Source organism: Schistocerca cancellata, chromosome 6 (assembly GCF_023864275.1).
Source record: "Schistocerca cancellata isolate TAMUIC-IGC-003103 chromosome 6, iqSchCanc2.1, whole genome shotgun sequence".
Classification (NCBI taxonomy): domain Eukaryota; kingdom Metazoa; phylum Arthropoda; class Insecta; order Orthoptera; family Acrididae; genus Schistocerca; species Schistocerca cancellata.
The window spans coordinates 436,973,952-437,118,130 of NC_064631.1; the positions used below are offsets into that span (position 1 = coordinate 436,973,952).

General features: G+C 41.8%; 1 non-coding gene across 1 annotated transcript; it reads left to right on the forward strand.

Moving 5' to 3' along the window:
• The first annotated feature begins 39,310 nt into the window (after positions 1 to 39,310).
• On the forward strand, positions 39,311 to 39,385 carry Trnai-uau (transfer RNA isoleucine (anticodon UAU)). Its single transcript has one exon. It is a non-coding gene; the product is annotated as a tRNA-Ile (tRNA).
• The last annotated feature ends 104,794 nt before the right edge of the window (positions 39,386 to 144,179 follow it).

Here is a 144,179-nt window from a genome sequence, read left to right on the forward strand (position 1 = left end):
CGCTGCAAAAGGAGGTTTTTCGGGCTTTTGACAGGTGGTGTCGTTAATGTGACAGAGCGGCGTACCTTGCAGAGATCCAAATGAAGGCAAGTTTTCTCCCCAGCCAGTGAACTACGGATAAATATAGGCTTTTAGCAGAAGTTAATGATATTTACTCATCTTTGTTTCGAATTATTTTTTGATTAATCAGAACTAGTAACTCCAGTCGCATTCCTGATTCTTTAAAGAATCGAATTCCCATGTATAAAACAGCTTCAAAAAAATTGGTTCAAATGGCACTGAGCACTATGGGACTTAACATCTGAGGTCATCGGTCCCCTAGAACTTAGAACTACTTATACCTAACTAACCTAAGGACATCACACACATCCATGCCCGAGGCAGGATTCGAACCTGCGACCGTAGCGGTCGCGCGGGTCCAGACTGAAGCGCCTAGAACCGCTCGGTCACACCGGCCGGCTAAAACAGCTTCAAATGTCTGATTACTTTACCAGTTGGTTAATGGGTTAAATATTCGGCGTTAAGCATGTAACAACGTAATAGCTGGAGATGCAAAACCCTAATTTTTCACTTATCTCCGGGTTAATGAGGCCATATCACATTTCCTAAACTATGTCTCGTATAATGATACAATTCTGCAAGTACGTTCTGTCCTATATGTGGACACTGTCTACAAAATGTGTCGCACGTACTGCTGGTAGTACAGAAGTAATAACTTAAAACATTATGCCCAATGCCGAAATTTTACTACGTGAACAGCGAAAGCGTAGTAAGCGATAGAAACTTCCCTTTCATTATTTTGCTTGGCAATCTAGTTGCCGCGATGATAGCGCGTGCTCACAGTGTTGTAAACAGACTATAAGTGTGTTCATGGGGCGATTCCTTCATGGGTAAGCTATCACCGTTACAGTTAGATTTCCGGTTTTGCGATGCTTCTGGCTTCGTTGCTTGATATTTTTATCTAAAATTTCAGCTGTTTCTTCATTCTTATTTTCCAAGATGCTACTCCAGGCGGGTGTAAAATGAATGTGCGCAACGGAGAATAATAAACGCTAAAATGAAGATTTGGCCCTGTCTGACTACCCCCTGAAGCAGATCTTAGGATCTCTTAATTCTATAAATTACAATCTAAACATAAATGAATGATGAAGGCAACTAATCCTACTGAATGATAAACGTTGTTCCTGCTTATATATTTATAGTAGATTTAAAAAATCCTTTATATTACAAAGTTTACATTTCCTAAGTAAAATTACTAATCGATTGCCCAACTCTACCCCTTATTATGACTGCGCGCTCTAATATCAATAACGCGAAAAGACTGACATCATCTACGTACCAAACACTAGAAGAAACTACTTTCAAAGATGATCTACGGTGGTGTGAACCTCAGTGGAAATAAACTAACGTGATCACAGCTGTTTAGCTTTTATAGCCCTAATAAGCCGAAGCAATTTGCGATATCACCGTATGTACTGCGTCCAGTGCGTCGAAGTGATGATTCTCGTACTCGTCTGCGACGATGGAAGATCTCCAGCGACAAATAAACTCTTTCAAACGCTAGGACGGCAGAAGGCTGTCCTCTGACTAATAGTATATTAGACAGTATTATAGTATATTTCTCCTCTCTGTGTTCTACAGACGAGAAACGCGAAGTCCCAGCCACAAGTATGACCTTCAGATAACGTCTCAACGTAAGTATAGGCAGAGGAAGTGCTCTCAATTACTGAACGCTGCGTACTCAACGACGACTTCCAACCCGGAGATGAAGTCCAGAATTGTATAGTTTTGCAACAGCATAGTGTCTAACTGTTCTAACTATAAATTCTTCGGAGAGCAAAGACAGCAAGTCCATCCATACCAACAAAAGGTGATATCGAGCGACCGTCACACATGGGAGCTCACAACAGACCTCGTCTCTCCACCGCTGGCCTCCAGGCAAGGCTCGGCTCCCCACCCTCGTAATTCCAAAAACGAATCATATTACCGAAACCACGGAGTATTCTCCCTCTCTACAGATTCTTCCGAACGCCGACCAACCATATTTTAGTCTTTTGTCGTCCAGCGTGGAAATTTTGCGAGGAAAAACCTATACTCGTACAATGGTACGCTTCTGAGTAAAAATCCTTGGAAATAACCCAGCCTGCGTGGTTTCCGAGGTGCTGCTCCTTCGTTCCTCTCACCTGCGTCCAAGATTTGCAGAGTTCGGAAGTACCCAATTACCCTTCCGGCCCTACTACAATAGCGGCCGGCCGTTCCTATTGTGGTCCAGAGCTCTGGTGCCACGACGTCCGTCCAGATACTTCCTGTGTTTTAACAGGATCAACACCTGTGCCGGCATTCCACCCAGAGCTTGAGTTCTGCCTGCCGTTTCATCTCCACCGGCGTTCCAACCTCTACTAGTATAGGCTATCATTCGTTACGCCGTTTTTATAATAAAGACACTCCGTCACCTTTCATGCAATAAGCGTTAACAGTGATTTACAAGACGTACGTGACAATGTCAGTTTCTTATATATATTCATATATACGACGTACAACCTACCACATGATACCTAATTGTGTTTGTAGATCACGACAAAGTAAGTGGATGGGTGCTTGTAAGGTGCGAAATAATAGCCACCTAACAATTTGTGCCCATTCATTTTACAAAGGTGTATTAGCCCAGCCAGTATATGGGTGTATTTTGCTCTCTGAATATGCCTATTTGCCTAAGTTAGGTACCCCTTGCAAGCTTTAGCAGCTTTCCTTTTCCTACTGTCATTACCTATTTTCGTGTTGCTTCTAGATGATTTATTGAAGTGTTGGCAGTGGCTGTCTGCCTGTTACCTGTCAGTTTCTTCGGACTCTTAATCACGTTTGAAGCCTCGGTTGCGAGTAGGAAGAATTTTATCGGTGATGTAATGAAGCATTTGCAGCGGCTGTCTGGCTGTTACCTTCCAGTTCCATGAGACTCTTAATTACATTCAACGCGTCGGTTACGACTGACAAGAATTTTTATCGGTAAGCTCAGTTATTGTGCAATATTCTATGAACTGAAATTTATACCCGTCACCTCCCCCTCAAACACAAATGTGGCCCTGTGTTCCGTACTCTAATCAGCGTACATCTTCCTCTTGTTATTTTCAATTTATTTATTTATCATTATCTTTAATAGCAGTTTACACTTATACCAATTTTATTTTATCCAGATTGTCTGATGATGCTTAGAACGGGCGAAACGCGTCAGTAGCCAACATATGGAAAATCATGATACCAGAAGTTCTAGGGGACTGATGACCTCAGATGTTAAGTCCCATAGTGCTCAGAGCCATCATGATACCAGAAAGACAAAGCAGTTGGCAACACTGGCAGTTTAAATCCTCTACACCAAACTTATTCATAAACAGAAATTAAGATACTATTATCTTGTATTATTACTCTGTTGCGGTTGAGGCATGGAGTGCCAACTGCCAATTATATGTTAATTATGTGCCTCTTTGCAGTTAAGAAGAGTTAAGAAATAGTACTGGTTTAGTGTTTTATAATTTATTTGCACTCTTGAACTGAAACTGTCAAATCATGTAACTTTTTTGTATGCAGAAGTGCAAAGTCCTATATATAGCCAACAAAGGGAAGAAGCCTTCGCCTATTGGAAGCGCCACATGTCAGTGATACCACACAAAACCCTCAGCTGGCCCTACATGATCAGTTACATCTGACTACATCTCCGCTCTTAAGCTAAACAAAACAGCCAACAACAAACAAGCTGTTCTCAACTCCAGTGATACAGGGTAATACAATGGTTCAAATGGCTCTGAGCACTATGGGACTGAACTTCTGAGGTCATCAGTCCCCTAGAACTTAGAACTACTTAAACCTAACTAACCTAAGGACATCAGACACACCCATGCCCGAGGCAGGATTCGAACCTGCGACCGTAGCGGTCGACCGGTTCCAGACTGTAGCGCCTAGAACCGCTCGGCCATCCCGGCCGTTGGGGTAATACACTCAGGTGACAAAAGTCGTGGAATAGCAATGTGCACATATACATATGGCGGTAGTATCGCATACACAAGGTATAGAAGAGCAGTTCATTGGCGGAGCTGTCGTTTTTACTCAGGTGACTCGCGTGAAAGGGCTTCCAACGTGATTATGGCCGCACGAGGGGAATTAAAAGACTTTGAAGGCGGAGTAGTAGGAGAAGCCAGACGCATGGTACACTCCATTCCACCTCCAGCGCCTTCCCTGGGCTCGAACCATATCGGTTGGACCGTAGGCGATGGAAAAACTGTGGCCTTGTTAGATGAGCTCCAAGTTCAGTTACTAAGAGCTGATGGCAGGTTTCGAGTGTGGCGCAGATCCCACGAGGCCATGGAGCCAAGTTGTCAACAAGGCACAGTGCAAGCTGGTGGTGGCTCCATCATGGTGTGGGCTGTGGGTTCTTTGGTTCAAACTGAATGGATCATTGACTGCAAATGGCTATGTTCGGCTACTTAGAGACCATTTGCAACCATTCGTGGACTTAACATTCCCAAAAAATGATGGAATTTTTATGGATGACAATGCGCCTAGTCGCTGGGCCACAATTGTTCGCGATTGATTTGAAGAACATTCTGGACAATCCGTGGGAATGATACAGCCATCCACCGAACGTTTATGGGACATAATGGAGACGTCACTTCATGCACGAACTCCTGCACCGGCAACACTTCCACGGTTATGGACGGCTATAGAGTGAGCATGGCTCAACATTTCTGAAGGACATCCAACGACTTGTTGAGTCCATTGTGTGTCGAGTTGCTGCACTGCGCCGGGCAAAACGAGGTCGGACACGATATTTGGAGGTATCCCGTGACTTTTGTTACCTCAGTGTACATCGAACACGGTGCCAGTCTTTTGTATCCCGCCTGGGAGGCGGCGCGTGGGTAGGAACAGGTAAAAGTTAATACAAGTCGGTACTGCAAGAACGTGGTTTACTGGTGCAAAAACAAGGTGACAAACGATTACATAACTTTGTACGTAGGTGCGATGCTCAAGCGAAGTGTCTTGACTGACTGCACCTGATGAAAAAAAGGCTGAAGCAGTCGCGGAACTCGTAGATCTCGACAGCACCGGCTAGAGCGCGCTGTCGTCTGTGTCTCTCGTAGTGCCAACTTGAGAAACTCTTCCGTGGCATCGTTGTCATCGATACCACACAATCTATTTGGAGAAATATGTTCGATGGGCATTGTCGACAGTGTTTTTCAAGTTGCATGCAAGTGAGTTTTGAAATCGATTCAAAGTAGGAGCTGAATGTCGAGTATGTAAGCTTGCCATGATTGGAGGTAGAGAGGACTATTATGTTGAATACTGTGATTCTCAGAAGTGGGATAAATTTTAACAGAAAGTAAGATACAGAAGTACGACAAAAAGAAACAAGAGCTTAATTTCATTCATCGTGATGGATTTTTTTAAACCTGCAGCTGATAATAATAAAAAAACTGCACAAGTTACAGTTTTTTCATGCATAGCACCATGCATTTCGAGAATTTATTCTCATCATCATGTTCAAATATTACATATGTATTTTAAGCGATGTTTGCGTGAGTGTTGTTTTGCCTCTCTTGCCATACAGTCACCTTTTTGTGGTTTTACTGCAGTTGGAAAATCGGACAAAATTAATCTTGTGTTTCTTTTACGTGCTAATGCTGGAAAATAGTATTTTTGTCTGTCTAGTTACAAGTACTGTGTCTTCTTTACCACACACACACACACACACACACACACACACATACACACACACACACACACACACACACACACACACACACACACACACACAAACCATCACTCATACTGTTTGTTTATGTGAAATGAAAATAACGTAGAAAGGAAGATATTATGACAGTGTGGCTTCCTAAAGAGTTGGATAATTTTTCGTGAACTGCGCTATTTACATCAAATAGTCACTTACAATTTCTATCTTAACATATTCTCCCTAATGGTGCACGTTGTTAACAACAATAGCGAATTTAGGATCAACTCAGAAATTTGTGGCGTGTCGCATGTCACTGTCTATTTAACCGTCTCCAGAGATTCCTTTCAAGTCGCTTGTCGCGCTCGTGCAGCGAGAGGGCGAACGGATCGGGTCATGTGATGGAAGCGAGTGCCAACGCGACCGAGCTAGGGACAGGTATGAATGACGGTTGCTCATTCAGTGGTTTTAACAGACGATTATGTATTGAATTCTTGTGATTGAATCTGTGCTTCACTTGTGTGCATCAATATTTTACTTTGTTGTTGCCTTATGTGAATGGATTGTCATACAGATTGCCCACAATTAAAGTCCACTTTCAAAACGCTTTATAAAGAGAACCATACGTAAGAATGAAGTCAAAGTTGAACAACATATCATTGACAAAGGGGGAAACGTCATGGAAAAAAATTAACGAAAATTTTACCAATAAGTTACCTTCCTAACGTAAATGGGGTCCAAATGATAGATGAGTCGCGGTGATAGGGCTATGGTTTGAGTTGAACATTACACCATTTGTGCCGTTCAATGTGCATGACTGTACAAGTTCGGTACTCAACAGTTGTGGCACCATTAGGTAGGTAAGCCTATCAACCAAGGTAGGGTCGTACCACATCGAGTGTGAAAAATGGGTTTTTGCAAGTCTGGAGGCCAAAAACTGCATAAATAGCAAAATGTCATAGGTTTTTAATTTTCCTGGATGAACAAACCGTATAAAAAAACAAAATTACACTGGGTTCTAATTGTTGTAAGACTGGCGCAATTCATGTTCAGTTTGCTGTCCACCTTTTCTGACATATTTTGAAATCTAGAAACATGTTCCACAACAGATCGTAGTGTCTCGGTGGTTACGTTCAGAATGCCTTGCCCAGTGCGTCCCTTCAGTTCTGCTACGTTCGTAATTGGAGCATTGCTTTCAGATAACCTCACAGCCAAAAGTCGCGCGGATTAAGGTCAGGTGATCTCGACGGCAAGGCTTGTAGGGAAATGAGGCTGATAATTCGAGCATTTACGGAATGCTTCTGCAGCAGCCGCTTCACTAGCTGTGCAATGTGCGGAAGAGCGCCATCCTACTTAAAAATTACCCTACCAACACATTCACGCAGTCGAAAGGTTGGAATGGCCTTGGTGCGCAGAAGACTCTCATAGCGTTTACCAGTGACGATGCAGGTAACAGGACCCGAGGACTCACGTCCTCGAAAAAATACGGCCCTACGATAAACGATGTCATCAACCCGCAACACACAGTCACCTTCGCAGAATAAAGTGGTACCGACTGTTGTGTTGGCGGATTTTCTGTTGCCCAATTTTGCAGTTCAAGTTGCTGACATGTCCTTGGAGGTGGAAATGGGTTACGTCTGTCCATAGGATGTTCCACGGCCATTCATTGTAAACTTCCATGAGAGTAAGAAATTCCAGAGTGAACGTTTCTCCTGCTGGCAGGTCCACTGGAAGGAACTCCTGAACATGGATGATTTTGTATGGATAGTAACGCACGATGTTTCGTAGGATTTTATGCATCATACTAGCGGGGATGTCCAACGCTCCGGAAATTCCCCGTGCATTGCTTGTTCACACTTCACCGTACGGCCCCTTCTGCAATTCTGTGGCCACGTGTTCGGCAGACGTCGAGTCATCTGCCTGCCTCCCTCTGTCACAGTGCACTTCAGAAGACCCTGGCTTTTCGGATTTTGCGATGATGTTCTCCGCAGCCTTAGCAGACATCGAAACAATTCTTTTTCTTTTTTCATACCCTTGAGTGTCCGAAACTTCTACAGGGCTGCTGAAGCACAGTCACCGTTCTTGTAAAAAAGCTTCACCAACAGCGTGCTATCGCTTAATCGAGACAATCATGTTGGCCGTCTCGGACGCGAACTGAGAAAAAGCTGTGCGCAGTGTGTTTCTTTCTTTCTTTTTTGCATGACGTTACTTCCTACGGCAGTAATATGCTACTCAAATTTGGAATCGTTCTGAGCAGTTTTGAAACTGGAATTTGGATAATGAACATCCTGTGCGTCTAATGAATCATCTTATATACAGGGTGGTCCGTTGATCGTGACCGGTCCAAATATATCTCAAAATAAGCGTCAAACGAAAAAACTACAAAGAACGAAACTTGTCTAGCATGAAGGGGGAAACCAGATGGCGCTATGGTTGGCCCGCTAGATGGCGCTGCCATAGGTCAAACAGATATCAACTGCGTTTTTTTTTTTTTCAATAGGAATCCCCATTTTTTACTACATATTCCTGTAGTACGTAAAGAAATATGAATGTTTCAGTGGGACAACTTTTTTCGCTTTGTGATAGATGGTGCTGTAATAGTCACAAACGTATAAGTACGTGGTATCACGTAACATTCCGCCAGTGCGGACGGTATTTGCTTCGTGATACATTACCCGTGTTAAAATGGTCCGTTTACCAATTGCGGAAAAGGTCGATATCCTGTTGATGTACGGCTCTTGTGATCAAAATGCCCAACGGGCGTGTGCTATGTATGTTGCTCGGTATCCTGGACGACATCATCCAAGTGTCCGCACCATTCGCCGGATAGTTACGTTATTTAAGGAAACAGGAAGTGTTCAGCCACATGTGAAACGTCAACCAAGACCTTCAATAAATGATGATGCTCAAGTAGATGTTTTAGCTGCTGTCGCGGCTAATCCGCATATCAGTAGCAGAAAATTGCACGAGAATCGGGAATCTGAAAAACGTCGGTGTTGAGAATGCTACATCAACATCGATTGCACCCGTACCATATTTCTATGCACCAGGAGTCGCATGGCGACGACTTTGACGTCGTGTACAGTTCTGCCATTGGGCACTAGAGAAAATACGGGACGATGACAGATTTTTTGCACGCGTTCTATTTAGCGACGAAGCGTCATTCACCGACAGCGGTAACTGAAACCGGCATAATATGCACTATTGGGCAACATGGCAATCTAAATGGTGCAATGTAGGCTGATTTCCTACATAGTGTTCTACCGATGTTACTACAAGATGTTTCACTCCATACAAATACTTTCAGAAACGACTTCCTGACACTTGAATCTATAGTCGATGTTAACAAATTTCTCTTCTTCAGAAACGCTTTCCTTGCCATTGCCAGTCTACATTTTATATCCTCTCTACTTCGACCATCATCAGTTATTTTGCTCCCCAAATAGCAAAACTCCTTTACTACTTTAAGTGTCTCATTTCCTAATCTAATTCCCTCAGCATCACCCGACTTAATTTGACCACATTCCATTATCCTCGTTTTGCTTTTGTTGATGTTCATCTTATATCCTCCTTTCAAGACACTGTCCATTCCGTTCAACTGCTCTTCCAAGTCCTTTGCTGTCTCTGACAGAATTACAATGTCATCTGCGAACCTCAAAGTTTTCATTTCTTCTCCATGGATTTTAATACCTACTCCGAATTTTTCTTTTGTTTCCTTTACTGCTTGCTCAATATACATATTGAATAACATCGGGGACAGGCTACAACCCTGTCTCACTCCCTTCCCAACTGCTGCTTCCCTTTCATGCCCCTCGACTCTTATAACTGCCATCTGCTTTCTGTACAAATTGTAAATAGCCTTACGCTCCCTGTATTTTACCCCTGCCACCTTCAGAATTTGAAAGAGAGTTTTCCAGTCAACATTGTCAAAAGCTTTCTCTAAGTCTACAAATGCTAGAAACGTGGGTTTGCCTTCCCATAATCTATTTTCTAAGATAAGTCGTAGGGTCAGTATTGCCTCACGTGTTCCAACATTTCTACGGAATCCAAACTGATCTTCCCCGAGGTCGGCTTCTACCAGTTTTTCCATTCGTCTGTAAAGAATTCGCGTTAGTATTTTGCAGCTGTGACTTATTAAACTGATAGTTCGGTAATTTTCACATCTGTCAACACCTGCTTTCTTTGGGATTGGAATTATTATATTCTTCTTGAAGTCTGAGGTATTTCACCTGTCTCATACATATTGCTCACCAGATGATAGAGTTTTGTCAGGACTGGCCCTCCCAAGGCTGTCAGTACTTCCAATGGAATGTTGTCTACTCCCGGGGCCTTGTTTCGACTCAGGTCTTTCAGTGCTCTGTCAAACTCTTCACGCAGTATCGTATCTCCCATTTATCTTCATCTACATCCTCTTCCATTTCCATAATACTGTCCTCAAGTACATCGCCCTTGTATAGACCCTCTATATACTCCTTCCACCTTTCTGCTTTCCCTTCTTTGCTTAGAACTGGGTTTCCATCTGAGCTCTTGATATTCATACAAGGGGCTCTCTTTTCTCCAAATGTCTCTTTAATTTTCCTGTAGGCAGTATCTATCTTACCCCTAGTGAGATAAGCCTCTACATTCTTACATTTGTCCTCTAGCCATCCCTGCTTAGCCATTTTGCACTTCCTGTCGATCTCATTTTTGAGACGTTTGTATTCCTTTTTGCCTGCTTCATTTACTGCGTTTTTATATTTTCTCTTTTCATCAATTAAATTCAATATTTCTTCTGTTACCCAAGGATTTCTACTAGCCCTCGTCTTTTTACCTACTAGATCCTCTGCTGCATTCACTACTTCATCTCTCAAAGCTACCCATTCTTCTTCTACTGTATTACTTTCCCCCATTCCTGTCAATTGTTCCCTTATGCTCTCCCTGAAACTCTGTACAACCTCTGGTTTAGTCAGTTTATCCAGGTCCCATCTTAAATTCCCACCTTTTTGCAGTTTCTTCAGTTTTAATCTACAGTTCATAACCAATAGATTGTGGTCAGAGTCCAGTTATCTGTATTTATTTTATTCTTGGTTTTATCTTCCAAACGACTCTTCCCAAATATTCTGTATTATCTTTAATACTAGTTGGCATATTCAAATTACAACTCGTTTTATTTGACCGCATGGTCTTGGTCTTCATATACTGATAGATGACTAAAGATTGTGTCACCGGTGTAATGGAGATTTTCGTTATAGAAAATCTAACCTGTGTGTATGATATTAGCGACATCTTGCGATATTCATCATTTAATACATTTTAATAATATTTTGTCATATAATGGCCACTATATTAAAGGCATGAATATGGTATATTTCTTCAAAGTTTTTCCCACGTAATCATATCTTCTTCACGACATCACTTTATTCACAGCTCAGCCCACAGAGGGTGTCTTAAGGCATCTACCACCCTACTTCATGGCACCCTACTATTTCGCATGTTTGTTCACAGCTTCTGATACATAACAAGTTAAGTATATTTTTATGAATTGGTTGTAAATTTAGCAACAAATATTTGTTTTGTAATACAACGCATCTTTGATTAGTACCACACAGTACTGTAAGCCCAGAGTGGGCATGTCAAGTCCCTTACGGCACAGTTTTACGTTATTTTAATTCACAGTACATTCCCTTACTTTTAAATAGTTTTAAGTATCTTCTCATACTTTAAATCTATTACGATATGGATTTTTGTGAATGGATTTTATTCCATAAATCTTAATATTAAATACGTCATGCATTTGTCATACACTGATTTCTATAGAGAACGCTGCATGCCCTTTTGTCTTTACTCATATGTAAGATTTCTGTTTGATTTCCATGAATTTGTAAATCCTAGACACACACTTCCGTAAGATACAACTGTCAGTTACGGTTTTATAGTAAAAAATTGTTTTAGAAAAATTGAAATAATAACTTTTTCATCTATACTCTGACAGAGGGCGCCACAAGCCCTCGACGATGTATTTTCATGCCACTTGCGATGATGTCAGCCACATGCAGACCCGTCTCATTTATTAGACACTTTGAGACCTATGTCACCTGTTGCCAAGTCATATGTTATTGCTATATACTTACGTATGGATTCCTGCACCTGTGGTATTTGATATATTTTTGATTCCACCTGTCTTTGTACTTTTTAGCTCCGATGATCACTGCGTAATAGTCGAAATCTAGATCTGCTCCAACAAACGACGGATTTTGCGTCGGATTACTGTCCTTTTTTCAATATTCAGATATAATATGTCCTGCGACATGGAAATTATTAGTCCTAGAGAAAAAACGAATAGGACATTTTTTGTAAGAAGACATCGTCTGTTTGCAGTACACGAAAATTTGTGCCAGACCGGGACTCTAACCCAGATCTCCCATTTATCGCGAGCAGTGGTTTTAACCACTTTTTTTTTTGTTCTTTTTCAACATCAGTTTATGTGTGACATATATGGTAATAGACGTAAATTGCGCTCAGTACAAAGCAATAACGGATCACGTCCCTCTTCGTGGGCGCGTTCCTAGCCGCTCCCATTTGTGCTTCGTGTTGGAGCCGGGAACGTCTTCGCATGTGATGCTGTATCCTCTCCACTGTTCTGGTCCTTTCTTGTTCAGGATCATCGCAAGTAGTAATTACATTCTCCTACCAATACATTCCAACTGGGTGGGTGATCAAGCAAGGCGCTGCCTAAAAGATTTTCGTAATATGTTCGATATCTCAGGTTTTGCTTAATTAATGCGTGACGTTCTTTTAGTAAGGCCCAAAAATCTATCACATTCTTACAGCCCTCTCGCAAAAGGTCAAATGCAGACAGACCCGGGATCAAATTCACTGTGTTGAACTCCAGTCGGGGAAGGTATATCATATCAGTGAGAAGTAGAATCAGTGGTTCAATTGCTTGTGGTACCACCCAGAGAAACAGGGCGATCATTTTTTGGACCAAACACCATACTGCCGCCGAAGGGCCGCATGTCAGGGGATGTTCATCTCTGTCTATAACATTGCACTGTGGGTTCAGTGGCGTCATGTAAATTGTATGTAACCTTGAACGTGACACATATTTCCCATTTACAACCTGATACCACAGTGGAACGCTTCTCCTTATCAAGGTGTACTTAGTGCATCGTACGCCATACCGCTGACCATGTCGCTGTTGGTTGCCGTCTCTCTACGGCATTACTCGGCCGTCTTCGAGTCAATATACGATATATATGACATGCCGTTACCATTATGATAGTCGGCAGTTCCGCATGTACATAACTGTGTTCTACAAAACAGATTCGTCTGTGGGCAACCGACAGTGCGATGTGAGTCACTGTCACGGGCGCCGGACGAGACGATAATGCACAGTCCATCTATCAAGTGACCAGTCAGATTTCTCTGGTGTCGGGTCCACATCTTGATCACTGCCTGTTCGCGAACGTGGTCTAGCCCAAGGCCTCACGCATAGTAGGGAGGATGAGAGTTTCATATTCGACTTTAAGAAGCAGTCCTGTGGTCACAAAATATCCTAATGCCTCCTGCAATCAGCGTGCTAACACCACCGGCGTTGAAAGGATGAGAAGATGCGAGAGGTTAGATAAGTCTTAGCAAAGGTGATCTCTTGGTTCATGATAGTGCCCTTAACCTGTGACTTCGAACACTCATACGAATCGTTCGCAGAAGACGTCGTCTTTAGCTGGGTGCCGCAGTGCGTCGAACGATGGTAATGAAGATAATTCCCAAGCACTTCATCTTGTTTATTATCTTTAGTGGTGCTACATTCCCGGTTGGGGGCCCTCTCCCAATGTCCATCGCCCCCAATTTTGCCACGTTCATGCGACTACTCCTAGCCATATCACACAAATTAATCCAATGCAAAGTCACTCTAGCCTCGCCGATCGACCATGCCAAAAACATCTGCGTATGTTCTGCATATAAACTTGTGGTGCCTTACCATCATTCTCTGGAGTCGGTTCCGGAGCATGCAGAGCAGCAACTCGAGAGCAAAGGCATAAAATATCGTCGACGGCGGGCACCCTTGTCTAGCCGATCGCGCACGAGATGGCGATGGGCCTCACCATGCATTCGTTGGTGACCACTTTAGAGGAGGCTCCGTCATCATGACGCTTACAAAACTCTGTGCAAACTTCATGCACGTCATCATTTCCACGAGGCAGGCGTGGCTCTCTCTCTCTGTCAAAGGCGCGATCAAAATCTATCGATACCAGTACAGGAGACGAAATTCTGTTACCAGTGCAATCACATCGCGGTAGTAACTGAGTGCCGTTTGTGTATTGCTATCCCCTCCTAGCTGGGTTTGGTCGAGTGATATCACTTGGCGGAGTGAAACGTGCTACAAGTATCCTGGTGTGGATATTTTAGTCGTAGTTCACCAAAGAAGACGAAATAAATACTCCTAAATTCGAATCAAGAACAGCTAACGTGAGTAGGGTAAAAGTAGATGTGCTCGGAAACAAAAGCAAGTCTTCCGGTCCTGACTGTATACAGTTCGGTTCATTTCAGAGTATGCTTATATAATAGCTCCGTACTTAACAATCATATACAGCCGTTCGCTCGACGAAAGATCCGTACCCAAAGACTGGAAAGTTGCACAGGTCATACCAGTATTCAAGAAAGGTAGTAGGAGTAATCCACTAAATTACAGGTCCATATCATTAATGTCGATATGCAGCAGGATTGTGGAACATATATTGTGTTCGAACATTATGAAGTACCTCGAAAAAATCGGTCTGTTGTCACACAGTCAACACGGATTTAGAAAACATCGTTCTTGTGAAACACCACTAGCTCTTTACTCATACGAAATGTTGAATGCTTTTGACATGGTATTTCAAACTGATTCCGTATTTCTAGATTTCCCGAAGGCTTTTGACATTGTACCACACAAGCGGCTTGTAGTGAAATTGCGTAGTTATGGAATATCGTCTCAGTTATGTGACTGGATTTGCGATTTCCTGTCAGAGAGGTCACGGTTTTAACAGAAAGTCATCAAATAAAACAAAAGTGATTTCTGGCGTTCCCCAAGGTAGTGATACAGGCCCTTTGCTGTTCCTCATTTATATAAACGATGTAGGAGACAATCTGAGCAACCTTCTTAGATTGTTTGCGGATGACGCTGTCGTTTACCGACTAGTAAAGTCACCAGAAGATCAAAACGAATTGCAAAACGATTTAGAAAAGATATCTGTTTGGTGGGAAAATTGGCAACTCACCGTGAATAACGAAAAGTGTGAGGTCATCGACACGAGAGCTAAAAGGAACTCGTTAAACTTCAGTTAGACGATAAATCAGTCTAATCTAAAAGCCGTAAATTCAACTAAATACCTAGGTATCACAATTACGATCAACTTAAATTGGAAAGAACACACAGAAAATGTTGTGGGGAAGGCTAACCAAAGAATGCATTTTATTGGCAGGACGCTTAGAAAATGTAACAGATCTACTAAAGAGACTGCCTACTCTGCTCTTGTTCGCCCTCTTTTAGAATACTGCTGCACGGTGTGGGATCCTTACCAGATAGGATTGATGGAGTACATCGAGGAAGTTCAATGAAGGGCAGGACGTTTTGTATTATCGCAAAACAGGGGAGACAGTGTCACTGAAATGATATAGGATTTGGGGTGGACATCATTAAAACAAAAGCGGTTTTCATTGCGGCGGAATCTTCTCACTTATTTTCAGTCACCACCTTTCTACTCTCCCTACGCGGGGAGGAACAATCACCACAATAAAATAAGGGAAATCAGAGCTCGCACGGAAAGATATAGGTGTTCCTTTCTTCCGCGCGCTGTACGAGATTGGAATAGAGAATTATTGTGAAGGTGGGCCGATGAACCGTCTGCCAGGCACTTAAACGTGATTCAGAGTATCCATGTAGATGTAGATGAAGAAAGGTCAGTGGCGGTAGGCCTGTATTCCTGTGGCGCCAGATGGCTTGTGGATGATTATTCTTTCCACAAAGGCGGATAGGTGTGGCACATTCGTGGACATCAATTCGCGGTACATGGCAGTGCATTGCGAAAACATGAGATCTTTAAATATCCGATAAAACTCTTACGGAAACCCACTTGACCCCGGCCAGTTGTTCGAAACTTCCTTACCGAGTGCTTCCATTACGTAGTCCTGCGTGACTCCCACATTAACACTCGCTGGGGCGTCGCATCTAGGAATGCGAATAGCGTCCATGGGACATAATGGAAGGCTACCTCGTCGTGTTCCACTTTGTCATAAGGGTGACTGTATTGTACCTCAAAGCCCTTGGCAATTTGTTTTTGCGATGTTAAACGGCGACCATCCGGCAGTACGACCGTATTAAGGCACTACAGCTATTTTGTTTTCCTCTGATAACGTGGTATATCGATGGCGATTCTCCACGGACTCGCTGAAAGGCCCGTTCTCCAGATGGTGTCGCATTACGGGAATTATTTGCGCCTGCGTTCGTTTTATGGTAGCACTCCGATCTTTTGAAGGTGCTTGTATAGGAAGTTCGGTCAGCATTGTGAAATAAAATTCCGTCGGGTGGCGCCTCCATGTCGTCTTTCCCCTCCGTATGCAATCAAGAGTCGACACAATGCAGGCTTAACGCATTCGAGCCGCCATCATAGCGTCCGACGGATGTGTCGATAACGATCGGTGCTCCTAGCACTATGAGTACCATTCCTCTCGCAGAGGGCAGATACACCACATCCTCGGCTACTATGCCTTCGCATAGAAGTATCGCAGTTCTGCCACCGCCAGCTATAGTGGATGTGGATGGATCTTATCCATAGAGATCGGGAAAGCTCTCGACACATATTTACTGCAGAAGGACGATGTCGACATCTGACGCACGCAACATGTCCTGTAGTAACTGCAACATGACCGGCGTTATAGCTGCATTAATGTTAATAGAGGCTGTTCGATATGCCTGCCACAGCTCATCAGTGCGTAAAGTGCACAAGCACGCTTACGTTGTGTGCTGTTGCCCAGCGACCTGGTGTCTGCTCGACAGTCTGCATCTTCTGCACGCCTAACCTCTGCGGTTGCGTCGTCGATCTGTGGATCAGCATCACATTCGTCAACGCAGTTCCCTTTCTGAAGGCCCATCTCTCGGCGTATTTCTCCCGCCGGACAGATCGACTGCTGTGAAATTAGAATTATATATTAATACCTTCAGCTGCTGACGGGCGTTGATATACAGGGTGAGTCACCTAACGTTACCGCTGGATATATTTCGTAAACCACATCAAATACTGACGAACCGATTCCGCAGACCGAACGTGAGGAGAGGGGCTAGTGTAATTGTTTAATACAAACCATACAAAAATGCACGGAAGTATGTTTTTAACACAAACCTACGTTTTTTTAAATGGAGCCACGTTAGTTTTGTTAGCACATCTGAACATATAAACAAATACGTAATCAGTGCCGTTTGTTACATTGAAAAATGTTAATTACATCCGGAGATATTGTAACCTATAGTTGACGCTTGAGTACCAATCCTCCGCTGTTCGATCGTGTGTATCGGAGAGCACTGCAACATACATCGCGTTTCTACAGAATTATCTGCCAACGTTGCTCGAAAATGTCCCACTGGATACGCGCCGACGTATGTGGTATCAGCATGATGGTGCACCTGCACATTCCGCAATTAACACTAGGCTGACCCTTGACAGGATGTTCGACGGGCGTTTCATAGGACGTGGAGGACGCATAAATTGGCCAGCCCGTTCTCCTGATCTTACACCTCTGGGCTTCTTTCAGTGGGGTACGTTAAAGGAGAATGTGTACCGTGATGTGCCTACAACCCTAGAGGATATGAAACAACGTATTGTGGTAGCCTGCGGCGACATTACACCAGATGTACTGCGGCGTGTACGACATTCATTACGCCAGAGATTGCAATTGTGTGCAGCAAATGATGGCCACCACATTGAACATCTATTCGCCTGACATGTCGGGACACACTCTATTCCACTCCGTAATTGAAAACGGAAACCACGTGTGTACGTGTACCTCACCCCTCATGGTAATGTACATGTGCGTCAGTGAAAAAGACCAATAAAAAGGTGTTAGCATGTGGACGTAATGTGCTGTTCCAGTCTCTTCTGTACCTAAGGTTCATCACCGTTCCCTTTGGATCCCTACGTAATTCTGTGCTCTCCGATACACACGATCGAACAGTGGAGGAGTGGTACTCAAGCGTCAACTTTAGGTTACAATATCTCCGGATGTAATTAACATTTTACAATGCAACAAACGGCACTGATTACGTATTTGTTTATATGTTCAGATGTGCTAACAAAAATTACGGGGTTCCATTTAAAAAAACGTAGGTTTGTGTTAAAAACATACTTCCGTGCATTTTTGTATGGTTTGTATTAAACAATTACACTAGCCCCTCTCCTCACGTTCGGTCTGCGGAATCGGTTCGTCAGTATTTGATGTGGTTTACGAAATATATCCAGCGGTAACGTTAGGTGACTCACCCTGTATATCAACGGGGACATGTGAAAATGTGTGCCCCGACCGGGACTCGAACCCGTGATCTCCTGCTTACATGGCAGACGCTCTATCCATGTGAGTCACCGAGGGAACAGAGGACAGTGCGACTGCAGGGACTATCTCGCGCACGCCTCCCGCGAGACCCACATTCTCACCTTACATGTCCACACACTACATTCGTAGTATCCCACCCCAACACACTCATTACTCGTGGAAGACATTCTTACCAATTCCCGTAAGAGTTCGGGTAATATGTGTGCATCCGCACAGAAGAGGAAGTATGTAAAAAATGGTTCAAATGGCTCTGAGCACTATGCGACTTAACTTCTGAGGTCATCAGTCGCCTAGAACTTAGAACTAATTAAACCTAACTCATCTAAGGACATCATACACATCCATGCCCGAGGCAGGATTCGAACCTGCGACCGTAGCGGTCGCTCGGCTCCAGACTGTAGTGCCTAGAACCGCACGGCCACACCGGCTGGCAGGAAGTATGTAGTTCTGGCAATACTGGCCATGACTTTCCTCTTCTGTGCGCTTGCAAACATATTCCCCGAACTCTTACGGGACTTGGTAAGAATGTCTTCCACGAGTTTGAGTGTGTTGGGTAGGGACACTACGAATGTAGTGTGTGGACACCAGTGGTGTCTGTTCTTTCGGACATGTCCGAAAGAACAGACACCATATTCATATAAGTATATAGATTGACTGCTAGTCAGACACACGCACGGTGTATGTCGTATCAGTGAGCTTGCTGTCTGTGTGTAGAATAGGGAAGGCGGGCGATCTATCCGAGTTTTTCCAAGGGCTGATTGTGATGGCCCGGAGGTTCGGCACGAGGATTTCGGAAACTGCACAACTTGTCCAATGTTCAAGGAGTGCTGTGGTGAGTGTCTTCAACACGTGACGAAGCCAAGGTGAAACCACGTCCAGACATTGAGGGGTTTGGTGGCCGCCTCTCATTACAGACGTCCGATGTCATAGGCTGGGCAGGCTGGTAAAACAGGACAGGCTGGTAAAACAGGACAGGCGCCGAACTGTGGCGGAACTAACATTATACTTCAATGCTGAGCAGGCTACAAGTGTGTCTGAACACACAGTGTACCAAACACTCCTGACGATGGGCCTCTACAGCCGACGACTCATGCACGTGCCATTGTTAACACCACGACATCGGCAAATGGGCACGTGACCATCAGCACTGAACGTTGGCGCAGTGGCAGAGCGTCGCATGGTCTGATGAATCCCGATACCTTCTTCGTCATGCCAATGGGAGGGGGCGCATCCTTCGTCTTCAGGGAGAACAGCTCCTTGACACCTGTACTACAGGACAGAGATAAACTGTCAGCGGCCCCATTATGCTGCGGGGAACGTTCAAGTGGGCTTCTATGGGTCAAGCGCGGCTCGTGCAAGGCACCACTGTGGCCAAGGAGTGTCGTACACTGGTTGCAGACCCAGTACATCGCTTCATAACGATCATTCTTCCTGACAGCAGTATCATTTTTCAACGAGCTAATGCACCATGTCACAAGGCCAAGAGTGTGACTGAGTCGTTCGAGGAACACAGTGGCGAGTTCCAATTGATATGCTGGATCCCCAACTCGCCAGATCTGAACTCGATCTGGGATGTGACTGGACGTGGCGTCAGAGCCCATCGCCCGTCCCCACGGAATTCTTGGAAATTAGGTGAGGTGTGTGCAGATGTGGTACCATCTCCCTCCAGCGACCCACTAAGGCCTCATTGCTTCCATGCCACGATGCGTTACCGCTGTTACCCGTGCCAATGACGGGCATAGCGGCTGCTAGGCAGGTGGTCGTAATGTTCAGGCCTAAGATTGTATTGCGAAGATTCAGACACTGTATAAACAAAGGCAGTGTAATCATCAATGGTATAGTTTAATTTAGTACTAAGAAAAATTTTCACTAGAAACCGTAGATTTTGAATTATCCAAGAAAAACGTGAAAAAGTAAATTTTAAACCCCCCCCTACCCGACCATTGTTCACTCGCCATAGGTCAGGGTTTTTCATATGTTGCCCATGGCACTCCCTACTACCATTGTGTAAAAATTTGCGAGTACGAAAGTATTTCCCCCAGTCGGTCTTGTTTGGTCTTTGTTGGATTGGGCTAATATCAAATGTCCATAAAGAAACTCAGCCGAATAAGCTCATTCATAATAATGACGTCTCTGTATTTTTGTAATTAATTAGGCTCCACACAACAGTATCAAAGCGAACACTTTCTTACTTTAAATGTTTGTGGTGCTCTCTAGGTAGCCTGCACATAAATTGGCCCTGGCAGGAGGCAGATTCCTTCAAAACTTTTGCATATTATGGTGACCCACCTTACACATTTGTCCTGCGTGATACTAAAGATAGGATGTTCATCATGCTGCTGATTACAAGTCGACTCCATGCGATTTTACTTGTGACTCTCTTAGGCAGTTATAATTAGGAGATGCTTACAGAAATAAAATCGTGTTCTCTTGACTGTGACTTACTTATTTCCGTGTTGTTATGCTGTGGCGACCTTTTCGTTTTCATAATCTCTGCTGATGTGCTTGTAACATATGCAGAGTGTTGAGTAACTGGACACAGACGTGAAACTGTGGGTTGGTAACACCTGTGCTTGGGCATTAAAACACAGATCTCGGTCTATGGATTCCGAAGGTGGCGGATTTCCACTCGCAATAGCACAGCTCAGTCACGGCATTACACCCCAGTAATGCGGCCTGCACCATATCCCACTCATACGAGGCTTCATTAGCCAAATTTGCCATACCCCGCATTATATTCCTTCGTGGCATTGATTCTTCCATGTATCGGTAATTTTCTTTTTGTGCTTTTATACGTTGTGTGTCCTTGTTTTCTTCGGACTGTGGCTATGAAAAATGAGAATCACGGATTATGTTCACGAAATTACTGTATTTATTCAAAATAGTCCCCCCTTGAATCAATACACAGTTGAAATCATTGAAACTTTCGCTGTAGTCCATTTTTGTACTTGAATTTAGTACTTCAGTACAGTTTACTTGGATATCCTTAACTGTGTCGTAATGGTGACCTTTTATTGTCAGTGTCATTTTAGGGAACAACCAGATTTTGCCTAGGGTCCAGGCCTGTGAAAACAGCGGCTGATCCAGGACTGTGATCCGTTTGCTGGCCAAAAACTCGCGCAAGGTGTTCGCTCTGTGGCTGGGGCATTGTCTTGGAGGAGCGACCAGGAACCTGCCTCTCGGTATTCGGCACAAATTTGTTGTATTCTCGCCCTCAAACGATGGAGGACTAAAAAAAACGTGATGTTGCCTCGCTGCTCCTCCGCAATTTTCCGAGGAATGTCAGACGCGTAGCGTTACATTCGCGGCCAAGACGCCTGCTGCAGCGATGCAAGCGCTTTGGCCCTCTATATAGCCGTTGAAACTTGGAGGATCGTAATGCCGCAACTCACCAGGAGACAGCATTGTACGAGGTGTGTTTTTTAAGTACGTACCGTTTTGAAATTAAAAAAAGACGTGTTAAGATATCTCAATATTTTTACATGAAAGCCTGTACCTTAATCTACTTTTATACGTAATTTCCGTCAATATTAAGGCACTTGTCATAACTTTGTACCAGTTTTTGACTACCCTCCTCATAGAAGTCTGCCGCCTGACTTGTTAACCACTGCATCACCACTATTTTGACTTCGTCATCGTCTTGAAGACGCTGGGCGCCCAGGTGTTTCTTCAAGTGCAGAAACAGATGGTAGGCACTGGGCGCAAGATCGGGGCTGTACGGGGGATGATCTAGAGTTTCCCATCGAAAAGTTGTAACGATAATCTTTGGTCTGATTCGCCACATGCGGACGAGCATTGTCTTGCAGCAAAACGATGCCCTTGCTCAAATTCCATGGACTGTTGCTTTGATTCTGGTGTGACGTATGCCACCCATGTTTTATTGCCCGTAACAATTTAGCTTAAGAAATCATCACCGTCGGTTTGGTTCCGCTCAAGGAAAGTCAATGCACTGTCTAAACGCTTGGTTTTGTGCTCATCCGTCAACATTTTCGAAACCCAACGTGCGCACAATTTTCGGTAATTCAAGTGCTCGGTCACAGTGCCATACAAAACACTACGACAAACATTAGGAAAGTCATCCCGCAAGGAGGAAATCGTAAAGCGTCTGTTTTCTCTCACCTTATTGTCCACTTCCTGCACCAAACTTTCATTAACGACCGAAGGACGCCCACTCCGTTGTTGCTCATGCACATTTGTGCGGCCATCTTTAAATGCTCTCACCAACTTTCTTAATATTGCATCACTCATAATGTTTTCTCCGTAAACTGCACATATCTCACGATGAATATCGATCGCTTTTAGGCCTTTAGCACTAAGAAATCTTATAACTGCCCGTAATTCACAGTCGACGGGGACTCACGATTATCGGAGGCATCTTAAACACTCAGTACACAACGTAAACAAGAAGAATCTGACTGTAATGGCTTCAGTGCGTACATTAAGGTATAGGTTTTTATGTAAAAATAAAATTATTGAGATATCTTAGCACGTCTTTTTTTAATTTCAAAATGGTACTTGCTTAAAAAACACGCCTCGTAGAATGGAATTTCACAATCAGTCATAACTGAATTGGGACACAGTGATAAGTAAGATACTTTTCTTGCGATAATGTCCAGGAACTACACTACCGGCCATTAAAACTGCTACACCACAAAGATGACGTGCTACAGACGTGAAATTTAACCGACAGGAAGAACATGCTGTGATATGCAAATTATTAGCTTTTCAGAGCATTCACACAAGGTTGGCGCCGGTGGCGACACCTACAACGTGCTGACCTGAGGAAAGTTTCCAACCGATTTCTCACACAAACAGCAGTTGACCGGCGTTACCTGGTCAAACGTTGTTGTGATGCCTCGTGTAAGGAGGAGAAATGCGTACCATCACGTTTCCGACTTTGATAAAGGTCGGACTGTAGCTATCGCGGTTGCGGTTTATCATACCGCGACATTGCTGCTCGCGTTGGTCGAGATCCAATGACTGTTAGCACAATATGGAATCGGTGGGTTCAGGAGAGTAATACGGAATGCAGTGCCGGATCCCAACGGCCTCGTATCACTAGCAGTCGAGATGACAGGCATCTTATCCGCATCGCTGTAACGGATCGTGCAGCCACGTCTCGATCCATGAGTCAATAGATGGGGACGTTTGCAAGATAACAACCATCTGTACGAACAGTTCGACGACGTTTGCAGCAGCATGGACTATCAGCTCGGAGACCATGGCTGCGGTTACCCTTGACGCTGCATTAGACAGGAGCACCTGCGATGGTGTACTCAACGGCGAATCTGGGTGCACGAATGGCAAAACGTCATTTTTTCGGATGAATCCAGGTTCTGTTTACAGCATCATGATGGTCGCATCCGTGTTTGGCGACATCGCGGTGAACGCACATTCGAAGCGTGTATTCGTCATCGCCATACTGGCGTATCACCTGGCGTGATGGTATGGGGTGCAATTGGTTACACGTCTCGGTCACCTCTTGTTCGCATTGACGGCACTTTGAACAATAGACGATACATTTCAGATGTGTTACGACCCGTGGCTCTACCCTTCATTCGATCCCTGCGAAACCCTACATTTCAGCAGGATAATGCACGACCACATGTTGCATGTCTTGTACGGGCCTTTCTGGATACAGAAAATGTTCGACTGCTGCCCTGGCCAGCACATTCTCCAAATCTCTCACCAATTGAAAACGTCTGGTCAATGGTGGCCGAGCAACAGGCTCGTCACAATACGCCAGTGACTACTCTTAAAGAACTGTGGTATCGTGTTGAAGGTGCATGGGCAGCTGTACCTGTACGCGCCATCCAAGCTCTGTTTGACTCAATGCCCAGGCGCATCAAGGCCGTTATTACGGCCAGAGGTGGTTGTTCTGGGTACTGATTTCTCAGGATGTATGCACCCAAATTGCGTGAAAATGTACTCACATGTCAGTTCTAGTATAATATATTTGTCCAACGAATACCCGTTTATCATCTGAATTTCTTCATGGTGTAGCAATTTTAATGGCCAGAGTGTACTTTTCTTGCGTTAGTGTCCAGGAACTAAGTATCGATACTTTTCATTCGATGCCGTTGCCGTAGGTATGAGGACTTGTCGAACACTCACGTGCAGTAAAGCGGTGCACAGTAGCGGTGAAAGATCGATATCAAATGTGCGATGGGCGCAATGCGCCAGATTGTTATTACGAGTTGCTCGGCCGAGCACGGAGGAAGCAATCGCGCGCCGCTCCGAGTGGCAAACAAGGGCCGTATCGGTGGCGACGGCGGCGGCGGCGGCGGCGGCGGCGGCCGGTGGCGCGTGACGTGAGGCGGCGGCTGTCGCTCAGCGGAGCGCCGGAGCGCGGCCGAGGGGTCGGCCCGCCAAATTAAAACGGCGGGGGCTGGCGGCGCACAATGCGCCCAGCGCCGCGGAAGGCATTGTCGCCGGCGCAGGAACGCAAACACGCCGGCTGACAGCGCCGCGCGGCAATCGGGGTCGCGCGCCGACTAATGAGAACGCGCTCCGCTCATTGTGGCACCACCAGTTGCCCTCCGACGTCGCGGGTCCGCTCCCTACGGGGGCGTCACACACTGCCTGGCCCGAGACGACCAGCCGGCGCCCGCGCCTACCACCACCCGACCACAAGCTACACTGGTCGGCCATGTCTACATCGCCGGCCGGAGTGGCCGAGCGGTTCTAGGCGCTACAGTCTGGAACCGCACGACCGCTACGGTCGCAGGTTCGAATCCTGCCTCGGGCACGGATGTGTGTGACGTCCTTAGGTTAGTTATGTTTAAGTAGTTCTAAGTTCTAGGGGACTGATGACCACAGCAGGTAAGTCCCATAGTGCTCAGAGCCATTTGAACCATTTTTGTCTACATCAAGTATCGTTCAACTAAGGTCAACTGTTATCTCGCCCAGTGTGACACCACAGCACGCGTCCCAGATACGCGTTGTAAGACCTTTTGCTGTTCATACACTTATCTGATCGAAAGAATCCGGACGGATATTACACTGCAGGGTCAAAGAAACTGGTACACCTGCCTAATTTCGTGTAGGGACCCGCGAGCACGCAGAAGTGCCTCGACCGGACGTGGCAGAGACTCCACTAACGTCTGAAGGGTCCTGACACCTTGAATCCTACAGGGCTGTCCACAAACCCGTAAGAGTACGAGGGGGGGGGGGGGGGGGGGAGGTCTCTTCTGACCAGCACGTTGCAAGGCATTCCAGATATACTCAATAATGAAACTTCCTGGCAGATTAAAGCCGGACCGAGACTCCAACTCGGAACCTTTACCTTTCGCTGGCAAGTGCTCTACCATCTGAGCTACCCAAGCACGACGAAGGTAGGAGACGAGATACTGGCAGAAGTAAAGCTGTGAGGACGGAGCGTGAGTCGTGCCTGGGTAGCTCAAATGACAGAGCACTTGCCCGTGAAAGGCAAAGGTCCCGAGTTCGAGTCTCTGTCCGGCACACAGTTTTAATCTGCCAGGAAGTTTCATATCAGTGCACACTCCGCTGCAGAGTCCAAATCTTATTCTGGATACTCAATAATGTTCATTTCTGGGAAGTTTGGTGGCCAGCGGAAATGATTAATCTCAGAAGAGTGCTCCTGGAGCCACTCTGTAGCAATTGTGGACGTGTGGGGTGTCGCATTGTCCTACTGGAATTGGCCAAGTCCGTCGGAATACACAATGGACATGAATGGATGCTGGTCATCACAAAGGATGGTTACGTACGTGTCACCTGTCAGAGTCGTATCTAGCGTATCACAGATCCCATATCACTTCAACTGAACACGCCCCACACCATTACAGAGCCTCCACCAGCTTGAACACTCCCCTGCTGACATGCAGGGTCCATGGATTCGGGTTGTTGTCTCCATACCCGTACACGCCCATCCGCTCGATACAATTTGAAACGAGACTTGTCCGACCAGGCAACATGTTTCCAGTCGTCAATAGTCCAATATTGGTGTTTAAAAATGAAAAGTGGTGTGGCAAGGGCCTCGCGGCGGGTAGACCTGATCGACTCGTGCAAGTCTTTTGAGGTGACGCCACTTCAGTGACTTGCGCGTCTATGAGGAAGTATCATGATGAAGACGACACAAACACCCAATCCCTGAGCGGAGAAAATCTTCAACCCAGATGGAAATTGTACCCAGGCCCCCCAGCATGAAAGCTGGTGCGGTGTCCACTAAGCTACGGTGGCGGACGTAATGTCGGTGTTGACGGGCCCAGGCGAGGCGTAAAGCTTTGTGTCGTTCAGTCATCAAGGGTATACGAGTGGGCTTTCGGCTCCGAAAGCCCATATCGATAATGTTTCGTTGAATGGTTCGCACGCTGACACTTGTTGATGAGCCAGCATTGGAATCTGCAGAAATTTGCGGAAAGGTTGCACCTCTGTCACGCTGAACGATTCTCTTCAGTCGTCGCTGGTCCCGTTTTTGCATGACCTTTTTCCGGTCGCAGCGATGTCGGAGATTTCATGTTTTACTGGATTCCTGCTATTCATGGTACACTCGTGAAATGGTCGTACGGGAAAATCCCCACTTCATCGCTGCTGCGCCAGACACTTGTGTTGCATACGCGTTACCGACCGTAGTTCCGTCTTCTGCCCGTTTTCATACCTCTGTATTTGAATACACGTGCCTATACCAGTTTCTTTGGCTCCTCAGTGTAGAAGACATTCACGGGATGTGTCCACCCGTCGACTTCATGACGCCTTGAATTCTGCTGCGGATACTTTCAATGTGGTGTCTCGATGTTTATCAAGGAATGGCAGCCTGTACTTCCTCAAGATCCGAAACCAAAGAAGATAGTGGTGTTGGATGCTGTGGTCTGAAGCGACGTCGATATTCTATCTCATCCTAAACATCTTCCATTGGGTCGGGGCCACGGGCAGGCCAGTCAGTTTCAGTAATCTTTGCATATTATCGTTTTTTCAAGCGCAATAAGAAGACCATACCCTAACCATTGAAACACCCCTGTACCGTAACACCACTTCACCCATACTTCACTATCGGCAGTATACATTACAGCAGGTAATGTTCTCCAGGAATTTGCCAAACCCAAACCCTTCCACCGGGTTGGAACAGGCTATAGCATGATTCAGCACTCCAAAAAGCCTCGTTTCCTGTCATCCACCATACAGTGGCTTCGCTTTTTACACCATCTCAACTGTAGTTTAGCATTATTGACTACATAAATGAGAGTCTTATGAGAAGCTGCTTGACCATTATATTCCAACACACACATGTTGTGCTATTTCGTCTGCTGGTGGTACTGTGCAAGTCACGAGTGATTCCTTCCGCTGATTTCATGCCATATTTTACAACCACCCTCAACAATTCTCGACGGTCCTGCTGGTCTCGCTTTAGCTGTGGTTGTTCCTCCACGTTTCCACTTCACAATCACATCCACATAACACGGAAGAGACATGAAAAATCACTTTTGCACTTACACTGTTCTCCGTATTAATCATAAGATTGTCGGCAGCTTTATACACTGTCAGGCGCAAACGCCTTCTCCTCCTATGATAACGGGGCGTGCTCTCTGTGTGTCCAATGCTGTTGCATGTGCGGCTGCATTCCGACTGACGGCGTTTAGACAAACATTACTTATTTAGCACCTTCTTATCAAACCCCAACTTCATGCCCAGCCGGTCTTGCGCAACCGGAAATGAATTTTTCTCCGTCAGCGGCCTAAGTAATACTAAAGGCCGCGGACGCCGGCGTCCAAGGCAGTAACTAAGTCCCACTCAAGCTCACACTGAGAAACCATGTGGACACAGAGAACCCCAGAGAGCCGGTTGGTTTGGCCGAGCGGTTCTAGGCGCTTCAGTCCGGAACCGCGCGACCGCTACGGTCGCAGGTTCGAATCCTGCCTCGGGCATGGATGTGTGTGATGTCTTTAGGTTAGTTAGGTTTAAGTAGTTCTAAGTTCTAGGGGACTGATGACCTCAGATGTTAAGTCCCATAGTGCTCATAGCCATTTAAACCATTTTAAGAACCCCAGAGATGTGTGGCCGTGTGTGAGACTCGCACACATTCGAAGTCACAGAACTGTCCTGAATGACCTATTCAGCTGTCACTGCTTGTCTAACGACAACGCAATTTCCCCCGCCTCCATTTACACTGGCGGGTGCTCCTCTCCTGACATCTATTCGTCAATTGCACATTACTCAAGAGTGAACAGATACTTTCGATTAAATAATGTAGAGGAAGGCGGGGCAAGACGAGGAGGTGGGGTAAGACGGGGAAGTTCTACAAGCTACAGTTAGAATATTGCCATCTGTGGATAGCTACGTCAACATCATCAGTACAAAGGTCCCAGTGTGTTGACATTGCTGAACCTTAGTTTCGCGGCGGTTTCTGTGAGCTTTTCAAGGTACGTACAACTGTTATACTGATTTGCAATGTTTTACTCCTTTCGAGGTCCTAAAACATGTGTTTCGTGAACATTTGTCCAGACTGTATATATAGCACTGAATAGTACGTCTTATTAACAGTAAACTGCTGTGTCAGTAGTCAATGTTCACCACATAGTGTTCATGTAGGCTTAACATAACCTGACAGAATGGTAGGGGGCAAGACGGGGTGGGGCAAGATGGGGAGCTTCCCCGTCTTGCCCATACTATTTGTCCAACCATTACGTTCTTATCGTCTCATGTGTTTACCTCGCTGCGGGTTTTGAATACGTACATTATACGTTCAATACAATTGTAAATAAAATGGTATTCGTTATTCCAACACTTTCCTAATTAATTACAAAGTATACCATAGGCTATATGGTGAATAAAAATACACAAAACGTGCAAAGTCAGTATTCTTGCCATGCTTTAACGACTGAGTATTGGAAATATGGTATTTACCGTATAATATAGATTACCAGGAACGATATTACTCAATAGTACGTTCCACGTGTTTTATTTCAGATGGTTCGCAAGTATCGGCGACAAACGTCTAGGCAAGATTGGTTACTGGAGTCAATGGAAGGCGCTGTAAATGCTGTTATGGTAGGTCATATGAGTTCTTTCAGGGCTGCTCGACAGTTCAACGTGTCACAGGAATATGTGTTTCAGCGTCGGGGTGACCACGACACTTGTGCAGGGACAGAAAGTGATGATGACGAGGCTGTCCACACTTGTGTACTATGTGGAAGTAAGAGGCCTAAATAAAACGTAATACCTGATTCTACAATTCGCAGAACCAGGTTTCGAAACATTATCGTCACATGATTTCGTTATTTCAGTCCTTATTTAAGCTTTAGAGATGAATTCATGCTAGTTCTCCATCTTACCCCGCATATGGGGCAAGATGGGGAATTGGTAGTTTGTTTCAAATCGATATATTTCTAACTAAATGTAACAAATTTGCAGGTTTCTTTGCATGCTATTGTAATTCAATGGTTAAATAAACAAATGATAATCAAACCTACTTGAATTTGTTTGTTTTTGTTCCTTTTGTAAGGGGTTAAAGTTAGCTTCCCCATCTTGCCCCGCCTTCCCCTACACCAGAGCAACTGGTCGTCCATAACACTATGGCCTTGGAGCAAGATGATATGGAGGATAGTACCATCTCAGCAACTGCACCAGCTTCACTATGCAGCCAAACAACGTGAAAGCAAGGTGCTATTTATATCTGCCCATGTGTCCTCGAAGTCTTTCGCGACGGCTTACATGAATAAAACGTCCTCAGTTTTCAAGCCGCGTCAATTCGAATAAAATCTTCGAGCTTTCGATGACCATCGTCGTCAGGAGTTCGCGGCTACGGTTTCTCGCTTATATAGGCATGATGACATCATCAGTAGCCAATCAGATAGACCCAATGTGGCGCGCCCGCGTAAGTCGCCCCGGGCAGCTATCGGAGCTGTTGCCCGTGGCAGCACCGGTGACGCCAGGTGGCGCCAGGGGCAGGCGTCACGTTTGAAACTGCCGCTACCGCTTCGCGCATCTGTCTTTGTTTTCTTTCGATGTCCAACGCCCGTCCCCATGCCCTGCTGGGTGTGTACCCCTGGTCTCTGTTGGAACCGTTGTTGTTTAAAAGAATCTCGACCACTTCCTGTATAACGGAGTCCCAATATGTAGATGCGTGGGCCAACACTTTTGTATATTCGAACTGTATTTTATGTCCGTTTTCTAGGCAATGCTCCGCTATGGCCGACTTTTCAAGCTCCCTTTGTTTTATATGGCGCTTGTGTTCAGTACAGCTCTCCGCAACCGTGAGAATTGTTTGTCCGATATATGTGCTGCCACATTCACGGGGTACACAATATATGCCGGGCACTCGAAGAGCAATATCGTCTTTAACAGGGCGCAACATATCTCGTATCTTGGGGGCGGACCGGAGCACTGGTCTTAGCCCATGTTTCTGCAGCAGACGTCCTAACTTACTGCTAGTTGCTCCACGGTATGGCAGGAATGCAGTCCGTTTGGCCTCTTCTACTGATTCACCAGGTGTCTTTCGTCGGCGGCCCTTGAAAGCGTTTTGCGATGTCTCTTTTGCTGTATCCATTTTCCCCAAAAACATGTTTTAAGTTCTGCAATTCAGACTGTAGGTGGTCGTTGTCAGAGATAATATTGGCTCTATGAACCAACGTCTTCAGGACCGCTTTCTTGCGTACAGGGTGGCGGAAACTATTGGCGTTCAAGTACCGATCAGTGCGTGGAGGTTTCCGGTACACTGAATGACCAAGCTTATATCTGGCCATCCAGCCATCATTATGTTCGAGCCAGCGCCTGTAGCTAGCCAGCCGACAAGCTGCTGATCCTTCCAGCGTCCACAGGACAGCCAATGTTCAGCGTCAGTCTACTACTCGTATGCCGATGAATAGAGTTTGGGGCCGCCCATGCCACCATCCCACAGGGCTGCAGACCAATACTGCAGCTGATGCCTTCAAGTGCCAACCCAGCTGTGCGGGCTATGAGCACAGGCTACGACGCTGCACCAGGCTGTGTCAGCTATGCCAAGCCAACATATTGCCGCTCAGACTACACGCGGTCGCGTGACCCCGCTTCGCGTTGTAAGTAGGCTATTTAGGTTTTTATGTTGGTAACGCCACGTAGCGCTCTGTATGAAAATCACTGACTGTGCTGTGCGCAGTCTGTGGCTGGGCCGGCCGGTGTGGCCGTGCGGTTAAAGGCGCTTCAGCCTGGAACCGCGTGACCGCTACGGTCGCAGGTTCGAATCCTGCCTCGGGCATGGATGTGTGTGATGTCCTTAGGTTAGTTAGGTTTAATTAGTTCTAAGTTCTAGGCGACTGATGACCTCAGAAGTTAAGTCACGTAGTGCTCAGAGCCATTTGAACCATTTTTTTTCTGTGGCTGGTTGGACTCATTGTTGGAATATTCGCTTGTGTAGTGTTGGGCAGTTGGATGTGAACAGCGCGTATCGTTGTGCAGTTGGAGATGAGCCCCCAGCAGTGGTGAATGTGGAGAGAGATGCCTGAGTTTTGATCGGACGATCTGGACGTGTGTCCGTCATAAAAAGGAAATTTGTTTAATTGCATGTCACAAAATTATATATATAATGACTTTCGAACGCTATTAAGGTAAATACATTGTTTGTTCTCCATCAAAATCTTTCATTTGCTAACTATGCCTATCAGTAGTTAGTGCCTACAGTAGTTAGAATCTTTTATTTAGCTGGCAGTATTGGCGCTCGCTGTATTGCAGTAGTTCGAGTAACGAAGATTTTTGTGAGGTAAGTGATTCATGAAAGGTATAGGTTATTGTTACTCAGGGCCATTCTTTTCTATGCACTATTGAAAGTCAGATTGCGTTGTGCAAAAAAAAAAGAAAAAAATATTCTGTGTCAGTTTAGTGATGATTAGAATAAGTAAAAAGATAACTGTTTGTGTACGTTGAGTTTTGTTCAGCTGTTTGTAAATCAAATGACGTACAAGTTTATCAGCACACTCCTTTATAAAGTTTTCTAAGGTGACGTTTCATAGCGCAAACTGAAGTTCGACACTTGACTGCACGTGCGATGGAAGCGTACACTTTCTTTAGCAGTAAGTTTGGGTTCAAATGGCTCTGAGCGCTATGGGACTTAACTTCTGAGGTCATCAGTCCCCTAGAACTCAGAACTACTTAAACCTAACTAACCTAAGGACATCAGACACATCCATGCCCGAGGCAGGATTCGAACCTGCGACAGCAGCGGTCGTGCGGTTCAAGACTGTAGCGTCTAGAACCGCTCGGCCATCCCGGCCGTCAATAAATTTGGGAATATGATATTGTATTTATAGTACTCATCAGCCGTTGAATGTCTTGCCGACTGGTTCCCAATCTCCTAATTCACCGTCGATTCCACATTGCCTATGTGGTAGGGCAGCTGCACCATCCGATCGACCGAAGCAAAGCTTCCCCGCTTGCCAATGGTGGACTGGGGAAGTGGTCCTTCACAGTATCAACGAACGAATGCCAGAATCGTGTTGCACACCAGCACACTCTTCATCAGAGCTCGAAATCGAGGTCCAAGTACAGAAGGCAAAGAAAACTTGTATGTGAGAGCCAGTATAACCATGTCTTCAATACCAAAGTATGAAATGTTCCATTTGCCAGACATAATGGTTATTTTATTTCCAGAGCAGGGCTAAAGTTCTTCCACGCATAATGTGACTGCTGCGATCCCTAGGCTGCCAAAGATGAAACTAAGGACCGTACAAATAATATCTGCTGAGTGTATCTGCACGCAACTGGAGGGGAGGGACATTAGAAAAAGGTTCGAGTAGGGATGCATTCAGAAAGCTTCGTTCCATCCTGATGGCAATGACGTCCTGTTAAACTTAAAATCTGAAAGTTGTGTCCAACCAGTAACAACTTACGGCCTAGAAACTTAGGCTCTGATAGAGGCGGCTCTTCACACTGGAGATGTCGATGCTGGGCATCAACCTCAAGAACAAGACCAAGAACCAGGTCATACAATGGCAAGTAACACGCTGAGCCACATTTGGAGTAGCCTATCTGGACAGCAGTCTAGTGGCACACAGAACAGTAAGTCAAGATAAAAAAAATTCATACTGCGAGGAGGGCGGGCTGTCTTACAAACGTTCAAAGATGTACACATAATTATCTTGCATCGGCTTGTTAAACTAGGCAACACATATGAATTAAGTCCGCATTCACTTCTCAGAGCTCAATCTCTTTCGAGTCAAATTCCCAATGGCACCCGGTCAAATACATGACATTTCAGTTGGCAAAACCGCCAAGACTTCCAACACAGGTTAACGGAATTTTGGCAGTTTAAAATGAGTTGGATTTCGTCGGACGTCGATTTCTTCCACACCTCATGTCATCATAATCAGAACACATAGAACATCAAAGATTGTTTTCCTAATATCGAAGTCGCTCAGAGAACGTACGAGCACGAGAGGACTTCCATAAGTAAGCTACACATGTTGACCCAGGCTAAGACTATTGCGCAACAAAAGCGGCGTCTCGTCAGAAAAGAGGCACGTACCGGGTTTGCTGTAGACACAGTTCTGCTACGGCGATAGTAAGTACTTCACAGTGTTGGAGGCCGGCCGTAGTGGCCGTGCGGTTCTAGGCGCTGCAGTCTGGAACCGCGCGACCGCTACGGTCGCAGGTTCGAATCCTGTCTCGGGCATGGATGTATGTGATGTCCTTAGGAGAGTTAGGTTTAAGTAGTTCTAAGTTCTAGGGGAGTGATGACCTCAGAAGTTAAGTCGCATAGTGCTCAGAGCCATTTGAACCATTTTAGGGCCACAGTGTGGGAGTGAAATGGCGCGGCAACTGGGAACGTACTCCAAAGTTCAAGCTCGCGGGGCAGTACAACCCTTGTTGGGCGAAACGTCTAAATTCCACACAGACCCACTGTGAAAGTCTGACTTATTTGGACCAAATACAATGGCGCATCTATCATAGAATGGTGACAACAATTTGATCGAAACAGCGTAGAAGTGTGTGATGTTGATCGTGAAAGAAGGCCATCGACATGGACCACACACAACTGTGTCCAGGCAGTCGTGGAACCGATTCGCAACAATAGCAGATTTTCCGACAGTGAGGACGTTCACACAGCTGTTCTCGAATGGCTCCAGGACCAGGGAGCGGGTTTCGATCGCCGAGGAATTTGACTTTCGACCGTTGTTTACGGAGACTTGTTGACTATGCTGATAAGTAGTGTCATGTGTCCGTGTCACTTCGTAGTGCAGGAGTCAATAAAAGTTATTCGATCTCCCATAATAATGTTTCCCTTACTTCTGAAGTCCCCTCAGCCTTGTCACTTATTGTCACAAACAGCTGCGAAAAAAAGGTCATTTTCATAATTGATCAAAAGCGGGCTTCACAAGTCCGCTTCAGAAGATAGGTTCAACGTCTTGGCTTCATTCAGTGTCGAAAGCGATATTTTAAGACAACCTAGTTATGAAGATACTGTATGTACCCTCAATACCATGAACACAGGCGCAAACCAATTAGCCAATATGCTTACTTCAAACTTTCATGTCCAGGCTGCTTATTTGGGAAAATACTGTGTTTGAATCAAATATAGGTCAAATTTGCATAATTCGCCCTTTTTTAGCCCTGCCTTCGTATAACACACGTTTGTTTACAGTTACATATTTTATTTTTGAAACTGAAATAATCATTTTTGCGAGAACTTGAATCTCATGTTTTTGCTATCTTTCAAAAAAATTGTTGTCCCTAACAATACCAATAAACCCATTTGAATACTTTAATGATTTCAGTTCTTCTCATTTTTAATCTCATCAGTACAATCAATCATTCAAGTTGTATACTAAAATTTCTACAATTGAATAATAAACGATGTTAACAGGATTTAATTCCATCATTGCTCTAAAATGCTATTTTTCTAACTCAGTTACGAAAAATGGTGCCCGGTATCTAGGGTCAGGCTAGTGGTCTATAACTTATGAATAGGGCCCTGATAAAAGACATCCTTAGGCTCAAATAGGAATGTACTGGTCTCACATTAAGACTGCAACAGGTGGAGCAACGGTTCACTGGAGACACTGAAGACACACTGGAAGACGCCGGATGAGATGGTTCAATGTTATCAAGAGGAATGCTAAAGCATGATGGTAGCTGACATCAAAAATGGAATGAAGGTGTAAAATATGCAAGCGACCTGCATTAAGTGGACTGTTAATGGCTATTAAAGAATAAGAATAGGAGATTAGGTCATTATGCTTGATGTGTGGTGGAAAAAGTGTTGTTTTTTCATTCATGTTTGAACGAGGGTGCTCGAAATTTTTACGTCAAGTTTGGTTACGATAATACGCATTATAGATGAACCCCAGTGTGGTATTTGACTATGATGGAGTAGGAAACCAACCGATTTCTTCGAGTTGGAATTAGTTCGGGTTTCGTCTGTCATATCTATAGAAAAGACAGGTGGCCGAATTGGGACGAGAGCCAATTTCTCCCATATGCGAATCCAGTGGCTGAACCACTGTACAATCTCTCTCAGTAATTGAATTGTATTAAGAGGAGAACAACTGCAGACCGTAGCACTCAGACCAACGTAAAACTGTCATCTGGTCCAACGAATCATCCTATCTCCAACAAGAGGTCGAGTTTGCTTGAGTAATCACTTGCGTAAGCTTCCCGTCCAGATAATGATGAAGAGCATGAGGCGATATAACAGGGTGTTTTTGCGATGATGATTCAGACATTGAGGAATAGTTCAGATATTCGAGCTTAAATAATATACTTGTCACTGAAAGGAACTGAGGAGGTCATTTAATGAGTAGAGTGAGTTTCAGTACGATAGTTACTTCAATCAGGATGATACCGCTAAATGGGGACAAACTATAGGAAACGATCCTTGAGATTAAGAGCAAGAATGGTTATATGGCCACATGGCCACGAATTTGTTCCCAGAGAAGTATAACCTGAACGCGGAGTGACCCCGGTATCAGCACCAGGTACGTGGCCTGTCAGCATGGAGGAAGCCAGACTACCTCCTTGACAACTACCACTGTCCGTATTACTTACAACACGTGCAAGCTATATCACCTTCAAACTTGCCTTCGCGGCGACGGTTTTGTCGGTCGCACATGTCACCACAGTGCTGGGATTTTTGTCATCCATCCTTTACGTAGATGAGGCTGCCTTTACGAGGGGTAGTATAGTCAACCTCCACAAAGCCCACCCGTGTGGTAAGGTGGCAGAGAACCATTAGCATCAGTGTGTGGGTGAGAATTATTGGCGACTGCCTCACGGAACCAGTCACCCGCAACACCTCACAAACGAGGCATATCTGCGCTTCCTAGGGGTGATCCTGGTAGCTACTTTGTTGGCACAAAAGTTACTGTGGCTACCACATCATTCTGCTCTACCTCTATGCCTTCTTGAATTTGGAGATAAATCACTAGCACGGTATGTTCTCATACGTGTTTTCAACCACTGCAACCTACGCTGCCGAAGATCTCTTATCACCACACCCGAGTGAATGTACCTGCCTTGAAACGCTATTCTGACCTTTTTTCTCGTGCAAGCTCTAAGGGGTCTCCTTCCCCTTCCAGAAAAACGTTTAACTTTCCTTCCGATTTGAACCCTCATCCGTTAGCCTAGTTTTATACAAGGCTGTTACAGCAATATTAAGCCTTGCTAATTCCATTTCGATGACGGCTGTTTTGCGTATAACTTGAGATTTGCACAACTGTCTATGAAGCCTTGCACCAGACTGCGATTATTCCATGTTCCAAACCATGATAAGGTAGGTTTATACTTCTTTTTCGCTTCAGCAGATGTTGACATTACAGCGACGACTTTTGACATAGCTAGACGCTCCTAAACGGGCCAGATCCTAATCACTGCCTGGGGTCTGCTCAGCTTGAAGTTGGTGGTGACACGCCAGTAGACCTAAGATGGGCCTTACCATTGTCGATAGCGACCTCTGGCGCCCGCCCTGCTGACTTGTAACTGGTAAACTATCGCTACCAATGGTAATTCTACGTGACTGCAGGTGGACTGAGCGTCCTCTCGGTTGATGCTACTGCGCCTGGGACGCGGTTTAGGTGTCAGCGAGTTTGCCCGTTATTTGTGCCGCCCTCTCGGCCTTGCTGACTGGTTCCACACGAGCGAAAACTCGCAAGTTGGATCGTCTGCAGGCATTTTCCGCTCATTTTCGGTTGCACCGTACTCGCACTTAACGGAAATGCCAATTCCGGGATTGCTTCGGAATTGTTCTTCTACTGGTACAGTCCGTATCTCTGAAAAAAAAGTGAAGAATCGGGATAGAATAAAGGAAGAATGGACGTTGTGAGACACGCCTGACTCCTCCGCTGAGGTCCAACAGCTTGGGTGCCAGTACGCTACCGCCGACATAGCCCTCCGCATCACGGAAGCAAGCAGTAACTCTCACCCGCTCGGGTTGCTCTACGTTTAAGGTGGTGTCTCCCGAGAGGAGAAGGAACATATACTTATTAAAAACTGAAAGTTTTTATGGCTGGTAGGTTGGTTCGGGGGAGGGGATCAAACAGCGAGGTCACCGGTTCCACCGGATTAGGGAATGATGGGGCAGGAAGTCAACCGTGCCCTTTCACAGGAACCGTCCCGGCATTTACCTGAAGCAGTTTAGGGAAATCATGGAAAACGTAAGTGAGGATGGGCGGACGTAGGTTTGTACCGTCGTCTTCCCGATTGCGAGTCCAATGCGCCAACCACTGCGCCACCTCGCTCGGTCGGTATTAATGTTCCACAATAATAATTATTTTTGATTTTATTGTGAACTGGTGACAGCTTCTAACTCTACAATTGCTGTTATTTCTTAAGTCATGTGACGATGTGGAGATTATGCACCTATACGAAAAATACAAATTTGCAGAGCTTCAGTTTGACACTGGTACAAAACAAGGACCGTTTCATAATGATATACTGTATATTTTAGAACCTAAAGATACGAGTATAAATCCCTAAACTCATAGATTGACTGATCTATACATATTGTACTACATAACTTACACAGATATTAATTAAAGTCTCTAAACTATACAGAAACCGATAAAATGAATCAAGCATATTAAAATAGACACAAGGAAGATATGAACAAATAAACGTTATATTACAGTGCACTCAAAGGCTAAAAGTACATGGATATAAAGGCCAAAATGGTACATCAAGTGAGTAGTGGAACAGACTACTGCGGCATATGGACAAAAATACAGATGTTGGTGAATGTGATGAACAGAAAGGGAGACGGGAATGGGTGGAAAAAGGAGACAGTGTAATTGGGACTTGAAATGCAGTGCCACAGTTTACGACAAGAATATCATCTTACCGTGCCGACAATGTAAACTGACTGCTACTGCTTTAGCAAAGGAGAATAATGGAACTGTATTTGATGATTAAGGACTAAGTTAGGAACCTGTGACTGGCGATTATTGATAGCCAGAATTTCCAATAATGTTAGTTCTCTGCCTTTATTTGATCTATGGAGGATCTCACATTTAATGCCATAAGGATTCTTTTTTAGTCTCTATCTACTTTCATGTTCAGTCATTCTAATAGTTGTAACACAGCCTGATTAATATTTGTATATAGTTTGCAACACATATTCCCGAAAATTTATTAAGTTCCACTGTGTACTAAACGTAGAATCTTGTCTTCACTGGCGAACAGAGCGTGGTCAATAGTATTCCTAGTATAGAAAGCTGATATACATTTCCTAGATTTTAATCTGCTCACAGCTACCTGTTAAGAGCTACTGCTTCATATAACATGAGGGCCTATTTGCTGTTGATACGACAGGCAACAAAATATAAAACAAATTATTTTGTGGAACATTAATATTGTGTGTTTTAGTTTTTAATAATACGTAATACCTAACTTGAATTTTAGCTTTACGTGTATGACTATTGCTTCCCATCATATTACAGTAAATCACTCTACAGCTCGTTGGCTCAAGTGCTGTCATGAATTCTTTTGACAAGTGGAAGCCACATAGCCCCTAAACTAGGCACTACGAATGTAGTGTGTGGATATTCACTTGGGAATATGGGTCTCACGGGGAGCGTGCAAGGGATAAATCCCTGCAGTCGCACTATTCTCTGCGCCCTCGGTGGCTCAGATGGATAGAGCGTCTGCCATATAAGCAGGAGATCCCGGGTTCGAGTCCCGGTCGGGGCACATATTCTCAACTGTCCACGTTGGTGTACATCAACGCCTGTCGACGGCTTAGGGTCTTGATTTAACTATCATTCCATTACTCTTGATTGTCGGACCGTATGGCGGGCGACAGTCAGATTGGTATCCCACCACTGTTCGGGGCGTCTCCAGACACGTTTTTGGTCTGGAATCTCATTGACTGGAGTGGAATTGTATTCAGTGATGAGTCCCACATCGAACTTAGCCCCGACGAGGAGCGAAGCCGCATCTGGAGATGCCCTGGACAGCGATGGGGTACCAACCTCACTGCCGCCCGCCATACAGCCTGACAACCAGGAGTGATGATGTAGATTGCCATTTCCTTTCGTAGCAGGACGCCTTTGATTGTCATCCACAGCACCCTTACAGCTCAATGGTACATCGACGATATCTACATCAAGTTGCCCTTCATGCCGGCCGAAGTGGCCGAGCGGTTCTAGGCGCTACAGTCTGGAACCGCGCGACCACTACGGTCGCAGGTTCGAATCCAGCCTCGGGCTTGGATGTGTGTGATGTCCTTAGGTTAGTTAGGTTTAAGTAGTTCTAAGTTCTAGGGGACTGATGACCTCAGCAGTTAAGTCCCATAGTGCTCAGAGCCATTTGAACCTTTTTTTTTTTTTTTTTTTTTTTTTTTTGCCCTTCATGGCAAGCCATCCTGGGCTTGCGTTTCACCAAGTCAATGCCCGCCCGCATACCCTGCGAGTTCCTACTGTTTATCTTCATGCCTGCCAAACCCCACTTTGGTCAGCAAGATCGTTGGATCTTTCCCCAGTTGAGAACTTTTGGAGAGTTATGGACAGGGCCCTCCAACCACGCCTCAGTTGGACAGAATTTGGCACGATATCCGTGAACAGGACATCCAACAACTCTGTCAGTCAATGCCAACCCGATCTTCTGCTTGCATAAGGACCAGAGGTGGGCCAACACGTTACTGACTGCTCAATTTTTGAAGCTCTTTCTCTTAAATAAACAATTTTTTTCCTGAAATTGTAGTGATCTGTTTGTCTGTACATGTACAGCATATCTACTAAGCTCCGTTCCATTAGGATAATTCCTTCGTGGTGCGACCTTTCATTTGTCTTATGGCGTACATCGAGGGATGTCACATTTTGAAATTTTTCACTTTTCCGTCCCACATACATTTTTCTTTACTTTTCCCTGTATTTCTTTTGAGCGTCAGGAAACCCCTAGTCTTCGTGGGCCCAGGGCATTGCTTCGATTCTCCCAACCTAGTCAGGTCCCTAGTTAGAGGGCTAAGTTCACGTGTTTCCTGCATTGTTTCTCTCTTTGACAGATCCTAAGACGGATTGCTTGTAAATCAAAACTGGTCATATTTAAAGAAAACATTGTGATCCGAAACTATTCCATAAAAAACTGTCATTGATACAGTAATCGTGGTTTGAATCCATCACTGCTTTTCGTTCTCTGCAGCTTATCTCACTCAATTGCTGATGTGTGGAGCTTCATTTCACTAAAATGTTTACTCAGTCAAAGAGCCCCGCCTTCTCTGGCTGAGCTACAAAGGCTTACGTTTTTAGATGCTCCTTCCTATTTACCTCAAATCTTGAAAAGAAGTGAAAACATCACACAGACAAACTGCTCTATTCCCTACCTACTTCCGCAAACAGCCTTTTTTAAATCGCGGCGTTTGACACGTTAACAACATGAGTCCGCGTGGAGATACACTCGCTGCTTGCAGAGATAAGCACACACCTTGCGCAATAGAGCTGCAGCGATGTGTGAGGAAAGACGGACATTTGCCATTTTTCCGTTTTACAGCAACTAAGTATCCCTCCTCGAAATCATTTCCGTCGTCAGAAAATGACCCTCTTGTAGTACACATGGAGCCGTGTCGCGGGCATTTTTCCACACAAGCAGTGTATTGTTTGGTACCCCCTCGTCTTCCTAAAACATCAGTCGCCTTTCCTTGGGCTCTTGGTAAGACCTTCAAGAGTGAATCTGAATCTAGTGAGTCCGCCCCCATAGCTGAGTGGTCAGTGAGAGTGGCTGCTATGCGGAGAACCTGGGTTCGATTCCCGGTGCTGCCAGGGATGTTTCGTTGGTGGGCTGACTGCTACGGGGTGCACTCAACCTCTTGACGTCAACTAAGGAGCTACTTCATTGAGAAGTGGCTACTCCAATGTCAAGAAATCCGACAACGGCCAGGAGGGCAGTGTGCTGACCACATGCCCCTCCATACCGCGTCCAGTTACGCCACTGGCAGAGGATGACACGGCGGTCGGTCGGTTCCGATTGACTGATCAAGGCCATAACGCGGTGTTTTACTTTGCTAAATCTACTGAGTGAAAAAACTGATTGATTTTAGGGTTCCGTACCCCAGTCAGTATAAAACGAACCCTCACAGGATCACTTAGTTCTCCATCTGTCTGTCTGTTCGACTGTTAAGCATATATGTTCTCAGGAAAAGAATAACGAATCAAGTTGAAATTTATATCACATACTAAAGTCTACGGCCCCTGGCAGTATGAAAATGTTAAGCTGCTGAGTAAATGCACTCAAAAGAAACGGCCATTTATGTCATAATTTTGATAATCGCAAACGCTCTCATCAAAACCACTAAGGTACTTCCCCTTGACCTAGAATCACAACATTTAGCAAGAAGCAAGGTTTCACAGCACAAGTAAAAGAAAAAAATCCGCAAATTGTTAATTTGTAATTACATCACACGGTTTTTTTGTCATTTGTTTTCCGCTTGCCTGCCTGTCCGTCTGTTGAGTATCGATATAGAAACCTTAGAGCGCGAATCAAATCTTATTGCTATGCGAAATATTAAAAGAAGAAACAACTCATTTTCTATTTAAGGTAATTCCTAAGATCTTTAAAATCTTTTAGTGAAAGCAGAAAGAACTAGGTTTATTGTATTCCTCTGGTTTCAATAAACTCGTGCTATCTAATAAACTGAGTAGTAAGAATGAATATATGAAATTTCTTTTATTTTTTAGTTTAATAATGGATCTTTTTAATTCTATAATTTATGAATTATTTCACTTTCCATCGGAAAAAGTGGGACAGTAATTTAAAAAATGTCATTTTATACAGACGTGTTAAACGTACAACACTGTTTAAGTACGTAAACCGGTATTGTATGCATGAAGAAAAGTTTCCAGTTAGCGGTTAAATATTAGAAAATTTGCCGCGCAAGTACTTGAAAAATGATGGAACTGAAAAGGAAAACACACATTTGTGTCTGATATTAAAGAGAAATAGTCTATTAATAAAGTCATATATGAGTCCAACAATTATTCAGTAATTGTGGTCACAGTTGTTCTCTTGAGTAAATATTGAAATATTTGTAGCCTTAACTTGTCAAAATCTTTCAAAACAGAATCTGAACCTATTGGCTCGAAGGCACTGCTTTCAGTACCCCGATTTGACAGTTTACAAAATTGTCTCTAGAAAACGTTGTATAATATACAGAGTGACAATTACTGAACTATATGAAATGAAATCGTCATAACTTCTGAACTGTTTGCGTTAGAACGTTCAAACTGCACAGTTGACCGCGGCGCATGATGGTACAGTGACGAAGCACACTTTTATGTGGATGGGCTCGTCAGTAAGCAAAATTGGCGCGTTTGCGGGACTGAGAATCCCCATTTCGCGATCGAGAAGTCTCTTCACCCTCAACAGGTGACCGTGTAGTGTGCAGCGTCCAGTCACGGAATAATCGGTGCGATATTCCTTGATAGCACGGTGACTGCCGAACGGTAAGTGAACGTTTTGAAAGATGATTTCTTTACCATTATCCAAAGTGACCGTGATTTCTACAAGATGTTGTTCCTGCAAGACGGAGCTCGACCCCATCGAAGCAGGAGAGTGTTTGATATCCTGGAGGAGCACTTTGAGGACTGCATTGTGGCTCTAGGACATGGGCCTCGATTGTCCGCCATATTTTCCGGATCTGACCACATATGACTCCTTTTTGTGGGGCTATATTAAAGACAAGATGTACAGCAATAACCCAAAAGCCGTTGCAGAGTTGAAAACAGCCATTCTGGAGGTCATCGACAGCATCGACGTTCCGACACTTCAGATGGTCATGCAGAATTTCGCTATTCTTCTGCGGCAATGACAGCAGGCATATCGAACATGTCATAACCTAAATATGAATATCTGTAGCGACGTTTATATTTTGAATAAAGTGTGTGACGCCGTAGTTTGTAACTAATTTGCGTTTTTTTTCCATATAGGTCAATAATTGTCACCTTGCATGTCTTTATCAGTTTGAGTTTTGAGAGGCCTCTTTCGCCCAGGGACATGGCTCATGGGTGAAATTTCATTATAAGGGGACATAATCGAAAAGTTTATATTTCCAATACATTGATAGTAATTATGGTAATATTTCATACTGAGGTCAGTGGCGTTCCATTAGCACGTGTTTGCAGCTATCGCGCCAACTATTCGTTCGTGAACCCATGTTAAATGGAAAGTTTCTGATTCTGTTGTCGTGATAAGCATAATACACTCTGCTTACAGACTTGGTGCACTTGTGAGCCACTGGCGCCCCTCTAAGCTTGGTTTCCAGGCGGCCGCTTGTATCGCTTGTCCCTTAGACTAGTCCTGGGCGCACAACTTCATGCCTTGGCTGTCGTAAAATATCCGTCGAAGCGGAATGGAAGTACTCCCTTTCAGCTTGAGAAATACTGAAACTACCTTCTGCCTCTTCCTCTCTGATAAGCTGTGAAGTCGCACAAGAGTTAGTATAGGGCTCTCTCCTTTTCCCACTCGTTATCAATGACATCTCATTAAATCCCCCACATACTTTCCCTGTGTTATTTGCAAATGTCTCGATATCCGTGTAACTGCTGCAATCTACATGCATTTGCGCCTGCTTGCGGAATTCGAGCGTCGGTAACGTTCCCTATGACCTCTATTTTCTTTTGATTTATCCATCTCACTCATTTCTAGAGTTGCATCTGAGAGGAAGGAATGAGTTGTCTGACTTCTCAGAAGGTACGATTTCAGAATTCCAGCAGTAAATTTCTGCCTGGTGCTGAGCGTCTCTATCGTAGCGTCTCTCTTTGAAATTTATTGGGCGTCTCGGTAAAGCTCCATTGTTTACTGAGCGATCTCGTGAAGAAACGCTTGGCTTTGAATCCTCTCTGTCTCTCCTAGAACTCCCATCTGGTGAGTGTCACAGACTGACGAATGATGATTTTCAGTGTTTTGTAAGCCACTTCTTTCGTAGTCAAATAACGTTTCCTTAGGAATGGAGAACTGGAAGAAAGAACTACAATGCGTCCAAAGTAAACACAGTGGATCGTTCTATAAAAGAAACAATTTGTTGTTCAATAGAATAATCGCCGCCGGCCGCTGTGGCCGAGCAGTTCTAGGCGCTTCAATCCGGAACCGCGCTGCTCCCACGGTCGCAGGTTCGAATCCAGCCTCGGGCATGGATGTGTATGATGTCTTTAGGTTAGTTAGGTTCAAGTAGCTCTAACAAGGGAATGGTCAGACTTGTCATGCCGAAACATGTATTGCTTTTTTTAGCACTGTTATTTAACTGTGCAAAAAGGTCCGTATGCAAAATTGTAGCTGCTGACATGAACTGGAAGTCACCTAAAAAAAATCACGAACATGGATGTGTTTCCTGCTTGGCGCTTGCAGTGGCGGCTGGCCACCCCTGGAAATGGCGAGTCGCGAGCGTTGTGCGCATGGTCTGGAAGTGCGGCCGTCTTATCGCGGCGTTCACTAAAGAGGAATATCGCTGCACGGTTTTGGTTGGAAGGGGAAACGAATATTCGTTTCTGTGGCATGCACGTCCTTTTAATTTCTGGTACGTATTTCGAAACATACCGTCCCGAAACTGGTTAGAGATGTGAAAGATGTTCTGTACATGTTCATCTATACTCCGCAAGCCACTTTACGGTGACCATTCAATCTCCCCTCACAGGTGATGGCGAACCCTGTAAATGGTTTGCTGCTTGCCATGGAGATATACCACAGACGCCAAATGAAGCAATCAACAGAAAACACGCGTGAAGACTATGTATTGTGCGACATGGTTGTTAAACTTCTAGACGAGCATCTAAATGGCGCAGACATGTGGCTAGAAACAACTGAAAAACTCGATATTGCAGACTGTGAATCTACAGACGGCGAAGACACCGACGAAAGTTGCACTCATGAAGACTCTTCTAGTGATAGTGCCACGTACCATAATCAATTATCTCCTAAATTAACACCAGCAACGACAATTACCTTATCAGACAAAGAAAAAGCGGTGACGTACTGATTGAACAAAAGTGGTAAGAAACGCCTACGTGTCAGTACTGTTCAAAATAAGTATCGCTTTGTCCGTTCTGAACGTGAATTGTATAGATGGAAAAAGGAAGTCGCTGGACGACATAAGAGTCGACTGGAAATTGCGACGGAGATAAATGCGCGACTTTTTGAGCTATTTACCGATGCCAGACAACAGTCATTTAGTGTCAGCAATACAACTTTGCGTAATTGGGCGTTAGAGATTGCCAACGCGATAGGCGCTAAAGAATTTACAACTTCTCAAAGTTGGATTAGTCGCTTCAAAAGATCACATAAAATTGTGGCACGAAAAATAACAAAATTTGTATCGAGAAACAGGTCGGAAAATGAAGTGACACAAATCGAAATGATAGAAGCTTTTCTTACGAATGTAAAAAAGTAAGATCGCTAGTTTTAGTGAATCGCACGTGTACGATGCAGATCAGTCAGGTTTTCAAAAAGAAATGCGTACGAAAAGAACACTGTCATTCAAAGGGGAAAAACATATTGAGGCGATTGCGCAGTCCACGACTTCACTCACCCATTCATACACTATAATGTCCATAATTAGTCTGGATGGTTCATTGCTGCCTAAACTATATGTGTGTCTTCAAGAAGCAACTGGACGTTTTGGACCACGTGTCAAAAGAACAATGTTCTACGCAAACAATCTTGCGGTAGACGCATCGAAGTCTGGAAAAATGGGAAATGAAAACGTTACACTTTTCATGCGTCATGCTTTTATTCCGATCTGCGGGAACAAATCTCTTCTCCTAGATTCGTGGTCAGGTCATAAAAGGTCTGATTCATTAAAGCTGTATTTCGAGCGCACCCTGACAAAGAAGTAGAGATACTTCAGATTCCACCCGGCACGACGAACGCAATCCAACCTTTAGACAGAGAATTTTTCCGTCAGTGGAAGGCATTTTACAGAAAACTAACAGAAAATTATTGTGTGCAGATCACTGCAGTTTCCTGTCTATCACCGTGACAATATTCTAAAGCCGTAATCAGTAGTACATTATCAATTTTCCTCCCCACGGTTTCAAAATTTGATTAAATATGCGTGGCACTCCTCGAAATATACTGATACTAGGCCTGATTCATTCCTAACACCAGCCCAGTTTTGTCTGCGGACATCTAACAACGTCTGTGATTCGCAGGGTCGTCTTTGCTTGTATATTCTTGGTGCACAAAAAACCTAGGTTTTTCAACATTGTATCAATATTTCGCATTTTTGCTGTAATTACAAGAAATAAAATTTGGACGTGTTCTAAACCGTATATTTATTTGTGTCTATTTCATTTCTATTTGGAAAGAATGTTGTAGATAACATATCAGCCATATTTGTCAACGAATGTTTAATTATCATACGATCGCTTTCACTGGGGAAACAGCTCTCTCACTGCTGTGGCAAGAGAGCGGCGCGTAGCTAACACCACCTTGTCCCTAGATGGCGTTGGTATAACGTAGCGAGAGAGGTCAGGGTTGTACAAGAGGCAGTTATAAGCGCGGAAACCATGCGACAATAATGTCTTACTTCATAAAATTGTTTACAGACTTCCAGGTCATGTCAGCAGCTAAAATTCTGCATACAGACTTCTTGCAATGTTAACTCACAGTGGTAAAAAAAAGCAACACAGGTTTCGACATGACAAGTCTGACCATTCCCTTGTAAGTCTAGGGGACTGATGACCTCAGAAGCTAAGTCCCATAGTGCTCAGAGCCATTTGAACCATTTGACATCACCTCTAGCCCTGATAACGGCCTCAGTTCGGCAAGAAAAAGAGGCCACAAGCTTCTCCAGGCATGCCATACCGAGCTGAAACCACTCATTGGTGATTCCATCCCTCTGAACTACGGAAATACTGATTGCAGCTTTTCATCAGGCGTACCAGATCTACATTTACATCACTACTCTGCAAGCCATCTAACGGTGTGTGTGACCGGGGAGGGGGGCACTTCTGGTACTACCAACTGATCCCCCACTCCCTTTTCCACTCCTCTGTATTGACTCTAATTTCTCGAATTTTCTCGTCGTGGTCATTAGGTGGGATGTACAAGGGGCGTTTGAAAAGTACGTTCAAAAATAAAAACTACTTACGTGTTTGTGGTAAACCTTTTCTATTTTTCGACATAGTCTCCTTTTAGACTAATACACTTTGTCCAACGCTATTCTAATTTGTTGATCCCTTCCGAATAATAGGAATTGTCCAGGTCTACAAAGTAGCTATTAGTTGCTGCAATCACCTCCTCGTTTGAATAAAATCTTTGTCCCGCCAGTTATTTCTTCAAGTTGGGGAACAAAGTGCAGCCCAAGAGAGCCACGTCTGGAGAATAGGGGGCATGTGAAACGAGTTGGAATCCTATTTCCATTAATTTTGCAACCACAACTGCTGAGGCGTGTGCTGGTGCATTGTCCTGATGGAAAAGGACATTTTTGCCGTCCAATCGCCGGCGTTTTTCTTGCAGCTCGGTTTTCAAACGGTCCAATAATATGCACCTTTAATAGTTTTACCCTTTTCCACATATTCGATGAGGATTATCCCTTGCGAATCGCAAAGGAATGGTCTTCATCTTTTTTGATGCAGATTCTCCCTTGATAACCCATTGTTTAGATTGTTGTTTGGTCTCAGGAGTCTAGTAATGTATCCATGTTTCATCCACAGTGACGAAACGACAGTTAACGTCCTGCGGATTCTTCCTGAACAGCTTCAAACCATCCTTGCAACACTTCGCACGATCCCGTTTTTTGTCAAGCGTGAGCAATCGCGGAACCCATCTTGCGAATAGCTTTCTCACGTCCAAATGTTTATGCAAAATATTACGTACCCGTTCATTCGAGATGCCCACAGCATTGGCAATCTCATGCATCTTAACTCTTCTGTCACTTATCACCATATCATGGATTTTATCAATGATTTCTGGAGTCGTAACCTCCACAGGGCGTCCAGAACGTTCAGCATCACTCGTGCCCATATGGCCACTCCGAAAATTTTGAAACCACTTATAAGCAGTTCTAATCGAAGGTGCAGAGTCATCGTAAGGTTTATCAAGCTTCCATTCAGTCTCCTGAGGTGTTTTGCCTTTCATAAAGTAATGTTTAATCACCACATGAAATTCTTTTTCGTCCATTTTTTGACAATCACTCGACTTCCTTGATTCACACGAATGACAAACAGAAAGAAATAGACCAATATGGCTGAAACTTGGTGAGCGTTCTTTTTAAAGATGCTACTAACTAAACATGACCTCGATACGCGCTGACTGAACGATCCCGTGAAGAAAGGCGCCCATCTTCGTTGTATCTTCTCTATCTCTTCTGCAGTCCTACCTGGTAAGGGTCCCAGACTGAAGAAAAATAATAATCGGTCGAACAAGCGCCTTGTAAGCCACCACTTTCGTGGATGAGTTACGTTTCCTTAAGGTTCTTCCTGTGAATCTCAGTCTGCCATGTCTTTTTCCTACTGTTTGTTTTATATGTTCATTCTACTGAAGGCCGCTCTGAATAGTTATTCCTAGATGTTTTACTGTAGATACTGTTCCCAGCAGTTTGTCAGTAATAATATTGTTGTACAGTAGTGGATTTCTTTTTCTATGTATGCACAATCTCTTACATTCATTTACGTTCAGAGTCAACTACCAGAGGCTGTACCATTCATCAATCGTCCGTAGGTCATTCTGCAAATCGATGTTGTCTTCTGGCTTTGCTACATGCTTATATACATCCACACCATTAGCGAACAGTCTTAAAGAGCTTCCGATTCTTTCTACTATATCATTTATATGCAGGATGGAGGAGAATTAACTCCCTTTTAAATACTATTTATAACTTTTTCAATACTTACCCAATTTTCCTTGCAATGGCAGAATTGTTATGCGTAGCTAAAGTTCGACATAAGCACCAATTCCCGTAAACGGATGTGGGTGTTTGCGACAGACTTCTGCAGACAATCCGGCGGTATGTTTCCAAGAACTTTGCGTATTCGCTCCTGTTCTTCAAGAATGTTTGGTTTCGTGCGATAAACTTCCTCTTTTGTTCACCACCGCAGGAAGAAATCGCAGGGCGCTAGGCCAGGACTCCCAGCTCGCCATTCAAGGGGCCCATAACAACTCACACAGCGTCCTGGAAAATGCGTGTCGAGCTACACGCGGGAAGGATATTCGAAATGAGGCAGGGCCCCATCTTGCATAAAGATTAGGCCACTGTAATTGTTCCAGGTGGCTACAATACCGTGAACGTAATTTTCGAGCATATCAAGGTACCGTTCTGCATTCATTGTGTCCAGAATGAGATATAGACCAACAACTATCGTAGATGTCATGTCGCTCCACACTGTGACCTTTGGGCTCTGTTGACTTTGTTCAACAACCACCCTGGAATCCTCTGTTGCACAATAATGACAACTGGGCCGATTAACAAACTCCCCAACGTGAAACATGGCTTCATCTGACTACAGGATCTTACCGAAAATCTCGGACGCGGCTTAATACCAAGCTAGCAATATCTCCCCATTTTCCCACCGATGAGCACGATCTTCCGGCGATAATGGCTGGCAATAATGTGGTGTCTCTGGACGAAAATTCAACTCTTTTTTTCAGAACAGTTTAGACTATGTGTCGGCCTAAACCACCTTCGGGAGGTGCCTTTCTTTGTGATTTCTGAGGACTTAGAGTGAAAATTTCCTGAACTGTTTGCACATTTTCCTCCGTCCTGGATGTTAAGGGTCAACCGCCTCTCCTAACATGTGATACAGAACCTGTGTCCATTATCTTCGAGTGGAAATACCTTCTGGGCTTTGCATCCGCCGAGCCACGAGGTCGTTTCGCTCCATCTCTGTACTTGTAGCACGAATGGCCATACTTCATACCGGTATACCAGCTGAACCTGCTCACGCAAGGTTACACGTTGCGCCATGGTCCACCACTGATATCTCCAATGGCATAAATGAGATACAATGTAATAAAATCTACCAGTAAAAAGAAAAAAAACGTTTTTGGTTCCATGAGGATTGGTTAAGCCTTTAAAAACTTATAAATAATTTTCAGTCTGGACTTAATTCTCTCCCATCATGTACATTGTAAACAGTAATGCTCCTATCATACTTCCTTGGGCTAATCCGGAAACTATCTTTGCATTTGTCAGTTTTTTTCCGTTAAGAGCGACATCTTGAGTTCTATCTACAAGGAAGTCTTGAATCCAGTCCAGATAGTCCGAGATATTGACAAGGTGATTAAGAACGGTTGCTTTACGAGGCCATTCGAGGAGCAGTAGGATGCGTGATTGTTCGACAAACCAGAAACTAATGTGTGCAGCGCCAACGGTCGTGTTGGACATTGGGAATGTACATAGCATACGTACTCGTTATAGGGGAGCGCATTACAGTACCGACCGTCGTTCAATACCGGCCATTGCTTGTTCCCATTGCTAAGTGGCAGCACACACAAGGGATGAGCTGAAAGACGCCATGATTCTGCTCATGACACGTCAGGCATTTTGTCCTGCATTCAGTTTTTTTTGTGAGTTGTCAGTTTATAACGATGTTTGTGTGAGAGGAATAGGCAAGAAGCTAGTTTCAAAACTGTGGAACACTTTTATGGAGATGAGTAATTGAATTTATTTTTCACACTTATTTTAGTTGTGCTGCTTAAGGATATTGTAACCGTAAAAGTTTCAAGACATCGTGTATTGAAGGAATATTTAACTAAGCTGAAGACTCCGATAGTTGGCCGCTGTAAACATCAGATCAAATACTCTCGAGTGTTCACTGAGAAAATTAAACAAATTACAGTTGACCCAAACGATATTTTAGTCAGGCTGGAGGTGGTCTCACTGTTTACAGAGGTTCATGTAGAGGGCACATTGAAACTCTTGGCCGAGCACTTTCCTCCCGAAACAATAAAGTTGTTCCGACATGTCATGACGACCACCTACATCCTGTACGACTGTTTGATCATCACGCGAGTGTTACGGAAATGCTTCAGGAACTCGGGTGGGAGTCTCTAGAGGAAAGGAGGCGTTCTTTTCGTGAATCGCTACTGAGGAAATTTAGAGAACCAGCATTTGAGGCTGACTGCAGGACAATTTTACTGCCGCCAACTTACATTTCGCGGAAAAAGCACAAAGATAAGATAAGAGAGATTAGGGCTCGTACAGAGGCATATAGGCAGTCATTTTTTCCCTCGTTCTGTTTGGGAGTGGAACAGGGAGAGAAGATGCTAGTTGTGGTACTAGGTACCCTCGGCCACGCACCGTATGGTGGATTGCGGAGTATGTATGTAGATGTAGATGAAATTTTATGAAATGACGGACGAAATGGCCATGGGTTCTCCGTTGTCTCCTGCAAAGGCCAACTATTTTATAGAACATTTTAAGGATCGTGCATTAAATTCGGTTCCCCTTCGTCCATCTTCATTTTATCATTATGTTGACGACACGTTTGTGGTCTGGCCACACTGCGCAGAAGCTCTTGAGCACTTCCAGGAACATATGACCAGCATGTGCCCAAACATCCAGTGCATCTTCGAGACAGAGAAAGAGGTTAAGGCTGCCGTTTTTAGATGTTCTGAACAACTCAGTGTACCGCAAGCCGACGCACACTGATTTACATCTTGGCGCCCAGAGTTTTCACCATCTCCTGCAGGAGATGATGGTTCAGATGGCTCTGAGCACTATGAGACTTAACATCTGTGGTCATCAGTCCCCTAGAACTTATAACTACTTAAACCTAAGGACATCACACGCATCCATGCCCGAGGCAGGATTCGAACCTGCAACCGTAGCGGTCACACGGTTCCAGACTGTAGCGCCTAGAACCGCACGGCCGCACTGGCCGGCTTCCTGCAGGAGAGAGCAGCGTTAACTACGCTGGTACACAGAGCAAAAATCGTTTCTAACGAGAACCACTCCTATTCCGAAATAAATCATCTGAAGTACGTGTTCCGAAGGAATGGCTATAGGTCACGTGACATCAAGTCAGCGTTCTCCAAGAAAAGGAAACGTGAAAATGTTGAAAATTCACGTGACGAGCCACCGACTGCGTTCCTTCCCTTTTGTAGCGCTACATGCAGCAAAATTTGGAGAGTCCTGGGAAGACCAGGTATCAGATGTACTCGTATTTTCCGACCCCCGAAGAAAGTAAAACAGATATTACGCCCTTTTAAAAACAGTATCTGCCTCACGATTCCTGGGATTTACATCTTCCCATGTAAGTGAGGAAGCAATTACATCTGTCAGACCATCCGCACCGTTTCCGACCGCTATACAGAACATCAACAGCATATTAAAAATTTGGAACTGGAAAATCTGCAGTTGCTCATAAACAAAAATAAAATACTGTCTGAAGAAACAAAAGTTTTGTCCCAGGCTACCACATACTAGGATGCTATAATTAAAGAAGCTGTAGAAATAAGAACGTGTGAGAAAACCTGCAACCGTGACGACGGATACAATCTTGGTGGTTCATAGAAGCGAGCTCTCGATGCAGAGAAGAGCGAGAGATATTCGTCGCAATGTTTACACTACGGCGGGAGCTATGGCGCTACCAGTGCGGACGTTGACACCATCTGCGACAGCATGGCCTAACTACCGACCAATCCGAAGCCGTCTTTGGGCTATATAAGGCCACTACAACAGCTCGAAGTTTTGCTCTGAATTGAAGCGACAAGAAGTCTGAGACTGTTTTGCACTGTAGACACATCGTTTACTAAACAATACAATCGGTACCGTTTTTATTGCATGATCGTTGTACAGTGTCGGCTGGCTAGTTGTCCTCCAGTACCAACTACTCAGAATGTTAGGGGAAAAATAATAACTCTTTCTCTTCACTTTTCCGAGTGAAATGGCTGATAATAAGGGAAAATGAAAGGAAAATGGGCTGAATAGATATGAGATGGCAATAAATGAAGTATCATCGGGGACAATGACAGCAAGCCAGGCAGCTGAGTCTTTTCATATTCCGAGGAGTACTTTAGGTGATCGAATAAAAGTAATGAGAACAGGTGCGTCTGTGGATCTAAGATGGGCAGGTTTAAAAAGACATTCAGAGGTGATATGGAAATATAAGCAGTTCTGTACTTAGACAAAAGCTTCATGCCACTTAGTGGGAAAGAATTCTTGAGGTTAGCATTTGTGTTGGCTGAACATTTAAAAGTACCTCGTCATTTCAATAAACAAAAGAAAACTGCCGGCAAGCAATTTTATTATGACTTTATGTCACGGCATCCTGAACTGTCCCTTATATATCCTAAGCCTACTAGCCTTCAGAGAGCTTTGGGCTTAAACAGAGACCGAGTTCAGCTCTTTCCTTTACGAAATCTGAAGAGCTGATTTCGAAATCCAGTTCCTCTGCTAGCAGAATTCATAGCTGCGATGAAACTGGAATTTCAGTGGTTCTTGCGAATGATATGACGGTCGCATCATAAAGAGGGGAAAAATAAGTGAGCAAAATCACTTCAAAAGAGAGAGGAAGGAACATGACCGTCCTCCTGTGCATAAACGCTGCTAGAGATATTTTTGTTCCTTCCCTTTTTGTCCACCCCAATAAATCGATAACAGACCAAGGGTTGGAAAAGGGTGCTCCTCCAGAAAGTATTTTCGCAGCTGAAGAAAGTGGTTGGAGATCTGCCAAACCATTTTTGAAGTGGTTAATATTGTTTGTCGAGAGGACATTTCTACTAAAGATGAACCAGAGCTTCCCATGCTGGATGGCCACGTAAGCCACAATGATCACGCCAAATCTTGGGCTTAAGACAGCATTGTGTGCAACCGATCAGCTTGCCTCCTCACACAGAAGTTGCAGCCGTTAGATCTAATAATAATGCAACCACTCATAGTAACATACAATCCATCCTGCAGTGTGCGGATGAGAAAATACCAGCCGTCAAAAACCTCCCAAAAAGATGTTGCTGGATTGGTGAAAGTTGCCAAGTCTTTTATCTGGAGAATGGATCTAATGCAGTTTCCGTTTACTTGCACAGGTCTACGGCCCTTGAACCGAAATGTGTTCACTGATATGGATTTTATTGCTGCTCAACATCTTAGGGAAAGCGCGCCTATGAATGATCAGGACCTCACCTCTGCTAGCTCAGAACCAGGATCTTCATCAGCTGTCCCTTCCAGACCGGGACTTCGCCAGGTAACATATGGAAACCAGGAGCTTCAGCAACTACTTCAACCAATTCCTGGCCTGAGGCCTCCAGTCAGAATATTCCCACCCCACCTTTCAGTTATGTAGCGATCTAGCGCAGCATCCTCTCTTTTCATGAATGTAGTTGAGAAAATCTCTCGGGCAGCAAAACACTCAGAAGACAAAGTCCAGAAAAGGAAGCAATGGACACAGAAGTGCACTTCTTCCTTCTCCGTCTTACAAGCAACATTTGGGGAAAAAAGAGAAATTAATCGAAGATAGAATACAAAGAGCAGAGAAAAGTAAGTCGGAAAGAGACATGAAGTCAGGCCTAGCGCTCATTAGAGAATCGTCAGATGCATCTAACAGATGTAAACAATTCAATACTTCAAATGGTGATGCAAAAAAAAAAAAAAAATAGCTCAAATAATTATTCAAAAATAGGAAGCATCATGTGTAATATGTTGTGAATCGTTTGAAGTAAAACGGGCACAATGCACTAAATGTAAAGAGTGTGCAAATGTTGAATGTATAGACCAAGAAAGTATACTGTATTTTATGAACGATGGTTTTTTAAATTAGTAAATTTTGTTCTTTTAATAATGTGTTTAATAGTTTTCTTTGCTTATCGGTTGTGATTTATCAATAATGCCTGGAGATCTTCCTACACAGGCACTGGTCGGCACTGGTAGACAATTTTTGTACTGACTGAAAAACCACCTGCTTTTACTTCTACATGACCTGTCACTCTTGTAAAATTTCAGGGAAATCATACATGTACATCCACAAAGCATTAGTTTAAGTACCAGACTGCTTTATTAAATTCACAACTTTTAAAGTATTTCAGATTTTACAAGTGAAAAAGTCAAGGTGGCCGGTCTGTAGGACTCTCCCCTAACGTCGTAGAAAAAAAAGGGCAATACTCGCTCACCTGTTATGGTTCATGCCTGATGCTTCATGGTTTACGTTCGCGGTAATCGGAATGAATTGGCCAACATCCTCTAAAAACCAGCCCCAGAATATCACAGAACCATTTTGGGCCTAAACTACATACGTCAGGTTAAACATCTCACTAGGCCGTCGGTGTTCTCAACGCATTGCATCATTTGAAAAGAGGCAAAATCTAGTGGTCATTTCCTGACTTGTTTGGCTCATTGAAGACGAGCAGTTTTACGTGCCCCTGTGGGTATCGACCATCTCTACATCGACATCTACATCTACATCGATACTCTGCACATCACATTTAAGTGCCTGGCAGATGGTTCATCGAACCACCTTCACAATTCTCTATTATTCCTATGTCGTATAGCGCGCGGAAAAAATGAACACCTATATCTTTCCGTACGACCTCTGATTTCCCTTATTTTATCGTGGTGATCGTCCCTCCCTATATAGGTCGGTGTCAACAAAATATTTTCGCATTCGGAGGAGACAGTCAGTGATTGGATTTTCGTGAGAAGATTTCGTCGCAACGAAAAACGTCTTTCTTTTAATGATGTCCAGCCCAAATCCTGTATCATTTCTGTGATACTCTCTCCCATATTTCGCGATAATACAAAACGTGCTGCCTTTCTTTGAACTTTTTCCATGTACTCTCTCAGTCTTATCTGGTAAGGATCCTACACCGTGCAGCAGTATTCTGAAAGAGGACGGACAAGCGTACTGTATGCAGTCTCCTTAGTAGGTCTGTCACATTTTCTAAGTGTCCTGCCATTAAAACGCAGTCTTTGGTTAGCCTTCCCCACAACATTTTCTATGTGTTCGTAATTGTAATACCTAGGTATTTAGTTGAGTTTACTGCTTTTAGATTAGACTAATTTATCGTGTAACCGAAGTTTAACGGGTTCCTTTTAGCACTCATGTGAATGACCTCACACTTTTCGTTATTTAGGGTCAACTGCCACTTTTCGTACCATTCAGATATGTTTTCGAAATCGTTATTGTTTTGCAGTTTGTTTTGATCTTTGGATGACTTTATTAGTCGATAAACAAGAGCGTCATCTGCAAACAACCGAAGACGGCTGCTCAGATTGTCTCCCAAATCGTTTATATAGATAAGGAACAGCAAAGGGGCTATAACACTACCTTGGGGAACGCCAGAAATCTCTTGTTTTACTCGATGACTTTCCGTCAATTACTACAAATTGTGACCTCTCTAACAGGAAATCACAAATCCAGTCACATAACTGAGACGATATTCCATAAGAACGCAATTTCACTACGAGCCGCTTGTGTGGTACAGTGTCAAAAGCCTTACGGAAATCCAGAAGTACGGAATCGATCTGAAATCCCTTGTCAATAGCACTCAACACTTATTGTGAATAAAGAGCTAGTTGTGTTTCACAGGAACGATGTTTTCAAAACCCATGTTGACTGTGTGTCAATAGACCGTTTTCTTAAAGGTAATTCATAACGTTCGAACACAATATATGTTCCAAAATCCCGCTGCATATCGACGTTAACGATATGGGTCTGTAATTTAGTGGATTACTCCTACTGCCTTTCTTGAACATTAGTGTTACCTGTGCAACTTTCCAGTCTTTGGGTACGGATCCCACGTCGAGATGTCCAATGCAAGCAGTTCCTTTTGCAATATGGGCACGGAAACTGGTTGAGACGACCCTGCATTCACTGCCAGCGGGAATTTGTGTTGGCGTTCAAACCGATTCTCATTCACATGGAATGAAAGTACTCTCCAGTCTGTCAGTTAGGGTCTTTTCACAACCACTGTTCCCAGCCTGTCTTACATGGCGGCCATTCTTTGTAAACACGTTTGACAATCCGTGTTGGTACACCAAATCCTCTGACAACTTTATTCACAGTGTCTACACCTCGACTCAACTTACTGCTTTGATTCACTTACACGGCAGTTCACTGCTACGATTTACGTCAATGGTGGACAGTCACATTACTGTCTGATACCATTTCTCCATCATTTACAGCGCTTCAAAGTGACCAGTGTATTCCTTTTAGGGAGTGGCTAACGATATTCATAGTGAACTTATTTTCCATAATCTTTTCCTACATTATCCAGTCATATTAATGTGACCACGTGTCGAATGCCTGAAGAACCATATTTTGGAGTGCGGATCGCTGTGAGACGTGCGGGAAGAGAGTGAATTTGGATCTGGAAGTTACTGACAGGGATGTGGAGCCATGCGGACTCCAGTGCCGTGGCGAGCTGCGGTAGGTTTCTCGGCTGAGAATCCATGATGCTAAGAGCCCGATGGAGATGGTCTTACAGACTGTCGATTGGGTTCAATCCAGGGAGTCCAGTGACCAGAGAAGTAAGGCTAAGTCACTCTGGTGCTCTTCGAATCACGCACGTACAACTGTGAAATGTGTGACATGTTGCATTGTCCTGCTGGTAGATGCTATCGTGCGGAGGAGAAAAAAGCTGCTTGTAGGAGTGGACTTGGTCCCCAAGAATAGATGCATGCTTGTGTTGATCCACTGTGCCACTAAAACATTCCTCAGACTATAACGCTCTCTTCTCCAGCGTGCACTCCTCTGACAACTGTTGCAAGGTGTTTGCTTTCAGATGCTACATGCAGTACATGCCAACGGCCATCTGTTCGATGGAGCATGAAATGTGATTCATCTAAAAAGGCCATCTGTCGCAACTCAGTGGACACCCAGTGGTGCCGGCCGAAGTGGCCGTGCGGTTAAAGGCGCTGCAGTCAGGAACCGCAAGACCGCTACGGTCGCAGGTTCGAATCCTGCCTCGGGCATGGATGTTTGTGATGTCCTTAGGGTAGTTAGGTTTAACTAGTTCTAAGTTCTAGGGGACTAATGACCTCAGAAGTTGAGTCCCATAGTGCTCAGAGCCATTTGAACCATTTTTTGAACACCCAGTGGTGGTGTTGGCGAGTAAATTCCAGCCCTCGTTGCTGACGAACAGCAGTCGCCATAGATTTAGTAAACAGCGTTCTTATAAAACACAACTAGCTCTTTACTCACACGAAGTGCTGCGTGCTACCGACAAGGGATTTCTACTTGACTCCCTATTTCTAGATTTCCAGAAGGCTTTCGACACCATGCCTCACAAGTGGCTTGCAATTAAATTGTATGCTTATGGAATAATGTCTAAGTTACGTGGCTGGATTAGATATTTCCTGTCAGAGAAGTCACAGTTCGTAGTAGTTGACGGAATGTCATCGAGTGAAAAAGAAGTGGTGTATCTCCGTACAGAAATGCATTCACATTTAATGCGCCCACAAAATTCTTTTCTCATTTAATGTAAGCTCGAAACAGAAAAATTCCTAAAGCTCGTAATAAAAAATAAATTCAGTAACCTGGTGGAATTTGGACGACAGCAGCGCTGCGTCATGGCCCTGTAAGATCATTCTGAATAAAAAAAGCAAAAAATTCTTACCTCAATAAAAACGGCGAATATATCTGCTCTTATATAAAATTTTTCCGGGACAGCTCTGTGCAATGCTGGCCGATAGATTTGTCGTTTTATGAAAGGAAGCAACTGATTTTTCTTTTGCAACAATAGGAATGATCATGGATTGAAGAAATTAGTAAATTCTTTAAATTGAAATTAATGTTTTTTTAGAAATTACTTTATATCACGAAGATTATTATTAGGACATTTTAAAAAGATTTACATGGGACTTTACATAACATTACTAGATATGCACGAGGCTGCTTTTTTACCTTACACAATAATAGTCAGGCTTCGGCATCGCTGCACTGCGACTGGCCCAGCCAACATGATACACCAGACTGGACAGACAGGCGACTGCTCGCTAGCAACAACTTACTGCTACTGCTACATGGTTCGTACTGCAGTCAACACTGCTCTTTGGTCTCAGATTCTCTTATAGCTTACATATCGCAGGCAGCACATACCTCTTACATAACCCTCCATTGGGGAGTAAAAATTTGGCAGCGATGGTGAGTCAATTGGACTTGCCATGAGCAACAAATTTTTCTAAAATCTACTTAATCAACTAAGTTGACAGTCACAGAGTATATACATATATATAAGTGCAGAACATAAAATGAAGTAGAGTGCACATGCACTGAGTACAGAGCATATCAAGCAATGACAAAATGTATACGCAATGACTACAAATCATACTAACAAATGACATAAAGTGCATACACACTGTAGTACAGAACATATCAAGCAATGATAAAATGTATACGCAATAAGTACAAATCATATTAACAAATGACATAAAGTGCATACACACTGTAGTACAAAACATATCAAGCAATGATAAAATGTATACGCAATAAGTACAAATCATATTAACAAATGACATAAAGTGCATACACACTGTAGTACAGAACATATCAAGCAATGACAAAATGTATACGCAATGAGTACAAAACATATTAACAAATGACATAAAGTGCATATGCACTGTAGTACAGAACATATCAAGCAATGACAAAATGTACAAAACATATTAACAAATGACATAAAGTGCATACGCACTGTAGTATTTTTTTAACCATTTTACTAGAACTAGGATAGGAAAGGGAAGGATTGCATCATGGTTGTAGCACATTAGGTTGCATGTAGCTGCACTGAAAGTCCATACCTTTCTACAGAAGCACAACACCAAGTGAGACAATCTGAAGTTCTCTTCCCTGAAGTATTAATCAGTGTAGCCAAGACACTGAAATGTCGTATTAATATTCCATGTTATCATTTTGGTAGTACATTAGGTACACTAAACAGTGGAATCATAATAACATCTCCATTGTTCAAGGTGGTGGACACCATGATGTGTCAACACCACACTCATTCACCAATGTAGAATTAGTGCAGAAACCAAATATAGAGCTCCATGATCATAAGGATAGACAGGACAAACGTATATTGCAGTAATTTCTGGTAATTAGGTCAGAAGGTGAAGGACATTAAGTCTCATGCTAGTCATCATTGAGAATTACACTAGTCTATCAACCGATTTGACTAATTGTTGGCACTCATTGCCTAGTTACTGAACACCTCTGTACTATGTATGAAGTATTACAGAATAATGTTCATAAATCATCTGATTACAGTGAACATTGGCACTCATTGGCCAGTTACAAACCATTTTTATACATTATTTAAAAGTGATCATTCAAAGCAAGAGTTAATTAATGGCATACCATTTACATAATTCATCTAGTTACAGTAATCATTGGCACTCATTCGCCAGTTACAAACCATCAGAAGTCATCATTCAAAACAGGAGCTAACGAATGGCATAGTATTAACATAATTCACCTAGTTATAGTAATCATTGGCACTCATTCGCCAGTTACAAACCATCAGAAGTCATCATTCAAAACAGGAGATAATGAATGGCATAGTATTAACATAATTCACCTAGTTATAGTAATCATTGGCGCTCATTGGCCAGTTACTAAACGTATAGCAAGTATTGAATATTACAAAACATTTTTCATCATTCAAGTGACATATGACATATTTAAAATAATTATTGGCACTCTTTGGCCAGTGACTAAACATATAGCAGGTATTGAATATTACAAAACATTTTTCATCATTCAAGTGACATATGGCATATTTAAAATAATTATTGGCACTCTTTGGCCAGTGACAAACCATCAGAAGTCATCATTCAAAATGAGAGTTAATTATTGCCATAGCATTTATAGAGTATAACAAAAATATTATTTACAGAAATTATTGGCATAGCATGTATGCATTATTACAAAATATCATTCACTATTACTCAGAATTCATCATTCTAGTTACATATGACATATTTAAAATGTAACACACTGTAACTATTACTCAAGGTCTGTGGTTAGAAAACATTACTCAGAACTCATCATTCAAGTGACATATGACATATTTAAAATGTAACACACTGTAACTATTACTCAAGGTCTGTGGTTAGAAAACATCATTCAGTATTACTGAGAACTCTCTTAAACTGGTAGCATTACTTGGGACTGGTAATACATTTTTTTGTGCTAGCAATTCATTGCTTTGGGATCGATAATTAATTGCTGGGGGATGAAACTATTTGCTTTTAACTTATTGCTACAAATGAGGATAGGTAACGTCATTCGTCATGAGTCAGCTGTAGCAAGGTCATAAAACAAGTAGAGTATATGTGATCACATTCATGAATGACACACACAAATGGGTAAAAAAAATGCAGGTACTAGAACAGGTCTAATGACTAACTGCTTATAGCACATTAATTTCATGAATAGCTTCTCCTAGAAAAAATACAAAATGGATTATTAAGCTGAAAGAAGAAACATATATTACGCTGAAAAGTAGTGAACTTCGAATTAAAAGGTAATGAAATGTGTACTCAATGTGTATGTACTCTGGCTGTCCTTTCCAAAACATTCAGTCATTGCACCATGCGATGTAAGACATACTGTCAAAACGAACTGCAACAAATACTGAAGTAACTACATAGCATCTCTTAACTAATAGTAAATATATAAACTTCATCATTATTCTCATTTGCAAAGAAAAACTTCATTATTCATATTACCATAACTTCATTACTATCATCACCTAGCATATTCTTCATATAACTATTCATCACCATTCATTATCATCTGCAAAAAGACACTTCATTATCCGTAATTCATATTACCATTTACTTCATATAACTATTCATAGTATAGAGTTTCTTATTTCTAGCATATTTCATCACTAAAACTAAGATATGTAGTTCTGTCTGACAGCCTGCATCAATCGCCTCGTATTCTGAAAGAAAAAATTAGTTAAGACTGGTATCATACGATGTGTATAGTATATTCTTGATAATGGTTGTTAATTCTGATCCTTTTACTCTTCATGACGAGGTATTGCATCTTCTTTCGTTCATTCCGAAGGTGAAATTCCCATTTCATAGTAATCCACTGTGGTTTGTTTAATTTATTTCTTTTACACGTTATTGCTTTCTGAAAATGATGAACAATGATTAATGTCTTGCATTTAAATCATATACCCATTACAACCATCTTCTTCAATTTCCTGAAAAATGTGTACGCCTAAAGCGGTGTTAGAACTATCGGTGGCAATGGAAAAATTTCTGGTAGGATCTGGGGGTGATAAAAGAGGTGCATTCAACAAGGCATGTTTCAAATTAACAAACTCAGAATCTGCTTTTCTATCCCACGACCAAATAGTGTTTTTACCTGTCAAATGACATAATCTAGGGGTGTCTAAAGCAGAGTAATAAATAAATTTACGAAAAAAGTTAATTAATCCCAGAAAGCTGCGTAATTGTTTCTTCGTCGTAGGAACAGTAATGCCACGTAAAGCTTGAAGTTTTTCCGGGTCAGGCGCAATGCCTTCTGCTGAAATTACATGTCCAAGAAATTTTATAGAAGTTTTCCCAAAGTGCGATTTACTGAGATTAACTGTGAGTCCTTGTGCACGAAAAGTTCGTAACAGTTGTTCAAGAATCAGATTGTGTTCAGACCAGTTGGCTTCTGCAGTAAGAATGTCGTCTACATACGTTGTGATTCTGTCTTTAATGCAAAAGTGTGTATCGGATGTCGTCAAAACTAATAACATTTTCGTGAACAAGATTCTGTGTGTCAAAAGTATGACTTACGTTGCTAGAAGATGCAACCAGTACTGCATCTAGTCAAATTCTATCTGATGTGCTATTATTTGCGGGAAGATGCTGTAGCATTTCGACTATTTGTACTGTTCTGTTATTTCTTCCTGACGTATTAGGTTCGGGATGATATCTACTGTCTGGTTCATTCATAATAATCTGTTGTTGCGGATGATTTTGCTGCTGGTAAGACCGACTGTTATTAAATGTACGCTTAAAATTGCGCTTATTACTTTTACGTCTGTCATGATAGTCATTTCTATTGGGCGCATTGCGATATGAGTTGAAATGGTGTGTTTTCTGTACGTAGTTATTTCTTTGTTGCTGTGCGTTACTATTTGGTGGAGCCGACGCTATACGTGTAGGCGCCGAAACATTAAAGCTTGGTTGACCTTGTACATTACATTGTTGGTTAGGTATGCTAACCGGCTGGCTTTGATGCTGTTGCGGTGAAAAGCGTCTATTGTTACCAAAATGCGTTCGCTGTTGCTGATAATTTGGACGATACTGATAATTAAAATTTTGTTTGTTATTAAAATTACACTGGTATTTCTTGTCATCTGGAGAGAGTCTAATGAAAACTGTCACTTTCAGGTAAAACTCGTCTTATCGGGTTTTCTTTACTCCTTCTTAATCCTAGATAGATCGATAATTGAAGAGCTGTTTTGATAGATATAAAGGATAGTAGAAGAGAAGGCAGCAGTGCAAAAAACTAAAGATGAAATAGCACTACTACGGCTCGGGGCCATGTGCACGCTACGGCACATATTCATCTAAGTGTCAATTACGCGCTGCAAATAAATTTTAGTTTCTGCGTTACAGGCAATGCCGGTGAAAATTCAAAAACTAATTCTTGTATCCAGTCCAAAGCTAGTTCCTGCGTTACAGGCCAAGCTGGTGAAAGTACAAAAATAAATTGTCGTATCCAGTTCAAAGCATGTACCTGTGCTCTGTCATTTTTAAATACTTTAAATTTCCTAACGGATAGAAAGTGCTTGTAATCAAAATTATCGTCTCTGAATGTCTGAACAGGTTCAGGATTGTATGCTACTCTATTTGTCTGTATCACTTCGGATTCTAAGTCGCGTGGTCTCTGTAAATTACCTAAGTTACACTGGCTATGTGAGTGTGACAAATGTTCGGAATGTGGCGTATGCCGTGCCGTGTTAGAGGCTGAAACATTTTTCATTTCTGTTACTTTAATACGTTCGTCAATTTGGCTGATCTGTTGTTCAAATTTCTTATCGACTTCCGTATCCAGAGTACGTGAAACTTCTGCTGACATTAATTTAAACTCGTCGCGTATCTGCGTTGCGTTTTCTGAACATTGTTCAGTGACTGCACTACTTTCATCTCTAAGTAATTTCGTTGTGGCTGCTTGCGTATTACTTAATTCTTGTGCAACAGATCTAATTTCTTCGCTACTGTTCCTAGCACAAGCCTCAATTTCCTCACGTAATTGTTCTTTAGTATCATGACGTTGCACGGTAACGGCTGTAATCTGTTCACTAAGTTGTTTGTTCTGTTCATTAAGGTTGTCGTGTTTTTCGTTCGACTGTTTGAAACTTTCATTAAATTGTTTGCACGATTCATTAAGTTGTTTGAAATGGTTATCGTGTTTTTCATTAATTGTTTGTGCTGATTGTCTATTTTTTCATTTAGTTGTTTGAAATGGTTGTCGAAATTTTCATTCCGCTGTTTGAAACTTTCATTAAGTTGTTTGCAATGGTTGTCGAAATTTTCATTCATTTCTTATAATAATGCGATAACTTGATCCCAGCCAAAATTAGCGGCTCTATTCTCTGTACTGTGTGATGGTGTATCTGCATGTGTCACGTTTTGTGTAACCATTTGGTTATTCTGTGATTTTTGAAAAGGTTTGCCAATCGGATGTGCACCGTGGGTCACTACCTCGGAATCAAATAAATCTGACATATTTTGACTACATTGTTCATCTTCGTGAGAAAAATTAATCTGTTCACTATGCAAATTTTGCAAACCGGGTGCGTCAAACTGAGCAGCGTTCATTGTAATGGAAAGTGACACGTAATCAATTGTCGTTAAATTAACAGTGGACACAATTGAATTTGTTTGCTGATCATTAGGATTAAAATCATTACTAGTGGTCGGTACGCACTAATTGTCTGTAAATAGGGGATTATCACTATTACACTGAGTGTCGCTAGTATTATCGGTCAAACTATTCGAGTCGGCTATTTCACTCATTGCACATCGCGATGTACTGTTAACAGTTTTTCGCGGCATTTTTCACAAATTAAAATTACGCACATTATGAAACAAAGACGAAGCAAAAATGGAACAAACACAAGTTCAACAAAGAGCAATAAATTGCCGATGATCTGTGAAAGAAAAAGTGACAAATTAGTAAATGCGTTGCGCCAGATGCAAACTACATTTAAGTAAATAAGAGCAGATATATGACTACTTCTCAGAGATTCACAAAGAAATACTATCCTGGCCGGATGTCGCCAAGTGTAACCTCCCCACAAAAATAATTTGTAATAAAATATAATTATTATTATGATTCTATTTATTGTGTAACCTCTGAACAAAATTGGTTCCCATTTATAATCTCCGTACAGAAATGCATTCACATTTAATGTACCCACAAAATTCTTTTCTCATTTAATGTAAGCTCGAAACAGAAAAATTCCTAAACCTCGTAATAAAAAATAAATTCAGTAACGTGGCAGAATTTGGCCCTGTAAGATCGTTCTGAATAAAAAAAGAAAAAAATTCTTACCTCAATAAAAACGGCGAATATATCTGCTCTTATATAAAATTTTTCCGGGACAGCTCTGTGCAATGCTGGCCGATAGATTTGTCATTTTATGAAAGGAAGCAACTGATTTTTCTTTTGCAACAATAAGAATGATCATGGATTGAAGAAATCAGTAAATTCTTTAAATTGAAATGAATGTTTTTTTTAGAAATTACTTTATATCACGAAGATTATTATTAGGACATTTTAAAAAGATTTACATGGGACTTTACATAACATTACTAGATATGCGCGAGGCTGCTTTTTTACCTTATACAATAATAGTCAGGCTTCGGCATCGCTGCACTGCGACCGGCCCAGCCAACATGATAATCCAGACTGGACAGACGCGACTGCTCGCTAGCAACAACTTACTGCTACTGCTACACGGTTCGTACTGCAGTCAACAATGCTCTTTGGTCTCAGATTCTCTTATAGCTTACATATCGCAGGCAGCACATACCTCTTACAAGTTGCACTAAAAATGAAAAGTGTGAGGTTATCCGTATGAGTGCTAAAAGGAATCCGTTAAACTTCGGTTACACGACAAATCAGTCAAATCTAAATTCAGCTAAATACATAGGGATTACAATTACTAACATCTTAAATGGGGAAGAACACATAGTAAACGTTGTGGGGAAGCCGAATAAAAGACTGTGTTTTATTGGCAGAACATTTGTAAGATGTAACAAGGAGACTGCCTACACTACGCTTCTCCATTCTCTTTTGGAACAATCTGTCCCGTTTTGGAGAACTGCTGCGCGGTGTGGGTTCCTTACCAGATAGTGTTAACGGAGTACATCGAGCAAGTTCAAAGAAGAGTAGCACGTTTTGTATTACCGAGAAATAGGAGAGAGAGTGAAGCTTCCTGGCAGATTAAAACTGTGCCGGACCGAGACTCGAACTCGGGACCTTTGCATTTCGCGGGCAAGTGCTCTACCATCTGAGCTACCCAAGCACTACTCACGCCCCGTCCTCATAGCTTCACTTCCGCCAGTACCTCATCTCCTACTTTCCAAACTTCACAGAAGCCCTCCTGCGAACCTTGAAGAACTAGCACTCCTGGAAGAAAGGATATTGCGGAGACATGGCTTAGCCACAGCCTGGGGGATGTTTCCAGAATGAGATTTTCACTCTGCAGCGGAGTGTGCGCTGATATGAAACTTCCTGGCAGATTAAAACTGTGTGCCGGACCGAGACTCGAGCTCGGGACCTTTCCTTCCGCGGGCAAGTATGGCTAAGCCATGTCTCCGCAATATCCTTTCTTCCAGAAGTGCTAGTTCTGCAAGGTTCGCAGGAGAGCTTCTGTGAAGTTTGGAAAGTAGGAGACGAGGTACTGGCGGAAGTAAAGCTGTGAGGACGAGGCGTGAATCGTGCTTCGGTAGCTCAGTTGGTAGAGCAGTTGCCCGCGGAAGGCAGAGGTCCCGAGTTCGAGTCTCGGTCCGGCACACAGTTTTAATCTGCCATGAAGTTTCATATCAGCGCACACTCCGCTGCAGAGTGAAAATCTCATTCAGGAGGGAGAGTGTCACTAACATGATACAGGATTTGAAGTGATAATCATTAAAACAAACGCGTTCCTCGTTGCGCCGGGATCTTCTCACGAAATTTCAATCACCAGCTTTCTCCTCCGAATGTCAAAATACTTTGTTGACACCGACCTACGTAGAAAGAAATGATCATCATAATAAAATAAGGGAAATCGGGGTTCGCTGTTGTTGTTGTTGTCTTCAGTCCTGAGGCTGGTTTGATGCAGCTCTCCATGCTACTCTATCCTGTGCAAGCTTCTTCATCTCCCAGTACCTACTGCAACCTACATCCTTCTGAATCTGCTTAGTGTATTCATCTCTTGGTCTCCCCCTACGATTTTTACCCTCCACGCTGCCTTCCAATACTAAATTGGTGATCCCTTGATGCCTCAGAACATGTCCTACCAACCGATCCCTTCTTCTGGTCAAGTTGTGCCACAAACTTCTCTTCTCCCCAATCCTATTCAATACTTCCTCATTAGTTATGTGATCTACCCATCTAATCTTCAGCATTCTTCTGTAGCACCACATTTCAAAAGCTTCTATTCTCTTCCTGTCCAAACTATTTACCGTCCATGTTTCACTTCCATACATGGCTACACTCCATACAAATACTTTCAGAAATGACTTCCTGACACTTAAATCTATACTCGATGTTAACAAATTTCTCTTCTTCAGAAACGCTTTCCTTGCCATTGCCAGTCTATATTTTATATCCTCTCTACTTCGACCATCATCAGTTATTTTGCTCCCTAAATAGCAAAACTCCTTTACTACTTTAAGTGTCTCATTTCCTAATCTAATACCCTCAGCATCACCCGACTTAATTCGACTACATTCCATTATCCTCGTTTTGCTTTTGTTGATGTTCATCTTATATCCTCCCTTCAAGACACCATCCATTCCGTTCAACTGCTCTTCCAAGTCCTTTGCTGTCTCTGACAGAATTACAATGTCATCGGCGAACCTCAAAGATTTTATTTCTTCTCCATGGATTTTAATACCTACTCCAAATTTTTCTTTTGTTTCCTTTACTGCTTGCTCAATATACAGATTGAATAACATTGGGGAGAGGCTACAACCCTGTCTCACTCCCTTCCCAACCGCTGCTTCCCTCTCATGCCCCTCGACTCCTATAACTGCCATCTGGTTTCTGTACAAATTGTAAATAGCCTTTCGCTCCCTGTATTTTACCCCTACCACCTTTATAATTTGAAAGAGAGTATTCCAGTCAACATTGTCAAAAGCTTTCTGTAAGTCTACAAATGCTAGAAGCGTAGGTTTGCCTTTCCTTAATTTTTCTTCTAAGTTAAGTCGTAAGGTCAGTATTGCCTCACGTGTTCCAGTATTTCTACGGAATCCAAACTGATCTTCCCCGAGGTCGGCTTCTACTAGTTTTTCCATTCGTCTGTAAAGAATTCGTGTTAGTATTTTGCAGCTGTGGCTTATTAAACTGATTGTTCGGTAATTTTCACATCTGTCAACAGCTGCATTCTTTGGGATTGGAATTATTATATTCTTCTTGAAGTCTGAGGGTATTTCGCCTGTTTCATACATCTTGCTCACCAGATGGTAGAGTTTTGTCAGGACTGGCTCTCCCAAGGCCGCCAGTAGTTCTATTGGAATGTTGTCTACTCCGGGGGCCTTGTTTCGACTCAGGTCTTTCAGTGCTCTGTCAAACTCTTCACGCAGTATCGTATCTCCCATTTCATCTTCATCTACATCCTCTTCCATTTCCATAATATTGTCCTCAAGTACATCGCCCTTGTATAGACCCTCTATATACTCCTTCCACCTTTCTGCTTTCCCTTCTTTGCTTAGAACTGGGTTTCCATCTGAGCTCTTGATGTTCATACAAGTGGTTCTCTTATCTCCAAAGGTCTCTTTAATTTTCCTGTAGGCAGTATCTATCTTACCCCTAGTGAGATAAGCCTCTACATCCTTACATTTGTCCTCTAGCCATCCCTGCTTAGCCATTCTGCACTTCCTGTCGATCTCATTTTTGAGAAGTTTGTATTCCTTTTTGCCTGCTTCATTTACTGCATTTTTATGTTTTCTCCTTTCATCAATTAAATTCAATATTTCTTCTGTTACCCAAAGATTTCTACTAGCCCTCGTCTTTTTACCTACTTGATCCTCTGCTGCCTTCACTACTTCATCCCTCAAAGCTACCCATTCTTCTTCTACTGTATTTCTTTCCCCCATTCCTGTCAATTGTTCCCTTATGCTCTCCCTGAAACTCTGTACAACCTCTGGTTCTTTCAGTTTATCCAGGTCCCATCTCCTTAAATTCCCACCTTTTTGCAGTTTCTTCAGTTTTAATCTATAGGTGGAAAGCTATAGGTGTTCAATTTTTCCACACGCAGTTCGAGAGTGGAATAATAGAGAATTATTGTGAATGTGGTTCGATTAACCGTCTGCCAGGCACTTAAGTGTGATTTGCGGAGTACCCATGTATGTGTAGGTGTAGGTGCATGAACCAGGCACTTGCTGCAGAGGCCCATAAACAGCTACTTTCGCTGAACGGTCGTTGAGAAGGCAATGTTGGGAGCCCTTTGGTTCATCCAGGTGGTCAATTGCTCAAGACGTGCACGTCATTTCGCCCGTACACATCTCCACAGCCGTCGTTCACCCATGTCATCTACGGCCCGCGGTACATCAAGTTGCCTCGGCACTGGTTTTGGATAGCGCCATGTTGCTATGTATAGAATACTGTAACCACGGCGGCCCACAAATGGTATACGGACGTAGCCGTTTCGCAAATGCTTGCATCCTTGGATCGCAAGCCAATGCTCATGCACTTTTGGACGTCGAGTAGATAGCTCCGTTTCCGTGTTGCTACAGCAACTGCACTGTTTTCCGCATCCCCCCAACACATTTTATATCGACCTCTATTGCTGGTGCTGCCTCCCGCCGTCTACGAGTGATTATTGCACGCTGACATGGTCACATCAATGTGACTGGACAGTGTATTTGTGACAAACACAGGGTGCACAAAAAAAAAAGTGTCGAATATTTTGAGATGCGGTGTGTTGTTGTTGTTGTTGTTGTGGTCTTCAGTCCAGAGACTGGTTTGATGCAACTCTCCATGCTACTCTATCCGGTGCAAGCTTCTTCATCTCCCAGTACCTACTGCAACCTACATCCTTCTGAATCTGTTCGTGTATTCATATCTTGGTCTCCCTTTACGATTTTCACCCTCCACGCTGCCCTCCAATACTAAACTGGTGATCCCTTGATGCCTCAGAATATGTCCTACCAAGCGATGTTGTGCCACAAACTCCTCTTCTCCCTAATTCTATTCAATACCTCCTCATTAGTTATGTGATCCACCCATCTAATCTTTAGCATTCTTCTGTAGCACCACATTTCGAAAGCTTCTATTCTCTTCTTGTCTAAACTATTTATCGACCTCGTTTCACTTCCATACAAATACTTTCACAAACGACTTCCTGACACTGAAATCTATAATCGATGTTAACAAATTTCTCTCCTTCAGAAACGCTTTCCTTGCCATTGCCAGCCTACATTTTATATCCTCTCTACTTCGATCATCATCAGTTATTTTGCTCCCCAAATAGCAAAACTCATTTACTACTTTAAGCGTCTCATTTCCTAATTCCCTCAGGATCACCCGATTTAATTCGACTACATTCTATTATCCTCGTTTTGCTTTTGTAGATGTTCATCTTATATCCTCCTTTCAAGACACTGTCCATTCCGTCCAGCTGCTCTTCCAGGTTCTTTGCTATCTCTGACAGAATTACGATGTCATCGGCGGATCTCAAAGTTTTTATTTCTTCCCCATGGATTTTAATTCCTACTCCGAATTATTCTTTTGTTTCATTTACTGCTTGCTCAATATACAGATTGAATAACATCGGGGACAGGCTACAATTCTGTCTCACTCCCTTCCTAACCACTGCTTCCGCCCGCATCTCGTGGTCGTGCGGTAGCGTTCTCGCTTCCCACGCCCGGGTTCCCGGGTTCGATTCCCGGCGGGGTCAGGGATTTTCTCTGCCTCGTGATGGCTGGGTGTTGTGTGCTGTCCTTAGGTTAGTTAGGTTTAATTAGTTCTAAATTCTAGGCGACTGATGACCTCAGCAGTTGAGTCGCATAGTGCTCAGAGCCATTAGAACCATTAGAACCACTGCTTCCCTTTCATGCCCTCGACTCTTATAACTGCCATCTAGTTTCTGTATTAATTGTAAATAGCCTTTCGCTCCCTGTATTTTACCCCTGCTACCTTCGGAATTTGAAAGAGAGCATTCCAGTCAACATTGTCAAAAGCTTTCATACTCTTCGAAACAAGAAAACTAAATCCAATAAACAAGGGTCCAGAAATCCATACTTTCTGTTTTAAACACGAGTTTCCAGAAGGGTTCAACGTGGCGCCCATTCATGACAATGCTCCTATTGCCCTCCGACGTTGCACCATATCCGATTGTTGCTGTACCTGCTGACAAGCACTGAGGACGCGACCCTGTAGTGTCCGCACATAGTTGATTGGTGTGACGTAGATCAGTTCCTTCAACTGTCCCCATAACCAAAAGTTTACGGGATTGATGTCAGGGGAACGAGCAGACCAAGATGTACGCCCCCTCCCCCCTCTCCGACCAGTCCAGAGCAACTGAAACGTCTGCGTCAGATTTTCGCACACATTGTGACGAAAGTGTGCAGATGCGCTGTCAGTCATGAACCGTATCTATATTCGTTGCTGCAATGGCAAGGCCTCCAGCAAGGTAGGCAATACATAAATGAGGAAATCAAGATAATGTGCATTAGTTAACCTTTGTGGCCCTATTAATCTATCGAAAACTACACCTGCCCCTACGTTGATTGAGAATAGGTGTTTATGCCCTCTTCCCTGATTGCTTGGGGATTTGCATCTCCCCTTATATGCTGGTTATGGAAATCCACAACACCATCTCTTGTGAACCATGCCTCATCGGTAAATAAAATCTTGGATGTGAACACACTCTTGCAACAACCATTGACAGAACCGCCGTCTGCCATGATTAACCCTCAGCCTTCGGGCCTGAATGCGCTGTAGATGAAGTGGGCACAGCAGTTGTTCATTAAGTATTCCCCAGATAAGAGAGTGAGACACCCCTTCTGCTGCTGCTAATCTTCACACACTGATCCTAGTACGGGTCAGCAAGAAATCGCTTATTTGTTGTAAATCACAGTGACTGAAAAGTCACATATACACTCCTGGAAATTGAAATAAGAACACCGTGAATTCATTGTCCCAGGAAGGGGAAACTTTATTGACACATTCCTGGGGTCAGATACATCACATGATCACACTGACAGAACCACAGGCACATAGACACAGCCAACAGAGCATGCACAATGTCGGCACTAGTACAGTGTATATCCACCTTTCGCAGCAATGCAGGCTGCTATTCTCCCATGGAGACGATCGTAGAGATGCTGGATGTAGTCCTGTGGAACGGCTTGCCATGCCATTTCCACCTGGCGCCTCAGTTGGACCAGCGTTCGTGCTGGACGTGCAGACCGCGTGAGACGACGCTTCATCCAGTCCCAAACATGCTCAATGGGGGACAGATCCGGAGATCTTGCTGGCCAGGGTAGTTGACTTACACCTTCTAGAGCACGTTGGGTGGCACGGGATACATGCGGACGTGCATTGTCCTGTTGGAACAGCAAGTTCTCATGCCGGTCTAGGAATGGTAGAACGATGGGTTCGATGACGGTTTGGATGTACCGTGCACTATTCAGTGTCCCCTCGACGATCACCAGTGGTGTACGGCCAGTGTAGGAGATCGCTCCCCACACCATGATGCCGGGTGTTGGCCCTGTGTGCCTCGGTCGTATGCAGTCCTGATTGTGGCGCTCACCTGCACGGCGCCAAACACGCATACGACCATCATTGGCACCAAGGCAGAAGCGACTCTCATCGCTGAAGACGACACGTCTCCATTCGTCCCTCCATTCACGCCTGTCGCGACACCACTGGAGGCGGGCTGCACGATGTTGGAGCGTGAGCGGAAGACGGCCTAACGGTGTGCGGGACCGTAGCCCAGCTTCATGGAGACGGTTGCGAATGGTCCTCACCGATACCCCAGGAGCAACAGTGTCCCTAATTTGCTGGGAAGTGGCGTTGCGGTCCCCTACGGCACTGCGTAGGATCCTACGGTCTTGGCGTGCATCCGTGCGTCGCTGCGGTCCGGTCCCAGGTCGATGGGCACGTGCACCTTCCGCCGACCACTGGCGACAACATCGATGTACTGTGGAGACCTCACGCCCCACGTGTTGAGCAATTCGGCGGTACGTCCACCCGGCCTCCCGCATGCCCACTATACGCCCTAGCTCAAAGTCCGTCAACTGCACATACGGTTCACGTCCACGCTGTCGTGGCATGCTACCAGTGTTAAAGACTGCGATGGAGCTCCGTATGCCACGGCAAACTGGCTGACACTGACGGCGGCGGTGCACAAATGCTGCGCAGCTAGCGCCATTCGACGGCCAACACCGCGGTTCCTGGTGTGTCCGCTGTGCCGTGCATGTGATCATTGCTTGTACAGCCCTCTCGCAGTGTCCGGAGCAAGTATGGTGGGTCTGACACACCGGTGTCAATGTGTTCTTTTTTCCATTTCCAGGAGTGTTTTACAACAACTTTACCTGTAATCTAGCTGCGATTTCAGGCACAACTAGGGATCGCGAGTAGCCTTTAACGTCCAACGCAATGTGACATCTGTTGGCCGAATTTCGTACTTCTTTTTTTTTTTATTGTATTTCAATGCGCCATCTGGGGCGGGCTGGCAGCAGCATATGCGCTGCTCTTCACCTGAAAGACATTAATTATACAAAGGAAGACATTTGAAAGAACAGAAAGGAGAATATATGGTGTACATATACATAAAAAAGGGGAACAGTACGGAAGAGAACAGACAAAACGGGGGTGACTGTAAAATGCAGATAAAGACCATAAAAATTAGCACACACAAAACAAAACCACACACTGGATCATCAAAGTATTGACAGACGGCGTAGCACATAACAATCACTGACAATAACACTATTTTCAAGTCCAGCACACAATTAAAATCACAGCTCTTGACATACAGGAGAACAGCACCAAACACAACACTGATGTAGTACACTGATGACGATAAGCAAACAAAGAGGATCTGCCAGGCGCATACAGACAAGGGAGGAGGGAAGAAGGGAGGGAGGGGAGGACAGGGGGAGGAGGGAAGGAGGTGAGGAGAGGGGGAGAAGGGAAGAAGGAGGGAGGGGAGGAGAGGGGAGACGAGCAGGGTGCGCGCAAAAGTAGGCCGGGGAGGGGGGAGAAGGACATGGGAGGGGAAGCAGTCGAGGAGGGGGTGCAGGGACTCAGGGAGGGAAGGAGAAAACTCCGCTCTGGGAGAAGGAAGGAGGGGAGTGGAAAAAGGGGACCCTGGGGAGGGGGGGGGGAACAAGGCCAGCTTACAGGTGGAAGGAAGGGTAGATGTCACGGTGAAGTTCAACATCTGGGAGGGGGAGGTGTTGCCCTTACGAAGGAGATGGAGGGCATGGAGGTGGAGAGAGGAAGGGATACAGTGATAGAGGCCTGGCAATGGGTGGGGGGGTGAGAGGAAGGGGGAACAAGGGGATGGTGGGCATCAAGCCTGCAGACAGTGTAAAGCATGCAGAGATGTTGGAGGAAAAGGAGGAGGTGGGTGAAGGGGATGAGGTCATAGAGGAGCTATGTGGGGGAAAGAAGGCGGATATGGAAGGCAAGGCGGAGCAAATGGCGTTTTAAGGATTTGGAGGGCCTTGTAAAAGCAGATGGGTGCAGAGATCCAGGCAATGCTGGCATAACAGAGGATAGGACGGACGAGGGATTTGTACGTGTGGAGGATGGTGGAAGAATGTAATCCCTATGTCTGGCCAGGCAGGAGTTTCAGGAGGCGGAGGTAGGAATGGGCTTTCTGCTGGATGGTCAGTAGCTGAGGGGTCCAGGTGAGGTGACGGTCAAGGGTGAGGCCAAGGTATCTCAGGGTGGTGGTGAGCTGGATGGGACGACCATAAATGGTGAGGTAGAAATCACGGAGGCGGAAGGAGCAGGTGGTTCAAATAGTTCAAATGGCTCTGAGCACTATGGGACTCAACTGCTGTGGTCATAAGTCCCCTAGAACTTAGAACTACTTAAACCTAACTAACCTAAGGACAGCACACAACACCCAGCCATCACGAGGCAGAGAAAATCCCTGACCCCGCCGGGAATCGAACCCGGGAACCCGGGCGTGGGAAGCGAGAACGCTACCGCACGACCACGAGATGCGGGGGAGCAGGTGGTGTGGCCTGTGGTAATGGGCTGGGTTTGGGGGAGGGGAGTTGGGGTTGAGACGAAGGACCCACTGGTTACACCAAGTGGTGAACTGGTCAGTGTGGGTTTGGAGGATGCGTTGAGAGCATCGAAGGGTATCATACTTCTTCCTCTGAACCTGTTGTCTAGCTACGATTTCAATGACAAGTCCCAAGCAGAAGTCGCAAGTAGCAACTAAAAAGCGAAATTAACATTCAACATGTGTGCCATGTTGGCCGAGTTTCGTACATCTTCCTGTGAACCTCCTGTCTAGCTGTGATTTCAGTGACAAGTCGCAAGCAGAAGTCGCAAGTAGCAACTGAAAAGCGCAGTTAACATTCAGCGCCGTGTGCCATCTGACGGCCTAAGTTAATAGTACTGTTTTTCTTTGTGACACGCTATCGGGTCTAACTGTGATTTCCGTGACAAGTCGCAGCTACAAGTCACAAGTAGCAACTAAAAAGCGCAGTTAACATTAGATGCCGTATGCCATCTGTTGTCCAACGTCCGTACTTCGTTCTAAGTGCTTGTGAACGAAGAAATGAACCAAAAAGCTAATTTGCTCTGAGAAAAAATTTATACTTGGTTGAGAATTGGTGCAACCGAGGAATGCGACGTCCGAATAAAGGTAGTGCTAATAGACAGTCCAATAGGGTAGCCTGGAATTTTCGTGACATATTGAAACAACTCTTCACCATAAAAGCTAGAACTGCAGGATAATTTCAAATACAGATAATAGATAAAGCCCTGATGAGTATTTTGATGCGTATTACACACATATATCGTACATAAACTACTAAAAATGCAGTCTTGTGTCTACTATGTAACGTTTAACAACTGTGTTCACAAGACTGATATTTTTTTTGACAGTACAATACTTCTGTATTTTCAAATATTACGTTAGTACTATTCCCAATGTCAACTTCTAACTGTAAGATCACTGCTTACCGTTGTTTTCACTTCAACGTCATCAACATTAAAACACGTAACCTTCCAACCTAACCTAGACGTTGGGCTACGCTATAGGTCAGTTTGTCATCACAATCAGCATTCAAGGCGGAATGGATGGACGGATCAGCATCACACTCTAGCTAGTCTTTATCACTAAATACACGGCAGAAAATTTTGGGGTATGAGAAGAAAGGTCAAAATGGAATTTTCATAATTCACTCAGTGTAGTTCACATTAATGTCTCACCCCTTTCAAATCACATTGTACCAATACTCATTTTGCACGCGTACGGTATCAATTATGGCTCTTTTACGCTGCGAATTCTTCAAGGGTCGTTTTGAATCTTCCCGATTCGTTCATAAACTTAGAAACTAACCTTTCTGCTGACGAAGACGGTGTAAAGACACTGTGGCAACTTGTCCAGTTCTGCTGTCACTCAAATTTTGAATTGTTGTTATATCGAGTGACTGACAATGTGGTTCAGATACATATGAACGTAACAACGCGGTTAGAATCCGTATTCTAAACGTGAACTCCTCTGGTACTGTGTGGTATATGTGTTATGATTCCCAACATCAAAATATCAATATTTTCGCACCAGTTCGATTAACATAAAACTAAAGCCAAAGGAAGAACATAAGTGAAACATACTTAATACTGACTGATTTGTTGAGGTGAAATTTTGCCTGTGGGCAAGCGTATCTTTCATGTATCTTGTAACAACCGAGGAAGAATCGTTGGAAATACTAGTAATGCCATTTCAGGTAACTTTTTGGCGGATGGGTTACTGAAACGTTACATTAGGCCCTCATAAATAACCGCCTATACAGGGAGAACATATTTCTCGTTTTCATTGATACAGTCCATTTCTTACTTGCGCCTAATGGCAATGTAATATCTACGGTGATAAATCGCAGAAATCGCGTAAAGTGCGGAAATCGTAGAAGTCACAGAAATCATGTAAATCGCAGAAATCGCGTAAAACGCAGAAATCGCAAGAGTAGCAAAATCGCAGAAACAGCGGAGGGATACAAGTTGCAAATCCGTTAGCTGCGATTCTTCTCTGTGCTGAATCGCAGTTAAGAATAGCAGTTAGCGAAAAGTAGCATTCACAGGAACCAGTGATATCGGAAAATCGCAGTTTAGCCCATCCCTAGGTCCCAGACGTTTCTTCCACTGAACATAGCACACACTCTACATGTCAGGCGTGCTGGCTGCGCGGGGCCTCCCTGTGCCAGTCTTCTGAGGTGCATGAGTACCTGTCTCAGTCCCTCAGACGCTGCAGAAGTCAGCATAACAGCTCATCAGAGTGCACTCTGCACTGTGGATAGTTTTCAGTGTAGACGGCACGGACTCGCAGGCTACGTCCATTTGCTAAACCATAGCAGAATATCATATCCGCCATTTCACTTGTCGAGTAGGAGGCTTCCTTTGCTAACAAGTGGTGGAAGAGAGAAAATGTAAATATACTACAACATTTGTACGTACTTTGTGCATTGTTCATTGTGCTAATATCTGCAATCAAAAGTCGCGCAGCCCTTCTTATAACCACGTGTTTATCTGGGAAAGTATGTGTTTCTGGACGCATGTCTACTTAACTTATTTCTCTTGTTTCGATGAGTACTACCACCTCTCGAAGTATTCGACGCATTTTTGAACACCCTGTACATACAGATGTTTTTTTTTTAAGGAAAACATTACAAAATATCCATTATTTCAAATGACATTTTGAGAGGTTCCGTGCCTTCTTTTGAATGTCGCCTCTCATTTTCATCAATTTTATCAATGTTCTATGTCATTGCACGGTAGTAACAGACTGAATAAGGTTATTGTAATGAGAGTATTTGTACTGAGAGCTCAAAAATATACTTTTCACTTTATTCCTATACATGTTGGGTTAGTTCCATGGGTGGCCTGTGCGAGGCAAGCATCGGACGACGCGGCACACGGCATTTCCGGTTGGGGGCAGCACTTCCTTGAATTCTGTGAGGTTTGTACTATAGGCTTAAGTGCTTGGCGGAACGACTGACGTCAGTCGAGTTTCGCCTATTGTATGCAGGGGGAAACGACCTGCGAGACGTCTGAGTGTCGCCGCAATTTATGTGTTTAACGTTTCGACGTGTCCGGAACGAAGATTCCTGGCACCGACTGACTTCATTGTCCTCATGATTTTGAGAATACTTGTGGACAGTGCCCTGCTGGGTGCGACTGTCTGGCACCAGATTGCCGATGGTCTAGGCAGGTTGTTTTCGTAGCCAGTCAAATGGCAAGTTTAGTGCCCTTAGCTGAATAGCAGAGGCATGATTGCCCAACTTAAACTGAGGCTAGTTGACGTCATAAAACCCTGCTCGAAATTGGAGGGAACGGTCGCTATTGGCGTGATGGTGTTCTGAGACAGTGTGGGGGAATTTTGTAATCATAACTGAGTGCTGATTCGCAGTTTTCGAGGAGAGTAGACAGTAGAGCAATGTTGGCTTTGCTCTTGCGTTGCGCAGGCAGTGAAATTCTGGATCTGATCTTCCTCGGACTCGGACGGTCTTGTGACTTGGTCGCTCGTTTTCGGAAGAACTTAGAATTCTCGGACAGCCTTCGCGGCCAGGGGTTGACACAGAGTTGCTGCACAGCAGAAGTCGGCGCCTGCATCATCAGGACTCTGCCTACCGACGACGTGCTGCAGATTTCAGTACTGGCACGGTATTTTGCGGCTCCGGCATTGCAGGACCTTATCAATTTTTTACTGAATCCGTCAGCAGCACGCGTGCTCGCTTTGCTACAAGTCCACCTTGCTTGTTTCTCCATGTGATCCCATTTGAGCTCTCACTACTAATTGTGATACTGCTATATAGTCAGGAGGTTAATATTTGCTTCATTAGGACCTCCAGTCATTATCGTCAATCTATTGCATAACAGAGAGTAGGAGCCCCTTGTTCTCGAGCCAACTCTTATTCTCATAATATTTCAGTATACCCCATCCTTTAACCTACTTTGTGTGTCGACAATCATGTGCATTTATGTTCTGATACATAATAAATCTCATTGTTATATTTAATCCGCATATCATTTCATAGATGTAGGCAGAATCCCATTTCCTGTTGTTTATTATGATAAAGTCTTCTTTTTTGAGTAGATTACGATTTTTATTAAATTATTGTGATTGTGCACTCCTTATTTTACCAACTAGCAGGGTCCAGCATCATTTCCTTCTGTTACCATTGTGTGCATAATTAATTAGCTGGTAGATAAGGAGGGGGTCGAGTGCATGTCTCGTTCTCATGCAAAATTCGTCTGAATTAAAGAGGTACAACTCTTCTCCACCCCAGCACCTCGCAATTTCTACGAGGGTTATTCAGAAAGTACGGAACGATCGGTCACGAAATGGAAAATGCAGTGAAAATCTGATGAAGCTTTGCACAGATGCGTTGGGCACTGTGTCTAGTGCGCCTATCGATCGCATCATGTCGCTCTTTTCAGTTCTGAGCTCGCAGTGAGAACATAAGGATGACTAGAAATTAGCGTCTCCCGCCAAGTATGAGGGCCTGGCGAAAGATTTCGCCTGAAGCTATGCAATCCACATAACTGTCATGCAGTTCGTTCTACACGACAATTCTCGGCCAAACTCTGCAGGGGCAATGAAGACGCTCATGCAGCATTTTCGATGGAAAGTGTTTGATCACCCACAATACAGCCCATAATTGGCTACCCCTGAGGTTCATCTCTGCTCAAATGAACCGCTGGCTATGAAGACAATATTTTGACGCAGAAAACGAGCTGCAGTTCAGAGTAGAAAATTATCGGAAAGCGCTGGCGGCTGTCTTCTATAACGAGGGAACAAAAAAGTTGGTAAAACGCTACAACAGATGTCTAAGTCTGAGCGGCGACTGTGTAGAGAAGTAACTGGAAAGTGTAGCTAACTTTTGAAAATAAAACAGTTCTGATTTTCACTGTGGTTTCCATTTCGCGTCCTGTCGTTCCTTACTTTCCGAATAGCCCTCGTATACCCCATATGTGTCGATTATGCGGGATTTATTCCAGCGTAATTTACATAATAAGGAAAATTTTTATCTCAATTCCTTTCCACGATGACACACTGACGAAAAAAAAAAACACAGCATCAAGGAGTTGCGCGACATAAACGAAAATTACGTCTATTCACATTTTGCACCAGTTGCATAAGAATGACGCTACTAGCATCACTATGAGGATGCAAATCAGATTTGCTTTAAATACAAGCTGTAAAGGTCGTGAGCGTTTGTTACCTTTGAGACTGGGCGTGATGAGTTGGTGTTAGTCAAGAATGCCTTTAAAATGACAAAGACGTCATTATCAGGACCCCACTAAGTGTGATCGAGGTTGTGTAATAGGGCTGAATGTATCTCTACATCTACATCTACATCCATACTCCGCAAGCCACCTGACGGTGTGTGGCGGAGGGTACCTTGAGTACCTCTATCGGTTTTCCCTTCTATTCCAGTCTCGTACTGTTCGTGGAAAGAACGATTGTCGATATGCCTCTGTGTGGGCTCTAATCTCTCTGATTTTATCCTCATGGTCTCTTCGTGAGATATACGTAGGAGGGAGCAATATACTGCTTGATTCCTCGGTGAAGGTATGTTCTCGAAACTTCAACAAAAGCCCATACCGAGCTGCTGAGCGTCTCTCCTGCAGAGTCTTCCACTGGACTTTATCTATCATCTTCGTAACGCTTTTGTGATTACTAAATGATCCTGTAACGAAGCGTGCTGCTGTCTGTTGGATCTTCTCTATCGCTTATATCAACCCTATCTGGTATGGATCCCACACTGGTGAGCAATATTCAAGCAGTGGGTGAACAAGTGTACTGTAACCTAGTTCCTTTGTTTTCGGATTGCATTTCCTTAGGATTTTTCCAATGAATCTCAGTCTGGCATCTGCTTTACTGACGATCAACTTTATATGATCATTCCATTTTAAATCACTCCTAATGCCTACTCCCAGATAATTTATGGAATTAACTGCTTCCAGTTGCTGACCTGCTATATTGTAGCTAAATGATAAAGGATCTTTCTTTCTGTGTATTCGCAGCACATTACACTTGTCTACATTGAGATTCAATTGCCATTCCCTGCACCATGCGTCAATTCGCTGCAGATCTTCCTGCATTTCAGTACAATTTTCCATTGTTACAACCTCTCGATATACCACAGCATCATCCGCAAAAAGATTCAGTGAACTCCCGATGTCATCCACAAGGTCATTTATGTATATTGTGAATAGCAACGGTCCTACGACACTCCCCTGCGGCACACCTGCAATCACTCTTACTTCGGAAGACTTCTCTCCATTGAGAATGACATGCTGCGTTCTGTTATCTAGGAACTCTTCAATCCAATCACACAATTGGTCTGATAGTCCGTATGCTCTTACTTTGTTCATTAAACGACTGTGGGGAACTGTATCGAACGCCTTGCGGAAGTCAAGAAACACGGCATCTACCTGGGAACCTGTGTCTATGGCCGTCTGAGTCTCGTGGACGAATTGCTGAGGCATTGCAGAAATACTTGGCAGGAATGTAGCCACTGCTCATGATTGCTGGTAGTGGCGGTCACGGGAATGTATAGTCGCAGCTCCGTACAGTCACACGACACTACTGAGAAGGACGACCATCGTGTTCGTCGTATAGCGTTGGCTACGGCAGCAATGTGAGGATCAATTTGCGCTACAGTAACACGACGATCGGTTTCTTCAAGGACAGCTCCCAACCAGACACCCTGTGGGGAGCATTCCACTAACCGCAAACCTCCGCCATTTGCGACTTGCGTCAAGCGAGAGCTCAATGGAGGGCAGAATGGAGGTCTGTTGTGTTTTCTGATGAATGCTGGTTCTTTCTCAGTGTCAGCGATGGCCAGGAGTTGGTTAGGAGGAGGCCAGTTGAGGGCCTGCAACCATCCTGTTTGCGTGTCATGTACACTGGGCCTACACCTGTAGTTATTTCGTATGACTGCAGGAGCACTCTCGTGACTACCACGCGCACCCTGGCTGCACAGTTGTACGTCGGTCTGATGATTCAACCTGTTGTGCTGCCATTCATGAATAGAATTCCAAGACGTGTTTTCTAACAGGATAACGCCCGCCCGCATACCGCTGTTATAACATAATATGCTGTATAGAGTATCGATATCTTATCTTGGCCTGCCCTATCACCAAATCTGTCTCTAATCGAGCACGTATGGGATATCATCGGACGACAACTCCAGCGCCATCCACTAACAACCGTCCGTTTATTAACTAACCAAGTTCAACAGGCTTGGAACTGCATCCCACAAACTGACATCCGCCACCTGTAAGTTACAATACAATCAATGCAAGTTTCCATGCTTGCATTCAACACTCTGGCGCTTACATCGGTTATTAATGTACCATCATTTCACATTTGCAATGGCTTATCTCGTCCTTACATTAACCTGTCATTTTGCAGTGTTGATCACTTAAATATGGTACCTAGATAAATGTATTCCTGAAATTTCATTGCTCTATTAATTATATTTCTTGGTGCTACGATTTTTTTCCGTCAGTGTATAAATGCAGTAGATATTGGTATGTTTCATAGCTTTGTCAAATAAACTGCACGGGTGGTATAAATGAAGTCCTCCACGACTACGTATAAATTTTCTGCCTTTAGGTCGTAACTAGCCTGTCTTTCGGCAGGAACAGTTTTTTTTTCTTTTTTTACAAATCGTAGACGAGTGCCTACGCTGGTGACACGGTCGCGGCGCGTCCTCTTGAGAACAGTAGCCTCCGGTTCGGGAAGGTCGCCAGAGGTGTCTCGAGAGGCAATACGCAGTTGGGGGTGGGGAGAGGGGTGGAGGAATGTGGTTATCGCGACTGGTCATCGCAGCTTTATGGCAGCAGGCTGTAAACGGAAGCTTTACGAGCGCGATGCTCTCCGTTAACAGCGGCCGCCCCTGCTTCTTCTTTCGCCGCCGCCACGGCTACCGGGTGTATACCTGTTTCCGTGTCCTGTTCATCCCACGATCCATTGCGCAGGTGGTATCTTCCGAAGAGAACACTGTCCAGAACAGAGGGCGTAGTTAGAAAATCCAGCCCATCTTGAAGGCTGCAGTCTCAGGTAGATCAGTAAGTTGTTCCATCAACATTGACTCAGTCTCATCTGGGGAGACAAGGTGAAAATGTCAACCTGCCATAGGTACGAGTATAACGCTGATCAACAAGAAACAGATTTTCTGTGTTGATATGCGTTACTCAATAACGTGTGTAGTCTCACGTATACATGTAAAGTTTTAAAGTAGTTGTGTCGTGTGTGTTCCGTTAACTTGCATAAACCAGAGTACAGTGCAGTCATAAAATTCTTTCATCTGGTTAGTTTTGCGCCAGTAGAAAGTCGTCCAAAGCTGGTAAATGCCTACATTATCACATCAAAACTATCCGGACTCTCCCGTGTAAAGCGGAGTTCGCTACTAGAGGTCACGGTAAGCGCGCCTGGCCTTATAAGAGGAGGTGGAGGGTATTGTATTGTTAGCAGAGAAGCGGTAACAGCCGAGTACGTCAGAAGAGCTCACTGCCATTGAACTTGAACTGCTGATTGGATGTCACCTGAGTGACAGATCAATAAGGAACATTAACCCATCTAAACCTTCCCAAACCAACTGTAGGTAATGCGACTGTGAAGTGCAAAAGCGAAGTAAAACCAGCACCAGGTAGGTCTCGTGTCCTGACGGACAGGGTCGTCGAGCATTGGGGAAGCTGGTTGTACAATATCACATGAAATCAGGGGACGGTATCACTGTTGAGTTCCAAATGCTACCAACAATCCAGTAAGTACAATGGCAGTGCGTAGGAAATTAAAAAGAATGGGCTACAATGATCGAATAATTCCTCACAAGCCACGTATTTCTGTAGTCAACAGTAACGGTCGCTTGAGGTGGTGCAAAGAGCGACATTACTGGTCGATGACTGGAAACAAGTGATTCTGAATGATGGATCAAGGTATACTCTGTGTCAGTACGATGGAAGGGTTTGGATGTAGCAAATTAGTGGAGAAAGTTGCGTGCCATCATGTGCAGTGTCGGTAGTGAAGTACAGAGGAGGCGGTACTACGGGGTGGGGCTGTTTTTTAAATTTTGGAAATTTGTGGTAAGATTCTGTGGGACCAAACTACTGAGGTCATCGGTCCCTGGGCTAACACACTAATTAAACTAACATAAACTAACTTACGCTGAGGACAACACACACACCCATGCCCGAGGGAGGACTTGAACCTCCGACGGAGGAAGCCGCGCTAACCATGAAAAGACACCCCAGACCGCGCGGCTACCCAGCACGGCTTTTATATTTAGGCTGTGGTCCCCTTATTGCACTTAAAAAACGCCAAGTGCGGAAGGGTATTAACACATTTTAAAGTACTGTGTACGACGTGTAGTAGAGGAACAGTTCGGAGACGATGATTGTATCATCATAACAATGCATCGAGCCATACCGCAGTGTCTGTAAGGCAGTGGTTTGCGGATGAAAACATTTCTGAAATGGACTAGCCGGTTAAGAGACCCGATCTCAACTCAGTGGAACGCCTTTGGGATGAGTTTGAACGTCGACTCCTCTCGAAAACCTTGCCTCAAATATCACTACCTTTTCTGCTTCTGGCGCTTGAGGAAGAATGGGCTGCCATTTATCACAGACATTCAGACATCTCATTGGAAGTGTCCAAAGCGGTGTGGTAAAGGCAAGGCTGGACACTTCGTCTTCTTCTTCGATTGGCACTACATCCTGGGATGGGACTTGAGGAGGTTTGCAAGGAGGTTTGGACTTAGTTGATATGGTTTTGCATAACTACGTTGGTGAGGGCTAAGGATTGGCGGAATCTGAACTGGTGGAGGTCATTTTGGAAGAAAGGGTGGCAGCCAGAGATGGATAATTTGATGGTAAGGCCATTTGAGGGGATTCCATGAGCCAAGCAACAACACGGAACAGTATGTGGGACTGGAATCTGGCTAGGGATAAGGAAACTTTTCTGTGTTGATGCAGATGGAAAGAGCAAGGACCCACGGTGGTGCAAAACATACGAAAAATTACGTAAATCACATAGAATTATGTCTGAAAATTTTCGCAAAAATGCACCCAAATACGTGTGAAAATGCACGAAAAGAATGAAATGGGTGCCAAAGGGGGAAACAAGATAATATCTGAGGGAATCAACGATAGTGAATGGTGAAACCTCACTAAAATTGACGAGAAGTCACAATGATCAAAGTAATGTGGTTAGCAGGTCTGAGGGTAGGTAAGTGTGAAGAAGGGGGACGGCCGATGAGACTGGATGTGGTGGAATTAGTGGGGGGCAAACTGGGATAGAATGGAGAAAGAGTGGGGGAGGGGGAGTGGGGTGCAGAGCAGTTTGTATGATGAGATACAAGATCATGTGGCACCGGAAACGTGCAGGAAATAACACGCGAAAATACTCGATATTGACGCAGGGAGAGTGAAACGGCAGGAGTAACTTGGGACATAAGATGCTGCGGCTAAGAAACAAGTGGACCACCCTGTTGCTGAACACGCTGCCAAACAGTACATTCATCATTTCAATGACTGCTTCACAGCCTGTGCCATGTGAATCCCTCCCACCAACACCAGCTTTTTTGAATTGTGCAGGTGGGAACTTTCCCTGCAATAGATCCAGCCCCTTCTCTGTTCCCATTCCAGCACTAAACAGCTGTCATTCCACCATCACACCCAGTCCTTTTACTTCTCTTCTTTTCCGCTGCTTCCCCCTCTCACTCCCCACCTCGCCCTGGCCCTCCGTCTAACCTGCAGCACTTCACTGTCCGCCACCCCCAACACATTATCCCTCCCCCTTCCTACCCCAGCCTCCTCCCTACCCCCACCCAGTCACCACTCACATCATGCACTGGTGCTGCTGCTCACAGTGTGGTTTCAGTTGCCTGAGACTGCAGTCGTGTGTGTGTGTGTGTGTGTGTGTGTGTGTGTGTGTGTGTGTGTGTGTGTGTGCCAATTGTCGAACAAGGCCTTAATGGCTGAAAGCTTTATTTGTGATGGTCTTTTTGTTGTGCCTATCTGTGTCTCAACATCTCCGCTATGTGGTGGGTCGCAACTTTCCTTTTCATAATATTGTTATATTCCATCCTGGATTTGCCATTTTTTGATATTGTATTGACTTTTAGAAGTTTCAAAGAATGTGTATATCAGTTATAGCCTATAGTTTTTTCAGTATTACCATTTGTTTTTATATTGTGGCAGGCCCAGGCACAATACTTCTTGGTCTTGAGCTTTCTCTTCATTAAGCTAGTAACTGTTATCTCCTCTCTGAGGCTGTCCATTAGTTGATTTCTTCATATTTTCCTCTGCCTCTTCTTCTCCTCCCCTTTACCTTACAATTCCTCACTGAAGTAAGCACTGTCTTCTACAGTTAAGACATAGCCAGGTTTTCCCTCTTTTTCTTGTGGTGTCTGTTATCCCCAGCTTGTAGCCTCTAGTTCCTCCACACGCTTATTTCAGTTGCATCCAGTCCTGCCTCATCCTTTCATAATACCCAGGTCAATACTTTCTAAAAAGCTATGTCCCACATACACCATCTGACCTTTTTTTTCAGTGGTCCATCTAGCAATTTCCACTTTTGTTGAATGTTTCCTTTGCTATCTCTGTTCTTGATCATGTGCATGTGTCACATTTTAAGTCATCCATTATATTTCTCCAAGTATTTTAATTTTGGAATCTGCTCCAGTTGCTCATCTAACATGATTTTGGTCATCTCTCCTTTTCTTACCAGGATCCGGATTTTGATCTTTTTCCTTGTATTTTCATTCTGAGTTTGTCACATTTGCTGCTTAGGTCTTCCACTGTTTCAGTAGGCACCTCCTTGAGTGCTGCCAAGATCATCATGTTGTCAGCAAATAGACACAAATGCCTCTCATTCCACCCATGCACTTTCCTGTGTTCTTTTTCAGATAGATTTTAAACAGCATAGGTGAAAGGTGACACACCTGCTTGTATGGACTCAACATCCTATTTCTATTTTTTCCATTAGTTCCCTATTAACTTTGACTTTTTCTTTAAGGTATTACTCCTTAATTTTCTTTCTCTCCTGTCAATACTGTGTTTTCTTATGATAAGTATGAGTCTGTCACAAATCACCCAATCAAATCCTTTGTTACATATAAAAAAACAGCATAAATCTTCCTATTTGTTCAGTGTACCTCTCCTAGAACTGTTAGGGGGCCTACAACATCTCATGCCTGTTCCACTTCTGAAACAAAACTGCTTTTCTTCTATGCTGCTGTTTGTCTTGCTATACAAGCACTCTATTCATCTCTTCCAGCAAAGCCTTGGCAGCGTATGATATCAAACTTAAAGTCCAATGTTCTTCGCATTTTCTTGTGTTTCTCTTTTTGAGGGATGCCGAGATCAATTTCCCTAAGTTGTCAGGCCATTTTCTCTTTGAGTAAATTTTCCTAAATGGTCCCATTATCTCTTCCTTTCCTTTATCCATCTACAGTTTTTAATACTTCTGTTGGCAGTTCATCTGTCTCTGTGGCCATTCTGTTTTTCATCTTCTTAAGAAATGTCACCAACTCACTCAACAGAATGTTTTAATTCTCTTCCTCATTCACCATACTTTCTTTGTCCAGTTCGAGTTATACTGACTCTGCCCTCCTTTCCCTCTGATACAACCACTCAAGTCACTGTACTTCTTCCATCCCTCATTTTCCTCGTCACCATTTATGGTCCTCTGTCTTTATCTCCATGACACACTTTCATCCCTCCTTCTCACACATCAACCCCCCCCCCCCCAACTCCTTGACACATCAAGTAAGCCCTGCCATTTTTCTCTAACCATTTGATGTAACCACATTTATCCTTGACCCACATCTGTCTTGCTCAAATTATATCCCTCTTAACTCATTATTTAAATTCTTTTAAATTTTTCCTCTTCTGTTTTTACATTTTTCCACTTGTTTCCTCACTTTTTTATCATTTCATCCATTGCTCACACTTCCCCATTTCTCACCCTACTCATTATTCCAAGCCCCCCCCCCCCCCCTCCTCAACACACACATTGGTAGCAGGCAACAATTAACCCTAAAATTACCAATTACTTGCAAAGTTTGGTGATTTGAATAATGGCAGCAGGGGTCACAACTTGGACAAACTAAGTATCCGTTGTTGGCTCAGGCATAAAGTTGTGTGTTAGTTGTTTGTTAACTCAAGCAGGTGTTTCCGTGTGTCTTTACTGAGTTTATCCCCAAAACGTCTGGCCTTAAGAAGAAAAAAATAGATGCTGAACGTCCTGAATTCCAGAAGTCATGGACACATGATTATTTCTTTACCATGTACAAAGATAAATCTATTTACTTGTTGGATAATGAATCACTATCTTTTATGAAGGAATATAATATGAAAAGGCACTTTTCTGTGAAATACACTACTCAAAACAGCTTTCTATTCTTTCTTGTATTAACATATTAAATAATTCTTGTCCATTGCAGACATATAAGAAGACTGCAATGTTGAAATTTAAGGTAATTTATATGAGCTGGCTGGGACTAGTTGGTTTTATAGATGTTTATTTTTCCATGATGACATTTCAAGATGTCTAGCTTCCAGTTTTCAGATGTTTACATTTATTTATGTGTCATGAGTTGTTTCTTTACTGATGACATTGGTGAATTTTGCAACACAAGTTTTTATGACAGCTGTTGGAAAATGTCATAAGTAAAGAAAATATGTTCATGACACATATATAAATGTAAACATCTGAAGATGAAATGAACATAAAATGAATGTTCTGTAAAAAAACACATTTTGAGGCATAATTTGTTAGTGTGGCATCTCAGGAAAGCGGTGATATTTATATCAGTGTGGTGCCCCATAGACAGTAACATCATGGATGCTATAGCTTTGACTTTAGGCACTAGTAGTGCTGCTGTTGCACCACATGATGAGGCAGCCCGTGATCTTAAGTTGTTATGTGAGCCAGGCCCTCAGATCACCAAAAGTTGCACATGTCTGGTGTAATACATGTGAATATGCCGTTTGTCAAATTAAACAACTGACCACATTAATTCTGATGCTTAATTTTTCAGTAAGAAATCTAATTTAGTACGTTCTTACTACAAGTATGTCCTCTTGTCTGCACATATTGAGTCATTCATTCTGGCACCTTTTCAAACAAAAAATCCCATCGATGAAACCATATCTTTGCTAACCTGAAGATCCAGTTCTGATGACAACAGCTGAGAAGATTTTGCAGATATGGTATTTCCTTACATTATTTATAAAGCTCACTTTCCAGATATATCCTGTGTAAGCCTTTTCATCTTGGCATAACTACCTCAACTTACATCAATTTGAATCTGCTTACTGTATTCAAGCCTTGGTCTCACGCTATGTTTCTTACCCTATACACTTCCTTCCATTACCAAATGAAAGTTTCTTGATGCCTCTCTAACTGAATGATAAACATTATCAAACTGACTATTTATTAATCCGACAAAAGTATAAAAATAGCTTAAGAAATACAAAAAGTTACTTAGGAGCAGATAGCTGCTCTGAGAACAATCTCAGTCATTCTAGAGATGTGTGTTAATCTGAAGAATGTTTGGAAAGATACAAAAAGAGAAATACTAAATTTACAATAACTAAAGAAAGGAGAAAACCTAAGGCAATAGAAGGCTATTTTGCAGGAAAATTCAGGACTAGTAAGCCAGGCAACATCAATGAAAGCTGAGAAAACTTTTAAAATAAAAGAAGCAAAAAGCATATGGCAATAAACAAATTGCCTATGATTAGTTGCATAGACGAACATACCTCCATGAATTTTGAAGCAGCTAAGAAATAGCGGAAAACAGAAAAAGTGACAAATTTTTTGGGTGTTTTTATAGATGTATTTGTACAATGTGGTATTATACACCATTCCTAACTCATATTCTGAAACCTAAAAACCAAAACAAGATGTCAATGTGAATGAGAATAAAATGACATAATATGATATTCAGTACAGTTTCCACAACAGTCAAATATCCTATCATTATTATGCTTTCATGGAAACATGGACAGCAAAATTTGAACAGTAATGCGTACTCTAAACACACTTTTCGGTACTACGAAGAATAGCATACATGTGTTGGCTGCTAGCCACTTCAGGTTTGTGCCACTGTGAGTTCTGCAGTGCGCATACACAGATCTGTGGCAGATTGCTTTTGGTGGATCAGTGTGAGGAGAACTGAGGACAGCATCTCAGTTTCCTAGAACCATACGGAGTCGCTTCTGGAAAGCTTACATAATAACGTGGGGGCTCTCCTTTGAAAATGCTGCCACTCGGTCTGCTCGCCTACCCATAGAATTGGCAGAGCCACCGAAAGATACAGAATAGTACCCCTGAAAAGAAGAATTAAATTGCTCTATCCTGACAAAAACCTAACTTAATATTTTCGGGGAAATAAGAAACCTGAACTGATGCAGGTTTGAAAAATATACACTACCCTTCCTCCCGACCTTACTTCTTTCTTCTGATACATCTTCAAACAATTTCAACAGAATGTCATAATTACTCTCAAATGATTTTAGTGATTGTACCCTAACAAAACTCCTCCTAGGACAGACTGTTCACAAAGTGAGACTGTGAATGTTTCTTACATCATCATCTTCATTGTCTTCTTCAGCAACTGGAACACCACTAGCCTCTTTGGTGAATGTCTTACAAATGATATTAATTCATGAAGAATAATCAGAAAGTCTCACACATAACTAATACCTTGCATTGCATCTTGTACTACCAAATTCAAAGTATGTGCCAAACAATGAACAAATATAGCTCTCATCTCCAACTGAGTGATCCTAGTTTGTAATCGTGTTAAGTGGCCACTGACATTGCTCACACCATCATAACATTGACCATGACAGTGTAGCAAGGGATAAATGTCTTATGGAATCCTGGATGACTTCAAACAACGTTCTATATTGTTCCTTCACAAATATGTCGAAAGTCTCTTCTACAATAATAGAAAAATATGAGGTGCATTCAAGTTCTAAGGCCTCCGATTTTTTTTCTAATTAACTACTCACCCAAAATCGATGAAACTGGCGTTACTTCTCGATGTAATCGCCCTGCAGACATACACATTTTTCACAATGCTGACGCCATGATTCCATGGCAGTGGCGAAGGCTTCTTTAGGAGTCTGTTTTGACCACTGGAAAATTGCTGAAGCAATAGCAGCACGGCTGGTGAATGTGCGGCCACGGAGAGTGTCTTTCATTGTTGGAAAAAGCCAAAAGTCACTAGGAGCCAGGTCAACTGAGTAGGGAGCATGAGGAATCACTTCAAAGTTGTTATCACGAAGAAACTGTTGCGTAATGTTAGCTCGATGTGCGGGTGCATTGTCTTGGTGAAACAGCACACGTGCAGCCCTTCCCGGACGTTTTTGTTGCAGTGCAGGAAGGAATTTGTTCTTCAAAACATTTTCGTAGAATGCACCTGTTACCATAATGCCCTTTGGAACACAATGGGTAAGGATTACGCCCTCACTGTCCCAGAACATGGACACCATCATTTTTTCAGCACTGGCGGTTACCTGAAATTTTTTTGGTGGCGGTGAATCTGTGTGCTTCCATTGAGCTGACTGGCACTTTGTTTCTGGATTGAAAAATGGCATCCACGTCTCATCCATTGTCACAACCGACAAAAAGAAAGTCCTATTCATGCTGTTGTTGCACGTCAACATTGCTTGGCAACATGCCACACGGGCAGCCATGTGGTCGTCCGTCAGCATTCGTGGCACCCACCTGGATGACACTTTTCGCATTTTCAGGTCGTCATGCAGGATTGTACGCACAGAACCCACAGAAACGCCAACTCTGGAGGTGATCTGTTCAACAATCATTCGGCGATCCCCCAAAACAATTCTCTCCACTTTCTCGACCATGTCATCAGACCGGCTTGTGCAAGCCAGAGGTTGTTTCGGTTTGTTGTCACACGATGTTCTGCCTTCATTAAACTGTCGCACCCACGACCGCACTTTCGACACATCCATAACTCTATCACCACATGTCTCCTTCAACTGTCAATGAATTTCAATTGGTTTCATACCACGCAAATTCAGAAAACGAATGATTGCACGCTGTTCAAGTAAGGAAAACGTCGCCATTTTAAGTATTTAAAACAGTTCTCATTCTCGCCACTGGCAGTAAAATTCCATCTGCCATACGGTGCTGCCATCTCTGGGACGTATTGACAATGAATGTGGCCTCATTTTAAAATAATGCGCGTGTTTCTATCTCTTTCCAGTCCGGAGAAAAAAAATCGGAGGCCTTAGAACTTGAATGCACCTCGTATAGTGTCTCCTTAACAGATTTCACAATGTTTTGCTGTACATGGCTGGATAGTAACAAGACAATTTCATTCACTATATCATGAGAAAAAAACTTATATGACGTTCACTGCAGCCAAGATTTAAAGTCAGGAGCATCTTCTGCTTTAAGCAGCAACTACTGATGAATATTTGATGCTTCATCAGTGTGACCACAAATTGCCGCTCCTTGCTGACTTAAAAGCTGGAGGGATGTTGTTATGTTTAAAATCACCATGTGTGCATTTTTCATATCTTGTAATTTAACTGTTGAGATAAGTGATGACACACTGGTACCTTGTTTTGTAGTTGCCATAGCAGTCACAAAAAAAACAGTGAGGTGTACATTTTTCATGAACTCTGAAATGTTCAGTTACCTTTTGCCACTAGGAAAGTTTGCTTTGAACAAATTCATTACATGAACTCCTGTCTGCAGAAGTAGCAATTGTTGATGGAAGCACTATACTGGGATCAAAAGCATTTTTACACATAGCACAGAACCCTTTCTCCCGCCCCTTTAGTTTGCAATATAAGCTCCTGTGTCCTTCGAACCCATTGTCTCAATAAACAAAGCGATAACAATCAAAATTGCTTGAAAACAATGTCACTGAAATCTTAAACTACACTCCTGTTATGTTTAAAAAAACTATTGAGGTACATTAAATGTATTCACAATTGCAAATGTGGGCAGCAATCAGCTGTAGAATGAAATGATGACAATGAAATTTGAGCTGGACTGGGACTAGAATCTGGATTTCCCACTAATATCATAAGCATACATCTTACCATTTGACTATCCATGCATGACTCATGGGCAGACCCAAACTTCTATATGTTGTTAACCATGCATTGACAACCCATACTCACATGTACATTATGTATGTTCCCTTACAGGCACAATGTTTTACTTGAAAGTCACTTGCCCATTGTTGGTGGATAAATACAATATTGTAGTGCCTGTGTTATTCCAAATACGATGCAGAGTACCTTTGGACATGAATGGATGTCCAAACGAACTTTGTATCCTAACGGCAAGGCAATTGCCCATGATATAAGCAGGAAATCTGAGTTCAAGTTCCTGTCTGGTACAAATTTTCATTTTCCTCATTCCTTTTCTACTTAGGTTATTCAGTGCTCTGTCAAATTGTTTCGCACAGTACAATATCTCCCACCTCATCTTCATCTATGTCCTCTTCCATTTCCATAATGTTGCCTTCAAGTACATCGCCCTTGTATAGACCCTCTATATACTCCTTCCACCTTTCAGTTTTCCCTTCTTTTCCTAGCAATTGTTTACCTCTCAGTTCTTGATATTCATACAAGCCATTCTCTTTTCTAGAAAGGTCTGTTTTATTTTTCTGTAGACAGCATCTATCTTACCCTTAGTGATATATGCTTCTACATCCTTACATTTGTGCTCTAGCCATTCCTGCTTAGCCATTTTGCGCTACCTGTCAATCTCTTTTTTGAGACATTTGTATTCCTTTTCACCCACTTCATTCACTGCATTTTTATATTTTCTCCTTTCATCAGTTAAACACAGTATCTCTTGTGTTACCCAAGGATTTATACTAGCCCTCGTCTTTTTACCTACTTGATCCTCTGCTGCCTTCACTATTTCATCTCTCAAGACTACCCATTCTTCTGCTGTATTCCTTTCGGCTGGTCTTGTGAATCATTCCCCAATGCTCCCTCTGAAACCCTCTACAACCTCTGGTTCTCTCAGCTTATCCAGGTCCCATCTCCTTAAATTCCTGCCTTTTTGCAGTTTCTTCAGTTCTAATCTGCAGTTTGCGGTCAGAGTCCATATCCGTCCCTGCAAATGTCTTACAATTTAAAACCTAGCTCCTAAATCTCTGTCTTACCATTATATAATCTATCTGAAACCTTTTGGTGTCTCCAGATCTCTTCCAAGTATATAACCTTCTTTCATGATTCTTAAACCAACTGTTAGCAATGATTAAGTTATGCTCTGTGAAAAATTCTACAAGGCAGCTTCCTCTTTCGTTCCTTACCTCTAGTCCATATGCACCTACTACTTTTCCTTCTCTTCATTTTCCTACAATTGAATTCCAGTCTCCCATGACTATAAATTTTTTGTCTCCCTTAACTATTTGCATAATTTCTTTTATCTCATCATACACTTCTTCAATCTCTTCATCACCTGCGGAGCTAGTTCGCATATAAACTTGTCCTACTGTGGTAGGCATGGGCTTCATGTCTATCTTGGCTACAATAATGTGTTCACTATGCTGTTTGTAGTAGCTTATCCACATTCCTACTTTTTTATTCATTATTAAAGCTACTCCTGCATTACCCTTATTTGATTTTGTATTTATAATCCTGTATTCACCTGACCAGAAGTCCTGTTCCACCTGCCACCAAATTTCACTAATTACCAGTATATCTAACTTTAACCTATCCATTTCCCTTTTTAAATTTTCTAACCTATCTGCCCAATTAAGGGATCTGACATTCCATGCTCCGATCCATAGAATGCCAGTTTTGTTTCTCCTGATAACAACATTCTCCTGAGTAGGCCCTGTCTGGAGATTCGAATGGTGGACTATTTTATCTCCAGAATATTTTACCCAAGAGGAAGCCATCAGTATATAACCATACAGTAAAGCTGCATGCCCTTGGGAAAAATTACGTCTGCAGTTTCCCCTTGCTTTCAGCCGGTCGCAGTACCAGCACAGCAAGGCAGTTTCAGTTGATGTTACAAGGCCGGTTCAGTCAATCACACAGACTGTTGCCTCTGCAACTACTAAAAAGGATGCTGCCCCTCTTCAGGAACCACGTTTGTCTGGCCTCTCAACAGATACCCCTCCACCCCTCCGTTGCAGTTGCACCTACAGTACAGCTATCTGCATCACTTAGGCACACAAGCTTTCCATACATTGGTTATAGAATATGAATCATGTGGTAAGAATATATCACCATTGCAAGTAAAGGTGATGAATAGTGAGGGCAGGCGAGATACCACATGGACGTATCACAGAAATGTAAACAACAAATAAACACATGTGAACTATGTTAAAACAAAGGAATTCAAGAGTCGAAACTTGCAAAATGGAATGCAAGTTCAAAAATGTTAAAAACATATGTTCTGATAGACACAGGGAAAACTGTATTATTGTAAAAGTGTTGTGTTCATTTGTTGCAGCTTATGTGACAAACTATTATGTTTTCATCATTTCCTTGGGAGGGATCACATTGACATTCATACAAATACCTAAAGTGGGGAAGGAGGCAGAGCTCACTCACTCACAAGCTGTACAAATTAGGTGCATTGATAAGAGATTCCTATCAGGTAAGTGAATAAGTACTGTCACTGATAGCATGTATGACACATCAGATGTATTTCCAGATGGAGGATTCAGTTGACTTGCACCTTGTCATCAAACGTTTGCAGTTCTCATTCGAAAGCCATTTCCTTTTAGCTGCTAATAGAGTAGTAGTACAGAATCGACTGTCATTATAGGTCCCCTCTCCCAACACCTCACTGATGCAAATCGACGTTACACCACGGCAAAAAAAAAAAAAAAAGGCACGAGGGAAATTTGAACCTACCTTCCCCTCTTCGCAGTCCAACACTGTGACCACTTAATCATTATGGCATGACTGTTCTCACTCGATGTTGTACTTCTTAAATTTGGACCATTCACTATTTCTATTTTGCTTCTTTTTTTCACAGTTCAGTACAAATTCTTCCTGTTTTCATGCTTGATCTGGGCACAACTCTTGACAGACTGTCCACTGGACCCTCTTACCGCTAAATCTGAGGGGGTTGTAATGGGAAAGTTTTCCACACCATCATCAATTTTAAGATTGTAGCATTTATTCATGTTTCTGAAATCTGTTAATCTTATGGTGAGTCAGGTTTATTTGTGCTGTGAGTCCACATAGTATATATGACAATTCACGAAAAGCTGTATCACTGGTTTCTCTGATAATCACATAAATGTGGGATTGACAGCAGTGTGCATTAGGTCCTTATGGATCTTTGCATCTCATTTGTATTCTAGTCAAGTGACCACATTGGTAGACGTTACTACTAGAATTTAATCATTTCCACATACGGCACTTTGTGTCTGGAGTTGGTTGTTTACTTTTTGGGAATCAGCTTTCGTGTGCAATGTACACATGAACTATGTTGAATCTATTTTAAATGATAACAGAAAAGTAAAGCTGGGTCATGCATCATGCTTGGGTAACTCAATCAGTAGTGAGCTTGCCCGCAAAAGGCGAAGGTCCCAAATTTGAGTCTTGACTCGGCACACAGCTTTAATCTGCCAGGAAGTTTCATATCAGTGCACACTCCACTACAGAGTGAAAATCTCATTGTGGGAACATAAAAGTAAATTACTGGGAAAAGTTAGCTGCAAAGGAACTAGGGCCTCTGAGAACAGATCCTTCAATTCAGAAAGTGACAAAATTAAATTGGCGTGACTACAAGCAGACATTTAACAGGAAGTGTATAGTTAGCACAAGTTTTTATGTGGGTTCAGTGTACGAATACCTGATTTTCAGCCTGGAAATAAACTAATACAGCTGTTAGGGGTCTTGTACATCTGTCTGAAAAAATTGAAAAGCACAAAAACTCTCACAAAAATACGAAATGTAGAGTTACAAAAGTTTACACATTATTTCATTATTGCCCTAAACTATATTTAATTATGTACAAAACAACAACATTCCACAAAACAATCCTTTCTTTAGTCAGATAAGTTATGCATATTATTATTATTATTATTATTGGCAGTGGCTATAGTTGTATAAACTTGTTGATAAGCATAATTGTTGTACAGCAGATGCTATTAATTTCAATCTCTTAAATTTTTTTATCTAAAAATTTGCAAACACCCACAATGTATACTCGCAATCTGCCATTGACTTAATATTCTATAACTCATTCAGAAACCCACAAAATAGGTTTACTGTCAGTACAACATAAACATATACTGACATCCAATCTAATTTTACTACATAGTGAGTGTATTAACATATCTGAGGAACGTGCTATCATCCAGCAGGGTTTATGCCGAGCAAACGGGGATAAAAGTCTACTGCAGTGTGCTACCACCCGGTGGCACTGATGTAAGCTTCTAGTTGAGTGGCAACGTCTAGCTGTGCTCATCATGAACAGTCCATGTTGTTTATCAGATACGTATGAATGTGGCCCATAAGGCATACATCACACAAGTTGCACATGCACAAAAGTACCTTAAAATGAGCACAACTGAAGGTGTGCTCATGAATGTGATGTCAAGTGTCATGAATCTAGAGGAGCAGTAGCACGGCAGATTTAAGTACTGTGTATTTCAGATAGCAGTGTTGTGTTATGCTTAACAGCATTCACAGAAAAATAACCAATAAATCCACAAGGCATCAAAAGTTACGCTTATGCAGCAGCCATCACTGCATTTAAATGTACTTCATAACAGCTGTATCTGATGCATGTATGCCCAAAGGAACTTTACACTGTATTTGGAATAACACAACATTGCAATATTGTATCATAACTAACGAGGTAGTCTATAACAATCAGCTTCCTTGTATCTTGGATTATTATTTATTACTGCTCAATATTGTTGACGAATGGAGTGGGCATACTGTAGTGTGTCGTTGTAAGGAAACATGAAAGCAAACTGAAAGGATGGGATTCCATTCACAGTGTAGTGCAATTGTTATTATGGGGAGCATCTTAGTGTTGGCCAGAGAAAGGCAAGGAACAGGGGTGTGTATGTTTTAGATGTCAGAAATTGTAACTTCCATCTCAGTATTTTAATAGTAGCATTTTTAATAGTCCATCGCTTTCTGATAAAGACAAGTTAGAAATATTTATTTTATTTTGTTTTTATGAAACTAAGAATTTTGTGGTTGTGGTGCATCCACAGTGTTATGCATGTAGGTGCCAAGCCCTGGTGCACCCATGTAATCAGCACATGTGCCCGCGTTACAATAGCATGTCCCAGCACAGGTCCTGCCACCAGCTTTGGATGAAGGTGTGGCCTACATGGCACAATCAGGACATTCGCAATACCGTGAGTTGAAGTCTGTTAATTTACCTTTAAGGAGTGAGATGGAGGAAGTCTCCTAAGAGATTTAGATGTGGCACTGGAAGGGAGAGGAAAAGTCTGTTGGCTTCGTAGGAGGCGAATAAGGGTGCAACACTTCCCGATACAATTTAAGAATACTTTATTTCTCAATAATTAACTCCACCCACACAGGTGTCTTACAATAGCTTTTCACACATCAATAATTAAACTCTGCTGCTCTGTATGTTACTCCTTACCTTTCACTATCCAAACAAGTGCTATGCTTTCAACTCATTTTGAGGATACATAATCAAATACTCAAATCATGATAAAAGGCAAGTGCGAGACAACTCTCATTGCTCACACACAGAAAAATACTAATTATCCCTCACTGTGACTCACAGATCTAGACACCTCATTCACACTGGGAGACATAAAATGGCATTTGTTCCACTGTATGCTCTGACACAAAGAAATACTATTACTTGTTGATACTTCTACAGACAAACTATAGAGCATGTTCTTTACCAACAGGCAGAAAACTCAAGGTAATAGCTGTGGCTGGATACTTATCAGAAAATCAGTTACCTCCTTCGAATTAAGTACAGTGTTCTTGTAGTTTACTGCAGTATCACTGAACTGTCACTCAGTAGTGATGACTCCCAGTGACTCGGCTCTTCCCTGGTAAGGGCTGTAATTGCAACTCTGACTGCAGAGGCTGCCATTTATGTACTGTTTTTTCAGGGTCTTGGAGTTTCTCTGACATTGTTGCTTTCCCATGCTGTTACCGAAGGTCCTTTTCGTGACCGTAGTCTTTCCAGAAGTTACTCAAACCTCCAGAAATGCACCACCTAGATTATCACTTCCTTGTTTTGGCCAATGTTATGTATAGGTCTGTTATTCTAGGGCAGCGACTGAAAGCAGACCACACTATGTACATGTGATAAGAAGCTACGTTAGGCCCACTTCCGGGCCATGTGCATTGTGTCTTCCCAACACTATACCTGTTGCGTAACATTAGTATTAATCATGTTACCTTCCTTTTCATAGCACCCTAGGCACTTCTTATATTAATAAAATTAGACAGCCATGACAACTCTTACAATAAAAACTTGCCCTCTTATATTAATAAACCTTGCAATCATGATACATCCACCCCTAAAATAATTCAACAGCACTTTTACAGCATACCATTAATTCCTCTAAATTTACAAGTGCATTTGCTTTTACATGCTGTTTCTTGTAATCTAGTTACATTTCATCTATAATTATTTTCTACCTTCTATTCATTAAATACACTGTATCGTCATCTCCTTGAGGAAATCTTCATAAATAACATCATCTGCCCTTCACCAGTACCTCCGAGACAAAATGCAAATTTTGAGATGCTGTATGATACAACTTTTGCTGCGGTTGAAGCAACATAAAAAAGCCTATTTTGCGTGATACCAGACTGTACTTTATCTAGATCAGAGGTTCCCAACCTGGGCCCAGTTACCCCTGAGAGTTAAATGTAATTTTCTGAGGGGTAAAAATCAAGAGTTCAGTTGTATTTCAATCATGAAAGTAAATTATTTTCAAAAGACAATTATTACTACTGTCATGGTTTCATAGACAGTAATACTAATTATATAATTTACAAATAATTACATTCTTTTCAAGTACTTTTAATGCATGAGACAATGTAGTGGAGGTTGCAGCTTGAGAAACAAATGTATGAATGACATGCCTCCCACATAGTCCACAGACTATACATACACTGTGTACATTGTACCATGCATCTATGACAGTAAAACTGAGATATTCACATCACCTATGCTTAAGTATCTAATGAAAATGCCTTCTCCAAGCTGTAAATAGTTCGTGCAATAGAGCAGAAATTGCTTCATTATACTCTTTGCAACAGATTCACGAACTAATTGACAGTGCACTTATAACTGTGTAATAGTTACTACATTGTTGTACAGCCTACACAGTATCATCACCATCACCATTATCAGTATTATTATTTCTTTCTTTTCTCAGATGTTATGTCTGGTCAAAAATGGAAAGTGACACGGACCTTGATCAAGCGTGACTTCCTTTTAACTGTACGGTATATGTTATATTGCGTTTAGGAACTTTCGGGTAATTGAACATGTATCAATAATTACAGATTTCTGTAGTTGTATATATAAGTTTGGATGTACTGCATTGATGTACTGGTGGATATTGTGTGGTATGACTCCTGTAGTTGATAGTATAATTGGTATAATGTCAACTTTATCCTGATGCCACATGTCGACTTCCTCAGCCAGTTGGATGTATTTTTCAATTTTTTCTCCTGTTTTCTTTTGTATATTTGTTGTATTGGGTATGGATATTTCGATTAGTTGTGTTAATTTCTTCTTTTTATTGGTGAGTATGATGTCAGGTTTGTTATGAGGGGTTGTTTTATCTGTTATAATGGTTCTGTTCCAGTATAATTTGTATTCATCATTCTCCAGTACATTTTGTGGTGCATACTTGTATGTGGGAATTTGTTGTTTTATAAGTTTATGTTGTAAGGCAAGCTGTTGATGTATTATTTTTGCTACATTGTCATGTCTTCTGGGGTATTCTGTATTTGCTAGTATTGTACATCCGCTTGTGATGTGATCTACTGTTTCTATTTGTTGTTTGCAAAGTCTGCATTTATCTGTTGTGGTATTCGGATCTTTAATAATATGCTTGCTGTAATATCTGGTGTTTATTGTTTGATCCTGTATTGCAATCAGGAATCCTTCCATCTCACTATATATATTGCCTTTTCTTAGCCATGTGTTGGATGTGTCTTGATCGATGTGTGGTTGTGTTAGATGATATGGGTGCTTGCCATGTAGTGTTTTCTTTTTCCAATTTACTTTCTTCGTATCTGTTGATGTTATGTGATCTAGAGAGTTGTAAAAGTGGTTATGAAATTGCAGTGGTGTAGCCGATGTATTTATATGAGTGATTGCTTTGTGTATTTTGCTAGTTTCTGCTCATTCTAGAAAGAATTTTCTTAAATTGTCTACCTGTCCATAATGTAGGTTTTTTATGTCGATAAATCCCCTTCCTCCTTCCTTTCTGCTTAATGTGAATCTTTCTGTTGCTGAATGTATGTGATGTATTCTATATTTGTGGCATTGTGATCGTGTAAGTGTATTGAGTGCTTCTAGGTCTGTGTTACTCCATTTCACTACTCCAAATGAGTAGGTCAATATTGGTATAGCATAAGTATTTATAGCTTTTGTCTTGTTTCTTGCTGTCAATTCTGTTTTCAGTATTTTTGTTAGTCTTTGTCTATATTTTTCTTTTAGTTCTTCTTTAATATTTGTATTATCTATTCCTATTTTTTGTCTGTATCCTAGATATTTATAGGCATCTGTTTTTTCCATCGCATCTATGCAGTCGCTGTGGTTATCCAATATGTAATCTTCTTCTTTAGTGTGTTTTCCCTTGACTATGCTATTTTTCTTACATTTGTCTGTTCCAAAAGCCATATTTATATCATTGCTGAATACTTCTGTTATCTTTAGTATTTGGTTGAGTTGTTGATTTGTTGCTGCCAGTAGTTTTAGATCATCCATGTATAGCAAATGTGTCATTTTGTGTTGGTATGTTCCAGTAATATTGTATCCATAATTTGTATTATTTAGCATGTTGGATAGTGGGTTCAGAGCAAGGCAGAACCAGAAAGAACTTACTGAGTCTCCTTGGTATATTCCACGCTTAATCTGTATTGGCTGTGATGTGATATTATTTGAATTTGTTTGTATATTAAAGGTGGTTTTCCAATTTTTCATTACTATGTTTAGGAACTGTATCAATTTAGGATCTACTTTGTATATTTCCAATATTTGTAGTAACCATGAGTGGGGTACACTATCAAAAGCTTTTTGGTAATCAATGTATGCGTAGTACAGCGACCTTTGTTTAGTTTCAGCTTGATATGTCACCTCTGCATCTATTATCAGTTGCTCTTTACATCCTCATGCTCCTTTGCAACAGCCTTTTTGTTCTTCATTTATAATTTTGTTCTGTGTTGTATGTGTTATTAATTTCTGTGTAATGACTGAAGTTAATATTTTGTATATTGTTGGTAGGCATGTTATGGGGCGATATTTAGCTGGGTTTGCTGTGTCTGCTTGATCTTTAGGTTTCAGATAAGTTATTCCATGTGTAAGTGTATCAGGGAATGTGTATGGGTCTGCAATGTAACTGTAAAATAATTTAGTTAGATGTGAATGTGTTGAGGTGAACTTCTTTAGCCAAAAATTTGCTATTTTATCTTTTCCAGGGGCTTCCCAATTGTGAGTAGAATTAATTGCTTGGGTGACTTCATGTTGCAAAATTATCACGATTATTATTATTATTATTGTAGCTGTTATTATTATTATTATTATTATTATTACACTACTGGCCATTAAAATTGCTACATCAAGAAGAAATGCAGATGATAAACAGGTATTCATTGGACAAATATATTATACTAGAACTGACATGTGATTACATTTTCATGCAATTTGGGTGCATAGATCCTGAGAAATCAGTAACCAGAACAACCACCTCTGGCCGTAATAACGGCCTTGATACACCTGGGCATTGAGCCAAACAGAGCTTGGATGGTGTGTACAGGTACAGCTGTACATGCAGCTTCAACACGATACCACAGTTCATCAAGAGTAGTGACTGGCGTATTGTGACGAGCCAGTTACTTGGCCACCATTGACTAGACATTTTCAATTGATGAGAGATCTGGAGAATGTGCTGGCTAGGGCAGCAGTCGAACATTTTCTGTATCCAGAAAGGCCCGTACAGGACCTGCAACATGCGGTCATGCATTATCCTGCTGAAATGTTGGGATTCACAGGGATCGAATGAAGGGTAGAGCCACAGGTCATAACACATCTGACATGTAACGTCCACTATTCAAAGTGCCATCAATGCGAACAAGAGGAGACCGAGATGTGTGACCAGTGGCACCACATACCATCACGCCGGGTAATATGCCAGTATGGCGAGGATGAATACAAGCTTCCAATGTGCGTCGACCGCGATGTCACCAAACACAGATATGACCATCATGATGCTGTAAACAGAACCTGGATTCATTCGAAAAAATGACATTTTGCCATTCGTGCACCTAGGTTCATCGTTGAGTACACTATCACAGGCGCTCCTGTCTGTGATGCAGGGTCAAGGGTAACTGCAGCCATGGTCTCCAAGCTGATAGTCCATGCTGCTGCAAACATCATCGAACTGTTCGTGCAGATGGTTGTTGTCTTGCAAATGTCCCCGTCTGTTGACTCAGGGATCCAGATGTGGCTGCACGATCTGTTACAGCCATGCAGATAAGATGCCTGTCATCTCGACTGTTAGTGATACGAGGCCATTGGGATTGAGCACGGTGTTCTGTATTACCTTCCTGAACTCACCGATTCCATATTCTGCTAACAGTCATTGGATCTCGACCAACACGAGCAGCAATGTCGCGATACGATAAACTGCAATCGTGATACGCTACAATCTGACCTTTATCAAAGTCAGAAACATGATGGTACGCATTTCTCCTCCTTACAAGAGGCATCAAAAACAACGTTTCACCAGGCTACACTGGTCAACTGCTGTTTGTGTATGAGAAATCAGTTGGAAACTTTCCTCATGTCAGCACGTTGTAGGTGTCGCCACCGGCGCCAGCCTTGTGTGAATGCTCTGAAAAGCTAATCATTTGCATATCACAGCATCTTCTTCCTGTCGGTTAAATTTCACGTCTGTAGCATGTCATCTTTGTGGTGTAGAAATTTTAATGGCCAGTAGTGTATTATTATTATTACTATTACTATTATTTTAGTTTTTGAAAAAAGGCCACAAGTCGCACATCGTATTTTTTATGTACCAGTTCCACTTTTAAAAGAAACAAGAGCAGTGTTGGAATGAATATACAGTTTAAAGTTGGCTGACAGCACTAGCGATCAAACTTACTGTACTATAGTATAAATATATATCTTTCATCATGTTAAAAATGAAAAAAATCAAAGAAAATCCTTAGGCACTAAATTAATATTGATGACCATGTGGAGAAGGGGAATTTGGGAGGTTTTTTTTTAGATTAGGCGACTCTCCATACAATGCAGATAACGATAGGTGTAGGAAACACGTAAGTGTCAATGTAAGATCAAAAGACATGTTTCCCTGAGGTGAGAGTATTAAAATTTTAATGATAAACTGTCAAAGCATCTGCAGCAAAGTGCCAGAGTTTGAAGCACTCACGAAAATCAGTAAATCTCTCACAACACAAAGTACAGAAAGCTGTTTGAAACCTGAAATCCAAAGCAGTCAGATTTTTGCGGAAAATTTAACTGTATACCAAAAGGATAGACAAATGGTAAATGGAGGCAGTGTATTTGTTGCAGTAAACAAGAAACTCAAATCCACCAAGGTAGAAATTGAAGCTGCATGTGAGTCTGTTTGTGCAAGGCTCAGTATCAGGGGTGGGCACAAAATGATAATTGGATATTTATATTGCCCACCAGACTCATCTCCTGATGTTACCAAAAGCTTTAGAGAAAACCTCTGTTCATTTGTATGTACAGTCAGTTATACAAGAAAGTGTATGCCATAATTTTAAATGTAACATCCACACTGACATCTCTGGTTGTGGTCTCGGATCTGTAATCAATTTGATTTTGCACAGTGTATAGATAAACAGTGTGAGAGCTGAATCTTTTGTTTTGTTGGTTGCATTTTAAAAGGAGTGCAAAACATCTGAAACAATTTAAATGCTGAAAAAATATGCAATATTTATCAGAAATGCCTTCTGAGATCCGTTAAGAATCTATTTGGTTTGAACAAGGCAAACTAGGTGCTTCAAGAGGATAATGATCTGAAACATCGCATCCTTCTCTGTACAGCATGGAAACAAGACAGTGGGATATCCATGATGGATTGGCCTGCAATGTCTCCATATGCAAATCTAATCACAAATGTTTGGTCATATATTAAAATGAATCTTAAAGGAAAGTCAGTATATACTTTGAAGCAGGAGTCATATAAAATCAGTAGTTTATGGATATCCTTATCGAGAGAATATGCAGACAATCACATGAAAAGTATGCCAAAAAGATGCCAAGCTGTAACCAATAATGGAGGCAATTGGATTAACTATTAGGTAATTGTGGAATTGTAATAACATGTATTTTCATGTAAACATATGAGGTGTTTGGGGAGGAAAGGTCAATATTTTACACAGTGATAGTATAAGTAATTCTGAACAAAAAATGTTATATGAATATAGGTCCACAAATGCTTCATTAGGGACGTATGAGTATTGAAAGGAACTTTAATTCTGCAAAATCAATGTGCACAACGTGAACATATATGCAGTGCAACTGGACATGGATTTTCTTGAAAACAATGTTACAGAGAAGTACAGTTATGTTACACATTTTTACATTCTGTTTATGTACTTTGCATGTAGTACATAATGCATTACAACATGCACATTACATGTATTCAGTTGAAAAAGACTTACCACGTCTTTTACAAATGGCTTTAACACTTATCATACAGATGTTGTACAGTTCACAGAACATGAATGTCAATACACTTCTGTGCTCTAGTGTTAACATGTTGTGTGGCTTGTTCAGTTGCCTGTGGTTGGTTCCTAATCAATTCAGTAGCGTCCATGACGTGACAAAGCAGTTCATCTCATGTATTTACCTTCACTTTGTGCACCTCTGATTCCATCCAACACCATAAACATAAATCTAGAGGTGTAAGGTCAGGGGGCTTTGGAGGCCAATTAATAACACCATCACGGCCAATAAAGCAATGAAGTTAGGTGTAGTTGAGATGGCCCTCTCACGTAAGGTAACATGTGGATGGGCACCGTCAAGTTGAAAGTACATTCCAGTTCACTAGGCTAAAGGAATGTCTTCCAATAGCTCCTCAAATGAATTTTCCAAAAAATACAGGTACCTGTCTCCCATCAATCACTGATTGATAATAAATGGACCCATCAAAGGTTACCGATCATACTGCATCAAACATTTATGGCAAAACAAAATTGGAAATAGCTATTCACTGAGGTGTGTGTATTTTCCCATGACCATTGATGATTATTGCGTGTGTTGTTTACTCCATGTCATGAAAACTCGGCTTCGTCAGTGAATAGTATGTATGGAAGCAAATGACTATTCTCAATTACCTAGTCACAGAACTGAAGTCATTGGGCATTGTTGCCAACATGGATATTTTGGACACGCTGTATGTGAAATGGATACAAGTTTTCAGCATGTAATGTTTCCCATACACGTGTCTGTGAGACATTCAGGGACGTTTTTCACATGCTCATACAAGGATTCGCTCACCACTTGCGATAATTTCTCCCTGTTCTTGCAAAGTTTGTTGATGTGCACGCTCGTACGAAAAATGTCTACTTGGAAGAGAGGCTGTTGCACATAAAGTGATAAACACTTAGGTAAACACCCTGCAATCAGGTAATCGTCAAGTTGGAAAGCACCTGTGGTATTCTTCTCTTGCAGTGGTAGCACTACTGTCGCAGAAGTCATAAACATCCACCATACCTGCGTATTCCTCATTATTGTAGACAAGTGGCATTGTCAGCAGCACTTGTATGAACACAGTTCACACCAAACGCTACACAGCTAACCAATCCATCGCCGGTACTCTTCACAATGCGGCTTACATGATACAACTGCGCAAACAATGGGTGATTGTACTACGTACTACAAGGGCCAACCTCCGATAGGCTATAAATAAAAGACAAGTTTATAGAAAACAATTATTTTACTACCAAAAGTTTTGTACACTTATGGTTACTTTTCAGCATAACCACCGAAAAGATTGAGACATTTATTGCACCTGTGGACAAGCTTTGCAATACCCTCTTCAAAAAATGTGGCTGCCAATGATTTCAAATGAGCATTGACGTTGTTTCGAAGTTCTTCATTGCTTTGAAAGTGCTGCCCTCCTAGCCACGTCTTCAGTTCAGGGAAAAGGTGAAAGTCGCTGGGTGCTAGGTCATGAATGTACGACGGATGATCGAAAATCTCCCATTGAAATTGTTCAAGGAGTCGTCGGGCTGTGCCAGCAGTGTGCAGACGAGTGTTGTCATGGATCAAAACAATTCCTGAAGTGAGCATTCCCCTTCATTTGTTTTGAATGGCTCTCCGCAAACGTCGTAAAGTTTTGCAATAAGCAGCTGCATTGATAGTGGTTCTGGGCTGCATAAACTCTACAAGCAACACACCCGTAACCATAACCTTACTGTCATTACATGTTTGTTTGAATTTTTTTGGTTTCTTTAGTGAATTTGGATGCATCCATTGTTGTGATTGTCATTTTGTTTCTAGTGTGTCGTATTGGATCCAAGTTTCATCTCCAGTAACAATTGCTTTCGAAAATTTCTCTCCTTCATCATGATAACAGTCAAGGAAATTCAAAGCTGACATCATTTGGTGACTTTTGTCAGTGTCTGTCAACATTTTTGGAACCTAACAAGCACAAAGATTTTGTAGCCTAAATGTTCAGTAACGACAGAGTGTACGACGGCTCTTGAAACTTCCGGAATTTTCATAGTGAATCTACAATTTTCTCTAACCATTCTGACAACTCGTTTGACAAGGTCAGCTGTAACAACAGACTTGTGTCCTTGGCCCCCTTCATCTTGCACGACATTTCGGCCATCTTTAAACTTTCATCACCATTCACGCACAACACCATCAGTCACAAAGTTATCACTGTACACTCGGCTCATTCTCCAATGAATTTCTGCTACACTGTTCCCTTTTGCTTGCAGAAACCAAGTTACACTCTTTAATTCACACTTGGCAGGAGCAACAATGATGGCAGCCATGTTTACATGGCTGCAGTGCAACGCAGACTGATGCCTTGAGATCGGCAATGGTGGAGTGTGTAGTGCAAGAGTTGCGCAGTAGCATACAGTGCATGTCCACTTTCTGCCGCTCGTGTAGCTTCTATACTAAGCAATCAGAGGTTGAAAGAAAAATGACCCTCTTATGTACGTCACATGACCATAATAGTGACAGGTTGCATAGTGTAAACATGGCATGTACCCAGGCATGGTTAGCAAGAAAATCACATTACAGTCCAGTTGTATCGTGTATACCTTCACGTTGTGCACATCAGTTTTGCAGAATTAAAGTTCCTTTCAATACTCATACCTCCCTAACAAAGTATTTATGGACCTATGTTCGTATAACATTTTTTGTTCAGAATTACTTACACTGTCACTGTGTAAAATGTTGACCTTTCCTCCCTGAGCACCCTGTATATTTACAATAGTTTCTTTTATTTCATACAGATAACAGCATATACTTTCTTGTAGAACTGGCTGTAGGCTCCCCAATCATACCACAACCCTCAGTGGAGACTTTACTCATCCAACAATTAATTGGGAAAATTGCTGTTTTGTTAGTGGGTGGTGTGATAAGACATCCTGTGAAACTTTACTAAATGCCTTCTCCGTAAACTACCTAGAACAGATAGTTAGGAACCCCACTTATGATGGAAACATATTGGACTAATGGCAACAAACAGACTTGACCTCTTCAAGGATCTCCACATCGAAAATGGTATCAGTGACCAAGATGCGGTTGTGGTGACAGTTAACAAAGTACAAGTGAAACAAGCAGAAAGATATATGTTCAGTAAACTAGATAAAAAATTGGTAGTCACATATCTCAATGAGGAACTTCAGACTTTCAGCACAGGGCAGAAGCATGTAGAGAAATTGTGGCCCAAGTTTAAAAGAAAGTTGACAATGAAGTAGATAGATATGTCTCCAGTAGAATAGTTCATAATGGGATGGAACCTCCATGGTATACAGTCACTATGAAGAGACTTTTAAAGAAACAGAGATTACTGCATAATAGGTGTAAAACAAAGTTAGGGCTGTAGATACAGAGACGGTAAATGAAAGAGAGCAATGCGTGATGCGTTCAATGACTACTGCAGCAGGATATTGTCATGCATTTGTTCACAGAACCCAAAGAAATTCTGGTTGTATGTAAAGGCTGTTAGTAGCACCAAAGTTAGTGTCCAGCCCTTAGTGAATGAGACGGAAACCAAAATTTAGGGTAGCAAAGCAAAAGCTCAAATGCTTAACTCCATTTTCAAATGTTCCTTTGCAAATGAAAATCCAGGAGAATTACCCCAATTTACTCCTCACACCACTGAAAAGACAAGTGGAATAAATATTAGAGTCAGTAGTTTTGAGAAACAGCTGAAATTGTTAAAACTGAACAAAGTTCCAGAGTCCGATGGAATCCCTGTCCGATTCTATACTGTATTTGTGGCTCAGTTTGCCCCTCTTCTAACAATAATCTATCATAGATCCCCCAAACAAAAGCCCGATCCCAGTTCTTGGAAAAAACACAGGTCAGACTTGTTTACAAGAAGGGTAATAGAAGTAATCCACAAAACTACCATCCAGTATCCTTGACACTGATTTGTTGTAGAATCTTAGAGCATATTCTGAGCTCAAATATAACGAGATATCTTGAACACAATGACCTCCTCAATGCCAACCATCATGGATTTTGAAAACATTGACTATGTGAAACCCAACTTGCACTTTTCCCACATGTCATACTGAAAGCTTTGGATCAAGGCAATCAGGTAACAGCTCTATTTCTTGATTTCTGAAAGCATTTGACTCAGTACAACACCTACACTTATTGTCAAAAGTATGATCATATCGGGTATCAAGTTAAGTTTGTGACTGTATTGAGGACGTTTTGGTAAGGAGGATGCAGCATGTTATCTAGTATGGAGAGTTGTCCTCAGATGTAGAAGTAACATCAGGCATGCCCCAGGGAAGTGTGTTGGGACCCTTGTTGTTCATTTTGTATATTAATTACTGTGCAGACATTATGAATAGTAAAATAAGGCTTTTTGCAGATGATGCAGTCATCTATAGTGAAGTACCATCTGAAAGAAGTTGCATAAATATTCAGTCAGATCTTTATAAGTTTTCAAAGATCTGCAACTTGCTTAAAATATTCAGAATGTAAAATTGTGTGCTTCATAAGACAAAAAAAGTAGTACACTGACTCTAATATCAATGAGTCACAGTTGGAAATGGCCTAGTCATACAAATACCTGGCTGTAACACTTTTTAGGGATGTTGAATGGAATGATCACATAGGTTCATTCATGGGTAAAGTAGGTGGTACACTTCAATTTATTGGTAGAATACTGGGGATGTGCAATCAGTCTACAGAGGAGATTGCTTACAAATCACTTGTGTGACTGGTTCTAGAATATTGCTCAAGTATGTGGGATCCTTACCAGATAGGACAAATAGGTGATATTGAATGTATACAAGGAATGACAGCACAAATGGTCACAGGTTTGTTTAATCTGAGGGAGAGTGTCTTAGAGATACTGAAGGAGCTGAACTGGAAGACCCTTGAAGACAGAAGGAAACTTTCCTGAGAAAGTCTATTAATAAAGTTCCACAAACCAGCTTTAAATGATTACTCTATGAATATACTACAGGCCTCTACGTATCACTCACATAGGGATTGCCAGTATCAAATTAGAATAATTACTGCACCCACAGAGACATTCAAACAATCATTCTTCCATGCTCCCAACATGACTGGAACAGGAAGAAACCCTAACAACTGGTATAATGGGACTTTCACCATGCACCTCATGGTGGTTTGCAAAGTATAGATACAAATGTTGATGTCGATGTCGATGTCAATGTAGATGGCTCTGACTAGCTGGCTCTTCTTCCCCCTCCCTGGCTCAACCATCACACTGCACGAGCTCCACTATACTGCCATATGTCACTATAGTCAGTTTATTCCATTTGAATCTGGTGTATCAAGTGACCACTCTCCCTGTCACTATTCTACTGTGCTTGCTAAGGTCTATAGAGTTACGCTCCAAAATCAAAGTGCGTGAAGTTTTCATTCATAGTGCACAATGGGTATAATAGCCAATTATTTCAGTAAAAAACCTAAACCGCAAAAACTAGATGAAGAGGCTGAAAAATGCCCACTGCAGACAATGGAAACAAGTTCAGATGGTGTCACCACTGCCTGCTCCATCCAGCGTCACTTCATCTCCTTCTACTGAGGATGTCCAATAAGGTGATAAACAGGTGGCAAACTGTTGGACTTCCGAGCAAAACTCTAGTTCTGCAAAAAATACAGTTGGCTTATTGTACAAAAAAAACTAGGCTGTGGGGTTTGCCCAAACCTTGGATCTCTGGGCATCGTAGAGAGAAAAAAAAATTAAATAAAAAAATCTGGTATGAAAATGGACTCATTGTGATTTCATGAGGACATTGGTGCACATGGAGCAGTTGTAAATATTTTAGCAGAGTCCCAACAAGAAACGATGGAAATTGTTTGAAAACCACATCAAAAGCAAAAGAAGTTACAGCACAAATCTTTGGCATTACCTATAAGATTGCAGAAGACAATCAGTCTTCCAGCAACTCTGATTCAGAAATCGATGTTCAAGAGTTCAATGTATTAAGTATGTGCAGAATTCTACACTTGAATAAGGCATGTGTGAATATCTTAAACTACATCAATGCAGAAATGAGATGACTTATTGTACTATAAACAGTACAAGCAGACAATAAATTTGTAATTATAATAGATGAATCAACTACTTTAAGCAAAGAATCAACTCTAATATTGTACATTAGATTTTGCCTTACAAAATTGAGTATGAGTCCCCTGTAAATTTATTTTTAGAGCTAGTTGAACTCAAAAGTGCTATGTCTCTTGGCATTTTTCTCACTGTGGTTCAATGTCTTTTTAAAGAAAAGTTTCAGTCAATTATCATTTGGGATTGCTGTTGTAATCACAGGCTTCAACTTTGTGTAACTGATGTAGTAAACACAATGACAAGTATCAGTCAATTTAAAGTACTAATTGAAAAACTTCATGTTCTATACCACACATCACCAAGGTAGATACTGCCTACAGAGAAATTAAAGATGCGTTTGGAGAAAAGAGAAGCAGCTGTATGAATATGACGAGTGCAGATGAAAAACCAGTCCTAAGCAAAGATGGGGAAGCTGAAGGGTTGAAGGAGTATTAGACGGTCAATACAAGGGCGATGAACTTGAAGGCAACATGTGGAACTGCAAGATGACATAGATGAAGATGAGATGGTAGATTTGATACTGCAAAAAGAATCTGAGAGAGCAGTGAAAGACCTAAGTCCAAGTAAGGCTCTGGGACTAGATGACATTCCATCAGAACCATTGATAGTTTTGGGAGAGCCAGCCATGACAAAATTCTCCCATATGGTGTGCAAAATGAATGAGACAGGTGAAATACCCTCAGACTTCAAGAAGAATACAATTCCAACTCCTAAACTCAGCTACTGAAAGGTGTGAGTATTACCAAACTATCAGTTTAATAAGTCATGGTTGCAAAACACTAACGTGAATTCTTTACAGAAGAATGAAAAAATGGTACAAGCCAACCTTGGGGACACCCATTTGGATTCTGGAGAAATGTAGGAACATGTGAGGCAATACTGTCCCTATAACTTATGTTAGAAGATAGGATAAGGAAAGGTAAACACATGTTTATAGCATTTGTAGACTTAGAAAAAGCTTTTGACAATAGTGACTGGAGTACTCTCTCTGAAATTCTGAAGGTAGCAGGGGTAAAATACAGGGACCAAAAGGACATTTACAACTTATACAGAAACCAGATGGCAGTTGTAAGAGCTGAGGGGCATGAGAAAGAAGTAATGGTTTAGAAGGGAGTGAGACAGGGTTGAAGCCAGTGACGGCTGCTGTGTAAGAGCACAAAAGCACGTGAACACCCTAACTTATTGACACCTTGCAGATTTATTGATTATTTTTCTTTGATTGGTGTTAAACGTAACACAGACACTGCAATCTGAAAAATATGGCACTTAAATCTACCTTGCTACTGTCCCTCAAAACTCCGTAAAACTTGGCATCAGTGTCGTGAACACGCCTTCAGTTGTGCACGTTTTAAGGAGCTTTTGCACATGCGCAATTCACATTATGTAATTGCCTTATGGGCCAAATACATATAGATTTGATAAACAAAATGCATGGTTCACGATGAGCACAGCTAGACGTTGCCACTCAAACAGAAGTTTAGTCTACCACCAGGTGGTAGCAAGCTGCGGTAGACTTTTATCCCCGTTCGCTTGGCATAAATCCTGCTAGATGATAGCACACTTCTTAGATTCACTAATTCACTCACTATGTAGTAAAATTAGATTGAACATAAGTAGATGTTAAAGTTGTACTGACAGTAAACCTATTTTGTGAGTTTCTGAATGAATATTAAGTTATGAATTTTATAATACAGTAATTCATTTGAGGTGGTGGAATCATAAGGGCCTAAAGCACATCACCATCGATTGTGAGACTGTAGTATTTATTCATTCCTCTGAAATCTGTCAGTCTTATGGGGAGTCAGGTTTATCTGTGTTGTAGGCCCACAATGTATATATGAAAATTCAGAAAAAGCTGTATCACTCTCTGATATTCACTTAAATGTGGTATTGACAGACCCTTATGGACCTCAGCACAATATTTGTATTCTAGTCAAGTGACCATGTTGTAAACGTTACTACTCGAGTTTAATCATTTCCACATACGGCACTTTGTGTTTGGAGTTGGTCGTTCACTGTCAGGGAACTGACTATTGTGTGAAGTGTAAACATGAACTATGTTGAATCTATTTTAAATTCTAACAGAAAAGTAAAGCTGTGAGAAAATATTGTGAGTTGTGCTTGGGTGGCTCAGTTGGTCGAACACTTGCCCATGAAAGGCAAAGGTCCTGAGTTTGAGTTTTGGTCCAGCACACAGCTTAAATCTGCCAGGAAGTTTCATATCATTGCACACTCCACCACAGAGTGAAAATACAATTCTGGGAACATAAAAATAAATTATCAAGAAAAGTTAGTGGCAAAATGAACTAGGGCCTTGGATAACAAATAACCATGACTACAAGCTAATATTTCACAAGGGAAGTGTACAGTTGCACAAGTAGTTGTACGAGTGCAGCATAAGAATATCTGACTTTTCAGCCCAGAAGTAAATTTGTGAACTAATACATCTGTTAGGGATCTTATACATCTGTTGGAAAAATGGAAAAAGCATGAAAACTCCTACTTACACAAAAATGCAGAACGGAGAGTTGCAAAAGCTTTCACACTATTTCATTATTGCCCTAAACTGTACTTAATTATGTACAAAATGATAAAATTCCACAAAAACAATTTTTTGTCAGCTAAGTTATACATATTATTATTATTATTATTATTATTATTATTATTACTACTACTGTTGTTGTAATTCTTCACAGTGGCTGTAGTCATATGAATTTGTTGATAAGCATAACTGTTACACAGCAGATGCTATTAATTTCACACTAAATCTACATCAACATCTACATCTATACTCCGCAAGCCATCTGACGGTGTGTGGCGGAGGGTACCTTGAGTACCTCTATTCCAGTCCCTTCTATTCCAGTCTCATATTCTTCGTGGAAAGAAGGATTGTCAGTATGCTTCTGTGTGGGCTCTAATCTCTCTGATTTTATCCTCATGGTCTCTTCACGAGATATACGTAGGAGGGAGCAATATTCTGCTTGACTCTTCGGTGAAGGTATGTTCTCGAAACTTCAACAAAAGCCCATATCGAGCTACTGAGCATCTCTACTGCAGAGTCTTCCACTGGAGTTTATCTATCATCTCCATAACACTTTCACCATTACTAAATGATCCTGTAATGAAGTGCGCTGCTCTCCGTTGGATCTTCTCTATCTCTTCTATCAACCCTATCTAGTACGGATCCCACATTGGTGAGCAGTATTCAAGCAGTGGGCGAACAAGTGTACTGTAACCTACTTCCTTTGTTTTCGAATTGCATTTCCTTAGGATTCTTCAAATGAATCTCAGTCTGGCATCTGCTTTACCGATTATGAACTTTATATGATCATTCCATTTTAATTCACTCCTAATACTTACTCCCAGATAATTTATGGAATTAACTGCTTCCAGTTGCTGACCTGCTATATTGTAGCTAAAAGATAAGGGATCTTTCTTTCTATGTATTCACAGCACATTACACTTGTCTACATTGAGATTCAATTGCCATTCCCTGCACCATATGTCAATTCGCTGCAGATCTTCCTGCATTTCAGTACGATTTTCCATTGTTACAACCTCTCAATATACCACAGCATCATCCGCAAAAAGCCTCAGTGAACTTCCAATGTTATCCACAAGGTCATTTACGTTGTTAGCTAATGAAACCTGGGAAGATGTCTTTGCACAAAATACAACCGAGGAATCTTTCAATGCTTTTTCTAGTACATTCATGTCCCTATTTGAGATGTGTTTCCCAAAAAAGCTCACAAAGATCAATGTCATGCCTAGGAACACAAGCCAGTGGATAACACCCGCTATTAGAGTATCTAGTCAAACACTAAAACATATCAGTCAACTCAAAAAAGATAACAAAGATGAACACTTCACAGATTATGTTAAGACATACAAGAAAATTTACAGGAAGGTGATCAAAAAAGCCAAGACAATGCACAATGACAGTGTAATTGCTGGGTCAGCAAACAAATCAAAAGCTATATGGAATGTAGTAAAAAAAGAAATAGGCCCAAGCAAAAATGTTAGAAATCCAGATGACTTTGTTTTCAAAGATGATCAAGGTGTGCTAGTCAGAAATCGTACTTTAGCAAATTACGTTAATGACTACTTCATAACTAGTCCAATCAATCTGCATAAAAATTGTCCTAAGATTAGTAGAACATCAATCCCAGAAGAACAAAGTGTGAATTCATTATTGCTACCTCCCACAAACAAATTGGAAGTTAATCAAATAATAAAAATAATGAAGAATAAAATGTCCTCAGGGATTGACGAGATACCTTGCTCAGTCATGATGAGATGTGCTAGTGTCATATCAGACCCACTCTCACACATCATAAACATATCATTTTCGGAAGGCGTCTTTCCACAACGATTAAAAATTGCAAAAGTAAAACCATTGTATAAAAAGGGCAATATACATGAAGTGGGAAACTATAGACCAATAGCTTTATTATCGGTATTTTCAAAAGTAATAGAGACAGTCATGAAAAACAGAATTACAAATTACCTCGAGAAATTCAATCTATTGTCTGTAAACCAACACGGCTTCCGCAAAGGAATGAGTACAGAGTCAGCCATCACCCAATTCATTGAAAATATTGTAACGGGGCTAGATAAGAACAACAGTACAATAGGAATAAATTTGGACCTCTCAAAGGCATTCGATACTGTCCAACATGATATCCTGTTAGACAAATTAGAATATGTCGGTATATGAGGAGTAGCTAAAAAGTGGTTTCAGTCATATCTCCATAATAGGAAACAGGTAGTAGAAATTGCAACAACAAACAGTAAAAACCAAAGTATTGTTTACAGATCGGATATTCAGACTGTGCCAATAGGGGTACCGCAGGGGAGTGTTCTAGGACCTCTCCTATTTCTTCTTTACATAAATGATATCAAGATTCCAGTACATGGTACTCATATAACCCTGTTTGCAGATGACACAAACATTGTAGTAACTGACATAAACCAGGTATTGCCAACATCTGCAACCAGAGTTATAGAATATTTGCAAAATTGGTTTGAAGTGAACAAATTAACCATAAATATATCTAAAACTAATTATATCCATTACAGGAAAGCAAAGTCACACTCTGATCTAGATCTCAGAATACAAAATAAAGAAATTGTGAGAGTTGCTACCACAAAATTCTTAGGTGTAATTATAGATGAAAATTTAGACTGGAAATCCCATATCCTGTATCTCTCACATAAGTTAAGTTCTGCTTGCTTTGCTTTACGCATTATTAGCTTTGTATGTAGTAGGGAATGTAGCAAAGCTGTTTACTTTGCTTATATACATTCTGCTATTACCTATGGCCTCATCTTCTGGGGTCATAGTAAGAAAAATCTCACAACCATCTTCACTCTACAAAAACGAGTTGTTAGAATAATTACCAACAGTTCAAGGCTAACTCCTTCAAAGCAATTATTTAAACAGCTGAATATTCTACCCCTACCGTGCCTCTATATACAGAAAAGCGTAATTAATATAAAACAAAATATTAACAATTTCCAATCCAACTCGGATCTACATACTTACAACACAAGAAAGTGCAATGACATTCATATAAAAAGAGTTAACTAGGCTTTGGTACAGAAACAAACAAACATACAAGGAAGTAGATTGTATAACAAACTACCGGTAAAGATAAAATAAATAAAAAAATTGTCTTCATTTAAAGAAGCAGTATTCAAATTTTTAATGACCAACTGCTATTATAGTGTAAAAGAATACCTGGAATAGCTCCATACTAAACAATCATATTTATGTACTCTGTGCCAATAGTAATTTTTATCTGACTGTTGCTATGTTCTAAATAAATAATATGTACAAAAGTGCTAGAATTGTATGCGTTATATCTAAATATCAACTGTGTATTCCATGTAAAAAGTCTTTCTCATACATCAATGTAAATAATCAAAGTTGTACATGCTATTTCAATGTGGTCTGATGTTACGTAGTCTACTATGCACATCTGTATTTTGTATAGTATTGTTCACCCTATATGTGTGTATATATATACTATGTATTTTTTTGACGAAATCCATGCAATGTAAATTGTCTCTGGATGAATAAACTACTACTACTACTACTACTACTACTACTACTATATTGTAAATAGCAACAGTCCTACGACACTCCCCTGCGGCACACCTGAAATCACTCTTACTTCGGAAGACTTCTCTCCATTGAGAATGACATGCTGCATTCTGTTATCTAGGAACTCTTCAATCCAATCACACAATTGGTCTGATAGTCCATATCCTCTTACTTTGTTCATTAAACGACTGTGGGGCACTGTATCGAACGCTTTGCGGAAGTCAAGAAACACGGCATTTACCTGGGCACCCGTGCCTATGGCCATCTGAGTCTCGTGGACGAATAGCATGAGCTGGGTTTCACACGATCATCTTTTTCGAAACCCATGCTGATTCCCCCAGAGTAGATTTCTAGTCTCGAGAAAAGTCATTATACTCAAACATAATACGTGTTCCAAAATTCTACAACTGATCGACATTTGAGATATAGGTCTATAGTTCTGCACATCTGTTCGATGTCCCTTCTTGAAAAAGGGGATGACCTGTGCCCTTTTCCAATACTTTGGAATGCTACACTCTTCCAGAGACCTACGGTACACCACTGCAAGAAGGGGGGCAAGTTCCTTCACGTACTCCCGAATTTATCTGAATCTAAAAATTTGTGAACACCCAATTCATCATGTTATTCAGTCCACATATTGAGCAAACAGTAAAGGTAACAAAAGAAAAATTTGTAGTAGGAATTAAAGTTCAGAGAGAAGAAATAAAAACTTCGAGGTTTGGCAGTGACATACTAATTCTGTCAGAGGCAGCAAAGCACTTGGAGGAGCTGTTGAACAGAATGGACTGTCTCTTGAGAGGAGGATAAATGATGAACATCAAACAAAAGCAAAACCAAGATAATGAAATGTAATGTAATTAAATAATGTGATGCTGAGGAAATTATATTAGGAAATGAGACACAAAGTAGTACATGAATTTTGTTATTTGGGTAGAAAAATAACTGGTGAGGGCCAGAGTAGAAAGAATATAAAACATGGACTGACAACAGAAAGAAAAGCATTTCTCAAGAAGTGAAATTTGTTAATATGGACTACAATTTAAGTGTTAGGAAGTCTTTTCTGAAAGTATTTGTATGGAGTGCAGCCATGTATGGAAATGAAACATGAATGATACACAGTTTAGACAGGAAGAGGATAGATGCTTTTGAAATAAGTGCTACAGAAGAATGCTAAAGATTAGTTGGGTTGATCATGCAACTAATGAGGTGGCAATGAACAGAATTGGGAATAAAAGGAATCTGTAGTGCAATTTGACTAGAAGAGGGAATCGATTGGTAGGACACAGCATTCTGAGACATCAAGGAATCACCAACTTAGTATTGGAGGGAAGTGTGGAATAAAAATCATAGAGGAAGACAAAGAGATGAATATCATAAACAGATTCAGAAGGATGTATGTTTCTGTACTTATTCAGGGATGAAGACACTTGCACAGAATGTAGTAACTTGGAGAGCTGCAGCAAACCAGTCTTCAGACTGTAGATCACAACACCACCAAAGAACTGCTGAGAGCTGCATTTGTTTGCAGATGAACTTGGTGTTCAGCTGTTGAACATTGGAAGGGTGTTGTACAAAGATGGGTTTCATTTAGTTTTCATAGAGTTTCAGCAGAATGGGAGAACTATGATGTTTTTGCAAATCATTTTATAGCAACTAAAGAAAACCCAACACGTGATGCTTCAGACAGATGCAGGTATGAAGACCTACTCAGGAAACTAACATTGACGTGCTTTGTTCTAGATCTGGGGTTGGTTTATGATGCACTTCAAGAAATTTCAGAAGTTAGTGAGGATCTGTAACATTGAGATGTAGACTTATTTTGGACTAATAAAAAATTTCAAATGTTGTTTAACACATCTGTTGTTCAGAAAGGTACTAAGAGAACTTTTTAAGAACAGGCTGTGATGTCTGTCAACAACAAACGATTTACAGGAATCAAGTAAGTTGAGTAGGGAAGATGCAACTTTGTTCAGTGCAGCCCATTAGTTGACATGAATACTTTGTCCAAAGACTGTCACTGTGTGATAGTGATGGAAATGTTGCTGATAATAGTGCCACCAAAGCAGAGTTACTAAATACAGTTTTCTGTAATTCCTTCATGAAAGAAGATGAAGTAAATATTCCAGAATTCGAAACCAGAACAGCTGTTAGCATGAGTGACATACAAGTAGATATCTTAGGTGTTGTAAAACAACTCAAATCACTTAAGAAAGGCAAGTCTTCCGGTCCAGATGGCTTACCAGTCAGGTTTCTCTCAGAGTATGCAGCCACAATAGTGCCTTTCTTAGCAATCATATCCAACCGTTCAATTGATGAAAGATCTGTTCTTAAGACTGGAAAGTAGCACAGGTCACACTAATATTCAAGAAGGGAAATAGTAGTAACCCACTGAATTACAGACCATTATTACAGACCATACAGACCGAACATTATGAATCACCTTGAAGAAAATGACTTATTGATACATAACCAAAACGGATTCAGAAAATATTGTTCTTTTGCAACACAGCTAGCTCTTTATTCCCATGAAGTAATGAGTGCTGTTGACAAGGGATCTCAGATCAGTTCTATATTTCTAGATTTCCAGAAGGCTTTTGATACTGTTCCTCACAAGCAACTGTTAATCAAATTGCGTGCATATGGAGTATCATCTCAGTTGCGTGACTGGAATCACGATTTCCTCTCAGAGAAATCATAGTTCATAGTGATAGACAGTAAATCATCGAGTAGAACAGAAGTTATATCTGGCATTCCGCAAGTTAGTGTCATAGGCCCTCTGCTGTACCTGATTTATATAAATGATCTAGGTGATAATCTGAGCAGCCCCCTTAGATTGTTTGCAGATGATGCTCTAATTTACCATCTAGTAAAATCATCAGACGATCAACTCCAATTACAAAATGATCCAGAGAGAATTTCTATATGGTGCGCAAAATGGCAATTAGCGCCAAACAAAGAAAAGTGCAAGGTCATCCACATGGGTACTAAAAGAAATCTGATAAATTTTGGGTGTATGATAAATCCCACAAATCTAAGGGCTGTCAATTCGACTAAATACCTAGGAATTACAATTACGAACAACTTAAATTGGAAAGAACACATAGACAATATTGTGGGGAAGGTGAAACAACAACTGACTGCACCTTGTTGGCAGAACACTTAGAAGATGCGACAAACCCACTAAAGAGACAGCCTACATTACACTTGTCCGTCCTCTGCTGGAATATTGCTGCATGGTATGGGATCCTTACCAGGTAGGATTGAAGGAGGACATCAAAAAAGTCCAAAGAAGGGCAGCTTGTTTTGTGTTATCGTGTAATAGGGGTGAAAGTGTTACTGATATGATACTCGAGTTGGGGTGACAGTCACTGAAACAAAGGCGGTTTTATTTGCGGCGAGATCTATTTACAAAATTTCAATCACCAACTTTCTCTTCCGAATGCGTAAATATTTTGTTGACACACACCTATGTAGGGAGGAATGTTCATCATAATAAAATAAGAGAACTCAGAGCTCAAACAGAAAGATTTAGGTGTTCCTTTTTCCCATGCTCCATTCGAGAGTGGAATGGTAGACAAGTAGTACGAAAATGGTTCGATGAACCCTCTGTCAGGCACTTAAGTGTCAATTGCAGAGTAACCATAAACATGTAGATGAAGATTAAAGACAACACTTTTGGGGAAAAGTGGTTGCGTCACTTGCAGTTCACTTTCAGTTGAACAAATTAGATATTATTAAAGCATTTTGCCAGTATGTTTTTGATAATTGTGAAAACCTTGGTGGAATTTGTGAATACAAAACAAATTATCCCATAAATTTGCTTCCACTGACAATAAATTTCAAGATTCCAGTGGGGTTTTCTCAAATGAACCTGATCATTACTGCTGGTAGAGCCCCTCTGTTGACGAAAACCGTTTCTTCACTATTTTTTCCAAAGTCACATGGCCCACCACTGACTTGTTTTGACCCTTCAGAGTGTATGGAATCTTGGCTGCTTTGTGGATGACACTCTGCTATAGACGCCAACAGCACAGAAAGATAGGGATGAAGAAAATACAATGAAAAACTTTCAAAGTTTTTGACTGTTTTATAAACTGTAAATTGAAACATTTATTATTTTTTTCCCCTTTTTCAGTATCTTACAGTTCAAATTTGTGTACCTTCAGCTTACTGTAATTTTATTTTTGTGCAAATCATAAACTGAGAAAGAATATTTAAGTTAATCAGTAAATAATAATAATAATAATAATAATAATAATAATAATAATTATTATTATTATTATTATTATTATTATTATAAAAAGCTCTTTTCTCAGACGTTATGTCTGGTCAAAAATGGAAAGTGACGTGGACCTTCATCAAGCGTGACTTCCTTTTAACTGTTCGGTATATGTTACATTGCATTTAGGAACTTTCGGGTTATTGAACACGTATCAATAATTACGGATTTCTGTAGTTGTATATATACGTTTGGATGTAGCTGTATTGCGTTGATGTACTGGTGGATATTGTGTGGTATGACTACTGTAGTTGATAGTATAATCGGTATAATGTCAACTTTATCCTGATGCCACATGTCCTTGACTTCCTCACCCAGTTGGATGTATTTTTCAATTTTTTTCTCCTGTTTTCTTTTGTATATTTATTGTATTGGGTATGGATATTTCGATTAGTTGTGTTAATTTCTTCTTTTTATTGGTGAGTATGATGTCAGGTTTGTTATGTGGTGTTGTTTTATCTGTTATAATAGTTCTGTTCCAGTATAATTTGTATTCATCATTCTCCAGTACATTTTGTGGTGCATACTTGTATGTGGGAACGTGTTGTTTTATTAGTTTATGTTTTATGGCAAGTTGTTGATGTATTATTTTTGCTAATTGTCATGTCTTCTGGGGTATTCTGTATTTGCTAGTATTGTACATCCACTTGTGATGTGATCTACTGTTTCTGTTCTGTTATTATTATTATTATTTTATTGTCATTCGGCTGATTACAGCAATAGACAAAGTCAAGAGCAAATATTTCTACATAAACTACTATATTGATGTAAACTGGTTTACATAAAATAGGTACACGTTAGAATACAGTATTTTTATCTTCAAAAAATTTGTCAATGGTATAAAATGGATTGTTCACTAGTAGCCTGTATAATTTAGCTTTAAAAAATTTTACAGGCAGTTCTTTAAAGTCAGCACAGTCTATTAAACATCCTTAGTCCAAGAACTAGGTAGGAGTTCTGCGATTTTGATACTCTATGATATGGCACGTCTACAGAAGTTCTGTTTATAGTATTATGGCTATGAATATCACTTCTCAACACAAAATTAGAGACATTGTTTCTAATGTACAATAAAACATTGTAAATGAATAAGTTTACTACTGTAAGACAGTGCAATTTAATAAACAGAGGTTTACAATGTTCTGTTTTATCGGAATCTGTTATTATTCATATTACTCTCTTCTATAAAAGAATAATTTCATTTACATGACAGCTACTACCCTACAGTAAGATTTCATAAGAGATGGTGCTCTGGAAGAAGGCAAAATATGCTGATCTCACATAGTCATTGGGAACATGTCTTTTTAAATTTCTAATTAGTTAAATAACTCTTGAAAGCCTAGCTAATATATTTTTAATGTGTGGTTCCCATGTCAGTTTATTGTCAATAGTAACACCTAAAAATTTTACAATTTCTGATTGTTGGTAGTTAGGAATCTCTTTTAGACTAAAGTAAAGTGTCTGGGTTTTGTTTTCATTTAGTAAGCTTTGAACCATAATGAGGACTGAGCAAGGGTGTTTTCGGTTAGTGTTTTCAGTGTACCTGGATCAGAGCTTTTATGCAGAAAAGTTGTGTCATCAACATACAATATAGTGTGAGAATTTATGAATGACGGCCGGTCATTAATCATTAGTATAAACAGTAAAGGTCCAAGCACTGACCCTTGAGGCACTCTGTTCCTAACATTAACCAAATTTGATTACTCCTTATCAATGCACACAACTTGTTGACAGTTCTCTAGAAAAGATCTGAACATATTTATACTGTTGTCATCAAAACCATAGTAAACTAGCTTATTCAGCACAGTGTCATGCTCTACACAGTCAAAGGCTCTGCTCAGGTCACAAAATGTAGCCTGGGCATAGTTCCTAGCCTCGAACACATCTAGGACTAATTTTACAAGGGAGTCCATTGCATCTGTTGTGGATTTACCTTTCCTAAATCCAAACTGTTTATCACTAGTTATATTTAGTTTACCCAAGTAGACACTAACTTGTTCATACACAATTGTTTCTAAAATTTTTGGAAAAACTGGAGTTATGGATATGTCTGTAACTAGCTGGGCAGTTCTTTTCCCCTTTTTTATATATGGGCACAACTCTAGAAATTTTTAGTATGTCAGGGAACTTACTTTCAACTAGGCATTTGTTAATACAAAATGTTAAAGGATAAATCACACAATAAATAACATCTTTCAACAAATTACATGACATATCATAGTAATCAACACTAACTAAAAGGTTTGAAATTTTTCATTATTTTTAGGATATTATTTGGGCTCACTTCTGTAAAAGTGAAGGTGCTTGGGGGAAGTTTTTAAAGCGGCTGTCCATAATACTAAGTGCATTTTCAGGGAGTTTGTTCATTGAACTACTAATTTATTCAATGGACTGAATGCAATATTTATTAAATTCTTCTGGGGTAATGGTGATTTCCTCTTTGTGTTTAGTGTGTGTGATGGAGTTTATTACACTCCAGGCCTTTTTGCATTTATTGCCTTACTACACTTGTATTTAGCTTTAGCATACTGTTCTTTATACAGTTCTGATTTACTGGTTTTGTACAGACTAGAATACAGCATAACAGTATTTTTCACTTGGCCTAACTGTGGAATGTACCATTCCTTCATTTTCCTTTTCTTGTAATTACTATTAATATTCACTGTACATTTTTTCAGAGGGATGTTATTTTCAAATATATTTAAAAATATGGAGAAAAACTTGGTGAAAACAATATCAGCTGAACAGTGTTGAAGCCTAAAAAATGTGTGTCCCAACTGAAATAGGTGAGGGCATGTCTAAACCTATCCATTCTCTCTCTGCTCATTGGTCTGGTAATCACAATTTTATATTCTGGTTTGGTGCAGTCTGAAGTTACATTATTAAGACTAAGATATACTGCATCATGGTCTGAGTAAGGGAAAATAAATACATCAGTGGACATACAAGTTCTCTTAATATTTGTAAATATATTGTGTAGACAAGATGAGCCTCTGGTAGGTTTGCAGTTGACATAGAACAGGTTAAATTGTCGAATCACATTTTTGGGCTCTGTCACAGTTTTTCTGTACTGCAGGACATCAAAACTTGAATTAAAACACATAATAACTTGATTGTTGGTGCACATGGGAGTTTTATTTTCTACTGGTACAAATGTTGTATTTATACTTTTAAAATGCTTGGAAAAGCATTAAAATAATGTTTTAAGAAGTTCAAATTTCAAAAACATGCCACAGGATATCATTGTATCAGAACTATGGGCAATAACATTTGACTCTCCTCTCATGGTCCATCTCTCTTTGCTTTTTATCAGTTAGCTGCTCCACATACTCCAACTTTTTTTCCAGCTACCAGTAGGTCATCTAGCCCAGTCAACTATGAGTCTTAATGGAAATTCTAATGTTATCCCTGATATGTTTAGCTTTTTCTCTAATTCTTCATAAGTCTACTTAGGGATCGACTGGATCTGTGATTCACAACCTTTGCAGTTTGTATGGAACAAATACGATGTAGGTGAACATCCTTGAAAGCATGTTTCTCACACAAAAGGGTTGTACTTTCTTTTTCAGGCTTATGTATAACCATTCATTATCACCAAGATGTGTCCACAAACTTTTGTCTAAGATAATCAGTTTTTGGGTGCAATTCTTTGAAATACCCCTGCTTTGCAATAATTGGACTTCACAATCATCCTGTCCAGACATGGATACCATTACAAAGGTTCGTTTTCACATCTTTACTACCTTAACAATTTCTTTGCATTCTACTTGATCTATTGAGAGTTTAGCATACAGTTCCTTAGAATTGTCTAATAGTAAATACTATTTCTCTGTTGGAATATAAATTTATCTCCCTCCAAGAGCATAGATAATTTTCTCTTCTTGAAGAGGGATTCAGTTCTGTTCAAGTACAAGATGTTCACTCAGATCAGCATCTTAAAATATCAGCAACTGAGTTGTTATAAACTGTTTCAACATTTAGTATGGGAACAAAGATTGCATGAAAATTCTGAAGGTGATTAGGAGTGGTGGTGCTGGGTTGAGAGGTGTGAACAGTATTCAGCAGACATTTTTATTGATCACATAAAGTCTTAACTGACAAACCAAAAACAAGAGGCCCCATTCCACTAACTGCACAATACAATACACAGCTTATAGTGACCTCAAGACATGGCCATTAGAAGAAATTACAAAACAGAATGACTTATGCAGAAACTTACCAAATTTAATTCTTGCATTAGCCACTTGCCAATACCACAATTGAAATACCCTAAAAATCTCCAATCTATGGATTACTGTAAATCCATCCTTCAAACAGAGGTTTTAAGAAACACTGTATAGTGTTAGCTACAAGGATGGCTACCAATTATCACAGATGGGCTTAGAAAAAAGAGCCCTGGGGCATTCCCTCAGCAACTGCACCAACTGTGTATGTGTCTCCGCCAGCATATGCAGGACATGTCAGATCCATTCAGCAGGTGTTCCAAATGGCTCAGTAAGGTGACCCATACAAATCAATGGAGATGAAAGCACTGTAGCAGAAAAATTCTGACTCATATTGTTGTTGGGATTAATTGTGAGTATTTAGCATCTATAAGCTGCATGTTATATGACAATCTGTTTCTATGATTTTTTCTCAGCATAGTTGATCTGGAAAGAAAGCAGTTTACAAAATATGGGATGCATCAGAATAAAAAGGCAAATCATTAGTCAGACAGGGGATCAGCATTTCTGAAAGGTTTGGGACTAAATATAAGAAACATTGTGCGAAGTACTGATGACATCCAAATAATGTATATTGTTCTAAGGATGAACAAATAAATAAATCATGGCTTTAAATAATTAAAAGTAAAACAAAGGCACCAACAAATAATAAGTGCCTTTACTATAATGATATAACCAGATTCCTCTTTCTCTTGGCAAGGTTGTCCAACACCTCCAATGGTGTAATATGTACTGAACGGTGGATATATTAGGTACATCACTGTTCCATCACTATGAATGAAACTCTGACACAGTAAGTCCAAAGCAGTAAAAGCCTTCAAGTTTTTGACGACCACTATGTTGTTTATTGTTCCACTGTATAGATATCAACAGAAGAAGTTCATGCTAACTGGTTCCCCCAGCTCTCTCTTTTAAATGGCTTTTGGGCAACATCCTTACAGCCAGCCTCAGAACCATAAAAACGTAATTATCTGTTACACCCACTTGGACTAAGATCTAAGCAAATTAACATGTTTACTATCTGCTAAAATAGTTTTAATGTTTGTAGGTAAAGCGTTTCCAGTGGACATCAGATGCTATATTCGTTCTCACTTATTCTGTGGCAGATGAAGAAAATATAATTAACCTCTTCCTCATTGCTGCAAAGCTTTGACCTCAGTGGAGTGTGGGGAAACCAAGAAGGAAAACTTTGTTGCCATGTTGAGGAGGGACAAAAGAGGGGGAAGATTATCTGTCTATTCTAAAATGATGCAACTTTAGAGATTCACATTCACAGATAAGCAGCAGCTATGGTATAAATTACACACAAAAGTAATAATGTTATATGAAAACATATCATATTGTTGTTAATGTTCAAACACATTCATTATGTGATGTACAATAGTGTACAAAAACTTAAGCAAAATCACAAAAAGAGGACATATTGCCTTCTCAGGATATTTGAAGAATAACTGAATGAGCTACAGCTTAATCACAAGACATTTGGCATGCAACAGTGTCCAAAACATAACATTAGGGAAGTTTTGATAGCTAAGATAACCTTTGTAAGAAAATAACACAAGTGAATAATCTCTTTAACAAAAGAAGCTGTTAACAGGAGTTACAGTCACACCAAACAGCTACATAAGCTGCACAGTGATGAGGCATCCTCTCTGTGCGTTGGTTCAAGAGCTCTCTAGATAGTCAATCCTATTCCTCAGCAGGAGCCGTTGTGGAGGTATGGAAGTGACCTTGGTGGAGGCTGACTGGATGCAATTTGCCTCCCTAAAGCATCCGATGCATATTCTATAGGTTTCAGAACATTTGGTAGCAGTACCTCATCTCTGTACCTTTGAGTGATTAAAATATTCCTCCAATCACCAACAAGGATACACAGCACTGTACAGCCAATCAGCATGACGCTCCCCACTCCATGACACCATCACCACAAGACTGGTCTCTTTCCATGATGTTCCTAGGGTTGCATCAGCTACCAGGTTCTCTCCAGAGTAATATGCAATAAGTATCATTTTGCAAGCTACAGTGGGATTCATCTGTTAAGAACACATTCCTCCATTCATTCAGGGTCCAATTTTGATGTTGTTGGCTCCACAATACAATGACCCATTTCTGGTTGAAGCAAGCAGAATATGCATGGCCAGACATCTGGCAAACAAAACTGCAGTTCTGAGCCTCTGATGCACAGTTTATCAGGAAACAGCAGCTCTGGAAGCAGCTGCAAGCTCTGCAACCAGTTTTCTTGCTGCGGTAGTCCAATTCTGTTGGGCAGCTATGGCCAGATGTCAGTCCTGCTGTGGGGGGGGGGGGGTTATTCTTGGTCAGCCTTGTACTGGTCTATGACAAACATCTGTGTTTCAATGCCATTACCAAAGCCTGCTTCCAGGTGGCCGAGTATTCCACACTACACAACAGGGTCCAATTGGCATCTTGTCAACTTCACCAAGACACTATACCCCGCTGCCAAGTAATAAACAAACAAAACTGAAACACAGGAGGTCTCACTCACTGTTTGTGTTTATCTTCCGCTGCTATTCCCAGCACAGAACATAGTCACCCTTTCCTATATGGAGTGATCAAGTAGGATTTGTAGCTAAATACACTCCTGGAAATGGAAAAAAGAACACATTGACACCGGTGTGTCAGACCCACCATACTTGCTCCGGACACTGCGAGAGGGCTGTACAAGCAATGATCACACGCACGGCGCAGCGGACACACCAGGAACCGCGGTGTTGGCCGTCGAATGGCGCTAGCTGTGCAGCATTTGTGCACCGCCGCCGTCAGTGTCAGCCAGTTTGCCGTGGCATACGGAGCTCCATCGCAGTCTTTAACACTGGTAGCATGCCGAGACAGCGCGGACATGAACCGTATGTGCAGTTGACGGACTTTGAGCGAGGGCGTATAGTGGGCATGCGGGAGGCCGGGTGGACGTACCGCCGAATTGCTCAACACGTGGGGCGTGAGGTCTCCACAGTACATCGATGTTGTCGCCAGTGGTCGGCGGAAGGTGCACGTGCCTGTCGACCTGGGACCGGACCGCAGCGACGCACGGATGCACGCCAAGACCGTAGGATCCTACGCAGTGCCGTAGGGGACCGCACCGCCACTTCCCAGCAAATTAGGGACACTGTTGCTCCTGGGGTATCGGCGAGGACCATTCGCAACCGTCTCCATGAAGCTGGGCTACGGTCCCGCACACCGTTAGGCCGTCTTCCGCTCACGCCCCAACATCGTGCAGCCCGCCTCCAGTGGTGTCGCGACAGGCGTGAATGGAGGGACGAATGGAGACGTGTCGTCTTCAGCGATGAGAGTCGCTTCTGCCTTGGTGCCAATGATGGTCGTATGCGTGTTTGGCGCTGTGCAGGTGAGCGCCACAATCAGGACTGCATACGACCGAGGCACACAGGGCCAACACCCGGCATCATGGTGTGGGGAGCGATCTCCTACACTGGCCGTACACCACTGGTGATCGTCGAGGGGACACTGAATAGTGCATGGTACATCCAAACCGTCATCGAACCCATCGTTCTACCATTCCTAGACTGGCAAGGAAACTTGCTGTTCCAACAGGACAATGCACGTCCGCATGTATCCCGTGCCACCCAACGTGCTCTAGAAGGTGTAAGTCAACTACCCTGGCCAGCAAGATCTCCGGATCTGTCCCCCATTGAGCATGTTTGGGACTGGATGAAGCGTTGTCTCACGCGGTCTGCACGTCCAGCACGAACGCTGGTCCAACTGAGGCGCCAGGTGGAAATGGCATGGCAAGCTGTTCCACAGGACTACATCCAGCATCTCTACGATCGTCTCCATGGGAGAATAGCAGCCTGCATTGCTGCGAAAGGTGGATATACACTGTACTAGTGCCGACATTGTGCATGCTCTGTTGCCTGTGTCTATGTGCCTGTGGTTCTGTCAGTGTGATCATGTGATGTATCTGACCCCAGGAATGTGTCAATAAAGTTTCCCCTTCCTGGGACAATGAATTCACGGTGTTCTTATTTCAATTTCCAGGAGTGTATTTACACTGATGTTGGATAATTGCTCATGTCATTTCATTTCTGTGTTTTCATGATTATTCTAAACTTTGGGACACAAGTGTATTTTTCAGCTGACATACAACATGAGTTCGCCGTGCTACCATAGTGCTACAGTTTTTGGATCACTGAAGTTGGCAGTAGTTGTAAGCATACAGGATGGCACAGGAATCGATGTGACATTTTAACACTGAATGAAAATTGTACCTCTAGTTATACTATTTGTATAGCATTAAAACTTTCTCCAATGTGTTTTGTTTCATGCAAATGTCAGTAGTGGTCACGCTGCTGGAACATCGCCAATTCCTTGTTTCACAGTTAGCATTTCATCAAGGCTGAGCATGGACGTTTACCTGTTCAGCAGCATGTGGGCAGTTCTCTTTTATGCTGACTTGAAAAGTGTCACGGCAACACAAAGAAGATTTAGAGCAATATTCCACACAAGCTGGGCTCCATCAAGAAACACAGTTCTCCAGTTGATAACAAAATTTGAAGAAGGCAGATCATTGGAAGGGTAACAACCTCAGGCACCAACTGTTTGTTCCTTAGAATACATCACAGCACTACTGGTCGTCAGTCAATGAAGTCCAAACCAGTCCTCCAGCCAGGCTGCAAAGGAAATGGGGATCTCTCAGCATCCTGTACAAAAGAGTTTTACAGAGTGATCTCAAGCTCTTCCCTTACAAAATGACTGTGTTGCAGAAGCTGACTGAGCACAATAAACAGAGAAGACTGAAGTATTCACTAGGGGCAGAATGAAAATATGAAATAATGTTGAAGACATTGTTCACACGTAAAGTTTATTTCTACCTCAATGTAACTTTAAACAAACAAAATTTACAATTTTGGGGTAGAGAAAAACTGCAAAATATTCATGTTCATGAAAAAAATAACACATGGAGGAAAAGTGATAATGGGAATAACTCTATCCAGTCATGGCCTAATTGGACCAGTGTTTTTCAATTAAACTGGCAATGCTGACCAACACAATACAATGTTGGAAAATGACTTTGTGCCACACCATCTTGCCAATAATCTTCCAATGAACACACAGCATTTTATGCAAGATGGCGCAACACCTCATACAGCTAATAATGTACTGGATTTTCTATAGGAAATATTCAGCAATTGTGTGATGTCCCATTGTTACCTGCAGCACAATTATGGGGGATTCTTTTGGCATCCAAGTCCAGCAGATTGAAACTGATGTGATTTTTGTGTGTGTGTGTGTGTGTGTGTGTGTGGAGGGGGGGGGGGGGGGGGCGGTTATCTGAAAGAGAAACTCTCCTTTCGAGACCACAGAATATTGTGGATGTGTATGCCTGGATAGTGCAAGAAGATAAATTAAGACTTGTACTGCGCAGTTGAAGGGAATATGTGTTCTTGCCTTTGCGAAGTTGTCTGCTGAAATGGAGCATGTACTGAACATGCAATGAAGTGAAATGCATTTCCATGGGCCGTACTACCTATATGTAATATTTGAAAACTTTAGTTTCAGAAATAAAGGTGTTGTGACAATATTAAATATGTCAATTATTTTTGTGCCACCATGTAAGAAGTCAACACAATGTGTACTGACCTGTACCAATAACAAGCAGAGAGCCAAAGCTCGGCTCAGCATTGACAACATATGTAATTGTTCAACAGGCAAAATTTAATCCTATATCCATTACACCTAATAATTGCCATATTTTTATATGAGCAACTTTAAACCTTCCCATGTCCATAGGATCAGTTTTGCTGGACCATAGCTCGGTTAAAAAAAAAAAAAAAAAAAATCCTATTGCTACTGCTTCCTCCCAACTCTCCTTGCCATTAATAACAAAGCTTCAGCTGATTTGCAGGTAATTTTATCTGCTTGTTCCAAGGCATTTTAATTGTCACATTTTCCAGGTCTATTGTAGTCATTTCATACAGTCCTTGGAATTAGAATGTCTTCTCCTTACACTCTCCTGTTCTAAATATTCTTGGATTCTCCATCAAGTCACAGCGAGCCTTACTTATTCCCTTCACTTCTTCTCTCTCTTCTCATGCAGCCTGGGCACTTCTTGCATTCTACTTTGCAACTGATATACAGATTCATCACAATTATATCCAACAGTCCTTTCCTTTTTCTGAAGGGTTCCTGGTATGTTCACTTCCTCCCAAACATTAATTCCAGTGATGCGTACCCCGTACTGTGTGGCATTGCATTAAATACAAAAATACTATATGGTACTTGTAGACCCCAATTACTATGGTCCTCTTTCACAAAGTGTTGTAAATATTCCACCAGCATCTTACGTGTTTTTAAATATTCCACCAGCATCTTATGTGTTTTTTCAAGTGTCCCATTGTATGTGGGTGAAATGCTGTGGTTTGGTTCTTCTAGATCCTTAATAATTTATGTAGTCTTGTGAATACCTCACTTTAAAGCTTCAATCTCTGGTCAGTCAACAATACTGATGGAAAACTATGCCTGAATACAATTTCATATATGAATTTCTGTGCCCCTGTTTCAATGTCCTGTTTCTCAGTTGGTACTGCTACTGCAAATTTACCCTGATCAACTTGGAAAATCACAATGTATTGATTTCTAGCCATTGTTGTATCTCATGAACCTACTATGTCCATGTTACATTTTTCCAATACTGTCATCACTGGATCTAATTACTAGAGATATCTTCGTCTTGCTTAACGTGCACTTATTCCTTTGACACTTATCACACTTTCTGACATAATGTTCTGCATCTTTTTGCATGCCTCTCCGCTGCTTACAATTCTTTATTCGGTTTGAGGGTCTGTGAACACCTCGATTCCATCAAACAGATTATTATTATTATGTATTTCCTTTATAATTTTGCCTTTTTCCTCTTTGCCAATTTCCTCATTTTCTTCTTCTTGTTCTTCATTTCCTCTTACCACTCTTGTGTGTCCCATACTTATATCCTCAACACCAAGTTTTCCAGGTTTGTACATAGTGTCATAAGAATATTCCTCTAGTTTCAACCTCAATTTCAATAACTTTGACGATGGATCCTTGACACCGGAAATCCACGTCAGTGGTTTGTGATTTGTTACTACAGTAAAATGTCTCCCTTAACATAAGATCTAATCTGTTTTGTAGCACACACAATTGCTAAGCACTTTAACTCTGTTGCAGAATAGTTCCTTTCAACTTTATTTAATGACCATGAAGCACAGCGATTGTCAAATCAGTACCTATCTTCCCTCGCAACAGAACTGCTCCCAATACAGCTCTGCTGGCACCCATGGTTTCTTGAAATCTGGGTAGCTCAATCTGGGAAGATTTATTAATCTTTCTCTTAGTTCCTCAAATGCGACTTGTTGCTGATCTCACCATTCATTTGGCACACTGATCTTCAACAATTTATGTAGTAGACTCACTATTTTACTGAACTTTTGGAATAAACCGACAGTAATATCCAGTAAACCCCAACTACCCTTTAACTCCTTGGTGGATTTCGGAGCTGGAAAGTTCTTCATCATTTTATCTTGTCTGGTTCTACATATTTATATATTATTTTGTGTCCTGAAAATATTACTTTCTGCCTTAGGAATTCATTCATCTAGTTATAGCTTTAATCTATGTGCCTATAACCTATTCATGATTTCCTGCAGCTTCTTATTATGTCCTTTTAACGAATTTTTGAAACATATTATGTTATCCAAATACAATAAATGCTTTGTCCCTTGTGGTCCTGTCAAAGCAACATTTATAGTTTCTGGAATGACTTGCTGAATTCTTACCCCAATAAAAGTGAAACAGAGGAAGGCCTCGACTAGTTTATTTTAAGCTAATTATTTACTACAGTTTATATTTTTGACAAATAGTTATTTCATAGCAATTTTACGATGTATTTTAACTATAACTCTTCTTCAAATCTTAGTAGTATCGATTCTTGTAGTACATTTTATGCTAATAATACACACTACACTTCTGATTGGTTAGCACTGATGTTGTACGCAGAACTGTGAGCAGGACTAGTGCTATTTAAGACCACTCCCTGCCTATCCATTTAGCAGGCAGTTCAGCTCCGCAGGTTGGCGCAGCTTGCTCCATGGAAGTCCATCTGCCATTCCGGGTATATTTAGTTTGTGATAGATTTCACTGTATATACAATACTGTAAGGATCCCTCTATCTGTATGTATGTTATTTCAGAGTCTGAAAATTATCCTTAAGGATTGAAACCGGTCACTCCGATTAAAAGAAATTTGTGATCAAGACTGTTTTTTTAATTAAATATAATTATCTTACCCCAATGTCAGATTTTTGTACTCTTAATACTGGAAATTTGCACTGAATGTTGTCTTTATCTACTGATTGTGTTAAAATCGGATAGTATCCACTGACCATATCTGAAGTGGAAAAATACTTGGCTTTCCCTAGTTGACTCAGTATCACAGTTACAATGGAGATGGGAAAGATTTCCTCCACTTAAATTTCATTCAACTTCTTATAGAATGTGACAAATCTATACTTCATTATTCCACTGGTGTGTCTTTTTTTCTTCAGTATTAACAACAGAGGTGAGTTCCACTGACTTCAACTTTCAGCAATTGTATCCTCATTAAGCATCTTCTCTATTTGCTCTTGTAATGCCACCTTCTGCACTTCCAGAATTCTGTACAGATGTACATTTACAAGCTTTTGGCAATACTAATACTGGCTCGCATGCCTTGCCATTTCTGTACATGACAATTTGTCACCTATCAGGTAAAATACAGCATTTTTTTCCAATTCTTATTGTTCTCCTTTATTCATATGATTAGTCTGTATCACTTCTTATACAGGCATCACTTTCTCTACTGGCTTGCCCAATACTTCAACTGCGCTCATATTGAACCCTGCCTCACTCGTATTCAATACACTGAGAACATATTTCTCTTGCTCTATGTGCACCACAGATTTGATTACATATACACACAGCTGCCATGATTTTTGTTTGGGAATAATAATCTGTTTCATTACTGGGTTTCAAGTCTGTCTCTAGAGGTATACTTAAAATCTTTTCTTCCATAGAAATAATTCTTGTGTCCCTTTCTGGTCCAACACTATCTTGTCTTAAAGGAAACTCAGCAATTTTGAACTCTTGATTTGTATGAGGGTAAGTCAATTATTATCCGCAAAGTAGTTACAAAATTTATTGTAATCAACTAGGATTACAAGAACATCATTTTTCGACATAGTCTCCTTGCGTTTCAACACGCTTGGTCCATTATTGTACAAGCTTCCTGATGTCCTCATAAAAGAAGGTTCTCAGTTGAGCTGTGAGCAAGGAATGCACCACTTCTTTCACTGCTTCAGCTGAGGCAAATCAACGGCCCCTACCTGTTTGAGTAGACCAAACAAGTGATAGTCAGAAGGGCAAGATCAGGACTATATGGAGGATGATCCAGTACTTCAAATTTGAGTTTCTGGAGCATTTCAGCAGTGTGGGCAGCAACATGCGACGAGCATTGTCGTGCAACAACAAAAGACCTTTTGACAGCAATCCTCGGTATTTGCTTCGAATTGCAGGCTTTAGCCTGGCAGTAAGCATCTCACTGTAATGTACATTGTTTATTGTTGTGCCCCTTTCCCCATAATGTTCCAGTACTGGACCTTGTGCTTCCTAAAAATCCATAAGCATCAGTTTTCCTGCGCACAGTTGGGTCTTGAACTTTTTCTTGCACAGCGAATTTGGATGTCTCCATTCCATACTCTGCCGCTTACTCTCCAGCTCATAATGATTGAGCCATGTTTTGTCAGCAGTAATGATCCTGTCTAAGAAGTTGTCCCCTTCATTACCATAGTGATCCAGATGTTTTTTGCAGATGTCCAAGTGTGTTCGTTTATGCAACTGTGTGAGTTGTTTTAGGACCCATCTTCCACAAACTTTATGAAACCCAAGTCCATTGTGGATGATTTTGTAGGCAGAACCATGACTAATTTGCAGACAATGCCACTTCATCAACAGTTAATTGTCTAAGAGAATCATTTCATGTGAATGCTCTATGGTTTCTTTATTTGTGGCGGTAAATGGTTGTCCAGCTCCTTCATCATGCGTAACACTTGTGCAACCTTTTCAGAATTTTTCAATCCATTCGTAGACACTCTGTTGTGGCAAAACACTGTTCCCGTACTGTACTGAAAGTCTTCGATGAATTTCGGCCCCATACACCTTCTGACCACAAAAAAAACGGATCACTGAATGTTGCTCTTCTTTGGTGCAAATAGACAGTGGAGCAGCCATGATGAACAGTATGGCAGCAATAACTAAATTAAACTAACCTAGCAGCTTGAAAATTGCAAAGATATAACAACAAATAAACAAAGCATGCACCATTCTTTGCATGACAGTACTACCAAAATAAACAAAAATATAACTAAATTGTGGATAATAATTGACTTACCCTCGTGTATCGTAGTTTTTCCTTGACCAGCCTGTGATAGGTACTGTTTCATTGTACCTCTACTTCCTGTGGGACTTACCCTCCCATTCATAGACCCCTTTTGCCACCCCTTCATTTGCACTTCCTTTGCAGGCTGACTAGCACTGTCTATTCATTAACTGTGGCAGCCCCCTGATGCAACAGCTTAACAACAACTCATGGCTTTACTTCAGTCTCAGGTGTTGTCAGCAGCGGAATACTTCAATCTTGTATTCCACTTGCCTTCTCACCATAGTTAACAACAACCTTTCATTTCCTCTAGAAGTCGCTTCCTCCTAGACCACTGTAAGGAATATGCGATTCTCTGCCTATGATATGGAACTCTTGCTTCATTGGCATGTTCGCTGTTTTTATTAACTGCAAAACTGAGGCTCCCAATTCATCTATTGTACCTTGTATTACACCCTTCAGTCTGCAGATACCCTCCTGCTAATTCCTGCTTCTTTGGTGAGCCTCCCTTCTCTTATAAGGCTTATACGTGCCCCAATGTCTGCAATGCACAATACATTTACAGGGTCACTTTTTTGAAACCCCGCAGTTGTCTCCCATTGCTATGCGGAAGTATGAAATTTGGCTCAAAGGTGCTTACAACCTTCCTCTTTAAAGGCGCAAAAGTGTAATGGGCTGTAACATCATTCTAGGGCTCAACGATGCTTCGAAAGCTTGATGTCACCACATGTGAAAAAAAGGACATATGCCAGCAATCGTCATTCCAAGTGCATGGAGTACGTGAGTGCATTTGAGGACGACTCAACAGCATAAAAAGTAAGGCTTCAGGGTACTCACCTTTGGAAGTCATGACCAGAGTGAAACCAAAGTTCATACTCACAGAAACAGTACAATTCCCGCCACGAAAAGCTGAATTGGCTGCTGAAAGAGAGCAAGCAGTAACGGCCTGCATGAAAAAGTTAGCTGCTGAAAAGAAAAGGCGACGTGATGGGCAATAAAAACTGATGAAGTACAAAGTGGGGGGGGGGGGCGGGGGGGACTGCTTGTACACAACAAAGAGCGTTCCAGCAAAGTGGACGGGGAGATTAAGAAATTATTCGAGTTATACTACGGACGATTTGTTGTGGCAGAGTGCCCTCACCCAAATGCATACTGTTTTGAAATACGCTGTCTCAGGAAAACCTTTGGGTCTAAGAAACGTGACAGAGTTGAGGCTGTGTATAGAGAAAGGGGAGAAATGAAAAGCTGTTCTGACTTGTAATTAGTGGTAGTAATTTTGGAGGGATATTTTTATATGTTTTACTTGGGGATTTATAAGTAATTTGTTAGTTTATTGTGGCACTGTACGTGTGCGAGAGGGGGAAGTTTAGGAATGGAGGGTGCGTGGAGATCCGTGACCTCGTGGATTTAAGTAAAATATGTATAGATTTATGCTTTGTATAAGAGTGGGGCAAAGAATTTAGTGTTCAATTTGAAGGGTATTAAAACTGCAATTGTATGTGTATGAATTTTTTGGCGCATGGACATAGGAAGGATTTATTAAAGTCCATTAAATAGAACTTGGGGGAATTTCAGCTTACTGTGATTCAGTCATTCGCCTTGGGACTTGGTTCCTAAAGTATCATTGGAGGGAATCTTTAGTGAGGATCCTGGTTGGGTTTGGGAAATGGTTTGTTCACGGGTTTCTACTTTTGGTTTTCGTTGTAGACAGATTTGTCATGATAAACGGCGGAGCTCGGAATTCAGAGGCAGACACAATTTCTGCGAGGCACTTGGTCAAAAGACTGATGTGAGTTGATCAATATTTCATGCTAAAATCTGTGTGGCTGTGTGTAGTGCGACAGAAAAATTAGTGCAAGAAGGCACCTTAGCACTGAATGAGTGGCACAAGAAGTGCTTACAAAATCACACATTAGTGTAAGTGGATTTAAAAAATTTTATTTCTTGTCCAAAAAATTGTTTATGCACAACCGAAATGCAGGAATTTATTTAATATGCCATTCAGTTCATAATTTGTGTTAGTTTAAGTTTATTTCAAAATCCATGCTGCTTCCACATCATCATCATCATCATTTAAGACTGATTATGCCTTTCAGCGTTCAGTCTGGAGCATAGCCCCCCTGATACAGTTCCTCCATGATCCCCTATTCAGTGCTAACATTGGTGCCTCTTCTGAAGTTAAACCTATTACTTCAAAATCATTCTTAATCGAATCCAGGTACCTTCTCCTCGGTCTGCCCTGACTCCTCCTACCCTCTACTGCTGAATCCATGAGTCTCTTGGGTAACCTTGCTTCTCCCATGCGTGTAACATGACCCCACCATCTAAGCCTGTTCGCCCTGACTGCTACATCTATAGAGTTCATTCCCAGTTTTTCTTTGATTTCCTCATTGTGGACACCTTCCTGCCATTGTTCCCATCTACTAGTACCTGCAATCATCCTAGCTACTTTCATATCCGTAACCTCAACCTTGTTGATAAGGTAACCTGAATCCACCCAGCTTTCGCTCCCATACAACGAAGTTGGTCGAAAGATTGAACGGTGCACAGATAACTTAGTCTTGGTACTGACTTCCTTCTTGCAGAAGAGAGTAGATCGTAGCTGAGCGCTCACTGCATTAGCTTTGCTACACCTCGCTTCCAGTTCTTTCACTATGTTGCCATCCTGTGAGAATATGCATCCTAAGTACTTGAAACCGTCCACCTGTTCTAACTTTGTTCCTCCTATTTGGCACTCAATCCGTTTATATTTCTTTCCCACTGACATTACTTTCGTTTTGGAGATGCTAATCTTCATACCATAGTCCTTACATTTCTGATCTAGCTCTGAAATATTACTTTGCAAACTTTCAATCGAATCTGCCATCACAACCAAGTCATCCGCATATGCAAGACTGCTTATTTTGTGTTCACATATCTTAATCTCACCCAGCCAGTCTATTGTTTTCAACATATGATCCATAAATAATATGAACAACAGTGGAGACAGGTTGCAGCCTTGTCTTACCCCTGAAACTACTCTGAACCATGAACTCAATTTACCGTCAAGTCTGACTGCTGCCTGACTATCCATGTAAAGACCTTTAATTGCTTGCAAAAGTTTGCCTCCTATTCCATAATTTTGTAGAACAGACAATAACTTCCTCCTAGGAACCCGGTCATATGCCTTTTCTAGATCTATAAAGCATAGATACAGTTCCCTGTTCCACTCATAACACTTCTCTATTATTTGCCGTAAGCTAAAGATCTGGTCCTGACAACCTCTAAGAGGCCTAAACCCACACTGATTTTCATCCAATTGGTCCTCGACTAATACTCGCACTTTCCTTTCAACAATACCTGAGAAGATTTTACCAACGCTGATTAAAGAGATACCTCTGTAGTTGTTACAATCTTTTCTGTTTCCATGTTTAAAGATTGGTGTGATTACTGCTTTTGTCCAGTCTGATGGAACCTGTCCCGACTCCCAGGCCATTTCAATTATCCTGTGTAGCCATTTAAGACCTGACATTCCACTGTATTTGATGAGTTCCGACTTAATTTCATCCACCCCAGCCGCTTTATTGCACTGCAATCTATTGACCATTTTTTCCACTTCCTCAAATGTGATCCTATTTCCATCATCATTCCCATCCCATTCTACCTCGAAATCTGAAACATTACTGATCGCATTTTCACCTACATTGAGCAACTCTTCAAAATATTCCCTCTATCTGCCCAAGGCATCCACAGGATTCACCAGCAGTTTTCCTGACCTGTCCAAAATACTTGTCATTTCCTTCTTACCTCCCTTTCGAAGACTGCTAATTACACTCCAGAATGGTTTTCCAGCAGCTTGACCCATAGTCTCCAACCTGTTCCCAAAGTCTTCCCACGATTTCTTCTTGGATGCTGCAATTATCTGTTTGGCTTTGTTTCTTTCTTCAACATAATTTTCTCTGTCTACCTGGGTTCTGGTATGTAGCCATTTTTTATACGCCTTCTTTTTCCTTTTACAGGCTGCCTTGACTGTATCATTCCACCAAGCTGTTTGCTTCATCCTACTTTTACACACTACTGTTCCAAGACATTCTTTAGCCACTTCTAGTACTGTGTCCCTGTACCTTGTCCATTCCTTTTCCAATGACTGTAATTGACTACATTCAACCAACTGGTACCTTTCTGAGATCGCTGTTATGTACTTGTGCCTGATTTCCTTATCCTGAAGTTTCTCCACTCTTATCCTCCTACATATGGACCTGACCTCCTGCACTTTCGGCCTCACAATCCCAATTTCACTGCAGATTAAATAATGATCAGTGTCATCAAAGAATCCCCTGAATGCACGTGTCCCCCTCACAGCCTTCCTGAATTCCTGATCTGTTATTATATAGTCAATGACAGATCTGGTTCCCCTGCCTTCCCAAGTATACCGGTGAATGTTCTTATGTTTAAAAAAGGAGTTTGTGATTACTAAGCCCATACTGGCACAGAAATCCAAGAGTTGTTTCCCGTTCCTGTTGGCCTCCATATCCTCTCCAAATTTACCCATAACCTTTTCATACCCTTCTGTTCGATTTCCAATCCTGGCGTTAAAATCACCCATGAGCAGAAACACTGTCCTTGTCCTTTACTCTAACAACTACATCACTGAGTGCCTCATAAAAACTATCCATCTTATCTTGATCTGTCCCTTCACAATGCGAATATACTGACACAATCCTAATTTTCTTGCTAGACACTGCCAAATCTATCCACATCAGTCGTTCATTTACATACCTTATTGCAACTACGCTGGGTTCCATTTCTTTCTTGATGTAAATCCCTACACCCCATTGTGCTATTCCTGCTTTGACTCCTGACAGGTAGACCTTGTATTCTCCCACTTCCTCTTCTTTCTCACCCCTTACCCGAATGTCACTAACAGCTAAAACGTCCAGCCCCATCTTACTTGCAGCCTCTGCCAGCTCTACCTTCTTCCCAGAGTAGCCCCCATTGATATTAAACACCACTACAAAAATTATGTAAACACTACTGGCCTGGCATTTTAATCATTTAATTCTGTTCGTTGTAATTTGAATATAATAGAGGGAAACATTCCACGTAGGAAAAATATATCTAAAAAGAAAGATGATGAGACTTACCAAACAAAAGCGCTGGCAGGTCGATAGACACACAAACAAACACAAACATACACACAAAATTCAAGCTTTCGCAACAAACGGTTGCTTCGTCAGGAAAGAGGGAAGGAGAGGGAAAGACGAAAGGATGTGGGTTTTAAGGGAGAGGGTAAGGAGTCATTCCAATCCCGGGAGCGGAAAGACTTACCTTAGGGGGAAAAAAGGACAGGTATACACTCGCGCGCACACACACACATATCCATCCGCATATACACAGACACAAGCATACATTTGTAAAGACAAAAACTCTTTGCCTTTACATTTGTAAAGGCAAAAACTCTTTGCCTTTACAAATGTCTGCTTGTGTCTGTGTATATGCGGATGGATGTGTGTGTGTGTGTGTGTGTGTGTGTGTGTGTGTGTGTGTGTGTGTGTGTGTGTGTGTGTGCGCGCGAGTGTATACCTGTCCTTTTTTCCCCCTAAGGTAAGTCTTTCCGCTCCCGGGATTGGAATGACTCCTTACCCTCTACCTTAAAACCCTCCCTCTCCTTCCCTCTTTCCTGACGAAGCACCCGTTTGTTGCGAAAGCTTGAATTTTGTGTGTATGTTTGTGTTTGTTTGTGTGTCTATCGACCTGCCAGCGCTTTTGTTTGGTAAGTCTCATCATCTTTCTTTTTAGATATATGTTCTTTGTAATTTGTTTTATATGTACTTGCATGAACTGAAGGGCACTACTTCTGAACATTTTGGCAAGCCAGAATGTTAATAACTGGAGGTGTTTGAGGTAATGGGCGAGTTGTGGCGTCCTGAAAATTTTCTAAGTTCGGAGTTGGTATGGCCCCATGGACCGCTCGGCAAGCCGGGGCTCATCAGCAACTGTGTGGTGCCGAACATTAGCCAGAGCAAGAGGGGTAGCCCCAGCGCTTGGTCCAGGCTGACCGCGTAGCTGGGAATCCCATGTTGACACTGTGTCGAGGACTGTGCTTTGTGTTGATGAAGGAGATTTGTATGCCGGGAGTGCCGAAGATGGCGGACTTT